General features: G+C 36.0%; 7 protein-coding genes, 1 non-coding gene and 1 pseudogene across 15 annotated transcripts; 3 read left to right on the forward strand and 6 right to left on the reverse strand.

The window, feature by feature from the left end:
• Positions 1–18,021: 18,021 nt before the first annotated feature.
• Positions 18,022–31,136, reverse strand: LOC131953277 (melatonin receptor type 1A). Its single transcript, XM_059316395.1, has 7 exons — positions 30,905–31,136; positions 23,561–23,665; positions 22,770–22,983; positions 21,573–21,693; positions 20,799–20,917; positions 19,647–19,803; positions 18,022–18,838 (listed from the first exon to the last, which is right to left on the reverse strand). The coding sequence occupies exons 1-7, from the start codon at positions 30,950–30,952 to the stop codon at positions 18,406–18,408; spliced, it is 1,197 nt and encodes a 398-aa protein (XP_059172378.1). The 5' UTR covers positions 30,953–31,136; the 3' UTR covers positions 18,022–18,405.
• Positions 31,137–32,705: 1,569 nt separating this feature from the next.
• Positions 32,706–37,669, forward strand: LOC131953276 (UPF0193 protein EVG1 homolog). The gene is made up of 7 exons (XM_059316394.1): positions 32,706–32,850; positions 33,625–33,687; positions 33,931–34,030; positions 34,186–34,274; positions 35,025–35,159; positions 36,670–36,770; positions 37,050–37,669. Exons 1-7 carry the CDS (start codon positions 32,778–32,780, stop codon positions 37,140–37,142), a joined length of 654 nt encoding a protein of 217 aa, XP_059172377.1. The 5' UTR covers positions 32,706–32,777; the 3' UTR covers positions 37,143–37,669.
• Positions 37,670–38,131: 462 nt separating this feature from the next.
• Positions 38,132–73,981, reverse strand: LOC131953269 (uncharacterized). Of its 5 annotated transcripts, none has more exons than XM_059316382.1 (14): positions 73,827–73,981; positions 60,299–60,393; positions 59,644–59,819; positions 58,431–58,479; positions 58,137–58,278; positions 57,659–57,786; positions 52,828–56,844; positions 49,475–49,657; positions 45,569–45,683; positions 42,257–42,356; positions 41,971–42,044; positions 41,601–41,715; positions 41,217–41,263; positions 38,132–41,063 (listed from the first exon to the last, which is right to left on the reverse strand). In XM_059316382.1, exons 3-14 carry the CDS (start codon positions 59,790–59,792, stop codon positions 40,987–40,989), a joined length of 5,196 nt encoding a protein of 1,731 aa, XP_059172365.1. In that variant the 5' UTR covers positions 59,793–59,819; positions 60,299–60,393; positions 73,827–73,981; the 3' UTR covers positions 38,132–40,986. The 5 variants fall into 5 exon arrangements, 4 of the variants coding, with proteins under 4 accessions (XP_059172365.1, XP_059172366.1, XP_059172367.1 ...); XM_059316383.1 differs by lacking the exon at positions 73,827–73,981 and adding an exon at positions 67,428–67,565; XM_059316384.1 differs by lacking the exon at positions 73,827–73,981 and adding an exon at positions 61,711–61,961.
• Positions 73,982–74,021: 40 nt separating this feature from the next.
• On the forward strand, positions 74,022–93,398 carry LOC131953273 (WD repeat-containing protein 90). Its single transcript, XM_059316387.1, has 43 exons — positions 74,022–74,124; positions 74,693–74,784; positions 74,904–75,216; positions 75,332–75,502; positions 75,863–75,986; positions 76,086–76,162; positions 76,260–76,372; positions 76,468–76,587; positions 77,693–77,746; positions 77,956–78,024; positions 78,241–78,351; positions 79,042–79,187; positions 79,420–79,477; positions 79,621–79,739; positions 80,258–80,416; positions 80,534–80,667; positions 80,865–80,978; positions 81,204–81,274; positions 81,436–81,600; positions 81,767–81,906; positions 82,033–82,147; positions 82,276–82,422; positions 82,536–82,697; positions 83,378–83,506; positions 83,622–83,749; positions 84,182–84,210; positions 84,446–84,601; positions 84,862–85,160; positions 85,542–85,644; positions 85,953–86,027; positions 86,137–86,183; positions 86,580–86,736; positions 87,564–87,805; positions 88,277–88,412; positions 88,790–88,986; positions 89,134–89,223; positions 89,324–89,443; positions 90,056–90,230; positions 90,580–90,710; positions 91,032–91,205; positions 91,653–91,775; positions 92,128–92,212; positions 93,023–93,398. Exons 1-43 carry the CDS (start codon positions 74,115–74,117, stop codon positions 93,175–93,177), a joined length of 5,535 nt encoding a protein of 1,844 aa, XP_059172370.1. The 5' UTR covers positions 74,022–74,114; the 3' UTR covers positions 93,178–93,398.
• On the reverse strand, positions 86,978–87,112 carry LOC131953282 (U8 small nucleolar RNA). The gene has a single exon (XR_009388614.1). It is a non-coding gene; the product is annotated as a U8 small nucleolar RNA (small nucleolar RNA).
• A 1,453-nt stretch (positions 93,399–94,851) lies between the features above and the next one.
• Positions 94,852–108,600, reverse strand: LOC131953275 (dual oxidase maturation factor 1). Of its 4 annotated transcripts, none has more exons than XM_059316393.1 (11): positions 108,348–108,600; positions 105,295–105,480; positions 101,504–101,561; positions 101,131–101,265; positions 99,331–99,423; positions 98,003–98,156; positions 96,645–96,859; positions 96,321–96,440; positions 96,003–96,154; positions 95,266–95,540; positions 94,852–94,954 (listed from the first exon to the last, which is right to left on the reverse strand). In XM_059316393.1, the coding sequence occupies exons 2-11, from the start codon at positions 105,451–105,453 to the stop codon at positions 94,936–94,938; spliced, it is 1,380 nt and encodes a 459-aa protein (XP_059172376.1). In that variant the 5' UTR covers positions 105,454–105,480; positions 108,348–108,600; the 3' UTR covers positions 94,852–94,935. The 4 variants fall into 4 exon arrangements, with proteins under 4 accessions (XP_059172376.1, XP_059172375.1, XP_059172373.1 ...); XM_059316392.1 differs by having other exon boundaries at positions 95,266–95,549; positions 108,385–108,599; XM_059316390.1 differs by having other exon boundaries at positions 95,266–95,549; positions 108,348–108,598.
• Positions 108,601–111,049: 2,449 nt separating this feature from the next.
• On the reverse strand, positions 111,050–118,574 carry LOC131953281 (DNA-directed RNA polymerase III subunit RPC5). Its single transcript, XM_059316402.1, has 17 exons — positions 118,528–118,574; positions 118,293–118,370; positions 118,047–118,168; positions 117,828–117,916; positions 117,496–117,615; positions 117,241–117,407; positions 116,724–116,848; positions 116,381–116,472; positions 116,022–116,142; positions 115,560–115,662; positions 115,086–115,145; positions 114,395–114,498; positions 114,112–114,215; positions 113,414–113,922; positions 113,104–113,169; positions 112,614–112,736; positions 111,050–111,988 (listed from the first exon to the last, which is right to left on the reverse strand). Exons 1-17 carry the CDS (start codon positions 118,531–118,533, stop codon positions 111,926–111,928), a joined length of 2,052 nt encoding a protein of 683 aa, XP_059172385.1. The 5' UTR covers positions 118,534–118,574; the 3' UTR covers positions 111,050–111,925.
• Positions 118,575–120,973: 2,399 nt separating this feature from the next.
• LOC131953272 (H(+)/Cl(-) exchange transporter 7) lies at positions 120,974–137,484 on the forward strand. The gene is made up of 22 exons (XM_059316386.1): positions 120,974–121,248; positions 123,735–123,890; positions 124,038–124,109; positions 124,290–124,422; positions 124,641–124,750; positions 124,897–125,040; positions 125,283–125,366; positions 125,657–125,815; positions 126,100–126,210; positions 129,919–129,973; positions 130,154–130,214; positions 130,364–130,502; positions 130,908–131,001; positions 131,139–131,308; positions 131,746–131,797; positions 132,990–133,117; positions 133,538–133,623; positions 133,870–133,999; positions 134,122–134,202; positions 134,411–134,503; positions 134,837–134,920; positions 135,082–137,484. The coding sequence occupies exons 1-22, from the start codon at positions 121,126–121,128 to the stop codon at positions 135,256–135,258; spliced, it is 2,442 nt and encodes an 813-aa protein (XP_059172369.1). The 5' UTR covers positions 120,974–121,125; the 3' UTR covers positions 135,259–137,484.
• Positions 137,485–143,322: 5,838 nt separating this feature from the next.
• Positions 143,323–144,179, reverse strand: part of LOC131953264 (tryptophan 2,3-dioxygenase-like) — an 11,684-nt pseudogene continuing 10,827 nt past the window's right edge.

Raw genomic sequence — 144,179 nt, forward strand, 5'->3', positions numbered from 1 at the left:
GTTATATGGTTTATCGGCCAGGAAATGACAATTTTTGTAATGTAAAGTACCAAAAAGGCCAAAATAACTGCAATTACGTCATTGAGATAGAGAGAATAAACACTGTTTTCTGTTAAATAGTCAATGACAGAGCAAAAGTAAAAGTTGTAGATCTTTTCAGTCCAGAAACTAAGGCTAAGGGCCTCGTTGTCGTTGAGAGTTGAGTGCAGTAAAAGTTTCACTGGGAAGTCTATTTCTACCAGTTCGTGTCGTTTGACGGCCGGGTTATATATTTGTCTAACAATTGTGTAATTTTTTATCCCAAAAGAAGAATTACACATACACATCCACGTTATAGGATAGATTAATTGTTCATTTTCTAATTGTTTTGTAATGGGTAGCTGATTCAAATATCCTCCCACGAAAACTAACCAGTAGAGTTTAACCGACAGAGAGCAGCATGTAATGTTTTCATGGTCAGAACCCTTATCACTATGGTAAACAAACACGTCCTCTTTATCATCAGCCAGTGTCCAATACTTGGCATAGTCGATCAGAATCCCCCCAGGACTTATCTGTATAGGAACGGTTGCGTCTTGGGGGGATTTGATCAACTCGAATTCGGCGAAACAAAACGGTATCCCAAAATGAATAAGAAAAGGCATGTGCCAATCTATCACACTACGTTGGCAACCACATTTTGTTTCATTTGACACTGGTAGTAAAGTTCCCGGAGAGAATAGGTTATCATAATAACGTGGATGCTCTGCAAATTCACTCAGTAGTTTGTTATAATTACATGTATAGCAACCGTAATCACTTTCATTGATCAGATATATTGACAAAGTAGATGTTATTATATAAAAATTTGACGCATTTTCATTGGATTGAATATTCACATCCAGTACCACTCTATGACTTGGTTCGACGGTGACGCCATTTTTTTTCCATGTGAATGAGCTAGTCTGAGGATATCCCCCATCCTTAAACACTGAATACTTACACTGAAACAAAACATCCTCCTTTGGGTATCTGTAAGCCTTTCCTAGATAAAAGGGAGGATTTTGATCATTTCTTAATGGATGATTATATGTTTCGTTGAGCTTGCTAATGTTTTTTAACTCGTTGGTTGGCACAACAACATGTGTGTCAACCAAGCTCATTAATTTATCTTCAACAAAGCCGTGAGCAACATGCAGAATGCCAGATACAGAAATACACACTATCAAGCCTGTAATGACACAAAATATTGTAAAAAAGACTGCAATTTTTTTAATTTTCAAGCTTCCGACTGCGCCTATTGAGATTCTTATCAGTAAATATATCTCTTCAAGAACTAGTGGCGTTAAATCTGTACAAATTTTTGAAATCCAGAAAATGACGGGCACGTCAAAATGGCACAGTTTGTATTTCAATCCGTTAGTGAATATATTCCAAATAGTCCAATTATTATCTGGAGCTTTAAAATAATTTGAGATATATTCCTGAAGACTGACTTCATTTAGCGATAGAATCATGAAGAAGTAAATTTTTAAAATTAAAAGAACACCTAAACCTACTTTAAGATGAACGAAAGCCCAATACATTTGAAATTGGATCCTTTTCACAATTGTCAAAGCTTTATGCCCATTGTCATCCATATTTAAGTGAAATGTATGTAATCACTGTAATTATGGTGTGTATGTTTTAGCCATAATACGTGGTCTCATTTTCAAAACAGAAATCGGAAATACCTATTTTTACATTAGACATAGTCGACGGTTTACCCGTTTTTATGTTATATCTTGTTAATCATTGTTACGCCCCTTGTATTTTATATAACTTAGTGATGTCCCTTGAATGCGCGTAGTCTCTGTGTACTAGGTCACCAGGTAGGCCGTGTTGTTTACGTCAGTCAGTACTATGAACGAGATCTTGTGAACAGACGTGTCGCCAGAGACTGTTCTATTTAGGTCTAATAAAGTCTTGACGTAAACTTGATGGCGTCCAGTGTTTCTTCCAGACTTTTTTTCTCCGGGGGGGGCACTTGAAATTTTCGGGGGGGGGGGGGGGGCGGTAGACTTTCTTCGGGGGGGGGGGGGGCGGACACTGTTAAAAGTATATATTTTCTATATAAATTATATAAATTTCATTTCGTTCGGGGGGGGGGGGGGGGGCGGTAAAAAAATTCGGGCCCCCCCCCCCGAAGAGATGCCTGGAAGAAACTCTGATGGCGTCTAATCTCATATTCAAAGATCGACGAATTGAATAATGTAGTACCCCATCTATTAAACAAAGCAAAACTTGATTTCTTCTGGCTTCTTACTGAACACCAGCAACATAATGTGTTTGCTGAAAAGTAAGTAAAATTAAAAATAAAATGTCTCTACACAGAAGCTGTATTAAATCTACATATAGAGCAGTAGCGTAGCGAGGGGGGGAGGGACATATGTCCCCGGGCGCCGACCTTAGGGGGCGCCAAAATGGGTCGGAAAAATAAATTGAAAGTTTAAGGGGGGGGGGGGTCGGGGAAGGGGAAGGGTCGCTACGCCTCTGGTGTGAGAACCGAGTGGGGGGGGGGGCGGGGTTGGACAAATGTCCCCGGGCGCCGACCTTAGGGGGGGGCCAAAATGGGTTTGAAAAAAAAATTGAAAGTTTAAGGGGGGGGTGCAAATCAAAAAGTTCGAGGGGGGGGGGCGGGGTGCTAATCGAAAGTTTGAGGGCGGGGGTGCAAATCGAAAGATCGAGGGGGGTGCGAATCGAAAGTTTGTCCTCGGGCGCCGGGAAGGGTCGCTACGCCTCTGATATAGAGCACTAATCCTACATCCCATTCGAATCAGCTGGAGCAAGAAAATAGTTGTTCACGGTCGCGATATTTGTATTCATTTATTGCTATGGGGTGGTGGGTGCAGGGTGGATGCTAAGCTGCTATTATTTACAATCAAGATTTTATATTGCATATATTTTGCCAACTCATAATTGAAACCGAAGAAAACTTTCTTGATAGCTGCTTGACTTTTTCAAATAATATATCATGTATGCATGCAATAGTAAATACCTTACGCTCAGTGGCGTAGCGAGGTCGGGTGTCACCCGGTGCGGCACTTAATGGTGTCACCCCCCCCCCAGTGGCGTAGCGACAAACTTTCAAATTTTCGATTTGCACCCCCCCCCCTCAAACTTTCGATTTGCACCCCCTCGAACTTTCGATTTGCACCCCCCCCCTCAAGTTTTTCTCTATATATTTTACTATTTTTTGCCTTGGTGTCACCCCCATAAATGGTGTCACCCGGTGCGGTCCGCACCCCCCGCCCCCCCCCCCCCTCGTTACGCCTCTGCCTACGCTTACGTCTTATTGGATTTTTACAGATAGCTCGTGTTAATATTAATATTATCTATTCGACATCTCGCCTCCCCAGAACCAAACTTATTTAACTCAAACCTGGACAAAAATTTATGTTACTATGATGCATTGGTGGATTTAGAAAATAACAGTGAATAAATCTCAAAAAAAAAAAAGAAAAACGGAGTTAGACTGGTCTGGTTCTGGGGAAGAAATTTTTATTTACAAGTAGTCCTGAGTCGAGTGGTTAATACCATATTATGCGAAACGGTACGCGCCATTCATAGATGAGGTGTGAAGGATGTAAAGTATCGACCAATGGGCACACAGCTCACCAGACAGTCATAGACAGGTATTACTCTGTCACTAGGTCTACTATATCAAACACTGAGACATAATAACAATAAACCCCCATTCAGCCCTCTTCATTACAATACGCCCCTGTGACAGTGGGGTAGAAACACCGCATCATTAGAATTGTGTTAATTTCTAACAGCTAGACACGATAAAACCATTAAAACGTCAACAGCATGTCGGTTTCAACTTTGTGGAAGCATATCTATGGATCACAAAATTACCTTCGCTGGTGCTTTTAAATATTAAAACAACATTTGTACGCCCAAGTGGGGAAAATATTAAACTACTAACTACTAACTAATTTTGTTAAAATCTTCTTGTTTGGCTACAAATATTCTATATAAATCTTGGCATAGTTAATTGTTGGGAATGTTACAAGATTTAAAGCATAAAGCCAATGTGACAATCCAGCTCCCTCTTGTCTCTGTTATTCTCTACCATGACACTCCTTCTTTACCTGTGAGTTTCACACCATCGCCTGTCTTGCTGTGCTATCAACTGTTTTTCCGAAGGTGTTCCCACATTCACTTTATTTCTCTTATTTCGTACGCCACTGTTGCTAGGATGCAAACCTCCCGTAAACGAAATTTACAAATGTATCTGGCCAATGTACATTAAAGAGGTAAAATACTACAAATGACTTTTTTTTTCTTTCCGTAACCCTGTTACTAAACTTTTAATAACGTGATCAGAATGCTTTAAAAATAAAAAATGTGTGCAAGTGTATTAAATATTTGAATGTTATTCTACTGTAAGAGTATATCGGTAATCTATCGTTTTAGCGTAATCAATTCGGTCGTCACTAGCAATGTAGGGATAAGGTAACTAATAAATATGGCTTAAATATGAATATATTTTTGCATATTCTACTTAAATACTAAAGATAATTGAATATTAAACAATATTTAAGGGTTAAATCAATAAAAATGTCATGAAATTATATCTTTGTGTATTGCGTGTAAAGAGATTTAGAATCAGTTTCTTTGATAGAAGAAATCGTCAAATGTAAACCGGTTGGAATGCTACCTGCACCATACGTCTCTAAGCTACTGCAATGTGTGATGGTATTTAAATTTCTCGAATATACTCATAGCTAAGAACTTTGAGAACCTTTTTGTTTTGACGATTCATTAAAAATGTGAAAGGGGATGCGAGTAGATATGGTACCCGCGCCACTGGTTATCAAACTGTAAACAAACAACATTTATAAAAAATACAAGACCAATGACTTCATTTAAACTGTTTTAATACTAAACTAAACCAGTAGTATAACAAAAATGTATATACATTTAAAATTCTGTACTTAAATTATTTAAAAAATAATATCCATCATGGGACATAATATAGATCTAGCATATAATCAAAAGATGAGATCTCCTGAGTAAGATCATACTCTCCACACACAAAAATGTAGACCAAAAAAATGTAACCGAAAATTGTAGACGGTTTAAAAAAAAATAGAATTTCTTTTAAAAGAAAAATGATCAATTTTCAAATGATTTAAAATGTACTAAATGTATAATAATACAACAAATAAAAATTATTCGCAATTTTTTCGTGCCCCCGTATTATCAGAGGCGTAGTGACCCTTCCCGGCGCCGGGGGACAAACTTTCGATTTGCACCCCCCGCCCCCTCAAACTTTCAATTTGTTTTTACAACCCATTTTGGCGCCCTCTACGGACAGCGGCCTAGGCGACCGCCTAGTTTGCCTTATAGGTAGCGCCGGCCCTGTATATCCCGAAAAAATATCACGTTTCTTGTGTAACGAATTTTTTAAAAAACTATAATGGACCCAACTGAGAATAGTCTCGAAATTATTCTAAAGGCCCATTAAATATTTAAATATCATGTACGATGTTATTAATATAAATATGGTTATAAAAATCTGACAGTTTGGTTTTTGTTGGACTTTGCTAAAGTAATTTTCTTTGAGCCACATGTCCTTATCCAGATGTAGATTTTAGATTTGAGCAGAAATTGTCTTTGAGACACTTGTCTTAATAATTATCTTTTTACGGAAGTGACAGCCAACATAAGCTACTGCACTTGGTGCCAACCTGACTAATGATTACATTGCTATATCCAGCACGCTGAACTGGCTGTATGACTTTAGAACACTATTCTGGAAGAACGCCTGTATCATGTCGGTGAAAATACTACTAGTCTTTGGTGAAATGTAAACCATAAATACCATAACAAATCCATATGTTATTGAGATGAAACCAAACGGACCTATAATGTTATAGAGTATTGTAAATATCTCGAATTTAGGTGGTATTGGTCGAGTTTCTGATTCCCATTTTAAAAAGTCCATTAAACTCTCAGGATCGATTTTAAATTTTTCTTCCCTTCTTTCTGGTAAAGTTACACACGCTACTGAATAGAAGCCCGGACTACGATAAGCGTCAAGTCTTATATATACCATACGGTTCTCAATATCTGTGAATTGGCCATGGATTGATTTTTTTATTGCGCCGAGTTGCATCTGTAACATATCATCTTCTACATACGCCTTCGATGCTACAATTATAAAACGTTTGCTGGTTTCAATAGCGCATTGTATTTCTAAATCCTCAATACGTCCTGGCATGATATCAGATCCCACGCCAAAGACGGACAACCCTAGTTGACGCAGCATGGCCTTGAAGCAATGAGCAACTTCTGTATCGTAACGTTCTTGCTCGTTGTAAGACAAAAAAAAGTCATATTGAAATTGGGCGATTTGTTCGTAATTTAATTTTTTCAGCTCCTTTAGTGGCGGTCCCTGCACAGTCTTGAAATCCACCGGTTGCACAGAAGAATCATATGCAGCTATTCTACAAATCAGAATTACGAAGGAATAAATTGACCGCCAATATACTTGAATTGCAAAACATAGAATGGCTAATAAACAAATGGCTAGAATACAATCGTAAAAGTACAAAGTGTAAAATCTGTTTTAAACCAGCAAGTGAATTAGAGAACAGAATTTAGAAGAGCTGTTCGTATTAGTGCAGAAGCTAAGGCTGTAGTTCAGGTTGTTGCCGTGTGTAGATTGCAGCAAAAACTTTACCGGGTATTGGATTTCAACGTCGTCACTTGTTTTACTGGTACTGTTGTATACTCGTCTATAAAAACTGTAATTCCGTAAGCCGAATGATGATTCACACATACAAAAAACTCTGATAATTTCATACGAATTTCCCTGCACTACAATATAAAAGTTGGGAAAGTCTATCAGAGCCCGTTCTTTAAAAAAAATCCAAGCCATCTTGCTTGTCAACGAGCAACATTCTGTGCTTTTAAGTCCATTGTCTTTCTCTCCAAAAGTGACATCAATTAATAAATCTTCAAAATCTGCCACAGTCACGTATCGAACAACATCTATTAGAATACCACCTGGGTTTATCAAAACGGTAATTGGTTCCTTTGGTGGAAATTTCGCCAGTGTAAATTCACCAAAGCTAACTCTGCTTTCAAATTTTCCTAATACGATAGAATTCATATAAAAATTGTTTGATATTTTGAAGCCACATCTCCGATCGGAAATATACTTAAAATGACTGAGATTACCTGGAACAGGAACTATAAACGAGTTATCGGGTTTATTATATCTGCAAGTATAGTTGCCATAATCAATTTCGTTGATCAAGAGTATTGTTAAAGTTGAAACAATAACACAATTATAAATGTTATACTCATTAGTTTTATACTGATATAATAACGCATGGTTATTAACGAGCACGCGATCTGAAAGCGTCACAGGAAATCCATCCTTCTCCCACCACAAAGAACGAAAAACTGCATCGGTGTCTTTTATGTTATAATTGTAAACAAACATCTCACATTTAAACAGCGCATCTTCCATTGGATGTCTTTAATTAATTTCCATAAATTTGGGGTATGCCATATGCCTTTGCAAGTTTTCTGTCACTGGTGTTCGCTGTGATGCTATGCCATCACCTTTCAACGCGACATAATTTATTACAATGTTGCCGCTCATCAATTTTATCAGGATGTCATCTCCTAAATCATAAATTAGGTTTAAAAACCCGTCAGCAGCAAAATAAATAAAAACAGCAACGCAAATGGGAACGATAGAAGTGATAGCAACAGCACGCCTTTCGATTGCAAGTTCCTTTCGAACAGAATTACTTAAAAGGCTTTTTAAGACGAAACATAAATCCATTTGTTTTCTCAACAGAAAGATAATAATAGTGTTCGCAATCGTGCAATACAAATCCCGATAACGTACGCGGTAGTTTGAACCATTGATGACCATACTCCTGTCGATCCAGCTGTTGGGTAAGTGAGTTAGCGTTGTGTAGCTTTCCATATCATGTAAGAGTTTGTTAGTATCAACGCCATGACCCTCTACAATTGTTTGAAAAAGTAACACGTAGAATGATACGATAATAAAACTTATGTATAGACATATAAACCAACGATTCGAATAGAAACGTTTCCTTTCAATTTTCACTATATTTGGAAGCGACTCCATGTTTGCGTTATGTTAACTACAGCGGTTGTTGACTAAGTAGGTAATCACTGTCACTGACAACGTACTTTGGTATTATTTACTTGTCAATTTGGGTCGCTCTTTAAAATGTAATTAGACCGTTATAAAAGTCACAGTTCAATGCTGTGCTATCCAGTGGCGTGCCAGGATCGAGTTGTCAAATCTCTCTCTTATATATATATATATATATATATATATATATATATATATATATATATATATATATATATATATATATATATATATATATATATACATATATATATATATATAAATTAAAAAACGTTTTAACTACTATTTAAATAACTAGAAAGAAAAGCGTGGGTCACTTTAGTATCTGTTAGATACCTTTACAAATGTTTAGGAAGAGACCCACGCTTTTCTTATAGTTATTTAAATAGTAGTCTATAATTTATTTTCTACTTTTTAGTTATCATTAGTACATAAAAGCTTGTTATTAAAACGTTTTTTATGGAAAAAAAATTTACAAGCTTTTATTTAACTCACTTCCTCTGTCTGTCGTCAGTCTAGATCGAAACGCCGGAGCGAAAATTTGGACACTTCTAACTGACAGATACGGTTCACAGTTGACACGTGGGTCAAGACATGAAGACAATGCAATCTGAAATTAAATTTGACTTGATCGGATGCCTAATTAATTTTTTATGAATTAATTAAAATTTGGACGGAATTAGTAGGCATGTCTATCCAAACGCGTCATCACGGCAAAAGCGCGTTATCACGTTCAATAGCTGCGCCTTCACGTTCAATACGCGCGCATTGGTTTTTATTCATGAAACTCTATTGTAAATAAAAACATGTAAAGTACTAAAAAATTAAAAAACTATAAACTATATAAACTATATTTTAAAACTATAAATTTGACATGTTTGTATTTAGAATTTGGTCAATCTAACTCAAATAGCACTCAAGCTATCGTGTTACATACATACATACACAGACGGACCGACAAACTTAGTTTTTCTTGCTTGATTTAGTCATTTAGATTTTTGCACTATCTCAATGCATCTCTTATATTCTGTATACGATAAAGTGGGGAGTTGGAAAAAAAATGGCGAAAACTGTCGAAATCTCATTTGATTGTGTGCACGATTACAATATTTTCACTATACTTTGTATAGAAGAAAGTAAAAACAACAGCAATAGAAAACCACCACTGCTTTCTCCACACATATATCATACAATGTCCTACATAATTCAGTTCTTCGCTCTCATATTTATTTTTTCATTTAAAAAGATGTAAACGAACATAGTGTTCGAAAACAAACAATAATAATATTCTACAAAGAAATAACTAATGTTGCCCGCAAGTTGTAGTCAACTACTATTAAAGATTAAAATTAGGGGCCTGTAACAAAGAAATTAAACCAGTTATGGAAATCATTTTAACAAATAAAAAGAAAATACAGGCATTTCTTAAAATATGTGTCAGTCGAATACTTCACATGATGTGATCCAATATTCGAAATCAAACAGCCAAGGTGAAGCAGGTTAATTAATTTGAATGATTGAGTGATTTTAAAAAACACACAAACACACACACACACACAAATGGGTGAAAAAAATGCAGAGAGCAGAAAATATTTTTAACCTAAAGGCTATAAGTTTGTTTAAACTGAAATACACTAAGAGCTATAATTTAAAATTGAGTGAATCTTTTGCTAGAAAGTAGTCGAAACGGGCTTACTGGTTTCATCAGTCATCATCGACTTCAAAAGTTTCATCCATGACATCGCGCTCTGTTATGCATTTAAATCGACGAAAACCAGTTAAGTCACACGCATTTATTTTTAAGACAAACAAACGATCGTTTGGCTCAGTGGACTGATTGTATGTTACTGAAGAAAGTATCTCTCCTTGAATAGAGAAAAATTCGATCCGCTTGTGTGTGTCTTCCGTGTATGATTTTGATGCTATGACGATAAATCGCCTGCTGCGATCAATGGCATTTGAGATTTCCAGCAAAGTGTGTTGCCCAGGCAAGATATTTGTTGCAACATCAAAAACCGTCAACCCTTTTCTCAGAAGGTTTTCTTTAACAAATTGAGCAACGCGTGTATCACGAGCTTCTTCCTCATTGTACGATAAAAAAAAATCATACGTTTCAGTCACAGCCCCAATCGAAGATGTAATGAAAAAATATCTATATACATTACGTATCGGAATCTTTATATACCATATTGAGCGCACAACGACTAACGGTGTAACACACAAGAAAATAATGAAAGTTAATGAGGATAGCATCCAATCATAAAAATATATAGTGTAAAGTGCATTTTCAATTAAAGGATGAAAGATAGAGCACAAAAAAGAAGAGTTATTTGTTTCAGGGCAGATACCGAAGTCAAATGCTTTGAAGTCATTTAGCGTAGATTCTAGGCGAATTTTCACTGGGTCATGTATTATAACTTCATCATTTCTTTGAGATGAAGTGTTAAATATTTTTCTTCGAAATGTGAAATTTTGCATTCCAAAACTTGATTTACATATGCACATCCATTTTATGGGATGAAATAAGTTTTTATAACTATAATTCATATAATAAGGCAGATCAACAAAACCTCCACCTCTGAATAAAATCCAATATAACTTAACTGACAAAGAACAACATTCATACTTGGAATCATCTTCCTCTGAAGTATAATCAATAAACAAATCTTCCTTTTTAGCTAGTGTACAGTATCGAGCATGGTCGATCAAAATCCCCCCAAGACTCATCATTAGAGAAATAACTGTTGTGTTTTGTGGGTATTTGATCAACTCGAATTCAGCATAGCAGAATCTTTTCATATAAATGTATAAGACGTCCGGATCAATTAGAATCACCTGCTTAGACTGACAGTCACAGTTAGAGGCATATGAACTATTTCGTTCTTCTGTTTCATTTCGGCAGAATGGATCTGAAGTTTTATCTGTGGAATGCTGATTCACAAGGATGCGCATTGGATTTGCATAGTCGCAAGCATACTGTCCATAATCGTCTTCGTTGATTAAATAAATTGACAAAGTTGATCGAATTATAAATTTCCCAGCGACATTTTCATCAGGGTAAATAGTGACATTAACTAATACACGATCGCTCAGTTCGACTGGTACGCCATTTTTCCTCCACCAAGATGAACGAAGAATCGGCTCAGCATTTTCTTCACTATATACAGAGTACTCACATTCAAAGAGAGCATCTTCCATTGGGTATCTGTAAACACGTTCTAGAAAAAATGGAGCTTTAGTACCATCTGTGAGTGGATGCACGGATTTATCGAACAGTTGCGCATTATGTTTTACAAGTCCATTAGCATCCACAATGTTTTTTTCGATAAAATGGTTAAAACAGTGTTTCACAAGTGTATACACACTCATAAGAAAAATGTACAGACAAAAGCACGTAATAACTATTTTTAATAAAGCGTACAATATTAAAACTTTTTTTCTGCCTCTTCTCTCCATTGTATTCCAATTCTAACGTCGGGAATTTACTGTCAGCATTTAATTGAACTAGCCTTCCTAAATTGATAACAGTTTTATTCGTTTTAAAACAGTTCACGGTAAAAATAACCACCAATGTTTTAAACACAATTACAGACACACGGTAATCAATTTTATGACGTTTTTTCGATAAGCTTCACAGACTTTATCCAGTCTAATTATGTATCCAATAACAACGTAGTAACATGCAAACTCGTACTTATATTTTGATTTGCGGGTTTACCCATTTTGACGTGTTACACTGCTATGCCAAACAGGCAATACCTATACATTCTTTTGGTGCTTAGAAAATCTGGCAAGTCTCAATGAGCTTTGCTCACAGCAGAAGTGTGGACAGAATGCTACCTCATTTGGAATGGTTATTAAATCTTACAACTCTAGGATGGTGCAATAGAAGCATTTTTAATTAAACCATACCACACAGAAAGAGGCTCAAACTTTTTTGGGCTGAAATGATCGAGTTAAAAATTTCTTTACGTTCGATTTTATTTTGAGTGTACTTCATAATTTGCCTAAACTGCCTCCCCCCCCCCCCCCCACCCCATCTCATTGCGGGGTCTGGTCTCAATGCCTATATAAGCTTTTCTTTTAGTTTACAATGTCTGTTTGTTTGTTTGTGTGTGTGTGTGGCAAATCTCGAAACCCAATTTTGACCCACTTTCAGTGCAGCGATTTTATTATAAACGTTTTCATTATTAAAAAATTCATAAAAAATCATTTTAATAACCAGCTTTTATGTAATAATGCACTGAAAAGGAGAAAATAAATTATAGACTACTATTTAAATAACTATAAAGAAAAGCGTGGATCACTTTAGTATCTATTGGATCCTTTACTAATATTTAGGAAGATACCCACGCTTTTCTTTATAGTTATTTAAATAGTAGTCTATAATTTATTTTCTCCTTTTTAGTGCATTATTACATAAAAGCTTGTTATTAAAACGTTTTTTATGATTTTTTTAGGACTTTACATGTTTATTTACACTAGAGTTACATGACTAAAAACCATTGCGCACCCATTGAACGTGATGACGCGCTAAGAATAATATTAACAACTTTGGCATAAAAAATGCAGACTAACAATAACACAGAATGTCTTAAAAAAAAACATTACAATAAAACCAAGAACAGTTAACTTTCTTTATAGCTATTTAATATTTGAATTTTGATACATTAAAATAATTTTGAAAATAAAATGTGTGTTATTTCAATCAACTTCATTGTAATAAATATAGATCTATGTGAAATAACTTAATAATGTTGTTTTATTACAGACGAAAGTTGAGTTAGCCATCTCAAATTTTGACAATCAACGGTTGTATTATTTGTGGCAACATTTTTTTAGTTAAGTTTATAGTTTTGACAATAAACGTCAGCGGGCAATCTATCACGCGTGTGGAGTAGTTGGATAGGACTGCCTACTAATTAGGTCACATTTTTAATTAATTCTTTAAAAAATAATCAGGCGACCAATTAAGTCAAATTGAATGTCATGATGCATTGTCTTCATGTCCTGACCCACGTACCAGTTACGAACCGTCTCTGTCAGTTAGAAGTGCCTGCAATTTTGCTCGACCGTTTCGATCCAGACAGACTGACGTCAGAGGAATTGAGTTAAATAAAAGCTTGTAAAAATTATTTTAAATTCAATACATTACACTTTTATTTTTATTTTACTTAAAAGACGAAATTTAGACAGAAACCATGTGTTTTTTTTTGTCCAAATCAACAATAATGACAACAGTGACCATCGTCTCATGGAAATTTAATACCAATATTGATATCAGACAGACGAATAGGCTACAACTGATCAATAACACGCCTTAAGAAATGTTACGTGGCACTACCCACGTGATTATAAAACGGGAATTTCGATTAAAATTTGTACATTTACAGTTTCAGCGATGGTTGTTAGTGTCGTTGGCAAACATTAAATTTCACCATGGACTCAACATTTGAATTGAAAATCGTGGACAGAGAAGGAATATTGTTTTTTTATAGAGCTATTGCTTTCATTTTCAAATATGTCAAATATTTCTTGACAAGTTTACTCGTTTTGTCACTTGTTATTATGATGAGGACTATATATTTATATTATGGATTTACATATCATACAGAAGTTACAGACAAATTTATAGGCCGACTTGAATTTAAAGATATGACAATTGATGAATTGATGTTTGTAGTCGAAATTCTTCACGTGAATTTGAAGACACTTGGAAATAAAATTGTGGAATATCCTATTGGAGTATGCATAAAAGGAATATTGATTTTGCCAACTTTTTGTTTTTTTATTAAAGATGTTCTAAGCAAAAGTAAGAAAAGGGCTGTTGTCTGTATTTTCCTACAATGTCTTACTGTATATCTAGGATACTTTGCTTTAGAGGGCTCTGAAAATGTATTATACAAGCTGACGAAAGGAAACTTGGTTCGATGGATGGAGAGGAATATTGTAACTGCTGACATGTTCTTGAAAGAGCCCAATTCTTTTATACCACCACAACACTCTCTTTCCCCATCATATCGTCCAGACAGGATCTACCGTTATCGTTTGGAAGATGTTGTGTTTAAACATGAATATTCTGTAACGGTTAAAAGTAATGCTGATAAATTTCGTGATATTTCTTACTGGAAAAGAAATGGATTTCCTATTAAAACTGACAACAGAATATCTGTTAATATAAGCATTCTTTTTAATGAAACTTTTCAAAGACAGTATACTGTCGTTTCAACATTGTCAATATTGCTGATCAATGAATTCGATTTTGGAAATTATTCATATTGCTTCATGGGCGAATATTCTGAGCGACTTCATCTAGAATCTAACTACCATTGCATTCACGTACTTGAGCTGGTCGAACATGGTCGAGAGAAAACAATGTATAGTGTGATGGTAAACCCGGGAGCTATTCTATTCACCAAGGCTCGATACTGGACAGTGGCCCACGAGGATGACCTGTGGGTGGATGTCAGTTCAGATGAAAGTGATTCGATCCATGAAAACTTTGAATGCTGCTCTCTGTCTGTTAAACTTTACTGGATATTTTTAAGATATGGAAATTTTGTTGACTTACCCCTTATGAACTTACGCCGATACGACCATTATACTCACATCATTAGATGGCAGTGTATATGTGAGTCGTCAGTGGGAATGCAGTCGTTTGTAATTCATAGAATTAAATACAACAAATCTCCAAAAGGAGTGGATCAAGTTAAAATAGAGTACCCATTAAACCTTTGGTTGCAATCTTCACACAACGACAATGAAAATTACAGTTTCTGTGATGATGGAAAAGACGCAATCCCATTTTGTTCTATTGTTGATATGTTAACAGCCAACAGCTATTACACCTTGTATATTAATGACTGCTTAGTATGCCTGGTATTTTTTATTTACAGTGTTTTTGTTATTTATTTAACTTTCTGGATTAGAGACAATATCACTAAACCCTTGTACACAATATGCATGTATGCTTTCCCCATGCCACAGGCAATACACCACAAGAAGAAATATGCTTTCTTTTTATCGTACAACGAAGAAGATCAATACGATAAAGCCGTTGCAAAGCACTTGAAAAAGTTTTTTCTGTTTCGTAGATTGTCAGTCTTCGAAGTGGAGACTGGCGTAATTCCTGGGAGACACGCGTTTTCGGAAACCTCGAATGCTATTGAACAAAGCTACAGATTTATTGTCTTAGCCTCAAAGTCATACACTGAAGACCCTCTAAAACCGATAGAGCTATCCTCAATACAAGAAACTATTTTTAATCAGTCGACTGTACCAAATAGTCGTTTGCTAGTTATAAAATTAGACGCATGTGAAATAGCAAACATTCACCAAGCCCATTGTATCACTGTACCTGCTGATAAGAAACAGAAGGCTGAAATGTCACTTCGTTGTTTATGTCAGTTTCTAGATTGGGAACTTGCTACACGTCCACCTAAGTCCAAATCGGGTATGTTTAGAACAATTTTAATTTGGTTAGTTCAGTGTGGTTGTTCGTGGAAATCAGTAGCCATAATAACAATAATGTTTTTTCTTGCATGCTATTCACCAACGGTCAACAGAATATCAAGATTTTTTTATTAAATAAAATAGTAATTCGTTCACTATAGTATTTAATAACCGTAGACTTGATCAAGTTACGTCCACTCGGGTTCTAACATGACATATATACTTTGACAGACTACCGCTAACAGAAAACGTAACTACCAACAAATCAGTCTTTTAACATTCTCGTCCTACACTTTTTAATCACTTCTCGACCCACCCATGCCCGTCTCCAGAATAGAACTGACCCTACAACGTCACTCATCCCTTGACTCGTAAAAACCTTGCCTATAAATCAGTCACTCCCTCGTCCCTGTGATTCGAGCCTGTTCTTCTACCTGTCTGTCACACACACACACACACACACCCTTGGCACCAGACATACGGTATCTAAATCCCCAGTCTCCAACTAGTTATCGCCCCTGTGTGGATGTGTCCAAACATGAAGACACCCCCACCTTATGAAGCAGGAAGTTCAAATCACTGTCTTATCTACAATGTACGATAACACTACCTTGGTTTTAAACATTCACACACACACACACACGCACTCACACACAAAAACTCACACACACAAACTCACACACATCTTTAGCGTTAAATAATTTTTCTAGTAAGAAATAATCAGCCTACATGTGGAAATTGCCTGTATCGAATTATATCCTAATTTTATAACATTCAAAATGTTTGGCTGGCTTGCTTTCTTAGCTGCTCATTTCCGCCATACTTGTGGACTGTCTGCTTTTTCGTTAAAGCTCTGACATTTAATTTGTTTTTCTAATTTTTATAACAGCCACCATCATATAATAAATATCAATCGAGCCTCTGATTCTGATCTCCAAGGTTTACTCACCGTTCTAAATCGAAGTGGAGCGGTGAAATATTTTTTTTAATTAAATAAAATTGTTTAATGTATTAAGTTTATTAAGTTTAAAATTTTTTATTTTTTTTATTAATATTTTCTCGACGTTTCACATAGTATTAGAACTGTATAGATCTAGCTAAAATTTTAAAATGTGTTTATTTGCTTTATTTTTAACCGCTCATGATCAATAAATTAATGTTTTTTTTTAAAACAAATGTAATTAATTTTTTCTTAAAGTAGTGTATATGAAAACTTAGTATATTACATCAAATAAATGTTCAACTTTTATTATTGTTTATTTTCTTTTACTGTGTTCACATTAATATATTTCGTCACACTATTAAATTTGAAAATTTGCCAGACTGTTTTTTTTATTGACAAAGTTCGATAACCTCGGGTTTAAAATCCTGATCAACTGCTTTAGGAATTATCGCTGTCATTGCTTCTTCCTGACTTTTTTTCTCCGCGGAGGGGGGGGGGGGGCACTTGAAATTTTCGGGGGGGGGGGGGACACTAAAATTTCAGGGTGGGGGGGGGGGGGTGCGACACGGTTAAGAGTATATATTTTCTATATAAATTCCATTTCGTTCGGGGAGGGGGTAGACTGGAAGAAACACTGATTGCTGTCCACTCAATTGTAATTGATATCAAATCTTACATCACTAGACAGGGACAGTGGGAAGATGTGCTGGTCGTGTGAAACTTTGTTTAGAAACACGTCGACAAACGTCCGTGACTAAATATCGATACTGCTGAATCTTGTTTACTTCTTTTGTTTCTTGTAGTCAGTTTGTGCTTAAGTAACTCAAAGCTATAGGCACAAAAACTTGTATACAAGCTTTCAATTCATAATAGATTTTAAGAAATTGTCGTGGGGCAACAGTAGACTAAAAAAACTAACATTTATAGTTAAGAAACTATTAATGTGTATATTTATAATACGGCTCCGTAGTCTAATTAGACGATTGGATGATTGTGCATTCGAGAATCTAAGTATAAAGCCTGGGCCCTAAGTTGAGAAGAGCCAGATGTTGCCCATGTATCAGGCCCCTCTACACACAGCTGATGGACTCAATGTCTTAGGTATGTCCAGAGTTTCTTCCAGGCATCTCTTCGGGGGTCTTCGCCCCCTCGAAAAAATTTTACCGCCCCCCCCCCCCCCCGAACGAAATGAAATTTATATAATTTATATAGAAAATATATACTTTTAACAGTGTCCGCCCCCCCCCCCCCCGAAGAAAGTTTACCGCCCCCCCCCCCCCGAAAAATTTCAAGTGCCCCCCCGGAGAAAAAAAGTCTGGAAGAAACACTGGGTATGTCTTACATATTCCATTTTAAGTAACTAGTTTAAGTTACCTAATCATTTTAAAATAATGCTATGCCAATAGTATAAATCGTTTTCATATCGTATGTATACTTTATTCATCTAACCGTTTCATTACTTAGTTTAAATAATTTCAATTATTAAAATGAATATGTTATTCGAAAAGTAAAAAAAAAAGGATGGAAAGGATTTAATTTTCTTTTAACTAACGCCAGAGGTGGACTGCCTGTGTCCAAAATGCCCTGGAGGTTTTAAAAGCCCCCCTCCCTCCCCGTCTTGATTACAATTTTCATTTTGTGCATTTTCCCCCATCAAAGTCTGATGATACTCCTCAGTTTGATGGAAATTCAAGCGACAATTTCTTTTTAAATCAAAGTACAAAAAGGCCTAATACAGCAACGTTAATGGGGGCCCACCGTTATTTCTTACCTGGGGCCCCCCTGAATTTTCCCGGTCGATCAGCGGGCAAGTCCACCCCTGACCAACACCAGCTGTAGATTAGTTACTGGCATTCTTGAGGAAGTCGCTCTTTTCAATCGCCGTGGAGTAGTTGGTCGAAACTGTTTCAGAAATGCTGGTGGTTCCCTTAAAATTGGACGAGCGAGTCTCAGACGTCAAGGACTTACTCTCCGAGCAGTTGCCACAGCGCAGCACTTTGAGCACCGCGAACCGGAAGTTGCGGTTGCACGTGATGTAGACCAGGAAGTTGATGCTGGAGTGCAGGTGCGCCAACATGGTGACAAACAGGTGCAGGGCTGTTGGCATCGTGTCCGACACGTCTGCTGCGATGACGACGGCGTAGGGCGTCCAGAGGACGACGAAGATGAGGAAGATGATGAAGAGCATCTTGGAAGATTTGACGGTCTCGCTCCAGATTTTTTTCTTCTTCTCCGGGTCGTCGACCTCGAGGCGATATAAATTGGCTTTTGTGCTGCAATGTAACAAAAATGTTGTTTCTTTTTAAATCCCAACATAACAATATATTCGACTGTGTATTGCTTTTTAAAAACTATTAAGGACCTACTTGTCTACCGGAATTGGGTCTAGGACATTACCCCCTTCCCGTCAATTACCCCCGAAACATTACCTCCCGAAGTAATTACCCCATGTCAATCCCCCCTGGGGAATTACCCCCCTCCCCCAAGTTCAGGGCCCCAAACCTAACCATTAGAAAAAGACAAAAACCTAAGCATTCACCTCAGCCAAAAACTTAACCTAAAACCAAACCCAACCCTAGACATGGGTTTAAGCCTAACCCTGACTCTAACACTAATCCTAATCCTGATCCTAACCCTAACCCTATGTCAAACCCTAGCCCTAATCGTAGCTGTGTCTTAAGATATGACGGGGGTGGGGGAGTAATTGACAGGGGATAATTTCTACGGGGGGTAATTTCGGAGGGGATGTCCGGAAGGGGGGGGGGGGTAAATGGTTAGGTTTGGGGCCCTGAATTTGTGGGAGGGGGGGGGGGTAATTCTCCAGGGGGTAATTGACGGGGGTAATGCCTGTTCCCACCGGAATTAACAATTAACATTAAAATAAACGATGTTTCTCACTCAAACATTTTTTTCTAAACTTACATGAATGAACAAACAGAATGAAAACGAACACTCGACAGCCATGTCAGCAAACCTACCCTGGGAAACCACAGTTGACAACTGACATAAAAATGTATCCTATATTAATAAATACCCTCGAATTCGAGAAGTCTAAAATAAAATCAAAAGTCGTCGAGTTACTTGTAAATTTTCCTGAAGATGAGGATGTAGCACATGCCCATGGTGAAGAGCGGGGTGCCGATGAGACCCACAGACACGATGACGGTGTAGGAGAGGCTGGCGGTTCTATCCCAGATACACTGGTTGCTCTTCTTGTCGAAGGAGTGCCGACCCCAACCTGAGAGGGGGGAGGGGAGAGAGGAATGATATTGTACATTAAGTGTATTGTTTTTAATACAAACGTAAAGTCAACTTTAATTTTAACCCTAACACAGTTGCAGGAGCTATCTTCCGTGTTATAACATTTTGCATCAACAGAAACCCAATATGTAATCTAACGTTAAGTCTAACTCAAGTTCAAGAGCCAGTTTAAGACTTGTTTTAACCTTGTGTATCAACACAAACCTCACTGTACCATCGTTTTACTTGTTTCTTTTTTAGCAGATTAACAAAAGAAATCGGACAAAAAAAATTGCATTAAAACGTCTTTATAACTGCCATGGCAGCTACTAGAAGGGAGCTAAATTTGTTAGACCAAACTTTGGTACAACAATGGGTCTGAGTTTTCTGATATTCCGTACTAAAGTCTTAAATTAGACCTACGTATTGGGACGGAGTGGTCGGGTGCACTATGCTGACCTGAAAGTCTCAAGCTTTGATCTCGGACCGCCCAGCTGAGCATAGTGCTGACCACACCATCCCACCATTACCCGTATTTAAGAAACATAAACTCTACCTCTTCTGCCCTAACAATCTTTAGGTCCGAAATGGAAACTTTACATCATCAACAAAGCAAAATTAATGTAAACAAAACTCGAGGTGTCATTTTTCTAAACGAACCCAACAAAAATATTGAACACTGCAGGGACCACTTACACGTAATGTAAGAACAACTCACTCGTGAACTATTGACAACTTACCCGAGACTATTGATTACTCACCGGTGACGTATTGACCACTAACCCAAGAACTATTGACCACTCACCAGTAACTATTAATTAGTAATATTGACCACTCACCCTTAATGTACTGACCACTCATGCTTAATGTAGTGACCACTCACCCATGACGTATGGACCGCTCACCCTTAACATAATGACCACTCAACCGTGACGTATTGGACACTGACCCATGACGTATTGACCACTCACTCATGACGTGATGACCACTCACCTGTGAGGTTAGGAAACTCGAAGAAGAAGGCGATGGTCCAGGCTGCTATACACATGAGGGTACACATTTTCTTGGTGAAGATACGGCTGTACATGGCGTTGTGACACACAAACACGTACCTAGTCGATAGAGGAGTTTTATCTAGTCATTGTTTAGCTACAGTTACAGTAATAATGTGTGTTCTTTAATATAATAATATTATAAAAATTTATGCTAATAAAATAATCTTCAGTGTCCTGCACATTTGGTTAATACATTTAATTTAAATAGTAATATGTTGACGAACAAAGTGGGGTTTTAACAAAGGGAGGCTATTCTGTGTATAGATTCATATTAATTGATTACCTCCCTTAACTAAGCCTCCACTTCTAAATAAAATATTGTGTCTCCCATGCTTGCCATTGAATGGTTAAAATAATATCAGCGCAGCGACATAACGAAGTATTAAAATATATAGATGATTCACCATATCAAAGAAAGTTTATCCTTAACCATACAGTTTTCAAGAATTATCTAAGTCTCCCGCACACAATTATACCCCTCAAACAATTTTCCATTTTCGGTTTGGTGTAACCTCTGAGTCTTCAATTTGTTTCTTAAACTGGATTAAACATTGTTTTTAAAATTAACATTTACGATTTTTTTTACTTGGGGTCGCTCTTTAAATGGTGTCACTCGGACTGCGGACGCCCACCTCCCCCAATCCTCAATTGACGCTACTGATCTCAGCTCACCATGAGCACACACACGTGTATGTAAACACAGAGTGAGTACCTGTTTAAGCTGGCCAGGGTCAGGCTCAAGAAGGCACAGAAACACGCGGTCAAGCACATGACGGCCACTGTCTCACACAGCCATTGTTTGTCGTTGAACCACGCCTCGCCCTTCAGGACGGCTGAAACATTGATAAGAGTTCATGTGTATCCAAAAGTTGATGGCAGGTAAATATGAATTAATATGTGTATCCAAAAGTTAATGATAAATACATGATTGCAGGTAAATATGAGTTGTCATTGGTATCCAAAACTTGATGATAAATACATGATGCTAGGTTAAATATTATATCTGAGTTTTCAAAAACAACTACCGCTAAAATTTGATATTTTTGTGTAATTTGTTTAAACAACTTGTTTTAAGTTCTAGAAATGAACATTCACTGAATTTTATTTCAACATAAATCAGCGTCGTGCCTTCCTTGAAAAGCTAAACTCATACCCCCCCCCCCCCCAGTGGCGTAGCCATGATCGTCTCAAGGGGTGATCCAATTTTTACCCGGGGACAAACTTTCGATTTGCACCCCCCCCCCTCAAACTTTCGATTTGCACCCCCTCATACTTTTTATATATATACCGAGGGGTCTATGGGGGAGGGGTTATGACCCCCCTAACCCCCCTGCCTACGCCACTGCCACCCCCCCCCCCCCCCCCCAACCTCACACACCTCATCTAGAACGTTTAGATTAAATAATTTCTTAAATTCAATAGCACTAATTGCAACTACAAGGATCTTTTAATCTATGATACACATAGGGCATTGGGGTCAGCTATGACATCTAACATATGACACATGGGGTCAGCAACATTGACCTCTCACCTATAACACACATGGGGTCAGCAACATTGACCTCTCACCTATGACACACATGGGGTCAGCAACATTGATCTCTCACCTATGACATTTATGGGGTCAGCAACATTGACCTCTCACCTATAACACACATGGGGTCAGCAACATTGATATCTCACCTATGACACATATGGGGTCAGCAACATTGACCTCTCACCTATAACACACATGGGGTCAGCAACATTGACCTCTCACCTATAACACACATGGGGTCAGCAACATTGACCTCTCACCTATAACACACATGGGGTCAGCAACATTGACCTCTCACTTATGACACATGGGGTCAGCAACATTGACCTCTCACCTATGACACACATGGGGTCAGCAACATTGACCTCTCACCTATAACACACATGGGGTCAGCTATCCCAGCCACACAGAGGTCAGCCATGGCCAAGTTGATGATAAAGATGAAGCCGCTCTTCCTGAGACTCTTGAAGCACGCGCTGGTCACGAGAATCAGGACGTTCCCCGTGGAGCCGATGGCGAGGGCTGAGACCATGAGGACGATGTAGACCACGGCCATGGGGAAGTTGGACTCCACCAGAGGGGGTTGCTGGAGTCAAGGCATTTAAATATAGACAACAGGAGAGGCTATTAGTTCGATAGATTCTAAAGGCTACTAAAACACATTTTCATAACTCTCTGTTACTATGAGTTAGTTTAATTTTAAATAACATCACCAAACAAGATTTGTTTTTAAACGGCTCTATTTTAAAGGACTAGGAAGAAGACGGAGTGGTTGGGTAGTTGTACGCATCACTGCCTAACTACAAAATAACAAAAGTCCCGAGTTCTGACCCCGGGGCAGATGGGAATCGGTAGCTTGGGGACAGCAATCCATCTTGGAGTGAAATCTCCAAACTCAAACAACTGCTGCCCTGTAGTTTGTTCTTGGCTAACCAAAGGCTTTGGAAGTAAAGCCAGAAATAAAAGCAGGCTGAAATCGGAGTCCCATTTGTTGACACGTAATGCTTAATTGTGTTAAAGGAACTCACGTCTAATGTATTTCAATAAAGAAGAGTAAAAGACTCGAACGTTCTCACACCAAACCCCTTGCATAGTCGGTACTCGAACCAGCAACAACCATGTAAGTAAAGCAACCCCCACCTGCAACATACAACCACCATTACCTGCACCATCTTCTGTACAGGTTCCTCTGCACCTGCCCATGTCTCCCGCGTGATGACGTCATCACACAGGTTGATCAGTTCGTCGATTGATGAGTTGAATAGTGCCTGAGATAACGAGAAAACAAAGACTTAGGCAAATATTAGCGAGTCGTCTTAGTTAGTTCTAAGGAATAGCAGTTGATATAGACTTGGTTTCGTATGAGTACAACATGTGTTAAACGCTGCGAAGATTTTAAGTCAAGGTATGAAACTTTTGCTCTGTGTGGGACAAGGGGAATAATAAGACGAAATCTTCACTTGATACTTGAACCTGGGTTTCTTTTAGACATTTTTCTCCGTGGGGAAGATGATGGTTTTCTTAAAACTTTGAGGGGGGGGGGGGCGCACTTTAAATCTCCAGAAGTAGAGGGCGGACGCTGGTTAAAGTATAATTCTTGTAAAAAAATTCTATTTTATCGGGGGGGGGGGGGGGGGATAGACATGCTCCGGAATGGGGGGTAGGAGGGGGCGGAGGGGCTCCCAAAGAAATGCCTGAAAGAAACTGGAGCCAGTGTTACTTCCAGACATCTCTTCGACGAAAATTTCAAGTGTCCCCCGGAGAAAAAAGTCTGGGAAGAAACACTGTCTGGTCGACTGGTAACATGTAAGTCTGGAGCTTCACTTATAACCTGAGTTATGTCCTTGGTACCACCAAGTCCTGGCGGGTGTCTGACTTAAGAGCAAGTAAAGGCGGTTGGCTAAAGAACTCGTCCTTTCCGCGCCGAAACAGGTAAGCTCTACTTTATCTGTAATATCGTGACAAAGCCGGAGCGATAACGCTTCATGTCGCGGCATTATTAAAGTTATTGGAGTCTGAAACTAAATCCGAAATAATAGATAAATGAGCTGAAAAAAACATCCTCGATTTAGCCCACCCTAATCATCCAGTATCGTGGAGAAAAATATTGAAACTTTTTTTTTAAATTAAAATTATTTTAGTTGATTATTAGAAAAATAAAACCTGAGTGGTAAAATATAAAATATTCGCAATTTTGTTTTTCTTTCGAAATCCCTTACTGAAGTTAATTGATTTGTTACTGTGATCCAGCTCACTGACCGTGGTACGATACCACAGATAAAAACTCGATACGATACTGTATTGGCGGCAAGCAAATCGACCTTGGCATTGCTGAGTGTCTACGGAGACTAATATTTTTTAAGTCCTAATTTAGATTATCATGGCAATGGTCTGCTGAGACTAAAATTTTAACAAATCCCTAATTTAAAATATCATCGTCTGCTAACAAGTCCTAGTTTAGATTATCCTAGCACGATCCATCAAACTGACCCGACACCGGTCTGTTACCCGGATGTACCGAGTCCATCCACACTCCAGTTAGCTCGTGATTGACAGTTACCAGACGATGACCCAGTTTAATAAAAGATGGAAGAAACCAAGCGCGTGAGCACAAAGGCACCAACTCAATAACCAATCAAGACTAATGACATTAATATCACGTTCCGTCACTACCTTCACGTCTGAAAGTGTTCAAGGTCAAAAAATAAATAGGCTACTTTTTTTTAAAAGATAGAAACGGCTAAATAAGGGGGAAAAACCAATTCAGGGGCGGAACTACCATACCGCCAGACCCCGCAATGCGGGGGGGGGGCCCAGGACGTTTAGGGGCCCAGTTCCGACCAAAAAACATTGAATTTTTTTTTCAAAAATTATGAAAGTGGTTTTGTAAAAAAAAAAAAAAATAACAGGTCTACTATAGCAGAGACTGTTGCGTAGAAAGATATTTTAAAATCTACAAGAGCTATAGTTTGAAAGGTAGGTAAACATTCACACTACTTCCACGACTTACTGCCCTTCTTTAAAATAGGGATGCCCACAAAGCTCATTTAAATAGTTTTGTACTATGTATATTAAAAAGCAATTGATTCTCTGAATTGTTACTTCAATAAGACGTACTATACAATAGTATAGATATAAAAATCAATATTTTCGAAATTGATATTATAAAAGCCAAAAATGAAAACAATAAACATAACGCGAGAAACCAATCACGAATCAAGCTAACGTCTTTATATATTTTTGACCAGCATGTAAATGAAACATTCGCAATACAAGGTGAGTTTTGACTAATTTTTTTCTGGTTTGTTCTCTTAGAATGGATATACATTAGCGGAAGAGCCAAAAGTTACAATTTTCAAAATTGCTTTGGTTTTAAAGAGCCACTAACATTTTTTTATTTCAAATATTTTATTTTTTTATTAAGATTATTAGTATTTGTGCAAGGAGCTCGCGAGCCGCAGGTTGCCGACCCCTGATATATTGCAATAAAATACTCAGTTAGGATATATATATATATATATATATATATATATATATATATATATATATATATATATATATATATATATATATATATATAGGGGGCCCTAATTTTTTCTTTGCGGGGGAGCCTTTTTTTTCTAGTTCCGCCACTGAACCAATTAGTTCTTTCATGAAAGCTTTTTGCCTCTTGTAAATTACCCTTTGACACAGGGCTGTCGATGGGACAGAGGAAGTAAAGTTCAGTTCTCTGTGATCTTGGTCTATTGGGAAATAATGTGGTCGATTCCCGTGTTAATTGGAAAGCTTAAGCCGCAGGTGTAAAAGGTTAGGAATGTGAAGAGCTTCGAGAAAATGGACCGAGGGTTTCTGAATCTAAAGCAATGATCAAAGTTTAAAACGGTATTGTTTTTGGATTTTTGCATGAACACGCACATACCGACCGATTGTCCATGCAGTAGACTGTCCATGTGCTACAACAGCACTGTCCATGTGCTACAACAGCACTGTCCATGTGCTACAACAGCACTGTCCATGTGCTACAACAGCACTGTCCATGTGCTACAACAGCACTGTCCGTGTGCTACAACAGCACTGTCCATGTGCTACAACAGCACTGTCCATGTGCTACAACAACAGACTATCCATATACTACCACAATAGTGTATTTGCAATATGTTGTGTATATAATATTTTGAGGGGGGGGGGGGGGAGGGGTAACTGGCACGGGATAAAGACGGGTCAAATGTCCCGGAAGTGGGGGGGGGGGGTAATTAACGGTGAGGGTGAGTAATGTCCTGCACCCCATTTAGCCCATATTTCCAACATATATTCTTCACCAGAGTTTCTTCCAGGCTTCTCCCAGTGTCAGCCCAACACCCCCCCCCCCCTCCTTCCGGAAATTTTAAGTGTGTCCTTCCGTAAGTGATTGAAGTGCCAACCTTCTCCTACCCCAAAGAAGGTATACCGCCCCTGCCCCCGAACGAAATAGAATTATATAGAAAATATATACTTTTACCAGTCTCCCCCTCCCCTGAAAATTTCAAGTGCCCCCTCCCCCGGAGAAAAAAGTCTGAAAGAAACACTTGGGTATACCCGAGGTTGTTGCACCCGATGAAGCCGTACCTTGTGACGCCACTGATTATGATGCTTTCACCTGTAATACATGTGGAAAAGCACCCCCCCCTCCACTCAGTTTAGCAACAAATTCTTACACCTCATCAAAAATAACACATTTTTAGGCGCAGTAGGTCTACAACTTGTGATCAGCTGATAACGAACCCTGGAGAACGATGCCATAATCACAAGATCGTTCTGCTCTACAAATTCTCCATCTACCCACATCGAATGTAAATCTCATTTTAATGAGAATTTGATATGGGCGTACGTAGGAGAGACTAGATATGGGGGACAGGCTGCAACATGGGCGCCGGTCGATAAACGACTTCGGATCAACATCGGCTAATCATTTAATTAAAAGATGTTTAGTTTATCCTTTGAAGAGTAATCAACAAGCCGCTAATTAAACGAATCTCCAACACAAATAACGGGATTATATATCAACATATGTAACAAGGGGTACCGTGTTACCTAGGCAACGGACCATTTTTGTGTAACTTGCTATCACGTGATTTGCTGAGTTTGTGTTTAAGCCTAAAGAGACAGTTTTAATAGAGACAGGGGGAGGGGTGTTACGCCTTTTAGTTTCTTAGTTTCCGACGACAGCACTTTTCAAAAAAAAATGTGCGTTTGTTTTTGGTAAAGTTAGTAGCAGTGGCGTAGCGAGGAGGGGGTGCGGACCGCACCGGGTGACACCATTTGGGGGGGGGGGTGACACCAAGGCAAAAATTAACAAAATATATAGAGAAAAATTTGAGAGGGGGGGGGGTGCGAATCGAAAATTGAAAGTTATGTCCCCGGGAAGGGTCGCTACGCCTCTGGGGGGGGGGGGGGTGACACCATTAAGTGCCGCACCGGGTGACACCCGACCTCGCTACGCCACTGGTTAGTATTAGTAGTATGATATCTCTTTTAAAGGTGCTGCTAGGATTAGGGTTAAGCGTCATATTGGGGGGGGTGACTTTTGTAATGTGTGACTAGAGGATGGTGATCAGAAAGTGTGACGACACACTTTTGCATTTCAAAAAGTAAATTTAAAAAGAATTTTAACCGTTATTTCGCGTTTTTAAATACTCGATGTTGACCAAGTTCAGTATATAGTGTTTTTTTTTTTTAATTTGTATTTTTTAAATGCAATTTTGAGGGGGGGGGGGGGGCGAGTAGTTTGTTCGGATCTCGGTTTGCACTTGTGACTGTAGGCCGTCCCTGAGTCCACTCAGCTCTGATGGGTACCTGACATACGTTTGGGAAAGTAAAGGTGGCAGAGCATAATGCTGACCACACCATCCCTCCATTTGCCGAGGTCTAGAAAAATAAACTCTACTTCATCTACTCAATGGGTCGCTAACAGTGGCGGAACTAGAAAAAAAGGGCCACCGCGAAAAAAAAATTTCTGGGCCCTCAGATCGGGTTTTGAAAAAAATGTCATTGTTTTGGTGGGGTTTTTTTTTTTAATTATAACTAATTACAATAACATGTGTGTAAGCGCATTAGTCTGTTTTGAAAATCGTTTTTTTTTTTTTTTTTTTTTTTTTTTTGCTTGACGGGTATTACTTCTAATCCTATAGCTGGTCAAAAAAAAAAAAAACGTGAAAGCTTTGTTTGTGCAATGGTTTCTCGTGTTGTGTTTATTTTATGTTTTTTCGGCATTTATATTTTTAATTATAAATACATTTCCTTTTTATACTATGTCATTCTTTATTACATTTTTTTTAAAATAATAGTTAAGAGAAGTAATTGCTTTTTAACTTGTTTAGTACAAATCTATTAAAAGGATCTTATGAGCACCCCTATTTAACTATTTAAAAAAGGGAAATAAGTCATGGAAGTGTATTGAACGTTAGCCTATCTTTGATACTACAGCTTATGGTTTAAAAACCAAGGGAAAAAGAATATACAAGAGCGTGGAATGGTGTCTATAGAATAAAGATAATCAAACCGCTTTTACACCATTCTTTTTACAAAGCAACCACCAAGTCAAAAAAGCAAGAAAATCAATATTTTTTATCTACAAAAATTTATTATGGTCGGCTGTGGGCCCATAAATAGCGTGCCCCCCCCCCCCTCCCCGCATTGCGGGATCTGGCGGCACTGTAGTTCCGCCCCTGGTCGCTAAGTCTATAGTGGAAGTTTACTTGTATTTGTTGATATCCTACAACTAGTAACCTAACATCCATTTTAAAGATTTCTTTCTTCATGTGTATTTTGTAATAGTTTTTATTTTTTTTATTCTTTGGACACTAGTATGAATCATACCCCAGGGATTTTCGTTATGGTTAAGCTGTTTAAAAAAAAGTTTAATTGTTTATGCTACTATGTTTTAGACTGTCTAGTAATGTTTGTAAGCTTCTAATAACGAACATTTTACTAAATGAGGTGCAACAGTATGAATTCTAGCAGGAAGGCTATTTATCAATATTCTGCATAGATGGACTACAGACTCTGGAAATTTAAAAAAAGGTTACAAATATGGCTCGGATAATGGACAACTAAAGCGTGTATTTGTTCTTGCTAATTAACGATTATTATGTATTAGGTGGCAGACAAGCTCTTATTAAAAAATCAAAATTAAAAACTTCTGATTTTTCTGAAACAGTATTGACATTATTATTCGACATTATTTGTGTAATTATCGCAAACACATTCCTAATTAACGCCAAATAGGTTACATAGCCTAATTGTTTTCGCTAATTAAGGAAATTTATGAAAATAATTGGACATTTTACGTTGTTTTGTGGATGTTGAATTGTGTTTGTATCTATTATTTCAGCCGTGTAAGTTTTGTGGCTGTTGCAAAATGACGCTTAAAAATGACAGCGCGGTTTTAATTAATAAATTAGGGCATCATTTTTAACATTAATAACATTAATAGACGTCGTAGTGGGGAGGGGGGGGGGGTAGTAATGTATTTAGTTTTTCCATTTTTTAAAAATAATAGCTCTTTATTTATTTTTTTCTTTGAACTAGTGCGATATGTTGCGAAAGAAGGGGAGAGATCTAGAATTTGTAGATCTTGAATATTTGGAGCTTTGTTTTGTTCCACGTATTTCTAATGTTAGGTTGTTGATTGTTGTACCTTTGATATAGTTGTGCGTTCCAATATACATATATTAATACACCTTAATAATTTGATGGACTACCTAAGCATTAAGTAAAGAATAAGCTGGAAGTGTTTAAAAGAAAATGTAACAATCAAGACTTCAGGTACTGTAGCAAGCAGCCTACATTTTTCATTTTCTTATTTTTTACTTTTTTTTTAAGTGTAGATCAACTAGTTTATTATAGCTAAAATTAAAATGTCTACTGTAAATTAAAGATAAAATAAAACCGTTTATTTTAACAAGCTTTAGCATTTGCATAAAAAAAACAGAAAAGATTTTCATTTAACTTGCTTTCTTTAGCAAAAGAATCGGTCGTTATAAAAACTTATGTGCATGAGAGAGACCAATATTTTACTAAACAAAGCAAATTTGTTGTATTTATCTTGTTGTTACTGCATGTAAAAGATACCTTTTTTAAAAAGAATATACTTTTTTTTGTAGTTTTATTTTTATTTTGAATTTTCAATAATTTAAAACAATAAGTAGATAATTTAATTCCCAAAAATTATACTTTAAACTTTAAACCCCATTCAGTAGCTGGCGATAATGACTCTAAAGCGACTAGTATCAACACGGATTAGTATCTATAGTCGGCTCTGGGTACTGAGGCGTGTTTCTGGAAATTGGGAACGAAACGTACAGAAAGTGAATCAAAACCAAGCTACAAGATTTGCTACAAATTAAGGAAGAGCAGAAGGACAGAAAAGGGCAGAAGGACAGAAAGCACACAGACATTGTGCAATAAATAAAAGCTTACAAAAACAATTTCCTACAAACGAAATTAATAGAATTAAAATTAAAACTTACAGTGCCGTTCTCACAATTAGTTATATTCAACATTTGTTGCGCATTCATTATTTTTTCTCCCTTTTAAATAACTAACAAAATAAATTTAGCCTTGATGGGGAAAATTATCCGAGTAGGTCTGTACGTTTTCTGTTAAGGTTCTTTAAACAAATCAAAGTACTTTATTTATTTTAAAAGTTGTCTAAACACCACGTGATCTGCGACCAAATGCACGAGCTTATCCTCACCACTGGCCCACGGGCTGCCTGGGTCCCGGGGCGTGAGCGGCCTCGTTATAAACAACCTGATGACGTAGGCTGCTGGTCAGCGGACCGTGACGGTGGGGCGCGCTGGGAGTCTGGCGTCTGCTATCTGTCATCAATGTCGTCAGGTTGGTTGGTTTGACGGTCGAGTAGATAAACATGACCTATGTGGAGATATGTATGCGCCTGACGTGCAGTAAGGTAACATTACAAAAAAAAAAACCGTCTTGTAGGTTATTATGTACAATGCTCAAGCAAAGAAAATAACGGTTTGCTTATGAGCTGTATTGGACGGAGTGGTCTAGCGGTAGAGAGCTGGACTGCTAACCCGTAAGTCTCGAGTTCAAGTCAGTAGACCTTCCCTGAGTCCACCCAACTCTGACGGGTACCCAACTCACGTTAGGGAAAGTAAAGGCGGCTGGGCATAGTGCTGACCACACTATCTCTTCATATTCCAGGTCAGAGAAACAAGTGAACTCTACGTCAATTGCCCCATAGACCGTCAGGTTTGAAAGGCAAACTTTACTTTATTAGCTGTAGTGTTAGCGCTAATGAAATAAAGCTTTCATTTCGTTAACAATGTCTGTTTGTGAGTTGTGGCAGATTTTGTAAATCAATTTTGAACCACTTCTAATGCAGCGATTTCGTTCAAACTTTCCAGATACGCCAGTCACGCTTTTTTTTGACAATTGTTACAAAAAGCCAGACCCCCTCCCCTCCAAAAATGACGTCACATCTTAGCCTACAACCCCCCCCCCCCCTCTCAGAATTGCTGTTGAATTTTTCTTAAAACATCGATATGTTTCCAAAATCTTGTCAGAACTCTGTCAGCATAGAGTATTTTGATCAATTCCTATTACAATTTATTAAAACCGTTTTCTAAAACGCGAAATAACGGCTAAAACTCGTTTTCTAACATTGCCTTTTTATAATGCAAAAAAAGTGACGTCCCACCATCTGAGCCCCCCCCCCTCCCCCTCAATACACACCGTCGCAAAATTACGGACCCCCATCCCCCCTACGAGTGTGACGTCATTTATGGACGACCCCTTTCAAGCATCTCTGCAATGGAAAAAAAAGTGGGGGGGGGGGGGGGAATGGGGGGCAGTGCCCTACAGAGTACGTCCACCCTCTCCCAAAATCTATAGCGATGACTGACTGACACACTACCACTAGCGTTATATATATATATATATATATATATATATATATATATATATATATATATATATATATATATATATATATATGTGTGTGTGTGTGTGTGTGTGTGTGACTATATATATATAAATAATACAGAAATATAGCGTACTTTTACAGCTGTCCGCTTACCTCCCCAGGAACTTTCAAATTCCACCCCCTTTTAATGCCTTATATCGAATTAAATTCTACATTTCTTTACTTTCGTATGAATTCATTTAGAAAAAAAACTAAATGTTTTTTTTATTTTATTTTTTAATTTTTTTTTTGCATAATCCGTCTTTCATTTCAATACGCATTGAAAAGGTATTATAATTACAATTTTACAGGCTTAGTACAAAAATAAGTATGCGAATTTAAAATTCAAAAGGCAAAAGTGTTTTTACTTACCCTACCGGAAGTGACGCCTTAGCAGCGGAGAAAGCGTCAAAATGTCGGGCAACGGAGGTCTGTGGAATGCTCCTCAAGTTACGTATAGTCAGCAAACTCATGATTTGCTTAAAGGTATATTTTTGTGTTTTATGTTATAAGTTTAAGAATTTAAATTTTTTGTCTAACTATTCACCTCAACATCTTGTAAGTGATTTAAAATCTACTATAAACTATAAACTTAGGTGTGACTACTCTTTTTTTACTGTTAAATTATATCGATCTAGACTCTAGCTAGGGCCAAATAAAGAATACTACTAGATTACTAGAATCAATCAGATTAACTAAGAATAGGCCTATGCCTACCTTTATTTTTACTACTCATCAACTTATTTTTAAAAATTTTGTTCTTTAGGTCTTGTCCATGTTAGGCCCCATATACAATAATAAAAATTGATAATTAAAAATAAAAACTTGTTCCAAGAAATACAATGCACTTGACTTTATTCAACTTTACTGTGACTTCAATCCTAGTGTTATTCCCAAAAACATACTCTCAATCATTACCAGAGTTGACTAAGACGATCTAATTCTAATGATTACCTGTTACTCATGTTAAGGAAAAGTGGCTGAGCATAGTGCTGACAATACTTTATGTCAAGATATCAAAACAGGTTAACTCTACTTCATTTACCCTAAGTGTTTTGGGCACAAACTGGACACATTGATGATAATATACATTGATATCGAGATGAAGTCATTCACAAATTTACAATAATTTTAAAATAGTTTTAAAATGTTATACTTTTTAAAATTTGTGTCCAAATTTGAAGTGATGAAGAAATTTTCTGAATGACATATTGAAAAACTCCTATATTCTCACTGTTTCTATTTTGTCAACATTTCTAGAGATGATGAGAGAATCTAAGTTGACAAACTTTCAACAAAGAAAAATACAACAAACATTAAAAGGTAAGCAAAAGCTTATGTTGTTAAAAAATTTGGATTGAAGAATAGCAGCAAAACAAATTGTTTTAGATAGGCAGTACCTTTTTCCCTCCAGTGGGGTAAACTGGAACATGTATTGTAGTAGTATCTTAATAGATGTCAGTTATAAGGGAAACTAAAACTTTTTATGTTAGGTTTTAATTTATAACTATAATCAGATGGTGGTAATCCGTTTTTATTGAACCAATCTGACATTGTTTATTTTAGATGGAAAAAATTTGCCTGATTATGTGGCACCAACATCTTCCAAATCAGATCATAGAAAAATTAAGAAACTGGCACCTTTACCTAAAGTTCTAAATCCAAAGTAAGTGTTCGAGCACATACTTTTTTTCTGGTCATATTTCTTGTTGCAAAAATCAATTTTATTTGTGAATGTTCAGTAATTTTAATCAAAGGACGATTTATTTCTAGATAATATATTTACAAAGTACCAATTTTTATGACTTCTATTTCATTTAGAGTTTACTCAGGTGGGTTGAGGTCAAAGAACACAATGGAAGCCATGGGGGCATTTGAAAAACCTGAATATGTGGCCTCTCTGAAAGGAAGTAAGTTTTTTTGTGTGTCTCATGTAGTTAAATATATATGTCAGCTGTAGAGTATACTATCAGAAGGTTTACTAAAATTTTGTTTGTTGGCTATGGAGTGTAATGACATGAAGGTCTTGAATTTCATTACCTTCAGTTCACCAAAAAACTAGTTTGCGTACTGGCAACATGAAGACAAATACAGACAGGCTACAGTAGTTCACAAACAGATGGTTACCACAGATCCTCAAAATAAGATGGCCAGACAAAAATAAAAAATAAAGACCTGTGGCAAAACACAAAATAACAGGACATCAAAGCCTGTAAATGATAAACATACCCTTAAAAGGGACGAAGATAATATCACAAAGAAAGCTATGGACTGGAATCACCAAGGAAGAGGGAAAGTAGGCCAGCCTAAGAGATCATGGAGAAGAATGGTAGTAGAAGAGGCCCACAACCAAGTCTGGTGGAGAGGTGTAATTGCAGCCCTTTACTTCCTAGGAGCCACAAAGGACTAACTCAAGTGAAACCAGCATACTGGCAACATAACATTATGACAACGTAACATTACTTTATGACAACATAACATTACTTTACAAAAAGGTATACTGCACATATCTTACCTGAGCATCATCTGGTTTAATGGGGAAAATATTGGTTGAATGAGACATTAAATTTAGTGCTTGTTACACACTGTTAGAGGTTTTTTTTTTATGTTATTGACAATAAATTATTTAGAATTAGATTAAATTTGACTTGATTACTCAGTCACCAGGTCTACAAGAGAGAAAGAGAGACTGGCAAATATCATGGCATTTGGGGAAGACAAACCTAAAGGGAAAACAAAAAGATTGACTGAACCAATAGAACCCTTGCCTCCACCACCAGACAGATTTGATGAATGTGAGTATTTATATTGTTGTTGTGGGCTGATGCTTGTACAGCCTGAGGTATTAAAATAAACTTACTATTTACTTGTGAATTTGGGTTAATATTTGTGTATTCTAAGGTCAAAAAATAGTTCACTCTGGTGTTTTTTACTAATGTTGTGGGCTAATGCTTGTACATTCAATGGTACTAAAATAAATCAATTTACTTTTTCCTAGTTTTTGTGGGTTAATTTTTGTGCATCCTTATGTCCAAAAATTAGCTCACTTATTTATTTTAGTTGTGTTGTGGGCTAATGATTGTACATACTATTCTCTTGAAAGAAAACTTTTATTTTTACTGTTGTCATGGTTTAATGTTTGTACTTATGTGGTCCTAAAATAAGTAAACTGTTTTTTTTACTGCTGTTGTGGATTAATGCTATGATACTAAAATAAATTAGCTTTTACTGGTCAGTGAATCAATGCTTGTGCTTTCCATGGTTTTAAAATGAATTACCTTGATTTAAAATGTGTGTATTATATACCTATTAATTGTACTATACAGAAATTGTTATAACTAGGCAATCAATTTAAGAACTAAACAGACAATTAATTAATTGTCTAAAGTGGAATATTATTTTTATAATAAGTGCCAAGAGTTATATTTCCATTTTAAGTTTTTTTAAAATTATTCTTTAATTTTAAATTATTTATTAATTGTAAATTGTATTTATTAATTGTAAATTATTTCGTCTTAAAAGTTGGTATCTATCTGCAAAGGATACTTTAAAAAAAAAAACAATTCACTCCACTCCTACGTATTTTTCCTCCTCTATCTCAAATATTTCAATTACCTTGAACCTTAGATGGTTCTATAAAAACTTTTGCACTTGGTTATTAACCTCGTTCTTAGCTACAGATCTATTCTCATTATCCCTTCAGGTGCCTGACTTAGAGCCATAATCAGCTTAGCTCTGTGCTTGACAACTGCAACATCCCAGCTTTACAGTTTCTTACCCTGCCATCCACTATTGATTTTATTCTGGCTCAAAAAGCCAATAGCTCTGATTTCTCCAAACAAGCTAATTTTCATGGCAACTTTAGTCTTTAAGCTGATGAATAGTGGCACACTCCACAAGGCAGAGCCTCTTAACTGTATTACTGGCAATAATTAGAGCTAACTGTAATCTAAATGAACAGCGCAGATCCCAGTGAAAGAAGAAATGCTGAGAGGCTTTACCAGTGACTTTAATTATACCATGGGCACATAAGATAGTATGAGCTTTCTTATGGCAAACTAGGGATTTCCTAGAACCATGAAAGCTAAACAAAATTGTATTTCATTGTTGTTAATGTGTAAGGAAACATTCATAGTTGACATCGTATCTTACTTGTTAGAAATCTGTTTTTGAAAGAAAAATTTCGTGTTTTGTTTCCTTTTCTGCTTTCATTTTACTACAGAAGGAAATTTTTTAAAGTTTTAATTTTACTACAAAATGAAATTCAATAAAGACAAAAGTTTCGTCTCTGATTTTTCCTTTTAGTACAAAATGAAATTCAAGAAAGACAGGAGTTTCTAAGAGAGATGGAAGCCTTGGGTAAAGGTGACCAGTACAGGACCATAATTGCTACAGAAATATCACAGGTAAAGAGAAACAGTGTTTACATCCCTTTCCTTTATAGCTTAATATGTTGCAACAAGTGTTGTTATATGGCTTCAGATTGGCAGAGTAACTTATTTATGGTTGGGGAATATTGTGATGTTTTTAGACTCAATCTTTTTGCTTGAATAGGCAAGACACTTCGCAAATGACAAATAATATCTAGAAAGATGTAAACCACCATGTTTTTGTTTTAGTTGTAATCAAACCCCTGATTCTTTATCATGTTCCGTTGCTGAAGAAATTGTTTCATTTATTTTCAGAAAATAAGAGAAATGGTTTTAATCGACAAAAAACAAACAGAACGACTGCAAAAAGCTATAGAAAATGATAAAAGGAAAAGTCAATTAACCTGATGTTCCTTAGTTTTTCTGTTGGATGTGTTTTTGTCACCCTGCAAATCAAGTTAAAGCGCTTTGTGATTTTTTGATAAACATTTTACTATTTATTTTTACAAATATTTTGCTAAGAAAAAAAATTTCCTGGTTCATTAAAAATTAAAATTAAATTGCAATCTGATAATTTTTATTATAAATGTTAAAAATAAACAGTTTTCTAAAAGGAAAAATAGTTGATTTTATAATAAATCCATTTTGACTTTAATAAAAATAATTATATTGAATACTGGAAAAAAAAATGGTTTGAACAGATAAACATTGTGCATATAATGTAAATTATCTCCCTTTAAACTTAGTTATCAGTTTAATGTTAATATTCGAATTAGATAAGCTCATGTTATCCAGAGTGCTGAGCAGAATAGTCCCGCACTGATTGAGTTTTTAACATTTTAGCAAATGTGAACACAAGTTAACTCTGGTCTTTCATTCAATTTTTTTTTTCACTTGCCCAGCATTGTGCCATCACAATAAACAAATGATATAAACAAACAGCCTGTATTTGTTTTTCTAAACTTTACCATTTTATATCTAGAATACTTATGTTTTTAAAGACAAGAATGTTTGTAAAACTACCCTTTGAGACCAGACAAGCAAGAGGTCTGACCTACCATACATATCATGATATACTTAGGTTTGTGTGGTTGCAATTGTCCAGCCACCTCTATACTCACCAGAGCTCGCCAAACTCAATCAGTTTATGTTAATAAAAATCCACCAACTGTTGGACAACATTAATTCTTTTTTCATTGTCCTTAATATATAAATGTTTGAAGAATCTGGGACAGTTGTAGTAAACCTCTTTACTAGGAAGAAAGCTTAAATCAGTGTTATTACTTACTCTTACTCTCTCAGCAATTGAAATAAAAATGATTTCACATTGTATATATTTAACTGTTTATGTGGTGTGATCTAAGAAAAAAAAAAATGAAATAATTAACACAACTTCAAATAGAACATTGTTTTTATTTTAGAATTTTTCCAACATCACGAAAAAAAAAATCATTAAAAAGTTTCTTTAAACTTATTTTAAAAGAATTACAGGTAAACTAAATAGAACCTGATATCTGAAAACCTGATAATCAAAAAAGTAAAATATACTTTAAAAAAATATTGTCTTATTAGCGCAGTAAATGTTAGAAAAACTTAAGTATATTAAGTTTCTTAAAAAATATTTCAACATCGGGATGTACACTGGTTATTTTTTAAAAAAGAGCCTACAGTGAAATACAATGAATGTACCAGTAGTCTACGCCATGCCAATCCTCCACACATTTAAAGTGATATTTTGTATGAAGAAAAGTTCCAACTTTGTAAAGATGATTACACTTTGGTAATGAAGCACCCAAGTGTCTCAATCTTTAACTTGATACTTTCTTTCATGGCCTGGCTCTCAACTCATGAGTTCGTCTTGTATTCTTTGAATTAAAATCTCGCGCATGGACTTATTGAAATAAATGGTGGTTTCAACCTACGCAACCAGAACAAAAAAAAAAACATGTTCACCTAATCATGTACAAAGCTAAAATTCAACTGTGAAACTGCACTAGCAAGAAAAATAACTCTAAAATGTCAACCTGTTTATACAGCAGCTTAGGGATGGAGTGAAAGAGTTAGCACACGATTTTATCAAACAAATTATGAAAGCAGATGCATTTTAAGTAAAGAATAATGCAAGGAATGTATGAAAGCTTAAAAAAATGGAGGGCTCTGTTAGAAACTGTTTACAAAAAGACCTCAGCACATAAGCATTTTCACCGAATCAAACTATTTTTTTAATGAGCTACAATTACTAAAAAATAAAAAATTTATTTATGACAGTCAATGATTAAGAAACATGACCATAAAATAATGATGGAATGAATACCGCCATATAACTGTTGCAGTGTCAAGTCTATGCTGTAGTACAATATTCTGATATATGTGATACTTATACAGCAGTTTGGTTTCCATAGCTGTTACCAAGATAAAAAAAAAACTAGATGCTTTAAATTGTATGAGTAAGTTCATAAATTAATTTTTCTTTGAGTTAGCAATCAAAATTTGATTATAATAATGTGTAATATTGAAAAACAATTTTCCCTATAATCAAACACTTAATAATGTGCATTAGGGCATGGACAAATTCATTTAGCTGATAATGATTTTTGCATGTATAAAACAAACGCAATTTACAAAGGCAGTTTAAAATGCCTAGTGTTAGCGCAAGGCTAAAATATATTTAAATACAAAATAAGAAATGAAATAGCACCATGCAGTTTATTAGTGAAATGCAACTTTGTTATATATATTTCTGTTTAAAAAGTTTAGAACTTTCATAAATGGGAGTATGGCACAATTGATTGATAAATTAGGAATGCAGAATATTTTGTATGTACTAAGATAACCAAATATGGAAATGTGTTAATTCTCTAACATAGTTAGTAACATCTGTTACATACTCATAAGGACAGGTAACACAGAAAGAAATAAAATATTGGCTTCTTTATCAGGAGTCATGAAATCTATGGATGGGGTTTAAGGCTAATCTCTCAGCCAATGGAAGCTGTACACATAGATTCTAACCAATCACAATCAGTTTACTGTATCAGTGTTAGCTCAAACATGGTATCACATATGCATTGTTTATGACTTTAATTCAAGTTGCTATATAATGCAAAATTTTAAAAAATGAGTAAAATAAGCACCAGTAGGTTGTTCTGAACAAGCAAGATGTAAAATATCAAGAAGAATATAAAGCAGTAATGATGCCCATGTGATTATGCTCAGTTTTAAGAAAACACAACCAAAAAATGCTACAATATAGATCCTTATTTTATCATTCCAAAGTTTTAGAAATATTCTATCCAAACTATTCTACACATAATTTTTTTAACAGCTTTGAAATAAAATAACTTTTAAATCCTAGGATTCTCTAAGTCTTGATAACCAAATTTTAAATTAAGTTTATAAAGCGTTAACTTTTTGTAATAAAAAAAAAATTCTTAAAAAAGGAAAAAGGTTTATATATTAAGAAAAATTGCTTTAAATTTACCCATAAGCAGGTGTGACTGGTAGGCTACCCTAAATTTAAATATACACCTGATTAATAAATAAACAAGTCCACCCTAAAAAAAATTTATATCTATAGTTTAGTGGTATAAAAGAATTTTATTTACATATTATAAAAGGCATTTATGGTGATTTGTATGAGTAATATATAGTATAAATAGTTTATTTTATTAAAGTCTTTTTACATGCCTGAGTAGCTTAGAAGGAATAAGTAAAGCACCTTTGTTGAAGCATGCGTTATGAAGTATTTGGAACACAAAAATAACTGGTCCATTTTGGAATTTTAAAAAAATAGCTGGTCTATTGGTAATGTTATTTGCAAGACAAAATAAAAAAAAGAGTTTAAAAATAATTTTCTTCACTGGATGTTGAAGACAAGGAATTTAAAATTTATAACATACACAACAGCGTAACGGTAGTCAGAGAAGCCATAAGGGACAAAATCACAACATTGGTTTAAAATCTGTTTCCATTAAATCAATTCAGGCAAGTGACTAGAAAAACCACAGGTTAATATAAACAAAGTTTGTACAGATATTTTTTCCAACCTCCAATAAAGTGTTGAAGTTGTTGCCAGAAATTCATTTGGTTCATATATTGTTTCATTTTATTTTTATTTACATCAGCATAAATGCAGTCCAGTCCATATTTTTAAGCTTAAAACTCATTGCAATTGCCAACATTAGATGAACTTGTAAGGATTTGCAGTCCACGAAAAAAAAAAAAAAAGAGGATCAGTATCACAGGGCCTGGGTTATGTGTAAAATTTTGACTTTGCTACTTTCTTCCCTTTCTGGGCTATTAGAGTGGCACTTGGATTCTTTAAAAATCCTGAAAGGAATAAAAAGATGTTAATTAAACTACACTTGTAAACTTGAATATGGTAAAAAAAATGAACAGGTATTTTCAATTAAGAGATTGTACAGAACTTGTTAGAAAAATAAATAATTGAAAAAGCTTTGTTTAATTAGCTATATGTCTTACCTTTGCCCTTCAGTTTTTCAGCTAAATGTCTATCTTCTTCCTGATATCTGGAATAAATAAAAATTACTGAGAAAAGACACACTTTGAATCCTATGATTTGGGAACATAGGCATGGCAAGCAAATATTTAAAATAATCAAATAGGTAATAAATATTTGCTTGCTAATGAATGAACTGCTACAGACAAACCATTTGTAACATAACAGATTTATTGGGAATTTAATTTATTAGTTTTAAAAGTATGATAACATAAGGCATGTTGATAGCATTTTATTTAAAACAATAATACAAAAAACATAAAATACAGCTTAGCAGTTTAAAATTGTTGCAAAATGTATTATTTACAAGTATAAACATAACAGATTAAAATGGCTTCAGTGCTCACCTTAATCTATCTTCATCCATGCTGTCAACTATGCGATTTCTTTGCTCAACAAGTTCCAGTTTCTTTTTGATTAAATATTCTTCCTCTTGCTTCTCAGCAGGAGATTTGGATTCCTCTATTAGGTTTAAATTAGAGATAAATGCAAATACCATGTTTAATTAAAATTACAAATTTAAATTTGCGATATGGTCATGAAAAAAAAAAAATTGTAAACTATTACTAGACATGACGAGTTTTTTTTTTATACTATTCAATAATTTGTTCATCTCTAAACCCTAATAAAATTTATTACCTACAAGCTACATTAGGCCTTTGTTTTCCTAACTCCCAGTGTTATGGCCCTTATGTATGTAATAAAAGTACAATTCACCTGGTATGGTCATAATGTAGCGGAGTTGGGACTCAATTTGGTCTTGGTCATCTTCTAGTTCCTGCTCTTTAGATCTGTACGAGAAAAAAAAGCAAGAGACATTCGATAATACATTTAAAACAGAACTAAACATTTACCACAAATGTAGATCTAGATACAAAGAATCAAATAAGCCATATTGTATATGGAAAAAACTAACACATTCAAACATGAAAAAAAAAATGTCTGACTGTTCAAGCATATATTAACAATTAAAAATGTTTTCCACAAAGAAGAAAAGACTTACATATAGACCAGGTCAGCCTCTTTTCTCACCAGATCATTTTTCTCACTGACTAACGTAAACCACTCCAGCATCAGCTCATCCTCCTCCTCATATGTGTTGACTGAAAGTAGTCAAACAATACAAAATTCAGACTTGGACAATTATAAGAATCAAAATATAATTTTTTAAATTTATGATGTGGAAGGTGGAACTCACAAGTCAATGAAAACTATTAAAATGGTTTTGATGATTCCTAGTTGACAGTGAATCTACAGTAAAATTTATTTAAAATTGTTTTATTTATATGCTGAATTTCAAATTAACCTTTCAAAGATAAAAGTACTTGAATAAATAAAAATAGGATGTAAAAATGCAAAAAATAATAATTGAAATGTGAAAAACACTTTAAAATAAGTGACCTGACTGTGTACAAAAAAATTAAGTGAAAAATTAGAATGTGATTGAATATCCACTTTTACAGATCAACAGAGAAGTTTGTTACATATTTTGCCTAAAGGAAAAGAATATTCAATATTTTTGTTGAGTATGTATTTTACTTTTACTAATGAGAAATACTGAAATATACAAAATGTGAATGAGCTACAGACTTATACTTTATTAATTTTATTTTAGAATTATTTTATTACAGAAAGTGAATTACAACACTGCGTTAAAATGTTATGTTTACAAAAAGACGTTTCAATAGTAGGTTACTAAATAATAAAATAAAGTATATAACGCAATTTTATTTTTAAAAATATAATGAAAATGCATCATTACATAATAAAAATTAATGCATAAAATATATAGATTGTTATTTTTATGTGTTTTTATATGCAGTAGTATCTCCTACATTCCCAATGAAGTAAAACAAAATATAATTCTAAGAATTCACCAACCCCACTGTTTTAAACAATATTCTTTATTATTTAAATACAAAAACAAAACATTAACTCAATCATTCTTTTTCTCAAAGAAAAATTTAAAATAATAGAAGCGTTTGTAGCAATGCACTTTTTAATAGTTAATTTTTTCCAGCAAGGCTTAGTATAAAGCACTTTACATTTTGTAAAGCCAACTTTCCATCTCTTTAAATGAGAAGTTAAAATATTTTTCTCAGTAGAAAAACATTTTAAAGATAAGCTGAGAGTATCCATTCTGTAGTATCAAGGACATAAATAAATGAAAATGGCAAACATTAAAAGAAGTTAATGCTCAATGAAAGAGAGTAATCAGGGAATGAAATGGGAAGGATGAGAATCTTTGATGGAAATAAGGGAAGTAAAAATAACTATTTCAAGCAGAGAAGAGGAAGATAGGAAGATGGGTAGAATCTTTAAATCATTATTCCAGTTGATCAGTTGTAAGTTGATGATAAACTTTCTTAAACGAAACTAAATCAAAATAAATAACTACCATATCACACTACAGGAAACTTGCTACAATACAATATAAATACTGTAGACTATGTGTTTTATTTTCTTAGTATTACAACTAAGTTGACCATTATTTACAAATGTAATAATTTAGCTTAAGCATTAATTCCTCACAGACAGGTAGCAGATATGTTAGGATCATCTAGTTGCTGAAGGTAAGAAGTGTGAAATGAGGTAAGCAACAAGTAAATTAATTTGTCAACACAATTTCAGTTACATCTACTCAGAAACATTCATTTACAGTTTACTAGCATGCAGTATGATAGTTTAAGTATAGTATGAATGATGTTTTTGTATGAAACATATTTATTCTGTTTAAAAGTATTAAAGGCAAAGTACAATAGATTTTGCTCATTTTTAAAAATGTTGATAATTTTTAAAATTACTATTAAAAAATAATAGGATAAACTGATCAGAAAGCGAAATATATCGTTTTTCCTGGCTACAATTTATTCTTTTAACATAGAAGCATTATCAAAGCAAGATAGGTTTTTAAATTGTTGGCAAAAAATCTTCACCAAAGCTGCAACAGTGTTAAAATTGTGACACTACAAAATCTATTGCCTAAGACAATAACATTCAATGCTGTGAATTTCTTATTAAAAATCACAACACACAAAAATGCATGCATCTCCTGATTTGGTATCCAGACTGAGCCAAAAAACGTGACAAAGTTTATTTAAAACAACAGCCTACTAGAGTCCAAGAAAAAAAAATGTTTTGATAAAATGGTTACGTATATATACCCTTTTAAGTGTATGGTTTGCTTTCTGACTGCTTTCCCATCTGAAATGTTAGAATCATGGTCAAACACACTCTGGGTTAGTTAAGCTAAGGTACATGGAGGTTGCAAAGATGAGTTGAAAGAACAGTTGGTTTTTTTTTTAAAAAGAACTCTAAATATCTGGCAGACTGAGATATATTTTTTATGATTTATTAAGAATGTTTTATGTTACGTATAAAATTTAATTAACATCTATGGATATTAAAGCTTTTTTATAACACTGCATTAAAAACTGATTAAGTGCTATTGCTTTAGAAAATATTTTGGACAAATAAACATTTTTTATGACTCTCCTATCTTTTTTAAACTATAATTTACTTTGTTTTAAGTAAATTCAAAGAGGTATGTTATGTAGTCATATGGTATATATTGGTTTATTTCTGGTGATGTAATCACCTTAAATACTCAAAGGCATGAATGAAAATCCATTAAGAGTGATTAAAAATTAATGGGCACTGGGCTTTTCTTCTACACTATAATATAATACAATACAGGGTGCATTTTATATATAAGAAAATAGGCAAATTAAGTAGTACTATCTCATATTAAATGCAAATATATAAATGATTAATGTTGAGTATAATGTTATACTCTAGTATTTGTTGAAACATTAGTACATATTGATAGTTTTTTATGCTTGCATGGATTTAGTGCAGTTTAATAGTGATATGCTACAGTTTAATGGCTAGTAGCAAATTTTCTATATTTATCAGAAATGTTTAAGTTGTTTAAAAAGTAAAAACATCAGGAAAAATAAAATTTTAAATGCTTTGACTATTTTGACTACGGTAACTATTAATATTAATTTAATCTCTTATAGCAGTTATTTCCAACATAATACCTGGAGATTACTAAAAAGAGAATCCAATATAATATTAAATTCTTTCCTTAGACTAGAATTTCTTTAGATACAAAAAGATGTGCATGAGAGAAAGAGTCTAATAATATAGCTATAATTTTACACAGAGGTCAGTGCATGTTCAGTTATAATAACACAAACAAAAACGATTTTAAAAATGCAAGGAAAATTAACTCAGTTAAACTTGGGTTAACTTTAAACTTGATGAAAACAGAAATGATTTACAACCAGGAAATAAAGAAAAAAATAATGACCTTGTCGAATGGAGTCTTCCAGGTCACGTCCTCTCAACTCAAGGTCATTGAGTTTCTTGTCAATATCTAGCAGCTGCTGCTGTAGTTCTATAGCTGAGATGTGATGTGGACTTTTCTATTACAACAAGAGGAATATTGTGTTAGTGGCATCATAGAGTGTACTATAACAGATGCTGCTGTAGTTCTATAGCTGAGATGTGATGTGGACTTTTCTATACAAGAGGAATATTGTGTTAATGGCATCATAGAGTGTACTATAACAGATGCTGCTGTAGTTCTATAGCTGAGATGTGATGTGGACTTTTCTATTACAACAAGAGGAATATTGTGTTAATGGCATCATAGAGTGTACTATAACAGATGCTGCTGTAGTTCTATAGCTGAGAAGTGATGTGGACTTTTCTATACAAGAGGAATATTGTGTTAATGGCATCATAGAGTGTACTATAACAGATGCTGCTGTAGTTCTATAGCTGAGAAGTGATGTGGACTTTTCTATACAAGAGGAATATTGTGTTAATGGCATCATAGAGTGTACTATAACAGATGCTGCTGTAGTTCTATAGCTGAGATGTGATGTGGACTTTTCTATTACAACAAGAGGAATATTGTGTTAATGGCATCATAGAGTGTACTATAACAGATGCTGCTGTAGCTCTATAGCTGAGATGTGATGTGGACTTTTCTATACAAGAGGAATATTGTGTTAATGGCATCATAGAGTGTACTATAACAGATGCTGCTGTAGTTCTATAGCTGAGAAGTGATGTGGACTTTTCTATACAAGAGGAATATTGTGTTAATGGCATCATAGAGTGTACTATAACAGATGCTGCTGTAGTTCTATAGCTGAGATGTGATGTGGACTTTTCTATACAAGAGGAATATTGTGTTAATGGCATCATAGAGTGTACTATAACAGATGCTGCTGTAGCTCTATAGCTGAGATGTGATGTGGACTTTTCTATACAAGAGGAATATTGTGTTAATGGCATCATAGAGTGTACTATAACAGATGCTGCTGTAGCTCTATAGCTGAGATGTGATGTGGACTTTTCTATACAAGAGGAATATTGTGTTAGTGGCATCATAGAGTGTACTATAACAGATGCTGCTGTAGCTCTATAGCTGAGATGTGATGTGGACTTTTCTATACAAGAGGAATATTGTGTTAGTGGCATCATAGAGTGTACTATAACAGATGCTGCTGTAGTTCTATAGCTGAGATGTGATGTGGACTTTTCTATACAAGAGGAATATTGTGTTAGTGGCATCATAGAGTGTACTATAACAGATGCTGCTGTAGTTCTATAGCTGAGATGTGATGTGGACTTTTCTATTACAACAAGAGGAATATTGTGTTAGTGGCATCATAGAGTGTACTATAACAGATGCTGCTGTAGTTCTATAGCTGAGATGTGATGTGGACTTTTCTATACAAGAGGAATATTGTGTTAGTGGCATCATAGAGTGTACTATAACAGATGCTGCTGTAGTTCTATAGCTGAGATGTGATGTGGACTTTTCTATACAAGAGGAATATTGTGTTAATGGCATCATAGAGTGTACTATAACAGATGCTGCTGTAGTTCTATAGCTGAGATGTGATGTGGACTTTTCTATTACAACAAGAGGAATATTGTGTTAATGGCATCATAGAGTGTACTATAACAGATGCTGCTGTAGTTCTATAGCTGAGATGTGATGTGGACTTTTCTATACAAGAGGAATATTGTGTTAATGGCATCATAGAGTGTACTATAACAGATGCTGCTGTAGTTCTATAGCTGAGATGTGATGTGGACTTTTCTATTACAACAAGAGGAATATTGTGTTAATGGCATCATAGAGTGTACTATAACAGATGCTGCTGTAGTTCTATAGCTGAGATGTGATGTGGACTTTTCTATACAAGAGGAATATTGTGTTAATGGCATCATAGAGTGTACTATAACAGATGCTGCTGTAGTTCTATAGCTGAGATGTGATGTGGACTTTTCTATACAAGAGGAATATTGTGTTAATGGCATCATAGAGTGTACTATAACAGATGCTGCTGTAGTTCTATAGCTGAGATGTGATGTGGACTTTTCTATTACAACAAGAGGAATATTGTGTTAATGGCATCATAGAGTGTACTATAACAGAAGCTGCTGTAGTTCTATAGCTGAGATGTGATGTGGACTTTTCTATACAAGAGGAATATTGTGTTAATGGCATCATAGAGTGTACTATAACAGATGCTGCTGTAGCTCTATAGCTGAGATGTGATGTGGACTTTTCTATACAAGAGGAATATTGTGTTAGTGGCATCATAGAGTGTACTATAACAGATGCTGCTGTAGTTCTATAGCTGAGATGTGATGTGGACTTTTCTATTACAACAAGAGGAATATTGTGTTAATGGCATCATAGAGTGTACTATAACAGATGCTGCTGTAGTTCTATAGCTGAGATGTGATGTGGACTTTTCTATACAAGAGGAATATTGTGTTAATGGCATCATAGAGTGTACTATAACAGATGCTGCTGTAGTTCTATAGCTGAGATGTGATGTGGACTTTTCTATTACAACAAGAGGAATATTGTGTTAATGGCATCATAGAGTGTACTATAACAGATGCTGCTGTAGTTCTATAGCTGAGATGTGATGTGGACTTTTCTATACAAGAGGAATATTGTGTTAATGGCATCATAGAGTGTACTATAACAGATGCTGCTGTAGTTCTATAGCTGAGATGTGATGTGGACTTTTCTATACAAGAGGAATATTGTGTTAATGGCATCATAGAGTGTACTATAACAGATGCTGCTGTAGTTCTATAGCTGAGATGTGATGTGGACTTTTCTATTACAACAAGAGGAATATTGTGTTAATGGCATCATAGAGTGTACTATAACAGAAGCTGCTGTAGTTCTATAGCTGAGATGTGATGTGGACTTTTCTATACAAGAGGAATATTGTGTTAATGGCATCATAGAGTGTACTATAACAGATGCTGCTGTAGCTCTATAGCTGAGATGTGATGTGGACTTTTCTATACAAGAGGAATATTGTGTTAGTGGCATCATAGAGTGTACTATAACAGATGCTGCTGTAGCTCTATAGCTGAGATGTGATGTGGACTTTTCTATACAAGAGGAATATTGTGTTAGTGGCATCATAGAGTGTACTATAACAGATGCTGCTGTAGCTCTATAGCTGAGATGTGATGTGGACTTTTCTATACAAGAGGAATATTGTGTTAGTGGCATCATAGAGTGTACTATAACAGATGCTGCTGTAGTTCTATAGCTGAGATGTGATGTGACTTTTCTATTACAACAAGAGGAATATGGTGTTTATTGATAACACAGATTGTACAATTACAATAAGAGAACTTTTAAGATATTAAAAAAATGTCATTTTTACTGCCCAGAGACCATAGTTTCTGAAAAATGTCTTGCCTGATAATTTTTAATAATTTGGAAAAAAAAAAGAATAAAATAATTGACTGTATCAGCTGGTGATTTACACTTAATGTTGTAAAGTGTAAATAAATTATTGACTGCTTTAAATGTCTGATAGTTGGAACATTAAGTTTTTATTTAAAGATTGTAATACCCTACCTATACAATGTTCTTAGTGATGAATTAAGTAGGCAAATAGTACCATGTGATTATGCAGTGTTAACGGACATTTATTTTTTCTCCATTTCTGTTCATTCTGACATTGCCCAGAAATGTGGTGGCATGGTCAAATTCTCATATTATTTTAGTACTCAAAATTAAAACTGTAAAATTATATACTTAAAACTATTTTAAAATGCTTTTCACATGTAGAAACAATGTAGTATTTGGCTTGATTTTCCTAGAATCTTCATCCTCTAATGTTTTAAATAACAAAAACAAAAAAACAGAACAAACCACTTTCTCCTGGAAGTGTGTAGGTACTTGTTGTTTGGGGGTGTGGACATCCTGAATGGTCATACTCTGGGTTGAGTCTGACAGACTCGACTCAACATCCAAGCTATGGTCAAAGCTGAACTTAGTGCCCACTTCTATTTTCTTGAGCCTGTTGGGTGTCGAGGGGAGGGGCTCAGACTTATTCTGGAACAAACACAAATATTTAGGCAGATAAATAAATGAATAAAAACCATTGTAACAACAAAGTTTTTTAAAAACACTTTTATTCTAATAAAACACCATTTCTGAAAAATTTAGGTTTCAAAATTTATAATATAACTTAAAACTAACAACATGGTGCTCACAGGATAACCAAGAGAGCCAAATCGCACCCTGCCGGGGCGCCAAGAGACACCCCTGATTATGTTTAGTTAACGACTCTAATACCCTATTTTATGCGCAGTCTTTTGCACTGTTTAAAACGAACTTAGGCGCCATAGCACTCACATGAAAAATCACACCCTCCTGGGGCGCCGCCCTTGCGAAATTACAAAAGATTTTTTGCAGAAACCTCAAGGAGTGTTCTCATCAACTCCCCAAAGTTTCATGGCAATCGGATGAAGGTGTATATATACACAGTATAGTATATGTGCGTATAAAGAGAAAAATGACACCTCTGACAAGAGTTTGAGGTGGGGGATGGGTGTCATTAAAAAGCAAGGGATTTAGGGTGACACCAACTTTAATGGTTGCAGAAAAATGTGTTTTATAGAATTGGTTTTATTGCTTGAAGTTAAATGCTGTGAAATTCACCCAAGAGAATGGATGAAGTTTATTGACATTATTTTTTTCCTCAATGATTTAATATGTTCCTGCTTGATCACTTGTGGCTAACCAATTATGGGTATAATCTTTAATAGTATTAAATATGTGTAGGCATATCAAAATGCTTTGAATTTAACAAACAAAAAAAAAAGGTATGTTTTAAATTGTTAAACTCAGCTTTAGGATATGTAATGGAACACAAGTAATGTAAATCACAATAATTAAATTGCTTTATGAACTTTTTTTTTCAATTTTATGTGTGATCTGATGTATATAAATATTTAAAGAGATAATTTTAGTTTTTTTGTTCACCTAATAAACTAAAAATTCATAACTCTCCAGTGACTTTTTGAAATTATTTTTTTCTTTTGTGTAAAATATTTTTATTCATAGTATGGATCATTCCATTCAGATTTTAAGCATCTGTATGGATCCTTTCATTCAGATTTTAAGCATTGGTATGGATATTTTCATTCAAATTTTAAGCATTGGTATCCTTTCATTCCGATTTTAAGCATTGGTATGGATCCTTTCATTCCGATTTTAAGCATTAGTATGGATCCTTTCGTTCAGATTTTAAGCATTGGTATGGATCCTTTCATTCAGATTTTAAGTATTGGTATGGATCCTTTCATTCAGATTTTAAGCATTGATATGGATCCTTTCATTCAGATTTTAAGCATTAGTATGGATCCTTTCGTTCAGATTTTAAGCATTAGTATGGATCCTTTCATTCAGATTTTAAGCATTAGTATGGATCCTTTTGTTCAGATTTTAAGCATTAGTATGGATCCTTTCATTCAGATTTTAAGCATTGGTATGGATCCTTTCATTCAGATTTTAAGCATTGGTATGGATATTTTCATTCAGATTTTAAGCATTGGTATGGATCATTCCATTCAGATTTTAAGCATTAGTATAGATCCTTTCATTCAGATTTTAAGCATTAGTATGGATCCTTTCATTCACATTTTAAGTATTGGTATGGATCCTTTCATTCACATTTTAAGCATTGGTATGGATCCTCTGATAAAGATTTTAAACATTGCTGTGGATCCTTTCATTCAGATAATTTAACACGAAGTTCTTTTAACATAAAGAAATATTTTTGTTCACTAGGTTTTATGATCAAAATATTTCCATCCCACTTTTTTTACTCAGCATTAACTTTAAACTTCACTAACATATCACATGTTAGTCTAAAACATTACATGGTTAATTATATGTGTGTGTGTGTGTGTACAGCCCCAATTTATTGACAAAGAATTTTTTCTACAAGTTAGGGACTAAATAAAGGATTTTAAAACTGTTTTGTGTAAATCTTGAAAAATTGCAATAACTAGATAGAAGTCTTTTTTAAAATGTAAATGTAAGAACAGATTTTACTAGTTCTACAGATTGAGTCAGGTTTTAAGCAAAAAATATAATCCAGTGAATGTTTGGGTTAAACATGTTAGTATGCAGGTCAACACATGTTAGGTTATAATCTGATTGAAATAAATATAAGTGAGCTAGTAGAATAGTTGCAGGTGTATAAGTGCCTATGATGTAGAGTTGGTTTGAGCATACTGCTGATATTATTGTAGAGAAATTCAGTGTGTGTGTATGAGAGAGAGACAAATGGAATTTAAACCAGTTCCCATTTTAGAATGTTAAATATTCAGCTTTGCTTTTTTTTTTTTTTTTTTTTTTGGACGAAACAAAATATGAATTAAACATGGCAGTGCTTTGATAGTCAACAAATGTTTGGTTTTTACTGGGTTGGAGCTTTATTCAAGCTAAATACAAAAGTGTGGTTACTTCCCCAATAATTACAGCAGTGGTTCCACAGCAGTGTCTGCGTAAAATTCTTTTTAAATATTATTTTTTCTTCTTTTTATAATGTTTTGGTTTCAAAATGAAAGATAACAGTATTTATTTTCATAATTTCAGGATTTGTTAACAAAAGCATAGGAAATTTTTTGCTTTTTGTTATGGAAGGTCTACAATCTTTTAAAATCAAGAAACAACGTAACGGTATTTATTTATATGACTCGTGATCTTGTGTATGGATCTATACATTTATGAAAAAGACAAGGATTTTCATCCCTAACCTAAAACAGCAATATATTTTCTCTAAAGAACACCCAGCTCAATCATTACACACTGTTAAATTTTATTTAAAACAGCATGCAGCTTTTGGAATACTTTTTGTGTCCAACATGTATCAAATTTATAAAAATTGTTAAAATGGTGTTAATAAAGCTCCATCACAAAAAACAACACAATCATCATTAGTAGATTAATACACACAAATTATGTCAACATATTGAATAAAATACATTGGTATTGAGATAGAGGTAGTGAAATAGAATATAAATAGGTGACATCAGGTTTTTTTTTTGTTTTTTTTTTAAAATGGGTAGCAGTTTAGTAATTATGAATAAAATATTTTTTTTATAAATATTATATGTTTTTGAGGTGTTGTCAACTAACAAAACAATTGTTCAGCCTACAGTAAGATACAGACACAGTACATCAACACAGTTCATCATGGACAACTTCCTTACCATATGATTGCTTCCTAATACTGTGATCTTCCTTTTAACCTTTGGGAACTTAGAAGTTTCCGGCTCTTCATGAGTCTTAGCTGTTTCTTTAGAGTAGTGGGCTTCACTGTTTATCAGAGTTTTCTCCTCTTTAGTTTTACCTTCCTCTGATAACACATCCGTGTCATCCAGGCTAATAGTGTGAAACAACAATGGATTATGCTCGGATGGATTATGCTCCGGTGGATTATGCTCAAGTCGGGCAATGTGGTCATTATCGGTTAATTTGGAATTATTGTTAGTGTTATTTAACAAATGTCTTGTGACCATAATCGTTTCTTTGTGAGCCTTAGCATTTTTTAGTTCCTCGTTTCCTAGAGAATCAACAGATTCCTGAACTTTGTCAACCTCCACATGCTTCAGCTGCCTTAATTTTTCTCTAAAGTCTTCAACAATAGAACCGTTCTCTTCAGTCGGTGTTTTGTGTTCAATCTGTATGTTTACTATGTTGTGGGCCTCAAAGGATTTTAGCTTTTTATTCACATCAGGGGGGATAATCAAATCTTGAAACTTATTTTTAGATTTTTGCTCAACATTTTTCTCATTCTGTTTCTTGTCCTCACCCCCTACTTTTATCTCGAGTTTTTTAATCCTGCTTTCATTACGATTGCTCTGGTCCTCTGCCGGGACCTGGGGTAGGACCCTGGCCGTGTCCTTCTTCACTTCACCATTCACCCTGGCAGCTAACGCAGCACTTCTTTTCTCCGCCTCGACTTGCCAGTCCAACTTTTCCGTGCCCTGATCAAATTCATTGGATGTTCTGGGTTTGGTTAACTTGGCCTTGACATTGAGGATCTGTTCTATGTCACTCTCTGTGCCCCTGATGCCCAAAACATCCACAGACTTCCTGCGTGGGGAGAGGTTGCCAGACACTTTGGAAACGTTTTTGTTATTCAGCACCACGTTAGACATCTCACTGTCTTTCAGCAAGATGCTAACATCGTCTGATTTTGGACGTTCTTTTCTGTCATTTTTCTGTGAGGTGAACTTTGACCTCATGCTGACAATCTCAGACCTAGCCATTTCTTCCCTCAACCTTTTCTTCCTTTCTTCAATATCTACCTTCCACTGAGGGATGTATTCAGACTTACTGGAAATTACTGAAACTTCATTTGGTGTATCATCAGTTCTTGCAGAAATTTTGATTCCAATATCTTTGGGGGCTTCAAAGGCAGATTTCTTGGATGAAAGGTCTTTGTGGGCTTCATTTGATGAGATTTTAGAAGGAATGTTTTTATTGGCTTCATTAGAAAAAGTTTTGACTAGATTATCTTTTTGGGCCTCATTAGAAAAAGTTTTGGCTAAAGTATCCTTATGGGTTTCAGAAAGTGCCGGCTGACTGACGGTGGAAATGTTGCTTTTGGAGGGCCTGGATGGTTTGACAGGTGTGTCATCCACTTTCTTCAGGTGCACATCAAATACAGGTGCATCAGATGCTTTTTTTACCTCTCTGCGCTCAGGCATGACTCGTTTTAACTTGATGTTACTGAGCTGAAGTGAAGTATCCGTCACCTTTGTTGATTCTGTGCTCTCTTTATTGCTGGTGACTTTTAGATCAATTTTGGCAGAGTCCTTTTTCTCCGTAATTTGACTAGAAACGTTTTTTGAGTTTTCTGAAATTCCAGGTTTTGAAACTGAATTTGAAGCACCCTGCATGTCACCAACATTCACTTTTGTACCACTGTTCTTCAGAATTCCCCCATTATTGGTGTTTTCTGAAATTCCAGGTTTTGAAACTGAATATGAAGCACCCTGCATGTCACCAACATTCACTTTTGTACCACTGTTCTTCAGAATTCCCACAAGTGTTGTAGAGGATTTTGGTTTAGTCTGTGAGCTATCATCTGGGATCAGCTGATGTTGTGTTTTCGAGGCACCAGGACCTGGCTTTAAGGAACCAGCAATAGTGAATGGTTCATTGGTTTTGTGAGGAGTATTTGAGGGTTTGGGGGTCAAGTCAAAGCTTCCTGTAGCTCTGACTGCTGGTGCGCTGTTTGAGTCGGTGTGGGTATTAAGCATTGATTTGGACGTGTAGGAGTTCAACATGTCTTTCTTAGATTTGACATCTTTTGCCAGGCTGTTCTGTGAGCTGACTGCACCTTCATTTGAATCAAACTTCAAATGTGCTAATAAACCAGTTTTTTTTACAGGATCAGTTGAGTCATTATGAAGAGAGGAACTACTTTTTATCATTGAATCATTATGAAGAGAGGATAAACCACTTTTTACTGCAGACTCATTATGAAGAGAAGAAGAACCATTTTTTATTGTAGAATCGCTGTGGACAGAGGATGCACCATTTTTTATCGTAGGATCACTGTGAACAGAGGATGCACCATTTTTTATCATAGAATCACTATGAAGAGAGGATGAACCATTTTTTATGGTAGAGTCACTGTGAAGAGAGGATGCACCATTTTTTATCGTAGAATCACTGTGAAGAAAGGATGCACCATTTTTACCCAGGGAGTCACTGTGAAGAGATAAAGCACTACTTTTGGATGGGGTGGCTGATATGCTGGGGGTGGAGGCTGCCCGCCCCCTCACTTGAGAAAGTGATGCCAGAAGCCCAGTTAGAACCTGGCCTTCATTTTTCCTCTCCACAGATAGTGTTATTTCACTGCTGACTGGCAGAGGTGTTGACAGCCTGCGATCCAACTCCTTACCTTCTGTAGATTTGTTGTGGATCAGTTTGGATCTTAAGTTATCCTGAGGCAAGGCTTCATGTTGTTTCCTTATGTGGGTAGTGTCAACAACGGGTTTTTCATTATCTGTGTTGGGGTGGGGTAAAACTGAAGGGGGTGCTGTAGAGGGCAGGGGTGGGGGTGACCCACAAGGGGGTGACAGGGGAGAGGTTTTACTCTCCTGGTCTGCATACAGCTTAACATGAGGGAGCTCTTTAGGTCGTTCTGGTGCTTGCTTCTTCTCTACAGCTTCTGTTTTGATTTTTCTAGGGACGGGTTTGGGTGTACTGTCTTTACTCGGACTAAGCGATGTCTTAGAAGAGTGTAAATCCTCTGCAGAGGTTTGTTTGGGTATCACAGATCTAGGTTTAGCCATTGGCACGCTTTTAGACTGGACGGTGTCAAGCTTGGGTTTCACCTCCGCTGTGACCGCATCCAGATGCTTCTCAGTCTCCTCTGGCTTGTCCTCTAGTTGTCTACTAGAGCCTGAGTTTTGTGCTGAGCTTGTGGTTAACCTGGGCGCTGCAGCAGATTTGACCCCAGAGGAACTGGAGTCAACTGCTGAGGCGGAGGCTGAAAGATTGGGGTACTTTGATGACGAACTTGGTAACACTAGCGAAGTAGATGAAGCACCTTTTTCAGAGATGTCAGCTTCTTTATGCTGAAAGATTAAAGGGACATTTCTTTTTGTGCCCTTCTGAACAGAAGCTGCGGTTTTTTCCGCAGACAGAATCTCTTGGTTTCTTTTCTCCAGCTTGTTAGCCTCTTTACTAGACAACGGCAGGGCATTCTCCGAGGACGAACTACCATGCTCTGAGTACTTCGCTTTGAGACTTTCTAACCTATCTTTGATAGCAGTTTTAGCAGAAAAGATGTTCTTAGGCTGGAATTTGGATTTTTTTGTATCGTCTCTGTCTGGCTCTGGAAGAGAATGCTTCATCCCCGCTGTCTCGACTCTCTTGCTGCTGGGCAAATGCTCAGATGTGGCGCTGGGCTTGACCTCACTGGGCTTACTCATCCTGGAGTCTTCCTTGACTGTCGCCACCACATCACCATGACCTGCCCTGGCCTCACTGGCCACGTAGGAGGGGCTGAGGGGAGCTTCAGTGCTAAGTGACGGGGACAGGAAAGGTGAGCGCGTGTACACCTTGCTGGTGGGGGACATCTCACTGTGACGGTAGCAGGAGCGGTGGAACAGCTTGCCCAGCTCTATGTGGCGCTCCAGCAGGTACACTTTGTTCTGGCAGATGGCACATTTGTCCCCCAGTGATCCAGTTCTGACTGTATCAATGGCCTGGGAACACAAGATTAAAACATAAAATGTCAGCATAGAATATAAGAACAAGTTCTGGTAGATGGGCACATTTGTCCCCCAGTGATCCAGGTCTGGCTGTATCAATGGCCTGGGAACACAAGATTAAAACATAAGAACATAAAATGTCAGCATAGAATATAAGAACAAGTTCTGGTACATGGCACATTTGTCCCCCAGTGATCCAGGTCTCACTGTATCAATGGCCTGGGAACACACTTATACAAATTGAAAACAACATAAATATAAGAAAGTCAACATGGAACACAAAAATATGTTCTGGCAGATGGCACATTTGTCCCCCATTTGCCTGAATCAATAACTTGGACACAAACACAGAAACATAAAGAATATCTGCATAGAATATCAGAACATTAAAATTAAACTCTTGGACATCATCATCAATATAATAACTATATAAAACAGAGAACACCACACACATAAATGAGAACATGTAACACAAAGACAAATACACCTTCAAGAAAATCAAAGAGAGAAAAAGAACAGCAACAAGACAGTGAGCAGACATTAATTCTCTGCATGTCATTACAAGAATAAATGAGTTTACTGAAAGAAAGTTTGAAGATTAACCAATATCTTAATTTTAAGGAAATAATTAAAAAAATTTTTTTTGCATACAGAATACAAAAAACAATTTGTTTTAAATAACGGCAAGAAAAATAACTAAATAACTGAATAACTGAATAATGAAATAAACTACTATGCCCTTAAGTCATCATAAAAAAAGTATTTAAGACAGGCATATTATATTTGAAGAAATCTATTATTCTCTTACTGGGTTGGCATTTTCTTTAGCGTTAGTTGTTGATTTTTTAGATGAAGGTCCTGTGGAGTGGTCATTGTCTGGTGGCCTTTTAGTTCCAGTAGAAGCTTTGACCTTGCCCTTCACACCTGGACCACCCACTGCATAAAGACAGATTGGTCAAGATTAGACAAAAATGGGAACAATACTGCCACTAGTACTAAGCAAACTATCTTTATTTCATTATAGACAATGAGGTAGCAATATTTTCACTAGTATTAAGCTAACAATCTTCATTTCATTAAGCAACTTCTAAATCAACTACTTATTAGAATATAGAATCTTTAGTTTTTTTAAATATTTGTTAGAGCTAGACCTGGCCATAACTCTTATCCCTTAACCCAATATTATGCTATATTAGGAATTTAAGTTTAAATAAAAAACAATATGTTAAGCCTCTCAATAATTTTATCTAACAGTGGAGTGACTGATCTGGACCACGAGAACTCACACTGTGGAAGGGGGTTGAGAAAGTTGTAGTACTGAGACACGTAGGTGATCACACTGAGTTTGTCTGGGACCTTCAACCTGGCCATGTCATCTGCCTCAAGGAATGCTGGGATATTAAGCTCTCTCTCTGCCACCTCAAAGGCCTGGAATGGAAATGATCAGATTATGCAAATGCTGGGAAAGATCTACTGCTTGAATACAATCATCTTAACAATCACTCCTTGTTTCTGAGATTATTTTTTTTTATTTAGAAGACGTTAAAAAAAAAACTTAAAATTTTATAAAATAGACTTACCAATTTGCAGTTCTCAAAAACATTATTTGGGGATAATGACTCATAGTCTCTGAAAAGAAAAAAAAATAACTATAGTTAATGTTTAAACTTTATAAAAGCATTCAACAAAGTAAATCTTAAATTTTTATGTATTTAAAAAATATTTATCATTTATAAAAGATATAGTCTCTGTTACAATATGTTTTAAAACACTGCCCAAAACTTAGAACTAATAAAATAAGAGGTTTTTGCTTATTTCTGAATGATAAACAGTTGATGAAATTTTACCACTGACAGGTTATTAAATCCAACATAGGCAACTAGACAAGGATAGGCAAGGGGCAATAACCAGGGACAAAGGGAAACCACTCTACCAGAAACATACACCACCAGCTGTTGACTAAGGACAGAGCTTCCTGTTATTTGAGCTGCTCTTTCATTACAATTTTTTTTTACTTGTCTTATACACTTGAAGGTGGGATACATAAAAAGCTGGGTTAATTCAAAACCTAAGCTGGGTTAATTCAAAACCAAGTTATTTTTACCAAAGGAAAAACTGACAATATTTCAATACAAAAAATACACAGTGATCAGCACTGTAATTAGTAAGTATACTATCAACAAGAGTTAAGAATACAGTGTGTAAAATAAAGCTGTATATGAAGAACAACAAGACATTGTACTGGCAGCATAGTCTCTTCATAACAAATAGCGAAAACAAACTCTACTCCACCTACCCCACTGAATACTGGGTGGTACATCATCATTTTAAAACCAACCATCTTCCAGCTAGACTCGCATGAGATCTGGCCTGAACCTATGAATGAGGGCACAGAAAGCCATGCCATCCCTCCAGGACGTGGTGAAGTTGTTAGATAAACTCTACTCCACCTACCCTACCCTAGACTCACATGAGATCTGGCCTGAACCTATGAATGAGGGCACAGAAAGCCATGCCATCCCTACAGGACGTGGTGAAGTTGTCAGACAAACTCTACTTCACCTACCCTACCCTAGACTCACATGAGATCTGGCCTGAACCTATGAATGAGGGCACAGAAAGCCATGCCATCCCTCCTGGACGTGGTGAAGTTGTCAGATAAACTCTACTCCACCTACCCTACCCTAGACTCACATGAGATCTGGCCTGAACCTATGAATGAGGGCACAGAAAGCCATGCCATCCTGAAGTTGTCAGACAAACTCTACTCCACCTACCCTACCCTAGACTCACATGAGATCTGGCCTGAACCTATGAATGAGGGCACAGAAAGCCATGCCATCCCTCCAGGACGTGGTGAAGTTGGCAATGTCCACGTGTTCGTAGCCCTCCGTCATCCTCTTGCACCACATCTGCAGCCCTTTGATTTTGGTCATAGCCATGGCGACACAGGGTGGGCCTTCCACTCACTGTCAAGTTTATAGATAACTTTAGTGCAAGTCACATATCACTACCACACAATAGATGACATACAGTAGGATTGGGGGGACATAGAAAATTAACAACTAGACAAATTATTTAAGTATATTTCACACTTGAACAATAAAATATGTATTTTTTTTACCTCAAGATCAAAATGTGTGTAAAAAAATGTATTTACATTTTATTTAAACAATAAAGTATAGATTTAATTTAAAAGAATGCTTTTTTTTTACTATGTTGTATAACTGCACATCTCTTAAAAGAGATAAGTCTTCCTGTGTAGCAATAACATATTCACCAAAGTTTATTTAAAAAAAAAAAACTATTATTCTAATTTGCTATTTAATCAGCTGTAACTTTAAAACCAATTACTGGGCTACTTGAAATGAGCTCTAGCCATATTTAAATGACATGTGTTGCAAGAGATTATCTAATGTGTGTACCAGAGATAAATCCACAAACTCACCAGATATAGAATGAAGAAATTATAATTCAGCAGCAAACTGGGGTGAACATGTTCTTAATTGTAACTGGTAAAGCTTGATACATTGCCTAAACTCTCTGAAATACAAAGTTTAATGGCTTTAGTCTATTGTATTATTAACTACATGTGTACATTATATATATATATATATATATATATATATATATATATATATATATATATATATATATATATATATATATATATATATATATATATATATACGTATATATGTCTATATATGTATATATACAGAAGTATTTATATATGTATATATGTATATATACAGAAGTATTTATATATGTATATATATATATATATATATATATATATATATATAGACGTATTTATATATGTATATATATATATATATATATATATATAGACGTATTTATATATGTATATATATATATATATATATATATATATATATATATATATATATATATATATATATATATATATATATATATATATATATATGGGGGTGGGGAAGGTAGTAGATGTAAGTTTCAATACTGGACGTTCGCACAAAAGTACAGAACAGTGTATCTTGGTTAAGTGTAGCTTTTTAACTAATTCACCATCCCAAGGGATAAATTGAGACGTAGGTCAAGGACGGCTGACACTGCCATAATTAGAATTAAAATGTGATTTTAAAGTTGACGCTGATTTGACTGTATACCAACCATTAAAAATAGAATCGTAAGTAGGCTGTCATGCTAAAAAACCAGCGTGTCTTATGAGTAATAAACATTTTTTTTTTAATTCGACCGTCAGTAAAAATATACGAAAGATACCACGACGGTTTCGTCTGCTAGATAAACAAACTGGCGGGAAACTAATAATCTCGTGACCGGAAAAAAATCTTTAAGGCACTTTAAAAAAAGACTGTTACTATAAATAACCCGGTGTACCCTGTAAACAAAACATAAGAAAGAGATATCATTCATTATACTGTAAGAAGTGTGTGACGACACGAGAGACTTCATCAATATGCTATTTATAACATAAGGAAGTCAGACAAATCAATGAACACCGGGCATGTAGGAAGGCAGGTAACAACAGATCGATATTAAGACAATGGGTTCGATTAGCCTTGGTTGTGTTGTATTAAGTGATCTAATGATGAATGAGTAGGCCTACACTGTTAGTTTATCTAGACCATCCAGGTAGTCGCGAGACATGGGCGTGGCCGATGTTGGGTTAAGTAACGTAACAACTAAAAAGTTTGTCAACACCGCGTTTACAAAAAAATCACGTGACACGCAACTGAAGAAACTATATATGAATCTTTAAGATTATGACGGGGAAAACATATCCGATGACGTCTTCATAATAAATGTGTATACTTAACGAGTAACTACCGTATTTACGTCAGTAGCTGTACTCACCAAGTGGTTTGTTGTGATGGCATTGTTTACATTACAATAATACGTTCATCCACAAAGTAGTTTATTTATTTTTTTAAAGTAGTATCCGTAAACAATACGACAAACGACACCGTAGGTTAGTCAAATGACAGCACGGGCTAGATAACTGACAGCACAGTTTAGCCAAATAACACCACAGGCTAGTCCAAATGGCACTAGAATAAACGATCCCGAGTTAACACTGTCGAGGGTTTGAACTGAACCACGGCCAGAGAGCGCAGGATGTTTGGTTGAATGAGACATCGGGTGTGTGGGCCCCTCCCTCCCTCCCTACACACGGCAAGTTCCCACACACGGTACCGGCGTTTGGCCGTCCCCAACACCACCTGTTCCCCTCCCGCAGCGGCAAGTCAAACACCCAGACAGCGGCACATGCCCTAACCCAGCCAACCATAGCCGAGCTTGCAACCGCGTTGATATTTGTTCTGCTGCGTTTTCCCATGCACATTTTTTTTAAAAAGCTACGTGTACCCGCAACATAACCATTCAGCACCAAGTGACAGGTGATCTATCCCCCCCCCCCTCCGTTAACTAACCCTCCCACATCAAGGTAAACAGCTTGACTTGAGGAACCCAGATATGACCCAACAGATATACTTCCAGTCATTCAGCTACAGCACCAGACATGCACACCATTAGTCACACAACCTCTCTTATCAATCATATCTGAAACATCAACATATGTCTATTTGGGTTACTTAAATTAAGCTGAGATATCGCGGAGCTACAAATGTATAAACAAATTACTATAAAAGCGAGAACGGTTTACTTGTACTTGAAGGATATTTCCCAAGTATATCTAATTGATGAGTTAGCTTAATAACTTACTAACAGTTAATCATTACAAACTAGCTCGACTTGAAATATGCATGCATACAAAGGGGATATGTGGTCAGCGGTATATGCAGCCAACCATTCCTCCCCACCCAAGCTTACTAGAGTTAAAAAGCTGCCATTTCGAACCTTGCTGTTCAAGGGGTAGATGAAGTAGAATTCACATGTGTCTATGACCTCAGCATACGAAGGGATAGTATGGTCAGCACTACACTGAGCCGCCTTGACTCTCCCTAACATGAGCCAGGTACCCATCAGAGCTGAGTGGACTCAGCCCGTCCTACAGACTCAAGTCCTGGAATCGAACTCGAGCCTTTTGGGTTAGCAGTTGCCCACGAGACTAGAGTCGACTCAATCAGGTGACCAGACTACAGACACTGATGAAATATGGTGGCTCGACACATTCTGACATAATGTCACCCGATGAGAGATACGTCACAATTAGTGACAAACTCATCTCCGCCACTCTAATTAGTTCCAACATCCGACACACCATGTGACGACGTTTGATTGGATAGCACGTGGACACATGATCGAGAACCAACCGCCTTCTACCAACCGGCCGGCACTGAACGGAATTACGTACTGCGATGTACAAGAGCGATGGACCGAGGGAGATGACGATCATGTCAACTTGTGATTGATCAAATCACAGCCACGAACTCTTGAGGTGTCATTGAGTCAGTGACCACTAGCTCAAACTTACTGCTGAAACTAGGACTCTAGTTATAGCAGACCTTACGCAAATAATCCAATATATTATAATAATTTAGCCTAGGGCAAACAGTAGTTGGAGTAAGGCGAATATAATGAAGTATTTACATAGTCAGCCATCAAACAATGTAATAGACCAAGGTCGTCATCAGCACAACATTATGATTGCATTATAGACAAGAGGAAATAAAGAAAAGCACCGTGTTGACTGCAGATCAAGGAGGGTTTGGAGAACTTCCATTGTAATCAATCGTCCTTATATTCTGAGCTTTGCCACACTATAGGTTCTTAAATACTTTTCATTAAAACTATTTTGAAGTTTAGAAAAAAAAAAGAGAAGAATTGCTGGTCCATAAGGTATGGGTTAAAATAGAAAACAAAAACAACGTAACATATAGGTCGCAGCTGTACCGACATAAGTTATCGCAATATCTCAGGCCAGTAATGTGGGTCGGCCATCAAGGTGAGCAGGTTGTTGCTGCTGTATAATAGATCAACCACCGTGGACCAAAAAATCGATGGCCACCAACCAATCATCACCATCGGCCTTGTTGACAGTCGGATGTAAGCACGGTACAACTGATAAGATGAGGCTACACACACACACACACACAGACACACACACACAGACACACACACAAACAGACAGACACACACACATAAACAAAACCCAGCGCTACACCAACTTGAGAGAATACGACAACTGGGTTGTATTTACACCGGATGTTCAAATTTGTGTCCGACCTTTGAACTTTATCGAAACATTTCCCCGACCATGTTACCGAAAGCAGATTCTGTACGCTTTGTTCTAGTGCACGCTTAACAATATCAGGATGTCAAGTAAACAACAAACCTCATAGAGCTATTCTATTATATTGAATGACTATAATCGCTATGAATAGATACACCCGACTATCTTTTAACAAGCGTAAGAGGGCAGCAGATCAACATAGGTTTACTATAATGTACTCTAATATAGTGCCCGCTCAGACATGTAGGGTAGTTTCTATAACATCTGAACAATTAAGTCTAAGTCAATTTCTAACAGCATCAGAAGGACGTATGTTTTTACTTTTAAATGTGAAGTTACAGTTCAATATCAGTTAGAAAACCGAATCAGGAAGACATAACAAACAGTTTAATTTGAACAAAGAAACTGAGATAGGTGACTGAATTTACATTTGAAACATTTTTGAAACTGAACACGAAAAAAATAACAGCAGTTTAACTCTCAAATATTCCGACGGTTCCAAAACTTTTTAATAAAATCTACTTAGATTATTCTTTAATTTTTGTTTTGGCTAATGATGCTAAAGTAATCAATTAACTAAGGAAAAACAACTGGTAAAGCTTGATTCAACATTACTTAAACTCTCGGAAATACAAAACAAAAACTCACCAATAAAAATCGTCGACGTTTATGTTTATAAAAAAAAAATCAAGCGAGTATTTATACATTATGTCATCTCCGTGATACCATTTGGAATAGGACAGATCCGTGATGACTAAGTGACTAAGACTTTCTAAATATAGTATCGACGGTCGTTTAAAAAAAATTGTGTAGTAAACTTTAGTAGTGAAGCAACCAGGAAACGTGAGCCGATGACCCGTGACAGTCCAAAGGTCAGAGTAGCGCGTGCGGATGCGAGAGTAAATGACTACTCACTTTCATTAAGGAGTGATTTGACTTTTTGAAAGCTTGACTTATGTCTAATTATAGCCTGGTTACTGCAACGATTTGTTGTAAATTTAGCACCGACCCGTGAGCACTTGTATTTAAGACGGTTGACGTGAGCGTCACCACTTTAGGTAGGAAGAGATGGGGGACTCCTACACTGGTAATGTTTCGTGTTCATTTTTTAGTTTTTAACTAAGGCAACACTGTGGATTAAGCCATACCTACTATGATGTATATCTAGCAGTAGCGGCATCACCTATTAAATCCACGAAAATCGTGTCTAATGCAACTGACTTTGCCTAAGATTTCCAACCAAACCAAGTTTTACGAATACAGCTTGCGCACTTCTATATTTCTAGTTTACAGACTAGACCAATTTTACCACGATTGACTGCTCACTTGGGAACTGGTTTCAGTTTAAATTATTTAAATGTCAGCTAACCCGCAAGGAATTTGTTAATCAATTTATTTTTCCCGTAATCTCTAATCACGGCCGCTAAACTTGATCCCGAAATCACGACTCGGCGATCCAACCGGTGTCGACTTACTGTGTGACGTACTGAAAGTTTTCCCGGTCTAGCTTGAACTTGGGCCACTAGATTAGGCATGATTACTCATTTCTTATCTAGGTCACGTTCAATGGTAATTTATTTTTCAACAGGGCGACCAAACTCTTAACAAGTCTTGTACTAAGAGACCATGCAAGTCGCCAGTCTCATTTGTAGTTGTGTATAAAGTATAAAACCTTCACCGCTTCTGTCCGTTCATGCCCTTCCCCCCTCCCCCCAGACAAGATTTGTTGACCGGACGACGTTGGCAGGGGTTAAGGGGATCCCGCTCTTAAGTTGTGTCAATGTGTTCAAGTATTTCAATGATGCCTCCCCTAAGTGATGTCGTCAAATGAAGACTAAGGAAAAGGGCACGGTTCATCTCGACAAACAGCACTTCAAGGATTAACGCTAGACGGTCAAATCACGTCCACCAATAAACCCCAGTGGCCGGGCACATTTCTTTCTCCACACTGACCACATAAAAAAAGGACGACCCCTAAAATATTGTCAAGTCTGCTCTAAAAAAAGGAAGAAGAAAAAAATAGAAACATTTAATAAATAATCGGATGGAAATTTTGGTCGAATTTACTTTCCTTATAATTAAAACGTCATTCGCTTCGAATGACTACAGATGAACAGAAGACAAGTCCCGCGGTATAAATTATTCATGAGATGGATCTATCAAAGCGTGTGTGTACGATAGGCATGGATTAAGTCCAAGGCTAGCAACAATCCACGTCATGTTCCTTATGTAGACACACGTCCTGTTATGGGAACCCGGTCTCCTGGAGCCAGGGCTTACCCCCGGGGAAAACATACAACCACAACACGTCCGGTTATGCGATCCGGCGTCACGGAGCCGTGGCTTACCCCCGGGGTAAACATACAACCACACACGTCCGGTTATGGGAACCCGGTCTCGTGGAGCCGGGGCTTACCCCCGGGGTGAACATACAACCATAACACGTCCGGTTATGCGACCCGGCGTCATGGAGCCGTGACTTACCCCTGGGGAAAACATACAACCACACACGTCCGGTTATGGGAACCCGGTCTCGTGGAGCCGGGGCTTACCCCCGGGGTGAACATACAACCACAACACGTCTGGTTATGCGATCCGGCGTCATGGAGCCGTCGCTTATCTATGGAGCCGCCCCTGGGACAACATCCAACTAGTGGAACGAGGTGTCAACAAACCAAATTTACTTCTAGCGCCGACCATGAACACTACACGCACCCCTCTCAGTGTCAAACTCCATATCACGTGATACGACACCAATGCTTTTTACACTTCGCTAACCACAGCCAGTTATGAAGTAACTAAAATGTGGAAATAACTCTCCAACGGAAGTCCCACTCATCTACACGAGAAACCTTTCGACCCGCACACTTTTCAGAGTGAGTTAACATCCACAGCGTCAAATGTCAAATCTATTCACAAACAAGCATGGGTTAATCGACATGACATCAAGCTTATGTTCATCAAATGTTAACTAGCCATTCCCACGGGCAATAACTCTAGTATCTTGTCACAAGAGTTATCCTACAATAGCAAGTTCATTTTGGTATTTAATACTCCATTCGAACCAGTTAAATAAAACAAATAAACAATTCGAAAAGAACAATCCCACGTGCCGCCTGGTGCATCATCTATAAGCTGACCTTACAGACCAACACATTCCACCACACTACTATTACCACACGCTTTATATCGAGCTGGTCAAACTAAGACAACACTACATGTAAACCTGAATAAAAATAAAAACAATGTATATTGTTTTTATATGGCAGAATGCGGGCTCTTTGTCAAGCTTACTGATCCAAATGGTAAGTAAAAAAACAGCAGTATATATATATATATATATATATATACACGTATACTGAGAGAGAGAGCGACATACCTAAGATAGTGCGCATAAACTCCTCCACAGTTCCAGCTGATTCATGTGCAACCAATGTCCCCGAGACTTTGTTTAGGACCGTTTAAATGAGAGCAGACGACAATAAATAAAGGCCTAGACCCCCGCCTGCTGCGGCCCACGCGAGCAACCAGCAGCGCAGCAAGTCAATGACAGCCACTGGTGAGGATGAAAGGCCCACTTGTAACGTGCGTGTTGCGTCATACCAGAGATGGGGGACTTACATTCAATTGATGCAGTGTATAGACAGGAGTTTCAACTAGTTCTTAATGAGACCAGTGACATGCACAATACAGACGGGAGTAGCTACAGTATTTCCTAATGAGGCCAGTACATGCAGGGGAGTAGCAACACCTTTATCTTAATGAGACCAGTTACGTGTAGAATACAGACGGGAGTAGCTACATCTATTTCTTAATGAGGCCAGTTACGTGTAGAATACAGACGGGAGTAGCTACATCTATTTCTTAATGAGGCCAGTTACGTGTAGAATACAGACGGGAGTAGCTACATCTATTTCTTAATGAGGCCAGTTACGTGTAGAATACAGACGGGAGTAGCTACATCTATTTCTTAATGAGGCCAGTCACATGTAGAATACAGACGGGAGTAGGTACAGTATTTCCTAATGAAGCCAGTACATGCAGGGGAGTAGCTATATCTATTTCTTAATGAGGCCAGTTACATGTAAAATACAGACGGGAGTAGCTACAGAATTTCTTAATGAGACCGGTTAGATCGCTGTTTAAACTAAAATTAAGAAATATAGATAATCAATACGTATCAAGCATCATTAATTCATACTTTTAAGACGTCCATCCACCCCCCCCCCCCCTACCCCAGCCACACCAAAAGTGGCAGGCCAAGAAAAACCACGAGACGTGACTTGGGAGGATGACACGAGAAAGATGGGTTACCACTAGGCGTGACTGGATGAGGGTCGGGTTCTGTGGCAATATGCGGCCCGCGGCTTATGTTCTAGGCAGATAAATAGATAGGACTACCCTCTCCCTTAACCTGGGTAGCTGGTTAGTCTACCCTCACCTAACCCGAGACACCAGGTTAGTCTACGCTCACGTAGTCTAGTCCCACCTGACCCGTACATATGCGTATATACCAAAATAGGACAACCACCATAATCCAGCTATGTCAATTACTTCATTAATTAGTAGTTGCAGCTACTAGCATACCAATAGACACCACTCCCCTTGGCCGCTACCTGTGGAGCACGGCTTCTAAAGATGAAAAGACAGCTGCCGTGGGGTCTCACGATCACTGAGACTAAACATTTCAACCATCTGGGGCATCATGAATTATTGGCAGGGGGGAAATATGTAGAAACATCATTATTAACACATCGTCTTCCACAGATATTCACATTGAAAGACTCAAGGCCATCCGACTCACTGGGTTCTTAAAGTATCTAGACATGTCACGATGAGCATACCACAAAGTGCAAGGTAATTAAATATGTAGGCTCACCACGCTAAGATGGTGAGGTCTTCGTGGTCCAGTCGATCCATCTCATAACAAAAGAAAGACAAATGATACATTAATTAAATTAATAACAGACAGCTAAATTCAATATAACAAAGATAAATACTGCTTCAAAAGAAATAAAATCCCCAATGCTACAAACAAGCCAGTGTTCACTGACAAAAGAATCGATACCTCAAAAATAACCATTAAAACAGATGCCACTATGATCCCCACAAGAATCGATACCACCATACAATGAACCCCCCATAAGTATCCGCCGCGCGAGTCAACCAACCGTGCACACAACCGGCTCATTCATCGCGCGCGGCTGTTAACCGGTGCACCTTGTATTTTGAACTCGGTGAAGAGAAGTATTTTTAACACGTACGCCGTATTATTTTTAAACTTGTACGCTAAGACGGTCCTTTAATTAGCTTAACTATGTATCAAATTAATTTACGTACAGCTAAAAATAAAAATGTGTAGGTATTTCACAGCCGTACCTAGACGAGTAGGTTATGAGCTATTGAGTTCAGCTTACAAAAATAAAAAAAGAAGGTAAGTAAAAATCTTTAATCAACACGAAACAAATAAAAAGTCTTCTCTTCAATCAGACGAAATAGCGAGTCTAAATTTAGCCTCACGCGAAATATTGAACCAAGCACGTCACACGCACAATAGAAAAAAAAATCTTACGAGATAACGGCTAACATTAAAAAAAAAAACGACAAAGTGTTTTTTGAGAAGAAAAACAGCGAAACCTGACAAAAAGTTTCAACATTTGACAACACACTGGTGTTGGGCTATGTCCACAAATCGCCACTGATTTATGGCATGGAAGTTGATGAATGCTGGGAGAGAATGGCCAATGTGGAGAGAGGAGAAAAACACCATGCACTACAAACACCATACAGCACAAACACCATACAGTACACAAACCAGGATTCGTTACTGAAAAGGATATATGTAATGAGACACAGATATCGTAATTAGATATTTTACAAAATCAGCTTCAAAACCTATTATAAAACTTGCTGTGGAGTTGGGTTTTTTAAAGCCAGTTTTTCGTATAGTTAAAAAATCACCACTTCATCTTTTCCCGTTCGTGACCTAGACAAATGAGAAAGATGAAGTAAAGTTTCAATAACCTCAGCATACAGAGAAGACAGTGTGATCAGCACTATGGCCTTAGGGTCCCAAATGAAAATGAGATACCCATCAGAGTTGGGTGGACTCCAATAGACTCGTGCCCGGGACATGAACTCAAGACTTACGAGTTAGCAGGAGTAAGCTCTACCACTCAACCACGCCGCCCCTAATTAAATAATACGAAAGCATAAAATCGGGTAATAAACTCTTGTTCAAAATAAACATGCTGAAACGGTAAGGTGTATAATTTCAAAACCACCAAGAGACGGCTGTTATCAGTAGCCCGCCAATTTCAATCGCGCCCAAATCGTTAAAAAAAATACCCTTAAGCTTTCTTTCTTAAAGTTTGAAGTATTGACAACGAAAAAAACTATTTTTGAAAGTTACCACCCAGTTAAAAATCACTGCGGTTTGTACAAATATTTGTTATCTTCAGATTACAGCCTAATGGCACTTTTAAAAACTGTAAAAAAAAAATTATATTTCCTCGTCCGATAAAATTATTAAGAATTGTAATATATAGTCATATGGTACCTGACAATGAATAGTACATTGTTTTCGGTCGATCAAAGGTTCGGTTACTTACATGCCTCGGTCACACACTGTAACCGATCTAAGAAGGACCAGCTGAAAAATAGCCTCGACAAAATATTTATAACCGCGCCGAGTTTCTATACAAAAAATATAGGCATTCATAAAGAGTTAAATGATAAGTATATTTAGGCAACGGGTTTGAGTATGGTCGATATACGTTCACGTCGCCTGGCAAGTCAACGAGTGCACAAGTTAAACTATTTCGTTTTTTTTTTTAAATATTTATAGCAACAGAACAGCTGTTGTAAATCGTTTATCCCATTATTTGGGGGCCGTCCATAAATTACATCACACTCTTAGGAAGGAAGGGGTTTCGGACTTGGTTACGATGTATAACCCGGGCGTATCCAAGAAATGTGTCAAACTTTTAACAATTTGCTTTTCGAGAAAACGTATATATATTTTTTTTTTTCAAATGTCAACAATGTACCTGGTATTGGCATAGTTCCGTTAATATTTGAGAAAACTATTGTCGTCAGTGTTTCTTTCAGCTATCTCTTGAAAGAAACCCTGATCGCTGTACCAAAAACTGCTGTATTGTGGAAGTTTAAATAAAACATCATTGTAAGGGGCAGGGGTGACACTTGTGAATAGTTTTTTTTATGAACCACTTCCCTTTTTCTTCCATGTGTCTAGCCACCACATGTGTGATAACATAACCTGTCACATCCAGTGTGATATTTTATTGGCAGCCCTAGGTCACGTGTTGATTGGACAATGCCTTATCTCCAACTAAGGCAGCTGTGCCCGTGCTCTATAATTGGCGCTTTAATGATGTAATTAGGCAAGAAGATAACAATCCTCAGGTGGGAACCAACAACCAGCATGCCATAACATTAGCGGCTGGTTAAATTTTAAAAAATCAGACGGCTAATGGTAGCTAGGGTGGAAGATGACAGTTGGGCGCCGTTAACAATTGATGATGACCTTTCTGTTTCGGCTAATGATGTGCTCGTTGCACAGTTACCGGCCGTGATAACGTCAGTGAACTTTGACCTATTTAAAAAAAACTAGCAGACGACCAATTTTTTTAACGTCAACTTCCGGTCCCCAACACAACCATACAACACCGACATTATATTTATAGCAGACAGACGATACAGGAATAGTGTATGCATAGATATAGTGCACACATGTACAGTTTAAAATGTATACAGCTGATTAATATAATCAGTAGTAAAACATTAGAGCCCTACCCACTTCCAATAAAATCAAACAAATAACAGAAGCAATCACTGATATTTAAATAAGAAGATGACCCAACACAGACTTCTAATATTCTTTATAACAATGTATTAAAATATTACAATATTTATAGACTTTTGACGAAACATGATTTAAAAGTTTTAGACATTAATATCTAGTGCTTCAAGCTTGTAATCAGCTGATTTTAAATGTATTCTTCTGTACATTACTAATAGTGGTGGTGGATTATGTAGCTTATGAACTACTTCTAACTGACTCATGTTGTGGATTTGAATATTTTCTTTTTTTAAACCTCTGACATTATTATAAGCCAGTTAGTCCATCCAGCAATGTAAAGTGTAAAGACAGCTGGTCACATTCTTTCAAATGTAACTACCATACCACATTTCTTATTCAGTTATTGTCTGTCTATAATGAAAGAAAGGTAGAAAAGAGTTTACTCAAATTAATGAAAGCATAGAGGCAGCAGTCTACAACACAATCAATAAAGATCTGCCATTTTGCAATAGTGATTTGCTTACTATTATTGATTAAGCTTAATGAATTGCTGTATGAACATGAGATTTTTATCTAGATTTTTAAAAAATATCTAGATTCTACTTACTCAAGTTACTCATTCCTAAGCTCAGCCACTAGAAACTATGATTCTAATTAATCCAAACTAGAGGTTCTAGTCTAGATTAAACTATTATAATGCATTCTAAATTCACAATAGATCTAGACTCAACATCAGCATATGTTGACTTAATAAATAAAAGTGTGGAGTGTAGTTAAGTGTTGTGTAGTTCCTACTCACAACAAGTCTAGTTAACTCAAGTAGCTCTACTCTTCTTAAAAATATATAAACTACAACTAGGTCTAGATCCTGTCTATGTAAAAGACACCAAAGTGTAGTATACTAACTACTCACTTCCATTTCTTACAACTAGAATCTAGATCTAAATCTTCAACTACATAGAGGCTAGATCTAGAATCTATACAAAACCATATGAACACTTTTAAGTTTAAACTACTAGATCTAGAATCTATATCTGGGCTGATCTAGGCTTAATTTTAATGTCACTCTTAGTCACATAGTGAGTATATAGAATTATAGATCTAGATCTAGTCCTATACTATAGAGTCTGAGTATAGATAGGCCCCTAGACAACGTCCTAAAGTAAAGCCCTAGAGTATAGATCAAGAAACTAACTTAAACTTAAAATCTAAATCTAGTCTAGCTACGCCTAAGCAGTAAATCTAGAGATCTAGTCTAGTAAAAGTCCATTCTAGATGTAAGCCTCGTTAGAATGTAGATCTAGGCCTACAATAAAATTATAAACTAGTCTAGATCTATTATAAACTACACCACACTTGACTACACATGTGTAATTTAATCATATTAGCCTAATGTGTAGTAATTTCGATTAGCCTATACCCCCTATAGGCCTAGATCTAACTAATTTTTAATTATCAGGCTAATTAATTTTAATTAGGGGCCTAGGCCCTAGTCCGCTAGTATTACTATTAGTATTAGTTTAGTAGGCCTAAATTAATTACTAGTCTATTAGGGCCTAGGCCTAACTAATTTTGTAATTTAGAATCTAGGCTCAAGCTCTAACTCAAGATTCTAGATTTCTAAAGTCTAGAGTCTAGGGCAGTCTAGAGTCTAGGCCTATACACTATAGAATTCTAGATTCTATAGATCTAGAATCTAGAATAGATAATAGATCTAGATTCTAGGTCCTAGATCTAGATCTAGATCTTAGAAGATCCAAGTGTCTAAGAGTAGGCCGCATGCTAACAAAACAATAAAACATTAGGCATTATTGAATTATTCATTAATTTATTGCTAACAAAAATTTAAAAAATAAAAAATAATTAAATAGGCTAAAAAAAAAATTCGGCTGAAACTGAAACTAAAATTAAGAGTTTCAACTTGATTTTAAAAAAGCATATAAAAGATGCACTTACTTATGTACTTAATGCAAAGCAGCTGAAGAAGGAATTCCTAGCGATGCGTCGATATGTTAAAATTCCCAGTCACTGTGTTGTGGCTCTTCAAGATTTTGTGTCAACTACATTCTTGACAAACAAACACAAAAGGTATGGGAGCTCTTTAACCCGACACCGCCAGGTAACCGGATGTGACAAAGGCGACTTCCTGGATGCAACAAGATGGCGGTAAACGCGAAGTTTTGACATGTCTAAACCTATGCATAATTTTTACTCTGCTTAGTGTACGAAGGAGTGAATTCTAAAATGGACAACAGTACGTTACAAGTGTAACATTTTGCGATTAATTTCTGATTTTACATATTTTTGTTCTTTTTAAAATTGGAAGATAAGAATAAATCATATAAAATATAAAAAATAGGAAGGCAACATTCAACATTATTTACAATCCTGAGCCTGAATAAATTCTGAATACATTCATTTGAAGTTGAACATAAAAAACATAAACAATATTAAACAATAAACATTTTGTTATGAATACCAAAGTTACTAATGCTGCTGTCTGTTACTGACTACTGTTGTTAGTTGTGCTAGTTGTAGATGTAGAATGTAATGTAGATCTAGTAGAAATCTAGTTGCTAGCCGACTAGATCTACTAGAAAATGTAGATATCTAGATTCTAGTTACTACTAGTCTCTATCTCACTTTCCTTTAAATACTAACTAGTCTCAACCAACTTAAGTGTTGGAAGTTTTAACTTCTCTTTTACTATCCTGCATGTGAATACTGATGCTTAACATTTTAACCGGTCTACTAACAAAATTGCTTCTTCCTCAATGTCTTTTATTTTTAAAGTTTTATCATCAGAATCTTTTTTTTTACAGTCTGGCAGAGTCCCTATGTGAATGTTTTTAAACATTTCAATTTGGTGGCATGGAAGAAAGCTGCAAAAGAGGGAGATGTTGCTTCATCAATGGTTATATTTTGATTTTCTTAGATAATTGTGTTTCATAATGTCTTATACTTAAATTATTCTATTGCTTTGAGTTTATAACTTTTTCATAAGATTTCATATAAATCTTACAATATTTTTAGGACAAAATTGTCAAAGGCACAGTCTACCGTATCACAGGTAGTGTTCCTGCAGGAAATTTCATTCAGCTCCCAAAGACGAATACACAGTCTCTAGGATTGACAGGCCGCTATTTCTACTTGTTGTTCAGACCAATGCCTTCCAAGCACTTTGTTGTTCATATTGATGTAGCTACGGCTGACAATCTTGTGATCCGCATATCATTTTCAAATTTATTCAAATCATTCAAGTCTACTTCAACATGGCTTCAGTTTCCATTCATTTCCTGTCCTTTTGGTAGTTCACTTCCATCTTATGCTGTCGATGCAAAGCGAGGTAAAAGTTTACACATTATATTTACTTTATTTTTCCATTTTTATCATACAGCTGTTATTGTTACTAAAAAAGATACTAAAAAATCACAAAATAGTTTTTATATCTATTATTTCAGATCACAGTGGGCCAGCTCCTATGGTAACAAGATGGACAATATTGTGCCTGGACCTACAACACATCTTGTCTAACTATCTGAACAGAAAGTTTTTGTATGTGAAGTCCTTTAAATTGTGTGCCAACATGATTGTTAAGAATGTTTTCACCAGTGACCAGCTCTATGACCCTGGTATGGTTTGCTACTTGCTTATTTGTATATGACATGTCCATTGTATGAATGCCTATTAGGCATTGTATTGTTACTTCTGTCTTCAGGACACCAATTCAGTCAGCTATACACCCTGAATGCTTATAGCCTTTAAATGACATGACAATTTTTTAGCTTTTTTTTAAAAAAAATAATGATTTTCACAAAAAACACTTTTTGTTTTAATTATGTAAAAGTTGAAGAAATACTAGTGATTATTTTTCAATCACATAATAAGTATTTATCAAAAGTTAACTTTGAATGTGATCTACACATTTTTTTTAAATAATTAGATTTTAACTTTCTTTTTTTTTTTTAAAGATTTTTTTTCTATTGTGCTAGAATTAACACTACTTGAAGCTAAAGACAAGGGTCTTTTGTCACACAACATTTGCCCTTTGCCTAGAGAAATGAATTTTCCTATTGGTAAAGGAGAGAGCTGGCATGATTTATACGACTTAATCAGGTAATGTTCTAGAAGCAACTATGAAACAGCTATTTTTCACATTTGATAATATAGTTTTTAGTTTTATTGCTAATTCTTTTATCTTACCTGATACTGCAGGTTTCCATCTGAAGGCAGTAAACAGCCTTTTGATATAATTCAAAACAGTGGCTCAAAAGCAAAATTTGGGAAATTAGGTATTTAATATTGTGTTAATTTTTATGTGTTGTTTATTTATTTTAATTTTAAGTTATGTTTTTTTTCTAATTTTTACATTGTTTGTTACCATTACAGGTGAAGGTGATGCAGGCCACAACCCTTTGAGGGTCCAGTCTAAAGCAGTCAATGTTAGTAAATGTGTGTCTGACAGAGTGTCTATGATCCACAAACTCACAGCTCCAAAAGAGGTTGGTTTTAGTTACAAACTTATGGTTTGCCCAAAAAATTGTCAAATTTCAAACTTCTACATTTTTTAATGTGTTCACCTTTCTTGTAATTACAGAAACCAAAAGTCAGGAATGTGACAAAAGAGTTACCTGAGCTTGTGTTGGGTTTGAATGACAATTTCAGTGAAGAGATACATGTGTTTGCTCATCCAGGAAAACATAAAGAATTGAAAGAGGTAAAAAAAAATGTATATTTTTTACATTAAATAAATAATAATTAATATATATTATTTTTACTACTGAAAAGTATTTATTTTTTAATATTAAACTCATTTACCTCTAATTTAAACCATAGGCCTTTCAAAGTATTTAAATGAAGCTGATGGTGAAATTCCACCAATTTTGTGGTTGGGTGGTATTAAAAAATCTTGTTCTTAGTTCTTTCTCTAGTAATACATATATCTATTAGTATGCAAATGACTATATTGTTTATTTGGAGTCAAGCCATCATACTGAAATCTTCACTTCTTTAAAGTGTTATTTGCCTAACATTATTACTTACTTGAAATTATTTCATTTATATATGAACCCATGATGTAGAAAGTTTCTGTTATATATGAAATAGCCCAACTTTTTTTTTACTTTCTCGTATATACGTAGTATAGAGAAAGTAGTGTAATCGTGCAAAAAAAAAAAATCGAGATTTTTACAAATCTCGACGTTTTACACCTCACTGATACGGAAAAACATAATTTTGCAATCTTGTCCGTATGTCTGTGTGTATGTCCGTGTGTAAACACGATAACTTGAGTACAGTTACAGCTAGGTTGATGAAATTTCATGTATAAGTATTATATCAAAATCGTAGATCCGTATCAACTTTTGAGCGATTTCCGATAACCGGAAGTGGTACTTTTTCTACTTTGAATTTTTCAAAAGCCTATAACTTGAGTACTATTTCAGATAGATAAATGAAATTTCACATGTAAGTAAAAGATCTAATTCTCTACCTTCTGTTAAATTTTGAGTAATTTCCGTTGACCGGAAGTAGTAATTTACGCTACTTCCGATTTCTCAAAAAACTAATGTAAATTTTAAAAGTACTAATAATATTGCGCACTATTATGCGCTTTTTTATTTCGCGTTCACTTGGTGTGCAATTAATTTGTCTAAGAGATTTTATTCTATTTTTAAAACTTTAAGTATTAAATATGGATTAAAAATCATGTCTATAGCCCGAGTTCCCATCCCCTGTTATTTTATATAAAAATATTCGAGGAAGTTTAGGGGAGATCACTCCCGGTTTATTTATATTAAAAACTCTATCTTTAAAAAAAGCAGGGAAAGAACATGAAACAAATATTTCCACCTTCTGAACCACTGCCATCATATAAGGTATTTTCTTTAGTTTTCAAGTAATTGATTGAAATCTGCTAACTGAGCTAAACCAATCTTTCTTACATTTTTTCCAGCCCAGCTTAAAAATGTTTCTTAGTACTCACACTTAAATGTACTTGTTAATCTGTATATTAGCGTAGATGAAAGTCTAACTTGTATACATATATGTTATTAAATCATTGGTGTAATTAATGTTATTTACAAAGGCCCTGGAGCCAGATCCCATAATGAAGTTAAAGAGAATCATTGGATTCGGTGGTGCTACCTTTCGCGATGTGAGTATTTTGTACTCAATAAATATTTCTCCACTGAATATAATAATGTATACACGTAGTTTTTTTGCACTTAATAAATATTTTCCAGCAGACAGTATAATTACATTAATTTGAACTTGATAAATATTATTCCACTGACTATTTATTAAAGATGTATACACCTGGTTATTTAACACTTAACATTTTGTCACTGACATTGGTGATTTTATTTTGCAGACTCTTTGGTCAAGTGATGGTAAAAGTATTGTTTACCCATGCCATGCTGTTATAGTTTCTATGAAAATTGATACGGGTCAACAAAGATTTTTCATCGGACACACAGACAAGGTAATTCATTTAAAACTGTCAAGCAATAATTTCAATGTTAGTTACTCTTTCTGACATAGTCAGCCAGGTAGGTGAATTATTTTTGGTCTATTGTCATGGAGACAGCATAAGAATAGATGGTGGTGGCTCTAGCTGTAGAGCACTAGACTGTAGAACAGCTTTGTGTCCACCCAAGGAAATCAAAAGCAGCTGGGCATAGTGCTGACCACATTTTTCTTCATATGCCGAGGTCACCAAACAGGTGAACTCTACTTCACTTGCCCTTTACTTTTTTACAGCAATAGAAAATACTTTTACTTTGCCTGTCTGGTAAAAATTCTTAACGCTTCAACCCTTTCAGGCTTAGGAGAAGGGTAAACATTTATATGGTTTAGAATGAGCTTGCTAGAAATTAAAAGTGTGTGTTTTTTTTATAATGTTTTTGCTGTTCTCTACCCAAAAAAAAAATCATTTTAATTTTTAATTAAACTAGAAAATTCAAACTTGAGCTAACAAAAGTATTACGATAAGTGTCATAGGTAGTAATTTCCACATAACAACATAACTTAGTAAAACCTTGTGGTGCTGCCAGTAACAAAACAAACATGATTTTTTTAGAGACAGTTGTAGGAGTTGCATAACATCCTCACCACATTGCCCATCATTTTATTCTTACAGAATTGTTATGTTAATCACCATGCTATGTTTTAGGTGTCTTGTATTGCCTTCACCGCCAACTCAAGCCTTTTAGCTAGTGGTCAGACTGGTCAGATGAGTGCTGTTAGGGTGTGGAAGTATGCCTCAGGAGAGTGCCTTAGTATTGGGAAAGTTCATGATCATTCACTGAGCTCTCTTAGGTAATTTTTTTTTACGTGTTCGTTATGAATCTAAAGAAGCTTTAAAAATATAGATAGAAAATTATTGATGGTGGGCATTGTCCTTCATGGAGGTAAACTTATGATAGTTTAAGACTGTCATTGTCTAAATCAGTACATGCATAGATCACAGGAGTAAAAAAAATGTTAACCACTGAACTTCAATGTAAATCGCTCATAGCAATTCTAACATTACTTTTTTTTGTCAATTTAGTTTTTCTACCAAAGGAACTATTCTGTGTGGCCTTGGAAAAGATGGACTGGGGAAAAATGTAAGGATGTCTTGTAGTCAGCTATTTTTTTGTAATTATATAAAATATTAATATATATATATATTTTATATTTGTTTTGTATTTTAAAATTAGTTGCCTCCCATGATGATACTATAATACTTACTTGTCTCCCTTTGCTCCAGCTTGTGGTAGTGTGGAACACTTCAAAGGTTTCAAAAAGTCGAGAAATTTCTGTCCTGGCCAAGGCCCACACTGATGTTGACATAACTCGTATTGTTATAGCTCCATTTGATGACATGAGGTTAGCACCATCTTAGATATCTCTTACACAGTGCTTACACAGTTCATTTTCAAGCAAACACAACCTACGCAGTTTGTGGCAATTGAATGAACTTTCATTTTATGTTTATATGTCTTTTTAACTCCCAGGTTAACACTTGCAGAAAGACCATTTATCAAAATAATACACGGAATTGTACACAACATCATTAGTGTCATATACATCATACATAACTTGTACACTGTATCATAAACATTGTAAGCACAGTGTAATATATATCATTGTACCCATACATCATTATGTCTTTACAGCTACCAAGGTGTGTTTTACCTGTGATGTATCAAAATGACTTGTTTGGTCACTTGTAACAAAACTACCTGTTCATATTAGCAATGGTGTCCTGTGGTAGAGACAATGCTCAGTAACAAAATGGCTTGTTTGCTTGACCTGATGACAAAATGACCTGTCTGTTTTAGAAAGTTTAGTTACAAAATGACTTGTTTGCTTGACCTGATGACAAAATGACCTGTCTGTTTCAGAATGGTGTCGTGTGGTAGGGACAATGTTCGAGTGTGGAGGATCAAGGAAGGTGCCCTGAGATCAGCCCCCATGAACCTAGGAGAATACCACTCTATGGAGTTCACAGACATCTGCTTTGAGTTTTCTCACACAGACTGCCAGCCAGAGAATCATCTAGTGTCAGTGATACAACATTTAATTGGCTATATCTTTAAGTTTTTTTTCTACTATACAAAGCTGCTGATTAGTTTTTCACACATGTGAATGTTAATAGGATTTGTTTACTCCTTCAACAGCTACACATGTACAAAGTCAGGGCACATATTTGAGATGGACTACCACAAATTGTTGATACATCATGTCAGACGGTTGTTGCCCCTGCAGAACAAGTCTGGGAAAGCTAACAAGTTACAGAACTCTAATGAGTCGGGTATTATCCAAGAACATTTTTTTTTTTTTAAATATTTATTTATTTTTTTGACCTTGTTGGATTGTGCAGCCAAATAGAAAAAATTGATTATAACTCAAAAAATGTTTAATATCCCATTGCATGTGTGGATTTAATTTCTAACAATTTTTCTTCAAACTTTTAATAGTGTTAATTCAATAATCTTCCATCACTAATAGGTCCCATGTCAATTAACTCCATGCATCTCAATGAAACTTTCTGTGTAACTGGCTCTGATGATGGATTTCTTAGACTTTGGCCATTAGATTTTGCCCATGTCTACCTTGAAGCAGGTGATACATTTATTTACAATTTTAAAAATTCTTTTAAAATTATATATTTTGATGGGAAAGTAATGGCTGCTGAACTGAATTCTCCCTTCCTTATTGACCATTTGGTCTGTTAATGTACTTTATTTTGATTAGCTTACTACATGAGTATTTTCTTTTTGTTATCTATATTAAATGTTTAACAAAAATAAATTTTAAAATAAAATATCTTTCAATATTAACCAAAAGAGCATGAAGGCCCTGTGACCACTACTCGTCTCTCTGCTGATGGTCTAAAGATTATTGCTGGAACCTCTTCGGTAAATTTTGTTTTAGAAATTTTTAAACAGTTAAAAATAAATAATTTGTTGTATCATGTTTATATTTTACTTAGATGTGTTGTCTGTTTTTGTTATGTTGTGATTAAACCCACCATACCAATTTTACGAAGGTTATTAATTTTCATACACAAATATTTCAGGGCAACTTGGGTGTATTAGATGTGTCCACTAGACAATATACAACTATCATGCGCTCACACACAGGTCGTATCCTCTGTTTTGCTGTTGATCCGATGCGCAAACATTTGACTACAGTCTCAGAAGATTTTACTATTCGTGTATGGGACATTGAGACCCTACAACAGGTGTTGATTTTATACATTTTAACAAATTTTAATTTAACGTCTTTTTATTTAGAACAGGTTATAATATTTCTTTAAATTCTTATTTATTCTTTTTATCCATTTATATGAATTTTTTATAATAAACTAATTGTGTTGTTAATCATGTAAAATCTGCCCCTACTTGCAGTTGTATGACTTCAGTGCCCCTGATGAGTGCCCCTGTTGCATCAACTACCATCCAACCAAACAGATTTTCGCCTGTGGGTTCCACAGTGGCACAATAAGAATATTTAATGTCGAGACTACATCTTTACTCGCAGAACACAGGTCGGTCCAGGAGGTTGTACTATACTGGTTGACATTTGTAGAATACAAGTTACCTACCAACTTAACAAATTTCCAAATCTGTGACCGTAAAGCAATAGTTTTAACCCTTGTAATATTTATTTATAGACAACTGCGAGGTCAGGTCACAGGTTTAGCCTATTCACTGGATGGTCAGCGTCTGTTTGGCTGCTGCTCCCTGGGGGTGGCTTCAGTTTTTGATGCCTCAACACCTGAATACAAGGTAGGTGAAAGGATCACTACACTTTCTTAAATGAAATTTTACCAGTAACTTATAAATTAAGTATTCACTCTCTTTACGTGTGATTGATTATTAAGATTAATTACAATTCATTAAAACTTTTGTGTCAGGTGATAAGAGTGGTGGCTGGGCTGGTAGCTCGGGGTGAAAAGTACGGACCACAGGCTCTTGCTGTGAGTCCATGTGGCAGGCGGGTGGCCTTTGTTGGTCCAACAGATCTCACAGTGACTGTAGCAGACGCTAAGTGTTTGGATGAGGTAGACTCAAGTTGCACTCAACTGTTTCATTGAATAATATTTCTAATTAGTTAAGTAGAAGAAAATTTTGTTTTAGTGTAAATTATATTTTTTTTTTAAAAATGTAATTTCAGTTATTAAGAATAGATGTGTCTAATATGGGCTTGGGGTCCACCTGTGTGGATTCTGCTGAGAGAGTCACATTCTCACCCACAACCAAAGGTCATCTTCTGGTCACCACAATAAACAACAAGCTCAAAAAGTATGAGGTCAGGACAGGTCGTCTGCTGCAAGAGGTGAGGGTGGTTTCAATCTTTAGCACATCTGTAGCACATCGATTTATTTTTTCAGTCTTTCCTTTTGTCTATAGCACATTGATTTATTTTTTCAATCTTTCCTTTTGTCTATAGCACATTGATTTATTTTTCAATCTTTCCTTTTGTCTATAACACATTGATTTATTTTTTAAATCTTTCCTTTTGTCTATAGCACATTGATTTATTTTTTCAATCTCTCCTTTTGTCTATAGCACATTGATTTATGTATCAGATCTGGAGTTTAGTTATTTTTACAGTATTAAAATAATCTCTTTCTTGTATTTTCCTAATCTAGTTGACACAACTAGAGTTTGGAGAATATTGTCTTGAACTTATCTTATTGTGTTTTTAAAATAGTAAATGTTTCAGATGTATAGTTTCCAAAGTATTGTTCTAATAACTGTAATATTTACAAAGAATTGTTCTAATAACTGTAATATTTACAAAGTATTGTTCTAATAACTGTATTGTTTACAGAGTATTGTTCTAGTTAACAAAGTTTTGTTTTAATAACTGCATTGTTTACAAAGTATTGTTCTAATAAACAAAGTATTGTTCTAATAACTATTGTTTACTAAGTATTGTTCTAATAACTGTATTGTTTACAAAGTATTGTTCTAATAAACAAAGTATTGTTCTAATAACTGTAAATGTTTCAGATTGATCATGTGCACCGTTCTGGTTGTAGCGCCATCACAGTTTCCGACTGCGGCAACTACATGGCTACAGGAGGTGACAAAACTATCAAAATCTGGAGCTACGAGATGAATCTGGACATAAATTTTCAGGTTAGCTACCACAGCTACATACCCTAATAGTGAAATAAAGGAAATTCTAGCTTTTAGCTTGTTGATTGTTGGTGACTGCTCATTTGATTTCATGAATGTGTTTTTTTCCTTGCAGGTGTTTATAGGCCACAGTGAAAATGTCAGCAGGATCCATTTTACACCTGACAGGCTGAACCTGATTAGTTCAGGTGAAGCTGTTTACATCTGGGACTTTCTGGTGGAGAGGTCACCCACACCACCCCTGTATGTCTTGATACAGCTTGTATAGATAGTTTTGGTACATTTTAGTTCTAGTTATATTGGCCATTATATTTTATGTGTGGGATTTTCTAGTGGAGGGATAACCTACACTACCCATGTACATCTTGTGACAGTTTGTCTATGTGTCATATTATTTAGCTCTATTATGACTAGAATTTTCAGGCTTAATACCAAACCTGAGGGGAGGTGTGTCTTTTGACCAAACCTAAGTGATAAATAGGTCTTTAAATTGATTCTGTAATACAAGGCTGGATTTTATAGTAAGGTTAACCTTAAGTGGTGGCCGCAGTAATAGATGAATCCTGCTTCACCTACTCTTCATCTGTTCTTACATTAAAACTTTATTAGGAATTGCTAAAAATATATTGCTTAAAATATGTTTATTTTTAAGTAAAAAAAAATTTTTTTTTACAGTGTTGGACGAATGGTACTGGAAGATATCGGTAAGAGATGTAATTTTTTAACAGTTTAAAATTGTTAAATATTTAACACTTGTGAAAAAATTTTAATTATATTTTATTTCATTTTCTTTAAACATGAAAAAATAAAAAATTTCTGTACTTAATTTAAAAGGTGAATTTTTTACTTTTTAACAGCTACTTAATACTGTTATTTGATGTGCTTGTATTAGTGTTTCAAATAATGTATCATTAAATACTGTACACTACAACCTGACAGATGAAGTGGCCTCTAATGCAGAGACAATGAGTATTGTGGACGAGCCACCCGAGCCTGTCCAACAGCGGCCAAGTTTTCCCAGACCAAAGACAACCAAATATGTGTCTCCACACTCTGATGATATTGACTGCCTTAGTTCTATACATGATGGGAGTGGTAAGTCATAACATTAGCAACTCTAGTACTCTAGATCTCGTTCTTTGCATTCTGCCTCCCCCTTACAATGCCTTTAAGTTGAAATAATTTCTGCATAAATAAAAAAAATTACTTAATTATTGAACTTAGTCTTAAAAGATTCTACTTTGGGTTATCTGTATATATATTAAGCCATTGAGATTTATGTGTTTAATTAATTTATCAGTTATGTAAATCTACATGACAACTATATCCTTACTGTAAAGATTTGTAATTCTTAGATGAGGATGATCAAAAACAAGATCCTGATCAATATCGGAATGTGGTTGCCTTCCCACCAGCCAGCAGAGACCGTCCATTTCCCATCGGTATTGACCAACTCCGGCAGTCTCTCAGAACAAACCAGGACAAGTCAGACAGAGAAGATGTCCACGCCTGGTCTCAGACGGTCAACAACAACCATGTCCAACGGGACAGACTGAAGGAAGTTCATCTCAACAAGACTGTCACTGATTCGCCTTCACTGCCCTCTGTTTTTGTGCACCATAAACAAAGAGAGAAAAGTTGTGGGCTAGCACAGGTCAGTTGTCTTGTAGACCATCAATTATTTTGTCCCATGGAACTTGTGTGCCATTTCTACATTCATCATCATCATCATTCCTGTGAACCTCTTGTGGAGCATAGAAATTCAACATCTCCTTTTCTTTGAACTTAATTTTGGGGATCTTTTAATTAAAATATTTAAATTATATGTTCTGCTCTGGTGAGGTATTGAGGTATGCAAAGAAAAAGCAAGCTTTTTCTCTGGGCATAGCATCTTGCTATTGCCTTAGTCACAGAAGTTATTAAATTCTTTCTGTTCTGCCCATTTGGAAATTTTCTTTTTTGTTTCATTAAATAAATGATACTCCAGTTTTTTTTAAAATAACTAATGTTAGGTTTCACTTGGTTTATTAAACAGAGAAGGTATACAGCACCACCCAACCAGGCTGGGCTTAGACTCAAGTCTGTGATTGGCTTCAACTGTAATGGCAGGGACAACATGGTCTGGCATCCTGATACAGGTCAGACATTTTTACATCATCCACTCCATGTTAGTTTTTTTTTTCAAGAAATCTGTTATTCAGAATGTTCCTGTATAAGTTAAAAACATAACTGAAATATTATTTCTCTGTATTGTAGGCTACTTTATCTACTCATCTATAATTCAGAATGTTCTTGTATAAGTTAAAAAATTCAATCTGATCTAACTGAAATACTATTTCTCTGTATTGTAGGCTACTTTGCCTACTCATCTATAATTCAGAATGTTCTTGTATAAGTTAAAAAATTCAATCTGATCTAACTGAAATACTATTTCTCTGTATTGTAGGCTACTTTGCCTACTCATCAGGCTGTGTAATTGTAGAGGAGGATCTAAAGACTGGGGACCAAAAGTTTTTACTTGGTGTGTATCTTCTCATGTTGTTTACATTAACAGTGCTAATTAGAGTTGTCTGCTTCTGTTTGGTTTTGCACTCTTTATTAACTAAAATTCTTAATTGTTTTTTGTAAAGGCCATACAGAAGAGATATCATGCTTAGCTCTTCAAAACGACAGCATGGTAATTATGTTTTTTATCTATCCTGTTTGGTAAAGTAGACATTCTTTTGATGAGGTTGATGATTAACTATAACACATTTGTGATCTTCCATAGAAAAATGAGTTGCTTTGCACAACAAACTTTTTTTTTTGCTAGACCATAATATAGGAGGATATCAAGGAAATTGGTTTTAGTGTTTTAGCAATTATCTGTTAATTTTAACTGCTCTTTGACAGTATCAGATCTGAAATTCCTCAAAATCAAAACATGGATTGAGTTTAGATTAAAATAATCATTGCTCAATGACTGTCTTTATGTTGTAGTTTTCACTCCCCCACCCCACCCCCACTCAATTTGTGGGTGAGGGTCCTCACCTTTATGATATTTTGTGTAACATGTTTTTCTGTTTGTCTCCAGTTTCTGGCTTCAGCTAGTCCAGCTTTCCAGGGCTCACCCTGTCAAATTATTATCTGGGACACCCAGACGCGTGTGTGTAGGAGGACCCTCTCTCATCATAAGTTTGGTGTTCAGTGCATGGCATACTCTAGAGATGATCGGTTCCTTATATCCATAGGTAAACCGCTGTTCTGCATCTTAGCAAAAAAAAAAAAATGGAAAAAAATAAGGTCAGGTGGGGGGGAAGGAAAGAAGAAAGAAAGTATAGAAGACGTAAGTGGAGAACAAAGGATATAACTGCATGCAATCACACACTAGTGCTTATACAATTTCCAAAATATGATTCTGCCCCATCATGGGAGTTCATACTTAACTTTTCTTACTTGATCTTCATTTATTTGAACTGTTGGTCTCAGAAGGTCAGACTCAGGACCAAGGGTCGTTACTCCCTGGTCCCCGCGGTTTTAACTCACATGAGTCATACAGCGCAGTCATCACGATTCTTTTCTGAAGTTCCGTAGAACTTACAGATCAGAATTATCCCTTACTGAGACACCGAACATTGGCTTACTTCTATTCAAGTATTTTAAGGAAATGTAACAAAATTATGGTTTTCATTACTTTGTGATTATCACATTGTAATTTATTTCCTACTGGTCTCTTTATATTGCCGTCTATTGTTTTAGCTTGTGCTTATTATCAAAGTAATTTAGCACAAAAATTACTCGAGTTTCCTCACAGAAATGTTTTATTTCAGAAAAAAAAGTTTGTAATACTTTAAAAATATTACCTTTTGATTATTACCTCCCTTTGAAATTTTCCATCATGCATTATCTCTCTTATTTAGGAAAAAAGTGTTTTGTTTATTATTTATCGTGTTGTTTCCCCTGATGAATCGAAAACTTGGCAGATTTTTTATTTGTTTATATTTTTACATAAAATCTTATTTTTATGTATTGTGAACTGAAAGAATGTAAACTGTAATTGTTTTGTTTTTTTCTTCAGGAGATTATAGAGACTCCACAGTATGTGTTTGGAGCAGTGACACCTACAACCTGCTGGCACAGAATGTAGCAGCCTCTCCCATACATGCTGTCAGGTGGGACCCCTTCACTGTCAACGAGTTTGTTTCTGTGGGGGAGGATGGCACACTGCTGTTTTGGCTGCTGGATGAGACTGTTTCTGATGTCTGTCTCAATGTTCATGAAGCTGAGGTGCCCAGGGAATTGGATTCTAAGGATGGCAAGGTAGGCCAGGATTCATATTTTAATCTACAACCATGTAGGTTAAATGTAAAATTTAAGTATGACAAGTTAGGCCAGAACAGAATTAAAATTTAACTCAATAGCAATTTTAATAGAAATAAAATTTAACTTCGGAGCAAGGTAGGTCGTAATGAAAATTAATCTCAATTAAAAGTTAATATGATCTTATTTCCACAAATATTATTCTGTGTTAATAGTTAATTTTCCAAAATGGATGCTAAGGCTTCTCTTAATTGTTTTACTTACCTTATATTTTAACTAATGTTGCATGTTAAATTATTACCAATGCCTGCACTATATTAAACATTTCTATTCTATATTTCTAAAGCTTCTAAATTTTTTTTTAAAAAGTTAACAATAGTAAAATGAACTAATAAAACCAGTAATTGACCTGTTTTAATTAAAAAGTACAAATTGAGTTGCAGCACTAATGAAATATGTTGCCACCTCCAGCCTGTAGTGTTCACATCATTAGCCTATGCTAGTGACAGCACGGTCTACATTGGCACCAACACAGGGCAGGTCTCAGCATGGGACACGCGTCACAACACTTGTTTCATGCACTGGGAGGCTGACACTGGAGAAATCAGTGAGTTCACTGTCTCAACATATTTTTTTCTTTTACAATAGTTGTATTCGTTGGCACAATAGTACAGCTCTTATTTCTACCAGAAATAACTCACGGAATGTAAAGATAAAACTTGTCTTCAGTATAGCTCTATTTATACATGAAATAAGTAATCAAAAACTACAACAAATGGAAAGATTTTGGGTTTTTGTGTTTAAAATTTAGTTTTACTTTTTTTTTTGGAAATGTTTTTTTTTAAAGGTGTAGCAATAAAAAATGACAAAAACTAGTATGTTCTATGTTAATTATCAGACTTAAAATGAAAAATGTGATCTTTTAAATACAGAACTAAGTAGATTTTTAAAAAAATGACAACTGATGTCTTCTAATTATGTCAGCTAAGCTTGTGTCCCGACACAGCAGACTTATGACAGCAAGTGTCAGCAACACACTGAGGCTGTGGGCAGTGGACAGTGTGGGGGACATGAAGGTGGCCAAGATCTCACAGAAGGCCTCCACTGGCCTGACCATGGAGGACGAGATGGCCCTGGATGGCCCCATCACCTGTGCTGAGTTTGATGATCTACTGGACATGGTACGGCAGTTTTTGTTACGTTTCACTAGGATGTTTTAATAAGTTATCAAATTGATAGTTTTCTTTAAATTTAATTACATGCCATATAATAAATGAATTTTTCCTCCAGGTTATCAGTAATTTAATTTCTTATTTGTTGCTGCACAGGGCATTGTGGGAACATCTTCAGGGACACTATGGTATATCAACTGGTCAGAGAGAACCTCCATACGCTTAGTCTCTGGTCACAAGAACAAGGTAAGAGTGATCTTTCCTTAGTTCTAAAATTTTTAATATTTAAAAAAATGTATTTAGGATTTCTGTATTTTCTTTTGAAATTGTCATTTTTTTCTAACAGATAAATGGGGCAGCTTTTGCTCCAAATAATATGATGGTCACAGGGGGAGATGATGGCAGTGTGAGAGTGTGGTCACTTAAAAACAAGGAGCAGGCTCTACAGTTCCAGGTTATAGACCAGGTAAGACAACATGTTCTTTAACTTCATGTTTTGGTTTGGTATGGTGACTTATGAGTGTTGGCAATCTTTAGAGGAACAACTTTTAATCTCTTGGGTAACTAGTTTTAATTTTTAGGGTAATGAATGACTAGCCAACTTGTATAAAATAAGTCAGATCATTTATAATGTGTGTGCTAAATCATTTTGATAAACATGATATAGAAAATTGACTGAACTATGTGCACTAAGGGACTGCGTGATTGTATGAAAGAGTGTGTGGCTACTAGCCCCAAAAGTCTTAAATTAGGATCTCTGTCCCTTGAGATCTCAGTACGCCTCTGAGTCCACCCAGCTCTGATGGGTACCGGACTCATGTAGGGGAAAGTAAACGTGAATGGACATAGTGCTGACCACACCATCCCTTCAAATGCCAAGGTTAAGAAACTTCATCAGTCTAATGGATCATTAATTCTGAAATGGGAGCTTTAGTTGACTTTGTTATGTGTATACTAGTTTCACATTAATTTTTTGATACATAAGACTAAAGTGAACAGTAGTTAAAAGGTGACTATTTTTTATGAATCATATGTGTTCAGAAATAAAATTTAGCATTTAAAAATTTTTTTTCTCCAGTCCTGTACATGCCTGGCTGCAGGGCCTGTGGAGGGGGCCGAGGCCTCCCTCCCTCTAGTGGCCTCGGGCTACAGTGATGGGACCGTACGCGTGTTTGATGTCAACAAGGTGGAGATGTTACTCAAGATGCGCCCACACGCCGTCACAGTTACAGCCATAGCTTTCTCTGCTGATGGTAAGTTACTCAGTGGGATGTCGTGGCTGGGGAGTAGAGTTCATGACTGCTAACCTGAAAGTTTAGAATTCAGGTCCCAGATTTAAGTCAGGAGGATACATTAGGGATGGTAAAGGCAACTGGTATTGGTACTAACTATACCATCCCTGTATATGTCTAAGTCACAGACTACAGGTAGCTTTAAGTTACTATAGTCAGATGTTAGCGCTGCCTGAAATTGGCCATTGATGAAGAACTTGATGATCATGCTGATGTTTTATAATTGTCTCCAGAGGTGTGATTTTAAAGTCGGAAGGTGTGATGTTGTTGTCTGTATTTAATGGTGTGATGTTGTTGTCTGTATCTAAAGGTGTGATGCTGTTGTCTGGAGGAAGTGATGGTCTCATAGCTGTGAGTAGCCCCACCACTGGCATGACTGTCCGAGTTATTACTGACCACAGGGGGGTGGCCATTTCAAACATTGATGTGACTTTAACCAAGGTACTTTTTTTAAAACTCCACCCACTACCTTTATTATTATTATTTACATGGCAGAAATAGTTCACTCTTGTATAAAAGGTCTGTTATATTAAGTTTTTATAAACTGAAAATTCTGTGGTGTTTTTCCCATCGATTTTAGTATGTCATGACCTAATATGCTAGAACATTATGTTTGATCTTGTTGTTATATTATTTTTATACAAGCTCTATAGTGTAATGTTAAATAATTTTATCATAAATAATTTTTACATACATTTTTTTCAGACAATGGCTGAAATCTGTTCTGTAAAAAGATTTTTCTGACTTAATTTTTTAAACCAGGATATAGATGTTGGAGTTACAGCCCCTACCCTATGGCTAGCCAGCAGCAGAGACAGGAGGGCCAGTGTGTGGTCAGCTGACTGGTCCAAAGATTTTTGTGAGCTTGTTGATTGGTTAACTTTCCCAGCACCCGCTCATATGCCAGATGGTACTCGAATTAAAAGGCATGACAATGTATGTTCTTTTTAAGGAAAATATAATTCATTTCTTTTTATAGAATTTTTAAAAACTTAAGTAGTTTGTTTTATTATGTTTTGTTTTATTATGTTTACGGGGAGTGGTGATCACAATGTAGGGCAATGATTTGGTCTATATTATTTGATTTTTAACCACTTTATTGAAAATGTTCCCTGGGGGAGCAGGCACCCCCTCTGCTCCCCCACTGCCTACGCTTCTGCTATAGCTTACAGAGATGTAGGTAATGTATGATAATTGGTTGCTGTAAACACTTGTATTATAGGACTAGAAAGACAGTCAGCTAGGAATTTGGAATTTCTTCAAAGCCCCAACATAATTCAGTGTCAGATGTTTCAATGTCCTCATGAAATATATCTACATTCATCAGATTTAATAAATTTTCTTACAAGACCTATCTGGCAAAAAAACATTTGTTTTCCCCAGGACCACTACATTCAACTGCCTCCCACTTTGGCCAAGTTTTCACCGGATGATGCGGACACCATTGTGTACACTGGATATGGGATGGAGAAATGTGTACATTTTTACAGCTTGACACAAAGAAAGGTACACATTGAACTGCAATCACAAAGTCTGTAATTAAAAATTTGCAAAACTGCTGACGGTAAATTAGGATGTACCTGCTGATAAATAAATGAGATTTAACATTTGATAAATGGGATTTAACATTTAATAAATGGGATTAAACGTTTGATAAATGGGATTTAACATGTGATAAATGGGATTAAACATTTGATAAATGGGATACAAAAGGATGATAAATGAGATGTAACATTTAATGAAAATGGATTCTAAAGTTTATAAATGGGATTATAACTCTGATAAATGGGATATAAAAGTTTATAGTTAAATGTTGATTAAAGCAGAATTGACAGCTAACCTGATGGTTTGGTTCCAGGTCGTGAGGTCAGTCAACTTAACCCACTGGGGTCAATGTTTGGATGTCTCACCTGACTCAGCTCTCATAGCTGTTGGAGTCTCAGGTAATGTTGGCCTCTTCTCTCTGAGATGTTTACTTTCCTTATTCACTCATAACTTACCCTAAATTAAAATTAATTTAATGAATTGTTTTTAATTTATCGCAACTTTGGCTCTTCTCTATGAAACCAGTTATTCTGAAAGTTAATTGATATAAATCTTCTTAAGGTGTATCAGTGCTTTTTGAAGATGTAGGTGTCTTGACCTTTAGAGTATTTTTTTTTATGTTTAAAGAAATCTCATTTTTTTTTAAAATAAAATCTATATATATAATTCTTTTCTGGGAGCCGTTAGAAAACAAGCTGCAAGCGCCTCCTTACAGTCCCCTCTCTTTCTCTCTATCACTATCACTACCACCCCCACCCCACCCCCAACTGGTCTGGTGAGTTGTGGTCACGCTAACTGTTTACAAATCGTATAGCCGAGTTTAGTGACGGCTATTAGGTGCAGATAATTTAGTTTGAAACGATGTTAAACTTACAGGAGGTAACTAAGAGGAGGCTGCTTTCACGGGGGGGGGGGGGGTGTAGGGTCGGGGTTAAGTGGAAAGGGGGGGGGGTAGTGTTTTAAAGCAAATATTTTCAGTGGCAGCATTGGTACTGTCGAATTCACAAATTATGAATTACTGAAAAGTAGAAAATAAAACAACTAAATAGCGGTGTATGATACGCAGCGGGTCGGCTCGTATACCATATTCTCCAATATTGATCACGATGAAATTTCTTAGAAATTAAATTAAAACTTGACTTATATTAATCAATTGTTTTTAAATGTTAAAAATGCTCAATTATGAAATTCTTTTTGAAATCATTCAGAGCGCTTGTTGAAACTGATGGACTACAATGAGGGAAGTTTCCAAGATTTCACAGGCCACAGTGATGCTGTCAGCTTGACCAAGTTCTCCCTCAGTGGTTCAATGCTCCTGACTGTTGCACACAATGAAATGTTCATATGGGAGGTTACTCTGTGATCTTGTATTTATTTCCAGCAGGATTGTCTACCCTAGATATGTCTGAATAAGTTTGTTCATTACTTTTAAAAGTGCATCGCTGTGTCAAAATGTATACAGAATGTTGAAATGTAATTTATTTTCTTTAATTTTTTTAATTTTCTTTTTATTATTCATGAATCCTCTAAAATATTCTCTCCCCTGAACTTTACTGCCAATTTGAACAAATATTTGTGGTCATTATTTTGTTTTAGAACCTTTCTGTAAATAACTTTTTGTATTATACCATTGAGATTTTCCTCAATGTTTAGTTTATTCATCTGTAGTTTATTCATTTCAAAATAATTTATCATTTTCACTGTAACTTTGCATTTAGTTTATTTATGTTAAATTTCCAATGTCACATGGCTTTTGTTTGCATGTCAGAATTAGTTGATAGATCTGTTCTATGCTATTGTTGCTGTATGTTTATATTTTAAAAATCTACCCGTCCACTTTACTTCCTGATCTGATTCACTGGAAGGTTCTGTTTGATCTTATACATGTACATCTCTATATTATAAATTATAATATTTTTATTAAACATGACTGTTAGCAACTAATGCTTTGTAAATAAACATTATTTATTAAGTACGTGGTGTATTTTTTTAATAAATTTGTACTAGTAAATATGCTGATATATGACTATTTTAGAACATGACACCAATTGAACACTCAGTTTGACTGCAGTATAAAACAAAATTTGACATAATTTTATTGAATTCAAGAAATAAGGTGATAAAATTTTCATTCACAAAATAATTCATTTTATGTAAGAATGAACAGAATTAACTTGTGTCTGTATCTTTAAAAGTGATTTTTTTTTTCTTTTTTTTTTTTTTTGAGCACACAAATTAAAGTTAAATTCATTGTAAATTATCACTAAATTTATCTGCATAAAGAGAATAGTTGATTAAGCTAGTATTTTAAGTATTAGTATTAGTATTTAAGTATTAGTATTTTAAGAAATTTAAAAAAATTGTGATTTAAGGAGTAACAAAAAAAACGACCAAATAATAACGAGGTGACATTTTCATTTAACCAAGAAATAATTCTATAAATAACCAAGTGTACGTGACTATAACTGCCTGCAACTTCTGACTATTCTTTATGAAAAAGATGAGGTTTAATTGAGGGATAATCCATCCATGTGTCTACACTTGTCAATGAACCACAAGCTGCATATTCTGTTCATACTATAAACAAACAATTTTCTGCCACCATGAGTTGTTGTGTGTGTGTGTGTGGGGGGGGGGGGGGGGGGGTTCTGGGAGAAGTGTGAAAACAAGAACCAATAAAAAAGCTGAAATCTCAACTAACTAAATGTATACCAGGAATACTGTAAACTTAAGCTGATATGATTTGATGTTAACAGAGGGCAAATCTGTTTCAAAACAAGGGGTAACATCATAACTTGGGTCTCAAAATTGTAAACTTACAGAGAAAGTTGCTTTTAAACAAGCTGCCCTTTGTTGGGTAGAAATCTGGAAGACTTTGATTACAGAGTGTTACCCTTTGGAATATTTGTCATTGTTCAGTATAATTCACACTACAAGACAGTTCTAGAGGTGCTACATTGTTCAGTATAATTCATCCTGTAACTACTGTATCAATACTAGACATGTTCTATTTTTTACTATAATTCAGCCTATAAAGTAAAGTCCATCCATGAAAGTAGCAGGTCAAATAGTCAATTAAAATACAAGAAGTGGATGTAGAGAAATCAGAAACTTGGGACAATCACTGGAACCTGGTCATCCTAGAAATAAAATAGACGAAGAAAATAAATTATTGATCACCATAATTTACTACATCTAGAATTATTGATAGCAAGGCTACAGAAGTTAAGTATGAGGAGAAAGGGTAGAAAAAAAATAAACTGATTTTGTTTCTCTTTTATATTAACAAGTAGTTTTTACAGCATAATTTGACTTAAATGTATTTTTACATTAAAGTTAGTTAAAATATCAGAAATTTGATATATTATTGGGCGGATTAACCAAAAGCCATTTATATTTCATTAACTACCGTAAATCTGCTACATGATGGTGACAAAAGTTGTTTTCTTACTTAACGACAGTTGAATTCTCATACAAGTCATCCTCTGCCAAACTTTCTCTGTTGCCAATGGTGTGGAGCTCCTGTCCAGGGGTTCGTTTGGGTGGTGCGTTAAGGTAAAGGTCATCGCTCTGATCCTCAGTAATAGTTGTAGTGGGTGGCCGTGGAGGTGGATCCCTTCGTCGTGGTCTCTGCCACCTTTTAGTGATCCTGTGTTCGGACGTGCCAAATGAACGTTTGGGAACGACCGGGCGCTTGACAATATATGGGGCAGCTCGGTCTGGAACCTGCGTTTGCTGAAATTATAAAATAAAAGATTTTTTTGTCAGATATTTTTGTTTCCATAACAAAGTAACTGATAGCCGAACAAATACCATACAGTTAAATTTTTATGGAAACAATAATGTTTAGTGATAACTCTACTTAGTATCGACACTAGTACTGATTTCAACTGGTAGGCCTATAATTACCGAAGGTGCCCCAAACCTTCAAAAATTTTGCATTTTCTTGGTTTGGTGTCACCCCACTTCCTTAACTATTATATTATTTTAAATAGATAAAAAATTGTTTTGACAATACATTTTTAGAATTTTTTTATTGGGGGCTCACCCCCTAAATGTTGAAACCTGGTGCTGACCACACCCACTATCCCCACCCCCGACTTTCAGGCTACTGACTCTCTTAAAACAAATGCCAAATGTTTGATTCTTAAGATTCCTGTAATAAATCAAGCCATGCTTTAGGTTTACATTTTCATCAAGGGGCTGTTGTGGCACGTAGAGATCATCATCATTATCATCATCCTCGTTGTGGCCATCAACTGCATCTCCATTAGCCCCAGAATTAGATGCACCAGGTTTAGCAGTTCTTAGTTGGTCAGATGCCACTGGCTCATCGTCCTCTGGTTAAACATGAAAAATTGTTTTTTTTTATTAATATTTCTCAAAAAACTCTTTATTACACATCTTGTTATTAAAAGTAAACCAAATAAACAATAAACACAATTTTTTTAATAGCATAAAAAAATAAAAAAAATACAACTAAAAGAACTTAGACAAATTCCAAACCTTCAACAATAATGTTTTCTGAGTCCTGCAACACATCAACCCCAAAGAAAATGGCTATTTGTGAAGGTGCCAGTTTGTCCAACAAAAATATTATTATTCCAAACAGTATGCAAATCAGGCCTAAAAAATGGGCAACGGGCAGTAAGTCTTTGTGAGAACAATCAAATTAACTTAAATTTGTGTTATAAAATATTGTTATTTTAATAAAAATAAAATGTTTAAACTGCAACATCAATGTTATTTTTACAAACAAAATATCACTTATCTTATAAGTAAAATTATAGAATAAATGTAAGAAGCAGAATAAAGAAAACACTATCTAACCTGTTATGAGACAAACCCAGAAGGAACCACCATAAGAAAATTCCAAAATATCTTTGTCCGTAAAGGGGATCTTGAGGTCATTCACATTGCGGAGCGTGGCCCAAATGATGTTGGAGGTGACCATAGACAGACCAGTGAGCATCAGGAAATAGGCGCCGTACCGCAGCAGCACACAGAACAGGATGTTTGCTAAAATCCATAAGGGGAACGCCAGCCTGGGGACACACATTTACTTGAATAGAATATAATTTTATATTACAACACAGGGTCATGGTCCATAAAACATATGGAGTTCTTCTGTTTCTATACCCTTGGCTAAATAGAGGACTGAGTTCTATACAGTTTGTTCAGCAATCTTTAGCTATATTGCTTTGTGTAAGGTACTGATCAGAGCGGAGTGGATTCAGGCCTGCACTACAGACATGGGAACTGAATTTGAGACATGAGGTTAGTAATTTTGTGCCCTACCCCTCAACTGTATTGTATAATAATAATATTCATATAAGTTTTAGATATCACATAATTTTTCTCATCATTTCAAAACCCAATATTTACCACAGAAACTACCACACTTACCATAGCAAGATGTAAGTACCACACTTACCACAAAATAAGTACCACACTTACCACAGCAAGCTGTAAGTACCACACTTACCACAGCATGATGTAAGTACCACACTTACCACATCATAAGTACCACACTTACCATAGCATGATGTAAGTACCACACTTACCACAACATGATGTAAGTACCACACTTACCACATCATAAGTACCACACTTACCATAGCATGATGTAAGTACCTCACTTACAACTGCAAGTTATAAGTACCACATTTACCACATCATGATATAAGTACCACACTTACCACAGCATAAGTACCACACTAACCATAGCATGATGTAAGAACCACACTTACCACAGCAAGATATAAGTACCACACTTACCACAACATGATATAAGCACGATACTTACCACATCATAAGTACCACCCTTACCACATCATAAGTACCACCCTTACCACATCATAAGTACCACACTTACCACATCATAAGTACCACACTTACCACATCATAAGTACCACACTTACCATAGCACAGAGGCGTAGCGACCCTTCCCGGCACCCGGGGACAAACTTTCAATTTGCACCGCCCCATCGAACTTTTCATTTGCACCCTCCCCTCAAACTTTTAATTTGGCGCCCCCCCTAAGGTCGGCGCCCGGGAACATATGTCCCCCCCCAGCCCCCCCCCCCCCCTCGCTACGCCTCTGCCATAGCATGATGTAAGAACCACACATACCACAGCATGATATAAGTACCACACTTACCACACCATAATTTAAGTACCACACTTACCACAGCATGATGTGTGAGTACCACCCAGCTTGTCTGTAGTGCCTCCCCCATCTGATACCTTCACCATCAATTGTAAAGTACTCAGCAATCCACAGGATGGGCAACGGCAAACCCCTTAACTGGGCAGCTCTGTATTGTTGATTGAACCTGCCAGCTGTAAGGGAGAGAACTGGGACTATCATGACAATTCTAAATAGTTTAAAGAAATACTATCAGACAGCTTGGTATTATTTAAATATTAATGTGTGTTTTTAAATATAACTTTTTTTAAAATATATTTTAACAATTTAATCAAGTAGTTAATATTGGATTAAAGTAAATACATTTTTTTTGTCTAACTTTAATACCCAATAGCCAACATGGAATTAAGTGGAATTTGTTTGTTTAAAGTGGCAATGGACTTAAATAGTTTACTGGAGATACTTTGATGTGTTAACACTGACTTAAGTCAATTTATTAAAAAAATTATTTAAAGTTGTGAATACCTAGATGTGTGTGAGGGGGGGTGAGGGGGGGGGGAGGAATTGACCTCATACTTTGCAAAAATCCCGTATACTATGTACATGTCCTTTGAGTGAAAGAAATAATCTATCCATGTAAATCTACAACAGTCTTCATATGTCGAGCATAATACTGCACTAGTTGAGGACTTCGGACTAGGTGAACTTAGGGAAGTCAGGTTGACTTTTTCATTGGCTCCAAAATTAATGGGGAACTTAACAGTATATAAACAAGGCTTTAAACTTTTGAGAATGTAATTTTTTTAAATGTAGATTCTAGTAACCATGTAAAATTTTTATAAACAGCGTGTACTTACCAAAAAGACCAAAACCAAAGTTTATTAACAAAAAGACCAAAACCAAAGTCTACTTACCAAAAGGACCAAAACCAAAGTCTACTTACCAAAGGGACCAAAACTAAAGTCTACTTACCAAAAAGACCAAAACCAAAGTCTACTAACCAAAAGGACTAAAACCAAACTACTTACCAAAAGGACCAAAACCAAACTACTTACCAAAGGGACCAAAACCAAAGTCTACTTACAAAAGGGACCAAAACCAAAGTCTACTTACCAAAAGGATCAAAACCAAAGTCTACTTACCAAAAGGGACCAAAACCAAAGTCTACTTTCCAAAGGGACCAAAACCAAAGTCTACTTTCCAAAGGGACCAAAACCAAAGTCTACTTACCAAAGGGACCAAAACCAAAGTCTACTTACCAAAGGGACCAAAACCAAACTACTTACCATAAGGACCAAAACCAAACTACTTACCAAAGGGACCAAAACCAGTCTACTTACAAAAGGACCAAAACCAAAGTCTACTTACCAAAAGGACCAAAACCAAAGCGGCCCTGCAGACCTTCCCAAGAAAAATTTTCATTGTAATCAATGGTTTCTCCTTTAATTTGGTCTTTTTCACCTGTGGCAGAAAAAAAAATAGAAATATTGATAAGCTAAGACGGTGTTATCTATGTTTTAATCATTGAAAATCGTTTTTAAGTTTTAAACAAAGATTGTTAAAAGTTGTTAAAATCTAAATAGGGTTGAGGCAGTTCTAGGGTGTAAAGGTTTAATTTAGTCTAAAAAAAAGATTTCTCAATGCGTCCATAAATGCCGTCACGTTGTTTGTCGTTTCTTACTCTCTTTCTCCATTGTCACAGATCGTCACTAAAAATCAGAGCCTTCTCCTCCCCTCCCCCATCCCCCCCCCCCCTCTCTCTCTCTCTCTCTCTTCCTGTGGCACCCTAAACATTCTATAAGAACAATAAGAACAAAAGAGCGCCACATTTCGGTTTTTTCTGTAAGGGGATTTAACCAGGCTATATTGATTTTACCAAAAATATTATTGGTTGTTTCCCCTAGCTTAAAATAAAATGAAATTAATAAGTTTAACTAAAATCATTAATGCTGACTGAAAGTTTTAGCAATGTCGGCTCAATAATATTGAATTCATTCTTCAGTTTTCAAAGTAATGTATTAAAAATTAAAATGTTAAATAAATTTTATACTAAAAATGTATAAGTGTGACGTTATGCTTTTAATACTCCCGTCATACATCGTTACTAAGTTCGACTCCTCTTTAAAAAAAATGGTTATCATGGAAGGAGGCAAAAATTACCCACCACCAGTGCCGGCGCCATGTTATTTAGCGCCCTAGGCCGAGCATGACAAAAATTAGCCTGATGTACAGAGGGTAAGTACCCTGAAATCTTTGTTGAAACTACCCTCTGTTTTTCCCATAAAATACAAACATTATATAGGGAAATACTACTGGTCAGTTTTGACCCATTTTACATATTTTTCCCGGACATGGCGAGTTTTTTGTGACACCCCTAGGCGTTCTCCTACCACCTCACAAAATTTCAAGGGGGTCGTCGGGCAAAAGTTTTTTTCGTAATAGAACCCATATAAGGCGCCGGTCAGTCGAGGTCAGTTTTGACCCCCTCTACGTAGACTTGTTGGCCAACCGGCACCGGCTCTCGTGTTCTATCGCCCCAAGGCACCATCGTGCCAAATTTGACGCGCCAGCGGCGCCGGGAAGGGCTCTATCGGGCACCCAACAACTTTGCTTTATATATATATAGATTATACGTTCAACACCGAGTGTTGCAAAAAAAAAATTATGACTTTTAAAAATAAAATATTAAAAAATTATTATAGTTTTGATTGAAGCTGAATAGCCGCATCTTGACATCAAAAGAGCCGCATGCGGCTCGCGAGCCGCAGGTTGCCGACCCCTGCCCTAGGCAAAACTTATTAAAAGCGCCCCCCCCTCCGCAATTTTGTTCGTGCCCCCATATTATCAGAGACATAGGGACCCTTCCCGGCGCCCGGGGACAAACTTTCGATTTGCAACCCCCCCCCCCTCAAACTTTCGATTTGCACCCCCCCCCCCTCAAACTTTCGATTTGCACCCCCCCCCCCCCCCCACCCCTCAAACTTTCAAATTGTTTTTCAAACCCATTTTGCGCCCTTACGGACAGCGCCCTAGGCGACCGCCTAGTTCGCCTTATAGGTAGCGCCGGCCCTGCCTACCACCCACAACAGGATGCCCAGAGGCGTCAATCCATTATTCTCCACCCACCCAACTTCCGTCTCATCCAGCACTTCTCATATTTCGACTCACCTTTCAGTGTGATGTTGACGCCCCTGAACCCAATATTGACACCAACGTCGACCTTCACCTCTTGACCTGTGCCCGCCTTGTATTTTGTGACTGTGTTGGTTTTAGCAGTCTCCCACGTCATAGAAAAATTACTCACTGTTGATAATAAATAATTATTTCGTTAAAAAGCCAGTCATTGTTTTTCTTTAAAAAACTTTTTTTTTTAAATATAGAATAATAAGACTTATACTAGGCCTTCGATGCGTCTTTTTATTGGCTGCGAACTTGAATACTGAGTCCATAAAATACAAATGGTACTATAATAGAAATAGCACCATATCAAATATTTAGTAAATTATATGCGAGAAAAATGCAAAGGTATAATAACTCTTACCTAATATAACAGCGCCTATGTACAGGCTTGTGGTAATACGTAAAAATGTGAATATTTTCTGAGGACAGAAAACAAAATATTAATTATGTGCACAGTCGGCCAAAACTCTATTTTTAAAAGTTACTTTGTCATATATCGTCCCCCTAAGAAAAGAATGTGACATCGTTATAGACAACCCCAAGAGAAAATGTATGTAACATCACGTTTCGTATCAACCGCCTCCCCCATATTGGCCATCGTTGTTAAAATGGTCTTATCCACCTTAAGCGTAGTCGTCATTGATGAATTCCTATTCCCCCCCCCCCCCCCCCCCCCCCACCCCCAAGATCAAAACGGTGGTACCATAAATCGTGTCTCACTTAAAAAGTGTTATTTCCCCTGAGTTACAATATCTGAATGTTGACACCAGTTGTCTGAACTGATATGAAATGTTCATGTATGAATATATTCGAACTAGTCTTTGTCGGTGTTGTAATGATGTCTGGTTATGGTGGTGTATTAGTGTCTGAATATAGTGGTGTAATGGTGTCTGCGTAGTGGTGTAATGGTGTCTGGGTAGTGTAATTGTGTATGGGTATAGTGGTGTAATGGTGTCTGGGTAGAGTGGTGTAATGGTGTCTGGGTATGGTGGTGTAATGGTGTCGGGGTATAGTGGTGTAAAGGTGTCGGGGTATAGGGGTGTAATGGTGTCTGGGTATAGTGGTGTAATGGTGTCTGGGTATAGTGGTGTAATGGTGTCTGTGTATAGTGGTGTAATGGTGTCTGTGTATAGTGGTGTAATGGTGTCTGGGTATGGTGGTGTAATGGTGTCTGTGTATGGTGGTGTAATGGTGTCTGTGTATATCGGTGTAATGGTGTCTGGGTATAGTGGTGTAATAGTGTAATGGTGTCTGTGTATAGTGGTGTAATGGTGTCTGGGTATAGTGGTGTAATGGTGTCTGGGTATAGTGGTGTAATGGTGTCTGGGTATAGTGGTGTAATGGTGTCTGGGTAGTGTAATTGTGTATGGGTATAGTGGTGTAATGGTGTCTGGGTAGAGTGGTGTAATGGTGTCTGGGTATGGTGGTGTAATGGTGTCGGGGTATAGTGGTGTAAAGGTGTCGGGGTATAGGGGTGTAATGGTGTCTGGGTATAGTGGTGTAATGGTGTCTGGGTATAGTGGTGTAATGGTGTCTGTGTATAGTGGTGTAATGGTGTCTGTGTATAGTGGTGTAATGGTGTCTGGGTATGGTGGTGTAATGGTGTCTGTGTATGGTGGTGTAATGGTGTCTGTGTATATCGGTGTAATGGTGTCTGGGTATAGTGGTGTAATAGTGTAATGGTGTCTGTGTATAGTGGTGTAATGGTGTCTGGGTATAGTGGTGTAATGGTGTCTGGGTATAGTGGTGTAATGGTGTCTGGGTATAGTGGTGTAATGGTGTCTGGGTATAGTGGTGTAATGGTGTCTGGGTATAGTGGTGTAATAGTGAAATGGTGTCTGGGTATAGTGGTGTAATGGTGTCTGGGTATAGGGGTGTAATGGTGTCTGGGTATAGTGGTGTAATGGTGTCTGGATATAGTGGTGTATTGGTGTCTCGTATAATGGTGTAATGGTGTCTGGTTATAATGGTGTAATGGTGTCTGGGTATAGTGGTGTAATGGTGTCTGGGTATGGTGGTGTAATGGTGTCTGGGTATAGTGGTGTAATGGTGTCTGGGTATAGTGGTGTAATGGTGTCTGGGTATAGTGGTGTAATGGTGCCTGGGTATAGTGGTGTAATGGTGTCGGGGTATAGTGGTGTAATGGTGTCTGGGTATAGTGGTGTAATGGTGTCTGGGTATGGTGGTGTAATGGTGTCTGGGTATAGTGGTGTAATGGTGCCTGGGTATGGTGGTGTAATGGTGTCTGGGTATGGTGGTGTAATGGTGTCTGGATATAGTGGTGTAATGGTGCCTGGGTATAGTGGTGTAATGGTGTCTGGGTATAGTGGTGTAATGGTGTCTGGGTATAGTGGTGTAATGGTGTCTGTGTATAGTGGTGTAATGGTGCCTGGGTATGGTGGTGTAATGGTGCCTGGGTATAGTGGTGTAATGGTGTCTGGGTATAGTGGTGTAATGGTGTCTGGGTATAGTGGTGTAATGGTGTCTGTGTATAGTGGTGTAATGGTGCCTGGGTATGGTGGTGTAATGGTATCTGGTATAGTGGTGTAATGGTGTCTGGGTATAGTGGTGTAATGGTGTCTGTGTATAGTGGTGTAATGGTGCCTGGGTATGGTGGTGTAATGGTATCTGGTATAGTGGTGTAATGGTGTCTGGGTATAGTGTAGCGCACGATTGTTAGCCCGATATTCTAACGGATAAAATTTCGTATGTTTAAAAATAGTCTTTTCATGTAGAACATCGTATTTCTGGCATCCGTGTGAAGAACTCAAGGTTTCAAAATGAAACCATGAATTCTTTTCTCTAGTGTGTAGTCGGTTTTCATAGGTTGGTTAACTCTTAAGTATTAACTATTAAGTTTTTAAACTGCTAGCCCATTGTTTCCCCACGAACACAACCGGATGTTTACAGCTGTGTTGTAATGTACTGACTCAGCCCACGGCCAGATCCTTGATGAAACTTAAAGTGGACGTTAAAAAAACACTCAAAGCAACACGCTACACACCAGAGCGTTTGGTTGTACAAGTGACCAAATTTAAGTCGGCCGACTGAACCCGCATTTTATACATATTTTAATGGGTGTTCAGATATTTGAGAAATTTGATCGGACAACCAAGTATGTAGCGACGGCTGCTTCGCTGCTGGACAAGAGATTTTTTTAGTCTTTTCTCCCCCCCTCCCTGGACGAAATAGACGAAATGTTTTAAATAAACCCTGGAATTGGACAGATTTCAATGCAAAAAATAGAAAGTCGAAAGACTACACCGGTAACCCAAGTAGCCTAAAAACTAATGCATGGTATCATGCGTATATCCGTAAAATTATAACAAAAGACATGCTATTACTCTACTACAAGAAGTGCAAAACTCCTTCATTGCCCAGTTTTAGGATATATATTACTTTTCGAATTAACCCTAACCACAACCAACCAAAACCGAAAGGACAAACGCAAACATAACGCAAACACAAACCCAAAAAAACATAAACACAAACTTAATGCAAATATAAACGCATAGTACTCACAGTCTGGCCAGGGGCGCCGGCGGAGCTTCCTGATTCAACTTAGTTAACGACTATAATACCCCAACTTATCCATAGTCTATTGCACTCAAATAAACGAATGTAGGCGCCTTAGCGCTCAAGGAAGGCCCTGGTGCCAAATAGCACTCTGTTGGGACGCCGGAGGACTTCCTGGATTCGATTTAGTGAAGGACTATAGTAACCCTTCTAATCCATAGTCTATCGCACTGTTTAAAACAAACTTAGGTGCCACAGCGCTCACGGGAAAGCCCGGGACGCCAAATAGCAGCCTGTCGGGGCGCCGGAGGAAGCATTGGTTTCAATTTACTGAACGACAATAGTAACCTTTTTTACCCACAGCTTATCGTACTCTTTAAAACGAAATTATGCGAAATCCTTAGTCTATCGCACTGTTTAAAACAAACGTAAGCGCCACAGCACTCACGGGAGGGCCCAGGGCACCAAATCGCACCCTGCTGGGGCGCCAGCGGTCGCGCCTGATTCAATTTAGTGAACGACTATAATACCACAAGCTTATCCACAAACTATATTTTTTTGTTACCTCGGGTACGTCCACCCGGCCCGCCCGCCCGCCACATACAGAAGTGAACTTTATATAATAGATTTTATTACCTCTTTTCCAACAATGCCAGGAATGATTATGTAAAAAGAAAAAGCCAATATGGCAAAGCAGAAGATCAGACCAGAAGTTAGCAAGTCAGCCTCCCATGGAATGTGAACAGCATCGTAAAATGTTGGCCCGCCATTTGTTCTGAAGGCTTCGAACGCCATCTTTAATTTTGGTTTCTCCTTCCAGACCTACAAGAGTGCAGAAAACATTTTTTGTTAAAATACCAGATGAATAAAATGTATGTTTTGGTATTGCTGCTTTGCCTCACTTAACTTTGGCTTCAACTGAAAGAAAATGTACTGCCCTGTTACCCCTTTCCATCGTCACAAGTCATAACAAATTGTCAGATCCCTCAAAGCGATATAATATTGCAGCCCAAATGACAGCGATTATTTTAAACTGCAATTTTTTTCTCAAATTTAAACAGATCTAAATCAGCATTAAGCATAAAGATTCAGTTATATTACGATATTTTTAAAAAAAAAGTGTTTAAAATGTGAAATACCAAAAAAAGTATTCAAAAAAATTATTTTGGGAAACTATGACGTCATACTCTCTACCCCCCCCCCCCCCCCCCTTGGCGTGTGACGTTATTTATGAACGGCTCCGTCAGCTTAAAACTGCATGTTGTTTTAGTAGCGATTACAACTCCTTATGCCTTATACCCTAAATTTGTTTGTGTTATTTTAAAACCAGGAATTCAAAAACTGGGGGGGGGGGGGGGGCGTGGGAATTCCCACTGATGTAATTGATTGTATCGGCGCACCAATCCGCTTCCTTGTTTTGTGGTCACGGGGTTGAATGTTAAAAGTTTTGACAATTTTTGTGTTGGCAGATGAGAATCTGAGGTAGGAGGTCGGTCGTCCACGGGTGATTTTAGGTTAATTTTCACCTACCACCCACTAAAATCTTGCCCCCCCCCCCCTCCGTCACCCCCACCCCCACCCCCTTCACTCTCTCAAAAAAAAACTTAAAAAAAAAACACATTGATTTCTTTCTCAAATATTTTCTTAACATTAAGTATATCAATTGATTTGCGTCACAAGGGGTCATCCATAAATAACATAATGACGTCACGCTTTTTTGACAATTTTTACCTCCCCCCCCTCCCCTCCGTCACACGTCGTCACAAAAATCCAGACCCACCCCCCCCCCCTAAAATGACGTCACACCTCAACCTACAACCCCCCCTCAAAATTGCAGTTGAGTCTTTTTAAAACATCGATATTTTTCTAAAATCTTGTCTAAACTATTACAATTTATTAAAACAGTTATCTAAAACGCGGAATAACGTCTAAAATTCGTTTTCTAACATTGCTTTTTTATAATGCAAAAATGTGACGTCGCAACATCTGAACCCCCCTCCCCCTCATCACACATCGTCACAAAATTACGGACCCCTCCCCCCCTACGAGTGTGACGTCATTTATGGATGACCCCCAATTAAAAAATTAAAAACAGAAATGATGAAGGCTAAAATTTTGGTTTCCATCAGTACCTTATACGATTCAATAGAGTGTCGTCACAAAATTAACACCCCCCCCCCCTCCCGGGAGTGACGTAGTTGATAGAAGACTCATTAAAAATAATATAATACAGTTCAGGTGAGATGTAAAATCAAACAAGCAGCGACGTCAACAGGATTTGTTGTTTGAAGGGTTCTATGCGGATGTTATTTCTCGGATGTTTTTTTATCGGTACACAGAAGCGACAATAAATGGTAATGTTTGAATTGAGTTGGGTGAACGATTTACACAGTGTAATGTAGGCTATCAGTGTTTCTTTCAGACAGTTTTTTTTTTTGGGGGGGGGGGGGGGGGGGCTTACACTGATCGAAGTGTATATTTTGTATTTAAATTTATTTTATTTCGGGGAAAGAACATGCCTGAAAGAAACTCTGGAATGTATGGGTTGATTTGGAGACATCACGATTTAAGGGGCGTCATTAAACGACGTTAGATACCTGGCGATGTGAGGGGGGTGGGTGTACATACATGTTACGTTGGGTTATTTGTTGTTTTTTTTTTTTTTTTTTTTTTTTTTTTCAAGAAAGAAATGCTGATAAACATATTAGGATGATTTGTTAGAATTATTATTTTGAGGTGGATGGTGTAACTTCGTGACGTCTTTGTGTGTGTGTGTGTAGAAAAGGGGGGGGGACTTCTTATTGCGACGATATAGATGAGGGTAAAACTTGCTAAAATAGCGTGATGTTTTCTATAAACGACGCCTTAGATGAAGTTGGGTAATAGTTGTCTTCTTATAACGATTTAGCTATAGACTAAAGTTGGCTACCCCTCCACAAAATCCACACCCTAAAGGATCATAAATAACATCTCTGGGTCATGTATATTTTTTACTAAGGTTTGTTACAGTAATTACAATTATTCTCCGTGTTGTTTTTAAACTGTTATTTGTAACTGTATTAACTAAGATCATAAAGAAAGAATGCTGTGGGGTGGGGTTAAAAATCTTCTAAACTCCTTTAAAATGTCAAGAAAAAGGAAAGTTATAGATGATAATAATTAATTACACGTACTAAGCTTACGGATAAAGTTATAACAGCGTTTATATAGTCTACTTTAAATTTTCCATCAGAACCACAACTATTACAAAAAGAACACAAAAAATCTGTAAATCTACAGGTCTTCCTAAATTAATGTCACACTTTTCAAAATAAATTTGAACCCAATTCTCTTTCTATGGTTACATATTGTCACAAATATCCCCCTCCCTCTTAGATGAAAATATATACATAAAGATCTAGATCTAGGCCTACACAACTGGTTAACGCACAAAGGCCAACAAATAAAGTTAAAATTCTCAGTCGGTGGACTAGACTATTTGACTTCCTGGTTAAAATACAGGATAGAAATCAAACGTTATTTTGCATTAATTAAATTTTATTTCTTAAAAAAAAAAACAACAAATCAATTACGCACTAATATTTAAATTTTAAATTAGTAGATCATGTTAGAAATAATAAAAACAAACTAATTAGTAATGGTTTATTATAAAGCAGCTTTGATATAGAATTGTACTGGAAATTACATACCCGAATAGCTTGCAGACGACAAAGTAAATAACCGTACTTGAGACGTGTTCTCTCCCTTTATCAGACGGAGAAACCCGGCTAAGGGACTCAGTTCCTAGTTATTTATGTCCCTTTGCGTGACTGACATTGCACATACTAACTCGCGTCCTGTACTGTACGCCGGTATTTTAATAGTAAAATTCGTCAATGCAGAATTTTCTGTTTACAATCCATAACGCACAGAGCTGGGATTTCATTGGCTGCGTTAAGAGATGAAGCACCTAAGTGTTTTAATTTTAAAACATCCGTCACTGGTAGGGCTGACACTGTGGTGTGTTTGTATGTGGTTAACAACTTAACATCAGCATACAGCACGTTTAAAAAATTGAGAAGTGTGTAACACAACCGCGCGGTTTTTTTTTCTTCAAGAAAACACACAGAAATTAGAAGCGAAAAGAGTATGTTGCTTTTTGAGAATCTATACATGATATAAAGATGATTTTTTTTCAATAGCAATTACTAGGTGTTTTTTTAAATGAAACATTTTTTCTTTATTAAAAACATGACATTACATTTCATACAATTTAATTTTTTTCTTATATTATTGTGCATAGATTATTTCTTGTTTGTTGGCGTTGTTGTTGCGGTGCTATCATTGAGGCTTGCGATGTCTGATTGCGTCTTTGCATTCTGTGACGTAGCAGTCGTAGCTAGGTCTTCAGTGGCTTAAGTTGGTGGTACTGAGGTTGTTTATTGAAGTGAGTTGAGGTGTGGTGGATTTCATGGGTTTGTCTAATGGTATGTGGAAGAGCACTATTGGCAGGCTTGTTTCCTGTTTGGGACGATTATGTCGACAATTAACAATCTTTCCATAATTTTATGTATTAGAAAAAAGTCACACTTCTTATCCCTCGTTATTTTCTTTGACGCATCTTCATAAAAGACAGCACCTTTCTGTGCGTGACATCATAAGTCGACGACCGCTAAAGTAAAATACACCAACAAATCCAACGAACTAGTATGATCAATTTAAATACATCCTTCACTCTTTCGTGAGGGACAGCAACAGGTTAACCTTTGATTTTAAGAGACCTAGTTCTACCAGTAGTAAGGACCCTGCCAAATTCAAAAGCCTACTGTTTACATTTGCTTTAGTTAGATCTTTGGGCATGCAGGCTATTAAATTTCAAGCGTAGATGGGTAACGCAGAGGGAGAGTAGTTGCAGAGGAAAGGACAAATGCTTTCGCCAGTTCAACTAATGATTCTTCTTCTTCTTCGTTCTTAATTATTAGTGTTGAAGGGGATCGAGATTTATCTGCCAGTGTGGTTGAACTTGAGACTGTTCGAATTTATCAACCATGAGCTCTTTGCCGACTCGACCACGCCTCCAACACAATTAAGCGTTACGTGTCAACTGGTTATGCGCCATTGAGGCCATTGACTCTGATTTCAGCCTGCTTTTCTTTTTGGATTTGCTTCCATAGCCTTTGTCCAACCAAGAACAAACACAACAGCAGTTGTTTGATTTTGGAGTTGTCTCTCCTAGAAGAGTGGCTGTCCCTAGATAACGAGCCTCATCTGCCCGAGGGTTCGAACTCGAGACTTTTCGGTTTAGCAACCATGAGCTTTATCGACTCGACCACGCCGACCCCAACTAATGATTTATTTAAGTAAAATATTTTAAGTTGACGATCCACAGCAAAGGGGGGGGGGGGGGGTTGATACCATGACGTAAACTTGCTAACAGTAGAGAAAACAATGCTACATCCAACATTAATAATAACCGACTATAGATAAACATCACTACTATTAAGTGTGCACAGCTTAAAGCTACCTTCTGGAGGGGGAACCAAGTGGTTGTAGAATGACATAAACTACAACATTTTCAGAGGGAAATTTTTTTAGCGCAATTTCCATTCTGGAGAATTGCGTTTATTAACCCGTCATTTCTGGATGGATGGATGGATGGATGGATGAATGTGTGTCCGCAGCTTTAAGTCGTATCTCCTCCTCAACGAAGCAATATCGATGACTAGTTCCAAAAGCAATTATGTTAAGCAAGTTACGAGGATGAACATAGGCCATAAAAATTCCGGGTTTCTTTCATGGATTTCCCAGAAAAGCCAAAAAATCTCGAAAAAAGCAGTTTTTGGCCCATATCTCGGCAACCAGACCACTTAGCGACTTGAAACATGTACCAATCGATTCCTGTCATAATTTAGAACAATATTGCCGAAGAAAGTTTTCAAAAATATTCTCTCGTTCGGTCACAAATTTTAAAATTACATAAACACCTACAAACCGATTGTTCTTCTAGCTTGAACGCACCCCAACATTATACGTCAGAGCTATTTTTAGATAACATAAGGAAATTGCGCACAAATGTCACTAGACTTTTTTAATTAACTTGTTTTTTTAAATTTTAGTTTAAATAAGATTCACAAATCAGGTGTAGATTGTTAATTAAAACATGTTACTGAGTAATGCTTACTTCCCTTTTTACTATGTGCCAATTTACCATAGGCTTACACCAATGTTTTCTACAATATTTCATGAGGACAATATAACAAGCTAGTGAACGCATTTCTTTCAACCTGAACTAAAATAACACACTGATGACATAAATGTAAACATACAACATACATATTGTTTCAATATTTTATTGTAAATTATGGCACAATTTGTCTATATTTAAGACAAAAATTCAACAAAAGCCAAAAACAATTTTCATTTCATAACAATTATTTATTACAATTTTATGTTACTTAATAGTAATTTAGCATTTAGAAAGACAGAAACTTTGCAGTGGCAGACAATGGGCAGAGGTTTAGCTAAACAATGTACATAAACATTTTTTAAAAAGGTAACAGATCTTTATAGTTTGAAAATTTGAAAAGATCAACTACTATTCACCATTTCATTATTCTTTGAATAGGAAATTTAAATTTTTTTTTTACTTCTTTCTAATCTATACTTAACAGGAATTACTTTTTAAAAGGTGTAATACTATATAGCAGGAGATAAATTGAAACAATTGCAAACAATTCTACCAAGGCACCCCCATGCAGTACGCACTAACAAAGGCACACAAATAGACAATGGTAAAAAAATGTGTTTCATCTAAAATCAGGGGATAAAATACATGTGAAAATACACGGGGTTAACAAAAACAAACCCTAACATACATTGCACTTTTAGTCGAAACAATAAATACTAATGGCTTTAAGTATTTAATAATCTTTTCCTGACTAGCGGTTTAATTGTTCATTTGTTTGAAACACAAATGACCTTTACAGTGAGAATTATTAAAATTGTTCATAAAGAAAATCCCTATCTTATTTGTGTGGTGTTACATAAACTTACATCAACAAGTATTAATGTATACATAAACAGAAACAAAATAATTTGTTTTTACATCAAAGCTTACCCTTATGTGTACATAGATGGAAATAAAAAGTGATTCACACAAGAACAGCAAACAATACTTCAGTTTAAAACTTGCAGGTAACATCTTAAGTCCATTCTCTCCAAGCACAATTAGACTGTATTATCTTTTTTGTTTAACTAACCAATGACCAGCAGGAACCATAACCCACTATCATGAGTTGGACGGCAGAGTTCTCTTTAAATACCACAGGGCAGAAACACAATCACAGTGATCCTGAAATAAAAGTTTAAGCCGTTAAGTCTTATGGTTTTTATCAACATTTTGTGTTATTACATTTTATAACCTTGCAATGTCGTTCTTCATTCTTAATTGTGGTGTTGGAAGAGATTCCCTCCAACACAATTAAGTATACGTGTCAACTGGTTATGCACCATTGACTCCAATTTCAGCCTGCTTTTCTATTTGGATTTGCTTCCATACCCTTTATCCAACCAAGAACAAACTACAAGGCAGCAGTTGTTTGATTTTGCAGTTGTCTCTCCTACAAGAGTGGCTGTCCCCAGCTAGCAAGCCTCATCTGCTCAAGGGTTCAAACTCAATACTTTTCTGTTTAGCAAGTATGAGCAGTACTGACTCGACCACGCTGACCCCCAACAATGTCTTTAAGCTTCAACAGATTTGTGACCCCCACTTAACACATATTGCCAAAGTATCGCCTTGGTAATGTCGGCCAAAACAGACCTGGTCTCATTTTTTGTTACAAATTTTCATGGACATTTCAACAACGTACCTTTTCAAAAATGTATATTTTAATTGGTTTTCTGTTGCCAATTCTACAGTGAGAGTGATCAGACTATAACAACTACATAAGAAATAAGTGACATTTTTTGTGACTTACTTTGAGGAATTTCTTTAATTCTGTTTCATTAATTTCAATACCTGCATCTTTTAATTTGTTGCGAAAAAGATTACTTCGAAGTTTATATGTTTCTTCAAACATGCTAAAAAGAATTTTTCGCATCTGAAATAAAACAAAATACAATCTATGATATCATGTAAAGTTAAAATGAGATCAATGGAATAAAAACCATTTCCAAGAAAGAAATTGCGTATTTTGAATAATATACAAGTTCAGCAGGGGAAATTTATGTAAATGTCTCTTCTTTGAACTAAGAATGAGCATGTTTACAAGAAAATTAATAAGAAACAAAGATGCTGCTGGTGCCACAACTATGGATTTAACCAGATCTCTTGACGATAAACTAGACAAGTAAAAGCACTGTTCAATTTGTACGTTATTTCAAAAACTAATAAAACGGAGAAATAGGTTAATTTTACGTGTGGTGAAATACGATTACAAAATATAGGATGAGCAAAAGACTAAATACCTGGTCAATTCTTTCATTTCCTGTCAAACATGCAAACATTGGTTCTGCTTTCCGGCTTGGTGGCCACTAGTGAAAAAAATTACATCTTTTAGCACTTTATACAAGTGATAATGCCAGTAACTACACTAACAAAAGCCTATGTGTGGCTAAAAACAACCAGTATTTAAATATTTACTAAATATAATTGACTATAGCTATTTATTGTATATCAAAAATATAGCTTTGCCCAAGATTCATAAGAGGTTTTTCTTTATTACAAAAAAAAAATCCTCCCTTATATTCTAAAAAAAAGTAAAAAATTTTTTTTTACCTGGTTTTTAATTCTTATTCCCCCAACAGCTGTGACAGCGTCTTCAATCATTTTGTCAGACACACCAGAGTTAAAAACATGAGCAGAAGCAACCCTCGCCGTATACATTGACATCTTGCCACGCAATTCAGACATACACAACGTCGGACACTCTGATAGTGCCCCTTTCACAAACTTTTCTAGTTCCGCCATAATTTTAGAATTGTTTGTGCAAGTTTGAGAATCGTCCTTTGAATCACATCCATTTGAAATTACACCCTGAGCATGAATGGCACCATTTATTGGAATGTCTAGAATATTCCGGCAAGCAGGACTCTCCAATATTTTTTGTTTTTCGTGATGAAATTTGTCATGGTGATGAGCCTTGTCACCCAGTGCATCGACTTCCATGTCACTCAGATCAGATTGGGACCGCCCACTCAGTGTTCTTTTACGAGGAGAGCGACTAGAGAGACGTCTTGTTCTGTGTCTGTCTGTAGGCTGCTGGTTCATTAAAGCCATTTCTAATTCTATTGTATGAATAAATTTGAATGCATTTATTATATAAGTTTTCATTAAAGATATCAATAAAACTATTGACTGAAGAATAGTTTTAGTTAAAAATAAAACAACATAAAATCATTAACAGTAAGATTGCTGGTAAGTGGAACAAAATCACCTTCATTAAAACAGAGAATAGATTTAAAAGCCATAAATACCTAAAGCCTTCTTGTCCCCATCTTTAGGCATTTTAAAATGCTGAGCTAATGTATGGAATGTTAATGCCCACTTATTTCTTTGTCTTTGAACTATCTCAGGATGTCTAGAAATGAAAAAATAAAGAAAACAACTAAATAATCCTTTTAAAAAATCCTGTTGAAATGTACAAGATTATATTTTAAAGCTTAAGAATAGTTTAATCTCAACTTAAATTAAAGATTAAGAACTTTCTTATTTGGTAAAGGTACATTTTGTCTACTAAAAAAAAAAAACCACTATTACCTCTCACAGAAATCCCTGTCATAGTCATACAAAAACTCCCAACCACTTCTGGCTTTTAACCTGGACAATTTTTCAAGAATTTCTTTCACCTCATCAGAACGCAGCTGTAAAAAAAAACAACAGATTATGTGGGTATGTTTACTGCATTGGAAATACTAAATCTCAATAAATAAGTGTAAGTTAGAAAATAATAAAAAAGATAATCCAAACAATGAAATGTATAAAGCAAACAGTCTTTAAACAATTATGTGTAGGAATAGAATGAATTTTATAAGAGTACTAGACACTTTATGGGACAGAGTGGTCTAGCGGTAGAGAGCTGGACTGCTAACCCGTAAGTCTCGAGTTCGAATCCGGGTTCAAGTCAGTAGACCGTCCCTGAGTCAACCCAACTCTAATGGGTACCTAACTCATGTTAGGGATAGTAAAGGCGGCTTGGCATAGTGCTGACCACACTATCTCTTCATGTGCCGAGGTCACAGAAACAAGTGAACCCTACTTCATTTGCCCCATAGACCGTCAGATTTGAAAGGGAAACTTTACTTTTTACTAGACACTTTGATGGAAAAATTAAAATTAAATATCACAATACTTTGTGTTCATTTTTAATAATAGTTACAATAACACTTTATACTCTTAAACATTTTTTTAAAGAAATAAAAGGTAGCATCATTACTACAAAAAAACCAACCTGTACTATAGAGGAGATATCCTTTCTTACAACGTGTTTATTATGTGTAAACTTCCACATCTGGGAAAAAAAAATTACACGCTTTATTCCTTTGTCAATGTCTTCAGATTTAGTTCTACTTAAATAAATAAATTAAGTTGAAAAGATCAACTCCGCTGCAAATAAAAGCTATAAATGTTTATCAGTGTTCATGAGTGTCAATGTCAAATTTTTATCACATTGAAAGGGTGACCATCACAATAGTTTTTACCTTCCCATCAGGTATCTATCTGATGATAGAAACGATCCTTCATATTCACATTATTTTATTTCAGCCTTTACACAGGTAAATTTAACAGGCAGTAGCATAATAGTTAAAATGTAAAATTCCCCCCCCCCCCCCCCCCCCCAGAATGCAGACTTGGATAGTTTTAAATACATTAAGTGTTACCCATCATGTCTCTGCATGTTTATTGTAACATTAAAAGAACTTACAGCATAATCTCTAACTCTCCTCATTAGCTCAGGGGACACTGTGCTGTGTGATTTCTTTTTGCGAGACAGTTCTTCTTTATCTTCATCTGGATACAGCAGCTCGCTACAAGATCACAGGATAAGAACACTTCATGACAAATAACATTAAAATGACATCACAGAGTAAAAAAATAAAAACTCATACAAATCAAATTTCCTTGACCAAAACATTGGTGCATTAGCCCCATTTAACTGTCAATGTGCATGCTTTGTGATTTAGAATAACAGATTCAACAAAACTAACCTTCCAACAATGAAATGTGTTTAACAACTACACAATATCAACAAAAACCAAATGAACAAAACCTCTAACTTTTAACAAACATTTGTTTAACAACTACACACTAATAACAAATCCCCAACCTTAATACAGCTTCTATGACAACAAAAACTATATTAAGCCACACGTTAAACAAATCAAACCTTTTAACCACCCAGCATCCTTGAACTAACACAGCCATGCCCTGCAGAGATCTAAGAACTGCTTGGTGATCTGTTCCAGGTGCCAGGAAACTCATCAGCTGGTTGAACCGTATCACTTTCACTGTGTAATTAAATAGTAATCTTATAACCTCCACTGTGTAATTAAATGTTAATCTGATCACAAAACAATGTTACCAAAATAGGTACGATAAGGGTGTATAAAATATGAGTAGCATTAGCAATTAACTATAAGCTAAATCTAGCTAATGTTTCAAACATTTGAACAAACAGATCCGTAATTAAAATCAATTATATCAAATATTAAAAAAAAAACCAAAAAAAAAAACCCCAAAGCTTACCATTAATCAATAAAGCCCTAATTTGATCATTTAGATCAAGTTTTCTAAGCTCATTTAGTGACAGCACATTGTCAGGCATAGCTGGTTTCTCACTGTAAAACATTAATTTAGATTCTTGTTCAATAAAAGAATGGACAGTAACAAGTTAAATCATAACCATTAAAGTCAGGATTTAACACACACAAAAATTGCTGCCTAATAGCTAACATATTAAGAAATAATTTTTAAAAAAAAACTAAAATTAAAACATTCTACAGGAATGTAACACTAAAATTACATAAATTGCCAACTTGAAAAACATTTTACAATTATAAAGTATCAAACAATTGTATATATATGGTACCTTTTGTCTTCACTGGATGGTGGAATAAGTGCCTGTAGATACTCTTGGGGTGAGATCTTGAACTGTGAAACTCTTTGTGCATCAGATGCATGTAGCTGTTGTCTTTCTGCTTCAGCCAAACCAGACTGAAATGGTAGGGTGTATAATTGTAGCAATGTAATCTGCTAGAGTAAAAGCTAAGTTTAAATGTGAAAAAGCTTATATAATAGTGTCAAGTATTTGGAACATTGGAACACTGCAAAGATTCTATTTAAAAAACCTATCACGATTTTATATTGTAATTTTAAGACTGAATGTAGTCTTTAGAAACTTGTACCATATAAATATAATATATATGCAATATCAAATATTATTGTTAAACTAATAGAGTAAATTAATAATAGTGAAGAAAAATAAATGAAAAATATTTAGACGGTTTAAGACTTTTTAAATACATTTCTAGCTGATAAGAACAAAACAGTTTTAATGAAATTAATGAAGTAGTTAATACACAAATTGATTTAAAAAGATAACATACCTCGGAAGTGTGAAAAGACACATTTATCCACCTTTCCTCTTCCCTCTTCTGAGCAACATATTCATAGCTAGCCATCCTCCTTGCTTTAAACTCCTCACTCTCACCCCTGGAAACTTTCATATTTATAGGTGTGGCTTCTTCTTCAGCCTCATCTTGTGATGATTCACCTTTAGAAAAAACAACAATAGTATGCTTCTTTTTAGGTGAAAGTCCAAAGCAAAGCAGAAAAAAAAGTTAAATACAAATAGTGTATACCTCCATCTGCAAAGCTTGTACTAGCAGCTTCTGTTCTGTGCCTTGTATCAGCTTTATCCAAGTAATCAAAACCTGGTCTCATTTGTACAGCTGCGCTCATTGGAGTTAAATGTAGTTCACCTGTGTAGAGAAGATAGGAAAAATTGTTCCACAAACTAACAATGAATACAGATAACATCCAATCTAATAATTTTAAAAAATTGTTAAAAATTGGAATTTTTTAAAATTCATTTATGATAAATATTATTCTCATCAAAAACACACACAAGAATTTTAGCAAATTAATGAGTAATGTGTAAATGGATGATAAAATTCAATCAAATAATACTCACCGTCCTTAAATAGACCTATGGCATACTGGCAATTTGTAAATGACTTAACATAAGGCTGGCATGACAAAACTATTTTGTCCATTTTTGAGCTGAAATTGTAGGATAACAATATATTAACATTTCAACACAGTAGTACCTCAACAATATCATAGTTAGTTGAATGTAAAACAATATTATCTTTTTCTAATTAAAATCAGACGTAACTAGAGAAAGACATACCCAACAAAATAACGATCAGCAGAACTTTGTGGAAGATTACCATCAACATTAAGTGCAATTTGTTCTCCTTTACTTGTAGAATAATTCTTGCTGTATGGATCCAATGCTAGCTCCATTTCTACCTGTAAATTTCATTGTGGATTAATATACACATTTTAAAAACAATATACTTAAGCGATTAAATTCTAAACCAATGATTTTTGGAAATATCAATGATGGATGAAAATGTAAAGCCAAGACATTTACCCTTTTTTGTTGTGGTTTGACTCGAGCACTTATATGATCAAAATGGCTGTATCCCATATTTTGTGGTCTAAGTGGATACTGTGAGAAAATTTACATTGGGAATAGTATCACAATTGAAAAACAATTTAAAAGGTTTATGTAGACTTAAGAATAAGTAGATAAGCATCATTTAATATTTTAAAACTAACAATAGGGCTTACAATAAACTTTTAATAAAACAATTTAAGAGAACTACCTGCATAAGATAAAGATTTTCAGACAAGCTTTTTGATAAAAACACGTCAATCTGAAATAATATTTTAAAAGCTTTTATTTAAATTCAGTAATATGCTATATTTAAAAAGACACCACATTTTCAGGATTTCTCTGACAGCTGTGAAATTTATTTATTGAATATCAATTATTTCTGGCCCAAAGTCAGCTTGGTGTTTTGTGAATTTATAATGGATATACTAAGATACTTTGCTATTAGTATAGTTAGGTCAGAATTCACGTCAGCTGTATGGCCAAAAACAATACATAATTCTATAAATAGACCTAGGCCTATATCTATATGTAGGGACAGTGTGGCCTAGTTGTAGAGCGCTATGCTACTAACCCAAAAATCTAAAGTTCTAATCCGGGGTGAAGTCAGTTTTAGTCAGGGGAACGTCTTTGAGTCCAGCCACCCGTTCGAGAAAGTAAAAGTAGCTGGGCATAGTGCTGACCACATTTTCCCATTATATGCCATGCTCACAGGAAAAGTACATCTAATTCTAGATCTGATCTATTCTAAAATCTATAAAAATCATCAAACATTTGCAACAAAAATTTACACTTAGGCCTAGAATCCTAGAGAAGAATCTAGATCTACATGTCATTACAAATTACAACAATTAAAAATACGAAGTGTCTACTCGGAATAAGATTTTTCGGCAAAAGATAGTTCTGCGCATGCGCAGTGACCTATGGCTAGGGTTAGGGCTAGAATGAGGGTTAGGGCCTAGGGGTAGGATAGGGTTAGGGATAGGATTAGGGCTAGGGTTAGGGATAGGATTAGGGTTAGGGTTAAGGATAGGATTAGGGTTGGTATTAGGGTTCTGCGGTTGTAAACACACGCATGCGCAGTACCATCGAAAACATCGCCGCTAAGGCAAGTCGTAGTTTCTCTCCATTGCGCATGCGTATCACATGCGTATCTTATTCCGACTAGAATCGGCCTTAAAAATAATAAAATAGATCTAGATTCTAGGCCTATGTGCATAGAATCTAAGAACTAAGATCTGAATCTAGTCTTGCTAATATAGTTAAGTATAGTGCTACTTAGTACTAGATCTAGACTAGTAGACTAGTCTAGATCTAGTAAGTGTAGGCACTAGTTTCACAGTGAATTTCACACTCACACTGTACTCTGTACTCTGTACTGTGTGTCAGACGCCGCTACGACTACGACACCAGTGTGGCGATTTGCCCATAGGAAAAAACATAGATCAACCTATTTACTTGGTACATTTAATTGTATAGTTTAAATGTCTGATTTTATTGATGTATCAGATATAGAACGAGACATTCTTACAGTAAATAGTCTGTTTCGAGTTAATTACCTCTTCGACGACAGGGTCCTCTTCCAGATCATCCGCCATGGTTGCAACGATGTTGCGTGCTGAGTGTATGGTGATTTGAGTTTACCTCAAGCGGTGGATTCGATACTTGCATTTTGAACTCGATTTCTCTGAGTGTGTCTTCCAAACCAGCGGGCCGAGCCTGATGTCTAACTAACTTGACCACATAGGCACTAAGAATGTGATTGAATATAAACTTATAAATACATTGTACTTCATTTCCCAAATTATGTTCTGAAGGAATGTCCTTTATTTTTACAATTCATCATATTTGGCGATTCAATCGAAATTAGGGCGGAAATTGATAGTCAAAATGAAAAGAAATGAGATACAAAAAAACAACAACACATGTTTATCTTATTATGATACATTTCCCTCCCCGACTGGTTCAGAGATAACGTTCTGCTAAGGGATTTAAACGGTCCATTCAAAATATCATTATCAATATCTCCAAAAACTAGATCTAGGTGTATATAAAAGTCTATATTTTAGCAACCTTGGCCCAGCACAGAGGCGTAGCGACCCTTCCCGGCGCCCGGGGACAAACTTTTCGATTTGCACCCCTCCTCGAGATTTCGATTTGCACCCCCCCCCCCGCCCTCAAACTTTCGATTTGCACCCCCCCTCAAACTTTCGATTTGCATCCCCCCCTCAACCTTTCAATTTATTTTTCCAACCCATTTTGGCGCCCCCTAAGGTCGGCGCCCGGGGACGTATGTCCCCCCCCCCTTGCTACGCTACTGGCCCAGCATACAAGGTGTATTTTTTTTAGAAACAATGGGCGGGGGGGGGGGGTTAACATAAGTCATCTCAAAACTGGGGGCTAGTATCTATAATACTATAATTGATTTTATAAAATCTATATGATATTTTATTCTTTAACAAAATCCCTGCCATAAAATCGTTTTAAGTAATAACTATGGACGGATAGTTCAGACGGACATTATTGTATATTAATTGTATAGAAACAAATTTTTGAACATCAGTAGTAGCAGTAAAAAAATTACTATACATTGAAAGTCATGTGACAATATCACATGATGTGTTTCCCTTTCAACTTTTTTAGGAAACAAACACGGATGCAAACAAGTTAGTCTAGTGAAGTTACTTAGGCTAGCCTAGGATCTAGATCTAGTCAAATTGAGGAATTTCCCAGTCATTTGTATCCTATATCTAATTTTCAGCATAAAAAAAAATCGTAGATGCCTTTACAGTTAAAGTAATTTTGAAAGATGGACGATCAGGACGAAAACACCCCTTTAATAAGAAGCCAGGAAACGCCAGAAAATTACTCAAGCCGATTTCACTCTCAAAATTTTAATCATGGACAACCTACTTCTTCATTAAGTCCAAATGTGAGTACTAAAGTAAAGCAGTCAAGTACTGAAGTAGAGCTAGATATAGTATTTTTTAACGAAGTGACTAGTATTCAGGGTATTTTTTAATTCACTAGAGTAGATTTCCTCTGAACGGTCAAGCCTTGTAACGGTCGTCTGTTACTGTTTATTGCTTCGTATAATAATTGTTTGGATGTTTTATACGAAACTATCTGTATCTACTGTACACTTGTCCATTTCTAAATATATCCAGGTCAAGTTCTTTTGTTTTCTCCTTCTGGAAGACAAGTTTTTAAATTTTTAAGTTGAGGTATGACGTCAGCCGGTGATCCCAGTTCCCCCGGATGAAAACACTAGGTCCGGGATGAGACAAATAAAACCAACCAATCAAAGTTTATAAGTTTTTCTGTTGTTTTAAATTATTTCGATCATCTACTTCTTCTAGTACTAGTTTGTGTCTCCACATACGAGCATGTCTAAGCAAATGTTAGGTTTGTCTTGTTAGAAATTGTTACGTCCCTTTATGATTATTAAAGTTGCGTCCCTTGAGTTATCACTGGGTCATCCGTGATGTGTAGTTAATAAATTTAATTAAAGTGTTTTCTATTTGGTGTTGCTATCTATTAATTAATAATACAATCAACATGTTTAAAGTTGTAAATTATTTATTTTAGCTATTAAAATTGGATTAAGACGTATAAAATACGATCGTTACGTTAGCAGGAAAAAGTTTGGCAATCAAGAAAAATAAAGGGGGGAAAAATATCGCAAGAAGGCACGTCACTAAAACATGAATATCTCAAATAATATGTGTAGGAATACAAAATGACTCATACATATTAGAGTAGAATGGCAGCGGAATAATACGATACTTTCAGTTTGTTTCTGTGTGAAAGGGTTACAAAATAGCGCCCGATGAAAATCGGGAGTTCGGAATTTTTTTGCTATGTGTGACCGCGTTAGGAAACCTACTCTAGATCGCAAATATACACAACACTCAACACATTACTAATAAACTCTAATCTCGCAGTAAGAAAATGAAGCACTGTTTATTAATTTGGTTTTAGCCATCTACTGATTGAAAATTCCTATTATTTCAATTGCTAAGACATTGGATGTGGCAGAGTCAACAGTGGGGCAGCTAACTTCGATAACCTTTGAGCTCAGATTTCAAATTCGATATTTTATTAAAGTTTAAAACAAAATATCCAAATATAATATAGCCCCTAGCTTGATCAATAACTAATGTTTTCTTGTCCATTTTTCGAAGATCCCAGCGGGGTCACTGTGAGTTCAGCAGACCTTTAGCATAGATTGAACAAATTACAATTGCTATATAAAATCGTCGTTAACGTCATATCTCCCCCTATTTAAGCAAATTTATAAACAGGCCTACTTCTGCTCATTTTTTTAAGTTCACATAGGCATACTTAGTACCATGCATGCACGATAGCTGTGTAAAACACTTAAATTACGCATGAACAGTTTTATCTAGCTAGATGTATCATCTGACCTAATACTGAATGTACTGTCTTTTTGTAAAGACTTGATCTAGATTCTATTCTTTTTTAACCTGCACCTAACTTTGGTGTTGAAATAAGTTTGAAATAACACACTTTATGTTCACATTGAATTGTTTGGACGAAAAAAATCAGACAGTCCTGATATGTATTTTTAGATCACGTTAGACTTAGTGAACAGATATAGCAGACCAGCACGAAACGCACAAATGCAGCCACTTTTTAGCAGCATATCATTTCAACTTGCAGCATTGTTTCGCCAAATAATTAGCAGGCCATTGGTCATACCAAAATTTTATATAGATAGCACATGCAGCCACTTTTTAGCAGCATATCATTTCAACTTGCAGCATTGTTTCACCAAATAATTAGCAGGCCATTGGTCATACCAAAATTTTATATAGATAGCACATGATCTAAACCAGGGGTCTCCAAACGTTTCAGTCCGAGGGCCGCATCAACTATCAAATTTCAGTTCCGGGGCCAGTTTCTTCCAGTCATGTCTTTGAATTTTCTGGGCAAAGTTCCTCAGCCATCACCAACAAACGTTTTTCCGTGAACAAAAAGATCTCCGCGGGCCGGATGAGAGGACATCGCAGGCCGCATTCGGCCCGCGGGCCGTAGTTTGGAGGCCCCTGATCTAAACTATAAATTCAAGTATTTCTTAAACTGATATTTTCTGGATTTAAATGCATTTTAGCGCACTATTTCAGACTAAATGCAGTGTCAAAATAAGAGGGCCATTTTTGTGTGCATATACTAGGTATTATAATAACATTTTTAACTAGGCCTGCCCGTTTTTTGTACTGTTCAGCTAAGGTTCCAGTCCTGTTTTATTCAGGAAATGTATTCTAATAATAATTCTTCAAGTCCTTACATCTACACTTTCAAATGTTATCGGTTAGCTGTGTCTAGATGGATATATATTTTTATTTTGAAAAATGTATTTTTGAGTTCCTTTTTTCATTTTTAAAAATCTTTCAGTCAACAACAATCAATGCTGAACCTAATGATGGCATTGAGAGCAGCATTATCTTTGAGGACAATTTGAACAGAAGAAACGATTTGGAAAATAATAGTATATCACATAAAAAAGGAGTTAATGTTGGTCAAGAGCATTTACTAAAGTTTGGATTTCAAGTGAGTTGTTTTTCATTTTTGTTTTAATTAAGGAAGTATAGCACTCGAAGGATCTCTTAGTGTAGAGAAGGTGTTAAAAAGATACCACACTTTCAACATTACACACATCTCTAAAAATTCATCATTGTTTTTTTTTGTGTCTTCAAGAGTCTTGATTATGAAGTATCAGACAATTTAGTATATCAGAATGAAGAGAGAGAAAAAAGTTCAAAGAAATGGGTAAGTGTCTGCATTCATCAAAAAATAAATTTGTATTTTCTAACTTTATGTAAAGATTGCTTAACAGTTTTACGCTGAAGGCTATTCATGTTTTTTAATAGTGTTTCAATTCAGAATAGTTTAAATGTATGATTTGGAGGCTTTACATGTAAACTGAAGTTTTTTGTTTTCTCTTTTAAGAAACTGTATATGAGAGGGGTGCTGCGATGGATTATCTGCTTATTGATTGGTGTTCTAACTGGCCTCACTGCAGGGTTAATTGACTACTGTGTTGAGCAGATGTCTAGTTTGAAATTTCAAACCATACAACAATGTATCCTTTTTTTTTGTAGTTTGATTTTTTTCTCTTAGGTTCTAGAATTTGAATTACGAGTAGTAAAGCTGATTTTATACAAAATTTGTACACATGTTTAGTAATTTTCATCACCTTGTTATTATATTTTAGATTATTTAAAAAATGTTCGTTGGTGTAATTTCATGTTAAGATTTAGATGTATGTAGTTTTGTGCTATGAACCTTAATTTTAAACAGTGGTTGACAAATGTGTCAATTATGACTGTATGTACCTACCACAAATAGTTTGGTACTCTTTTAATATGGGGCTTGTTGTGGTTGGCTCCCTTCTGACAACTTACATTGAGGTAATCTCAAAAATTATTTCATTAAAATTAATCTTGTTTTCAGAAAAAAACTGTACTTCTATTAAGTTCTCTTTGATCGTTCTATAATTAACACAGGCTTGATTATTATCATAGTTTACATCTGCAACAAAATGTTTTATTTTCAGCCCGTTTCTGCTGGTAGTGGTATCCCACAGATAAAGTGTTACCTGAATGGTGTTATTGTGCCCCATGTTGTGCGGTTGAAAACTCTGATCACAAAAGTTATTGGAGTGGTTTGTGCTGTAGCTGGTGGACTTGCAGTAGGCAAGGTAACTTTTTAAATGTTTTTAAATATGCTCTTAACTCAGAATCTTTAGTACATTTTTTATCTTTTTATATTTAAAACTTTCAGTATCTAAAATACAGAAGTCTTTAACAGAATGTGATCATTAAATATATTTCTAGATCTATTAAAAGATTAGAGTTGAATTATAAAATTTTGCTATATTTGGATATATATTTGTTTTGTTGTTAATGTTTTATGTAGACTGAAATGCATGTTTTAATTTAGGAAGGACCAATGATTCATTCAGGTGCAGTCATAGCTGCAGGTGTATCCCAAGGAAGAACAACATCCTTAGGCTGGGATTTTAAGGTAAGTTTATGTCCATTAATTTGATAAATATTTTTTAAAAAACCCAGATTTTTTATTATCGAAATGCCAAATTTGCAATCACACTTTTGTGTGCTGATGAAGACATTGTGTTGAAACTAATTTGTTACAGTCATCCCCCCCCCCCCCCCCCATATGTGTTTTTTTCACTGTTAAAAAAAATGGGCTATATTTGCATCTATCATATTTTATTTGTACCTATCAAATTATCATGTTTGTCAAGCCTTCAAATGTTGTTGCGATGTATATGTTCAGCTTAAAACTTGTTTCAGATTTTTCAAGAGTTCAGAAGTGATACAGAAAAACGTGACTTTGTGTCTGCTGGTGCTGCAGCTGGTGTCTCTGCTGCCTTTGGTGCTCCTGTGGGGGGTGTTCTCTTCAGTTTAGAGGAGGGAGCCTCATTCTGGAACCAGTCTTTAGTTTGGAGGATAGTGAGTAAAGTTTTACTTTATTAACATTTACCTTCCATGATATTCTGTTTTCATACAGTCTTCAATTATAATATGACCAACAAAAACATTTATTTTTAAATTCCTTAGTAATAGTTTTTTGTGTTTTTATTTGTTTAAATGTGTTTGTATTGTTTTTTAAAATATATTTCTAAATGTTAAATGTTTTAGAATAATTAATGTTGTTGTTGTTTTTATTTTACTGTTAACAATATAGGCCTATTTCATGTCTTTACTTGTAATTTCATTTTATTTTTTGTCTTCAGTTTTTTGCATCTATGATTTCAACAATGACATTGAACATCATTCAAAGCTATATTAAAAGTATTCCATGGGAATTTTCAAATCCTGGTCTGATCAACTTTGGTACTTTTGATGTAAGTGTTTGATATACTTTTAATTCTAAATTCTTTTTTCATATTTTCTGTATAAAATTTTACAGGGTCCGTAGCAGACCTTGAATCCTTGAAAAACCCTTGAATTCCAAAAAACATCTCAAGGCCTTGAAAAACCCTTGAATTTCCCCAAAAATGAGCAAAACCCCTTGAATTTTATAGGTAAACCTTGAAAACCGTGCGTAAATCGAATTTTAAAAAAAAATTCAATTCTGATGGATCTAAACTTTTTCTGCCTTTATTTTATTTTAGCCGTGTGTCTGCGTTAACTTCGGAGTCTACTATTTCCAACCCTCTCCTTCGCTGAGCCTCGCGGTATGACCTCAACCTGACCAGTTTTGCATAGGCTCTTCCTAACCTAGATTCTAGATCGTGACGTAAACGATAGCCGAGGGCTAAATTTAGCATCGTTTTTCGGATATCTCCGTTTACGACCGAGTTACTAGATTCTAAATCTAGATTCATTGTTTTCTGTTAGGGCCTACCTACTTGTACGGTTTTGTCCGTAATTTTTTGATTTTGACACCCCTGTTGCGGAATTAGGCCGCAAATGTTACGCAAAAGCCCACAGTAAACATCAAACTCGATTTAGTGTTGACCTTTTTTTTTTCTGTGTTAAATTTCCGTGTTATCCGGTTCTATGGATTCAAACATCTTCAATCATAACAATCGTCCCCCAAATCCCTTCCTGACAATATCTCGGCAGTCGTTGGCTCTATTTATATTGTGAACTTTATTGACCCCGCGAGTGGTCTGTTGTCTCCTGATCGGTGATGTCCGTAAAGAAAAAAATTGGAATGTGGCCTAAATCATTAAAATTCTGGTCGCGCATGGAAATTATCTCGATTATAATTAAACCTACATCTAGAACTAATATTTTTTCTTCAAGAAAATAAGCCTTAGGTTTAAATAAAAAAAGAATAGCCTGAACTATGCGAGCGTAGGTTTCTATTTATTTAAATTAAAATTTTCTCGGTGTGGGTAAAACACAAAAGGGCGAAACGTAGCTGCGGAATTACGGGTAAATAGCGAGACATAATTTATAGAATTATTGTGTTCTGTTATTTTAGATGTGTGAGAAGACACGTTTTTAGTAAGTTTTTACGAACCTAGATCAATCACGGTTCTTTGTGTACCCCACGATAGCAGATGTTTCGGTCACTGCGACCTTAGAAGGTCTTCTAGCTCTATCTCAACTTACAGTGACCTCGCAGTATATTAATAATTAATATAGTCGTGGATCTAGATCTAGATTTTTAACTATTAACCAACAAGTTTTCCTAATACCAATAGGCATATTTATCACGTTCGTTAAAAAAAACCAATTGCAAATGACGTAATCGTCAATCTTACGTGGGCTATGGACCAAATACACATTGACTGTATCAGATGGGTGAGGCTGTAGACAGAACTTTTTGATGTCATTCTTGACGTGGCTGTCTGGTTATTTATGACGATAGAGGTTGGGGTAAAATTCGCATTAATTATGTGACGTCATCAATGGGCTACTCCTAGGCTGTGTAATTAAAAAAAACTAAATCCTAACATTACCAGCTCATTAGCATCGCCGATTGTCTTCTTAAAAAAAGGAAAGATTTTGCGCCGACGTAAAAAAAAATTTGTATTTATCAAAAGAAAAGAAAAATAATTTGAAGGACTATGACTGTGCTTTTTTCACTCAACTTTACGGACACTTTTTACCACCTCTTACTTCAAGGTCGCGCTGACCGTAAGACCTACGACATGAGACCACGCGCGAGCACAGTCGTGTGACTCGTGTCTCACGGTCAAGGCAGTTCTACAAACGCTGTTTATCTAATTTTAACGTGGTTATCTTTAATATTGGGCTTACTGCTAGATTAAAGCGAAAACAAAAACTAGATCTGCATCGTTTTAGGTCATTGAACAAAATATGTAGGTCTGCTATAATTTAGTTACACCATTTAGCAGGGTCTAGATCTAATTGATTTTTACTGTGGTAAAACGTCCTTGAAATGTTTAAGAAGCCTCGAATTACTGTGTTTGAGAAAATTGCCGCTGTCACTGCCCCCTCCCATCCGCTTGTAAAAAAAAAATCCGCTTTTCACTTTGTCGGGCGGCTACATCTCTAACATGAGTATTACTAGCGTAGTTACTTGTGAAATTGTAAAAAAAAAAAACTTAATTCTGTTATTCCGCGATATGAACTAACTTAAAACTTCCACGATATTTCTTTACGTCATCATGTATAATAATGTATATCATAGGTGGGGACATTGGGGTCGTCCATAAATGACGTCACACTCGTAGGGGGAGGGGGGATCCGTAATCGTGTGACGGTGTGTGATGAGGGGATGGGGGGGGGGGGTCAGATCGTGTGACATCACACTTTTGCATTATTAAAAAGCAATGTTAGAAAACGAATTTTAGCATTTTAGAAAACTGTTTTAATAAATTGTAAAAGGAATTGATTAAATACTCTATTTTGACAGAGTTCAGACAAGATTTTGGGGAAAAAATCCTATTTTAAGAAAAATTGAACTGCAGTCAAGGGGGGGGGGGGGTGTAGGAGGGGTTATAGGCTGAGGTGTGACGTCATTTTAGAGGGCGGGGCCTGGCTTTTTGTGATGTGTGACGGAGGGGGGGGGGGGGGAGAGGTAATAATCTTTTAAAAAGCGTGAGGTCATTTATGACATTAAGCAGGATAATTTCTACAAGCATAGCTAGGTTGTTTTTTTTTTTTTTTTTTCTATATGTGTGCAGAGTCCTTTTTAAAGGAATATATGTGCAGAGTCCTTTTAAAAGGACTGTCAGACAGACGAACCAATGCTTCCTTTTATGTATAATGACCTGATTCTGATTATCACTTGACATTGACATGTCATTCAATTGAAGTTGGGTTTTTTGCTGACTCTCTAATAAAGTCTCTAGAAAAAATAAAAAAAGCAAGTGAGCTTCAAATTCTCAATTTCAAATCTGATTGTAAGACAACTTTGATAGGATTTTCATCAAATTTTTTGTTGAAATCTCCATTACTTTAGTCATTAGTGAGAGACTTAGCCTAATGCAAATGTTTAAAAATAGAGCCAGTTCACCAAAAAAATGAAGGGAATTCTTCACATCCTAGTCAACAAATGGAAACTGAATCAGCTGAGTGTGACCAAGTTCTGTTTCAATTTTCAACACTCATAGATACATGTACTCTAAATGGTTGTCTATCTAAATCTAATTGAGAACATGATAGCCTGGACAGTTTTTTCATAGAACAGCTTGGTAGCAAAATTTCTTATGTGAACATTTGGAAAATTGTTAGAGATCTATTGCTTCTGTCACATGGTCAAGCCAGTGTTGAAAGAGGTTTTTCTGAAAATAGAAGTTGGAGGAGTGTCATTTGACACCAAAGATACTGATTGCAAAAGGGATTATGCTGGACTCTCAGACAATCTCCTGACTTAGATAATTTTGTAATAACACCAAAATTATTTCAAAAATTGTGTGTGCAAAAAACATACATCACCCTCATTGTAATGCCCGTTAGTGGTCGTTTATACCTTGAAATTCCCCCCAAAATCACCTTGAAAACCTTGAAAAAGCCTTGAATTTTCTTTTGGGATTTGGCTATGGACCCTGATTTTAGAACAACTTAGCTAAAAACTTAAAAGCTATTTTTTTACATCTAAAATGCAAATATTTTGATTGCTTATTTTCCAGGGAGTTAACTATCAATTTTTGGAGCTGTTTGTTGTCATTTGTATGGGAGCAATAGGTGAGAAATTATTTTATACAAATTTTGTTGTTTTTTATCCAATTTGATATATTTCTAAATTCTATATAAAAGTAATTACAATCAGTTAACAAACACAAACTACAGGTGAGTTTGTAAAGCAAAAAAACAAAAGAATTGAGTATTTTTGTCCTATTTTAAATGTAATTTTGTTGTTTTTAGGTGGATTGTTAGGTGCATTATTTAACCATATCAACCATCGACTAACACTGTTTAGAATGAGGTCAGTCACTACTCTTTTCAAAATAAATTTTCAAATAAAAATTCTAAACATAATTTTGTCACATTTTTAGCTGTTAGTTATGTTTTTGATATATCATGGTCACATTTCCTAAAGACAAAAAATTTTTTTTTTTTTTTTTAAAATCCCAGGAGCGTCCAGAAAAAATGGCAGAAGGTTCTGGAGACAATGATGGTGGCCATGTACACTGCTGCCTTTGCTTACATTCTGATCTTCTTTAGAAATGATTGCAAGCCAATACAAGATAGCACAGAGATCAACCTAGTGCAGGTTAGTTAGTTCAGGCAAGCAAGGGAAGCAAACTCTAAATCACATTTTTGGATCAGCCAGTAGTCCCGTGGTGAAATTAAAGTGTTAAATTGTTAAATAGCCCATATCTGGTACATTTTTTTTCAAACTCTAAATGCAACAATACACACAATTTACATTTTATATTCATTAATTTAAAATATATAAACATTTAAGTCAGAATATTTATTTAAAAAATTTTCCTAAAAGGAATTTGAGTCTAATTTGAAATTACAGTTCATCTCATAGGTCTCATCTGTTTAATTTGGCGACCTCCAGATTATGTTATTGCTACAGCTATTTTTCATTTTTTACTTCTACTACTTTTCTATTCACCATTTGATTTTTACTCCATTATTAATATCCAACTACGTTTTTAAATTTCAGTTTTTTTGTAAAGATGGAGAGTACAGCTCATCAGCAAGGCTATTTTTTGATACACCAGAAGCTACAGTCAAACATTTATTTCATAATGTACCAGGTTAGAAAAAACTTTTAAAAAAAATTAATTCGCAACAACACACTTCACCTGTCATTTAATATAAATTAAAAAACTAAGGAATTTTCAATCTCCTCTTCCAATTAACTATTTAAATATGGTTTCACTTATTGTTTCAGGAACATATCAGATTGTAACTTTGTCCATCTTTGCTAGTGGCTATTTTCTTCTGGCCTGCTGGACATATGGACTGAGCATTCCCAGTGGGTTGTTTATTCCTAGCTTGCTCATTGGCTCAGCTTGGGGCAGAATAGCTGGGATTCTGATGACGTATATCAGAGGAGATCAGGTATGTTGCATGTATTTGTTACATTTACAACCATATGTTGAAGCAAACATTCATACATTTTATAAGTAACTTGCATACCCATAATTTAAAAGCAAGCAATGCTGAGGCTGTCTTGGATATTAGTTGTTGGGGTGTGGGTTATCTACTGCCAGGGTACCTGAAGGCATCCTGTATGAAAAGCTTAAGTGCATGTTGATCACCCTCCTCAATAGCGAGGTACAACACCACTCTGTAACTGCCCAGGTGTCAGGGGTATCGCAGGGTTCTCTCTGGATGCCCTATCAACAAACGTTCTAAAGTAGCCACTTGGGATATTTACATTTTTTTTAAATGTTAGAAACCATAGTAATGCATAGCAGACACACAGAAATACATACTTTCATTTAAATAAACATACAACTAAATAGTTAAACTATAATAAAACTCTTTTATTTCAGAATTTGGTCTCCTTGCCTTTCTATTCATTAGTAGGAGCCTCTTCTATGTTAGGTAATTTTTTGTTTGTTTAGTATAGTCTATTTTAAAGTTTAGAATCTTTAAAAACTTAATGTGGTTGTTGGTGTATTCCTAATTATGTTCTGGTCATATGAAAAACAACTTACTTGAGTAATATAAACATTACTTTAAATAATAATATAAAACACATTTTTAAAATCACTTAAAATTTGTCATTTTATTATTTTGAGAACTAACACTATAAAATAATTTAATAGCAATTAACAGATTACTTTTTTATTGTTTTTTCCAATACTTAACCCAACTGTTTTATAAATATCTATTTTCAGTTCTTCTTTCTAAGCGTTTTCGTCCCACACATACACTATTACTCTTAGCATGATATGTTTTTGACTTTCAAGAACAGACACATTGAAATGATTAAGCACATATAAATGTATAAATAATAATCTCTAAACCATTACTAATCTAGTTAACTATTATTAAACTGACTTAAATACACATACATCAATGAAACTTGCTAACCCATAACTATTCTAGTCTACTTTTTGAAGTGCCCCACTCAACACAAGTTTTTTTTACCGACCTTAAACTTACTAGCATGAGTGTCAGCACTTAACAATCTTAAGTCTAGTATTACTTAAAGTTGCTTGTAAACATTTTAATTTTTTTTTTAGCCATTAACCTTTAGATTAGTACATGTTTTTAGTGGTGTATTATTATTATTATTATTATTATTATAAAAATTCCATAAATATCTAGTAGTAGTTGTTGATTTGTTTAGTAATTTACAAAAAACTTGCTCATATATTTTTAAATGCTGGCCACTTTTCAAAAAAAAATATAAGATCCCATTTTAGGGGGGTTTTAGTGTTTTAAAGCAAATACTTTCAGTGACAGCATTGGTACTGTCGAATTCGAATTCACAAATTATGAATTACTGAAAAGTAGAAAATAAAACTAAATAGCGGTGTGTAATATGGCGCGGGTCGGCTCGTAGCGAATAATGCAACTAAGTTTCTGTTAGAACAGGCTGATCTCCCTTACAAAAAAAAAACCATCTTGTTAAGAAATATGTGGGTGGTAGGGATGGAGAGGCCCAAAAAATGTTTTCTTGGTTTAACCCTAATATAAATAAATAATTTATGATCTTAAGAGTAACACAGCAGCATTATTAAAGCTTTACCAGCTTCAGCATTTGTAAAAACAGTTTCACTTTCTCCAGGAGGTATTGTGCGAATGACAATCAGTCTAACAGTCATCATCATGGAAGCCACTGGTAATGTCCCACTTGGTCTGCCTGTCATGATTTCACTGATTGTGGCCAAATGGGTGGGGGACCAGTTCAACGAGGTAAACAGTTTTTCTGTCCCCTTCATGGATAATGTTGATTTATGTTACTTGTACTTGTAGTAAACTTTTAAAGTTACTAACATCATTTTAGCACTTTTTGGTAAGAATTTGGTGAATTTATTTTAAAAAATTGATAGCTACAATTCACTTATTATGGAGCCTCATGGATAATGTTGATTTTTGTTACTTTTAAAATTTTCTAGATCTAGATTATATTAGCACCTTTGGTAATGGTGAATATAACTGAATTTCACTTATGAAAGAGCCTTTAAATTGGTAATACCTTAACTATAGGTGCATTGTTTATCTGTAGTAGAAGCCTAGCTGCAGACAGGCTAGTTATATGGGTTAATTTGTGTAAAGTTTGGATGTTTTATTTTTACTGTGGAAAAATTGTTTATGTTGATGTATCTTCTGCAGGGAATTTATGATCTCCATATACATCTTCAAGGTGTTCCAATTTTAGGCTGGGAGCCCCTGCCCATGTCAACTAATCTCAGCGCCAAGTGAGTTATCTCCCTTCTCTATTTGTTCTAGTTGTTTTTTTTACACCTCTAGTTCTGTTAAATACAGCTGCACTATAGCTGAATTCCTACACTCTGATTAATAAAAAAATAAAAAACAATCAACTTAATTCTAACTATATAAAACTTACAAATTAAGATGAACTATTTTTATGTTATATAATTATCAGTAACTACAAAAAAAAAGTATTTTTTTCAATCAAAACATTTCATTTCTACCTAATTCAGGGCTGTGATGAGTCATCCTGTGACAGTTTTCCGCATGACTGAACCAGTTGAGCGCATCGTTAAGGTGCTGAAGGAGGAGCCACACAACGGTTTCCCAGTGGTTGATGATTATGACCCTGACTCACCCGTTGTAAGTATCTCATGTCTAATCTGCCATGTTTTATATTCATCTTTTAACTTTAAATTAATTATGTTATAATCATTAAAGCTTGTTTATAAACTGTTGCTTTTTTTAATCAAACCAAACAAAAGATGATGGATGGTTGTGAAACATTTGGTACATTCCGAGGGCTCATCTTAAGAAATCAGCTGATAATGATGCTCAAGAAAAAGGTAAACATTTGTTCTGTTTCTTAATTTTAGACTGCTGATGCTAGTGTATAAGTAAAATTACAATTAGATTCTACTCAAGTTTTAAAACAAAACATTTCTATGTGGACATCTTATTTTTTTACCTGATTAGTTAAGTAGTTCACCTTTTTGTTACATATTGAACAATGAGATTTTAAAAAATGGAATGTTATCGTTTCTGTCCTTGCAGCTGTATAATGAAAACCCTGAGATCCACAGCATAATCAATAACCTGAAGATGGCAGAGTTTAATGAGAGTTACCCAAGATATACCCCAATCCAGGTCAGTTGTTTTTAAAAGCATAAAAATAAAATTCACATTATAAAATATTTGGTTGCTTTCCTGGCTTTAAGTTAAAGTTATTGTTGTATATTTTTTTCAATTCCATAAGTGTATATGTTATCTATACATTTTTACTTTCCATAAATTAAGCTTTATTCATTCCCACTCATAAAATGATACATTTTAATGAATACCATTTTTCAGTTAAAAATTGACATGTAATGCAGCTTTGCATTCCATAAATTTAGATGTAAATGATTTCCCATTCTACAACTTACCTAATAATTTCTCCACTCCACAAATTTGCATTGTTTTACTTCTCTGTATTTTCAGAGAATTAGTATTTCTCCAGAGGAGAAAAAATTTTCTTTGAATTTGGCACCCTTCATCAACCAGTCTCATTATGTGGTTCTTGAGGTAAGTTCCCATGCTTCATATCTTACCACAAGAGGAAGATTTTGTTTTTTAATATTGAAGTTTGCCACTGTTTTAAGGCTAGTGAATTGTTACACACAAACACAACACAATCTAATACCCATTCAAAGTGAGAAATATTTAACACGCATTTTCTTTCTCAGACTGCGTCGTATTCCAGCATCTTCAGGAAATTCCGTTCACTGGGTCTGCGTCACATGGTTGTCATCAACTTTAAGAACCAGGTCATTGGTATTGTGACACGTAAAGATCTGGCTCGCTACATGACAGAGAGTAAGAATGGAGAGATTAGTATACGTGAGAGAACTATTGTCCATTGAGACACTTTACTGGTGTGTAACTATCTAGGTTCATATTAGTTTCTGCTGTTTTACTTGTGCCTGAATCTTTAAAAAGAGCTGATGAATTTTTATCTTCTATTGTGCAGATATCTGAATACAATTGCATAGATATCTAAATTTATCATGTTGATTTATCATGTTGTAGACTTAAAGTTGAGTAGACGCATGTACTATAAATTGTGTAGATAACTTATACATTAAATTGTGCATGTATAAGAATCTGAATGTGTTGAAGATACTGATATATAAAACTTATCTTTAAGGAAGAAGAATGTCATTGTTTTAATCTATTCTGTCTTGTTAGTCTACCTGTAAAACATACCTCCACACATTTACCTGTACTACACACCACATAGCCTTCTACCTGTACTAGCATACCTTCAGTGCATGAGTGTACAGTTTGATAACCTCATTCTCACTCGTTGGTATATTTTGGATTTAGTTACCCATGTACCATAGAAATTCTGTTTGATGTCTGCACAATTTTCATTGTCATGTTGCATTATGTTAAAAATATTTGATGAATCTAGAGTTAAAAGATCACATTGTTTCATGTAAATGTTCAGCATATAAAAAAATCATGCTTGTAAGGAGTTACAAATATCTTACTGATGCCATGATGATCTTTTTCATGAGATTATATACAAGCAGAAAGTCCATGTTGAAGGGTAACTTGTACAAATGTTTGTAACTGTAATGTTATACTTTTTTAAAACAATTTTTCTTTAAAATGTTGTAGTTTTAGCATCACTTTTTTTTAAATTTAAAAAGAAAAAAAAAAGAAACTTTTATAGTTAATATCATGTAATTTATTTTAACTGTGTGATGTATGATGTGATCAAACATTTAACTGACAAAAAACGCAACTTGTACATACTTAACACTAAACTTGTAAAGTCAGTTTGATAAAAAAACAATCTAAGACCTGACTACAGGTTTTGTGCGAGTATACTGGTTTTTAACTGCTAGTTGTGTTGTAAGCATATTTGTGACCCTCCACCACATTTTGGTATCTTTGCACCTGGGGCTAATTTTGAGTTTTTTTAGCTGTCCATAAAAACGAATTTTAATGATGAAACCATGTTGAAATTGGACTCGTCTAGTTTTAAGAGAAACTTGTGAGTTGCAAAGTACCATATTTTAGTCACTTAGGGTCATTTTTTTTTTGTAGATATTTTTCTAGTCTTTCAAACAGAAGTATTTGTTGTAAAAAATTTTTTGTATGGCAAACCAAATATACAATATATTATTGTAAAAAATTCTATACATGCTGTCAACGATATTATTTTATCAACAATGCAATTGTTCAATGTTTTTTTAAAAAAAATATTTTTCTAACTTGCGCATCAAACTTCTGTGTCCAAACTGGCCAATCAAATCCTGTGTATGAAATTGTATTGCTCCCCCCTCCCCTTCTGTTCACTTACTGAACAAGATGAACTGTTTACTTTTGTCTCGCATATGTAATCTTTACCTCTGTTTTTTATAGACTTTTTAAATCTATTGTGAAATTGTCATTTCTTGATTTTTTTCTAAATATTTTTCAAAAGTTGTTTTCATTTATTTCTTTTTTCTATATCAATCAACTTAAAAACATGCTCACAACAATAATGGTGAAAAATGAAATGAGGACTTGTGATAGAGATGACCCTATGCTATTTTGTGTATGAGAGTGTGTACATTTGAGGCATGTAGCTAGTGTTAAAAAATGTGGAAATCAATTTTTTTTAAAATTATCTGTATGTGAAATGTGAACAACTATAGTTGGTAAAGGTTGATTAAAGAGTTGATATTTTAAGATACAAATTGTGCATGTTCCTAAGTTAGATGTTCAACATGTTATGAGTTAATGTTGTAGTTATTTGTTCAGAGATGTTTTCATGGGATGGTGAGCAGATGTTGGCATACCTGATGGTTAACATGCTAGGGGGTTGACACAGCTGAGGGTTGACATACTATTGGGTTGACATACTAGTGGGTTGACATGCTAGTGGGTTGACATGCTAGTGGGTTGACATAGCTGAGGGTTGACATACTATTGGGTTGACACGCTAGTGGGTTGACATACTATTGGGTTGACACGCTAGTGGGTTGACACGCTAGTGGGTTGACATACTAGTGGGTTGACATACTAGTGCATTGACAAACTAGCTAGTTGGTTGACACAGCTGAGGGTTGACATAAAAGTGGGTTGACATGCTAGTGGGTTGACATAAGTGGTTTGACATACTAGTGGTTTGACATACTAGTGGGTTGACATACTAGTGGGTTGACATGCTAGTGGGTTGACACACTAGTGGGTTGACATGCTAGTGGGTTGACACAGCTGATGGTTGACATACTAGTGGGTTGACATGCTAGTGGGTTGACATGCTAGTGGGTTGACATTATAGTGGGTTGACACACTAGTGGGTTGACACAGCTGATGGTTGACATACTAGTGGGTTGGCATACTAGTGGGTTGACACAGCTGATGGTTGACATGCTAGTGGGTTGACATGCTAGTGGGTTGGCATACTAGTGGGTTGGCATTCTAGTGGGTTGACATACTAGTGGGTTGACACAGCTGAGGTTTGACTTGCTAGTGGGTTGACACAGCTGAGGGTTGACACAGCTGATGGTTGACATACTAGTGGGTTGACACAGCTGAGGGTTGACATGCTAGTGGGTTGACATGCTAGTGGGTTGACACAGCTGAGGGTTGACACAGCTGATGGTTGACATACTAGTGGGTTGGCATACTAGTGGGTTGACATGCTAGTGGGTTGGCATACTAGTGGGTTGACATGCTAGTGGGTTGGCATACTAGTGGGTTGACATGCTAGTGGGTTGGCATACTAGTGGGTTGACATGCTAGTGGGTTGGCATACTAGTGGGTTGACATGCTAGTGGGTTGACATGCTAGTGGGTTGGCATACTAGTGGGTTGACATGCTAGTGGGTTGACACAGCTGATGGTTGACATGCTAGTGGGTTGACATGCTAGTGGGTTGACATGCTAGTGGGTTGACACAGCTGATGGTTGACATGCTAGTGGGTTGACACAAATGAGGGTTGACATGCTAGGGGGTTGACATGCTAGTGGGTTGACACAGCTGATGGTTGACACGCTAGTGGGTTGACACACTAGTGGGTTGACACATAAGTGGGTTGACACAGCTGAGGGTTGACATGCTAGTGGGTTGACACAGCTGATGGTTGACATACTAGTGGGTTGACACAAATGAGGGTTGACATGCTAGGGGGTTGACATGCTAGTGGGTTGACACACTAGTGGGTTGACACACTAGAGGGTTGACACAGCTGATGGTTGACATGCTAGTGGGTTGACACATAAGTGGGTTGACACAGCTGATGGTTGACATGCTAGTGGGTTGACATACCGGAGGGTTAACATGCTGAGAGTAGATATGATGTGGTTGACCTGACCCTAGGGTTAAAACCCTGTACAAAAGCCTTATTTGAATCTGGTTCCAAATACTTGAGTATGATCATCTTGATGTTAAGTAAGTAGGCAGCTAGCCCTTACTTTTGACAATCTTCCTATTTGTTGTCTTAAATTATATAGCTTGTTCCTTGCAGTGTTAAAGGAAATATTCTATTACATATTAGACTCTTATTATATATTCAAATCACATTCCTTAGCAAAAACTTGGATATACAAAAATAAAACTGCAGAAGTAGAACTAAAATAAATGTGTTAATTCATTCTTCAGAATGTATGACAGGTATTTTCAAAACAAAAATTCTACAGGTATTAAGGAGAAATTTAGAGGGACCGCGGCTTATATTATATCTAAAGAAAGTAAAGTTGTATTATTCCTCCCATTTGCATTTTTAGAAGTATTTTAGTTACAAAGGTATGTAGAGTTTTAAATGCTCATATCCAATTAAATGCTGAAAAGTTTGAAGGACGCAGTTTTGAAATGTAAAATCTTTATAAGGTATATATCAAAAAAAGCAAAAAAAAAAGTCTTTAAAAATGAAACTTAAATAAGAAAAGCAAATAAAACTCTTTAAATTGTCATTTTGATTTATTTTTATTGTGATTTATTTCTCCGATTTATCAACCATCTTGGTTTATTTCTCCTACTAATTTATTTTACGCTTCATCACAGACTGTTGACAGTTGTATTGATGTCTTGCCTACCACAGACATTTTTTTATATTTATGTCTACAAAAGATTTGTATTTGGTGTATAAAAGATTTTTATAAGAACATTTGAATAAACAATTCATTACTGGTGATAAAAAGTGTTACATATGTGTGGACAAATGGTGTTAAGGATGTGTGGTGTGATGATGTTTGTGATGTGTGGTGTGATGGTGTTTGGGATGTGTGGTAATATGGTGTTTGGGATGTGTGGGGAGATGGTGTTTGGGATGTGTGGGGAGATGGTGTTTGGGATGTGTGGTGAGATGGTGTTTGGGATGTGTGGTGAGATGGTGTTTGGGATGTGTGGGGAGATGGTGTTAAGGATGTGTGGTGAGGTGGTGTTTGGGATGTGTGGTGATATGGTGTTAAGGTTGTGTTGTCAGATGTTGTTAAGGATGTGTGGTGAGGTGGTGTTTGGGATGTGTGGTGTGATGGTGTTTTGGATGTGTAATGAGATGGTGTTTGGGATGTGTGGGGAGATGGTGTTTGGGATGTGTAGGGAGATGGTGTTTGGGATGTGTGGTGATATGGTGTTAAGGTTGTGTTGTCAGATGTTGTTAAGGATGTGTGGTGAGGTGGTGTTTGGGATGTGTGGTGTGATGGTGTTTGGGATGTGTGGTGTGATGGTGTTTGGGATGTGTGGTGAGATGGTGTTTGGGATGTGTGGTGAGATGGTGTTTGGGATGTGTGGTGTGATGGTGTTTGGGATGTGTGGGGAGATGGTGTTTGGGATGTGTGGTGAGATGGTGTTTGGGATGTGTGGTAAGATGATGTTTGGAATGTGTGGTGAGATGATGTTTGTGATGTGTGGTGAGGTGGTGTTTGGGATGTGTGGTGTGATTGTGTTTGGGATGTGTGGTGAGGTGGTGTTTGGGATGTGTGGTGTGATGGTGTTTGGGATGTGTGGTGTGATGGTGTTTGGGATGTGTGGTGAGATGGTGTTTGGGATGTGTGGTGAGATGGTGTTTGGGATGTGTGGTGAGGTGGTGTTTGGGATGTGTGGTGTGATGGTGTTTGGGATGTGTGGTGTGATGGTGTTTGGGATGTGTAATGAGATGGTGTTTGGGATGTGTGGGGAGATGGTGTTTGGGATGTGTGGTGTGATGGTGTTAAGATTGTGTGGTGAGATGGTGTTTGGGATGTGTGGGGAGATGGTGTTTGGGATGTGTGGTGAGATGGTGTTAAGATTGTGTGGGGAGATGGTGTTTAGGATGTGTGGTGTGATGGTGTTTGAGATGTGCGGTGAGACGGTATTTGAGTTTTGTGGTGTGATTGTGTTTGGGATGTGTGGTGAGATGTTGTTAAGGATGTGTGGTGAGATGGTGTTGATGATGTGTGGTGATATGATATTGAACATGTATGGTGAGATGGTAAACACAACAACCGTGGGCATGGAGACAATTTTTTAAATTTAGAAATAGCGCGTGAAGCTATAGAGGGGTGCAACGCCTAGTCAATAATTTCCTTTTCTGTTATAGTCGTTAAGAAAAAACAACAAATACCCTATTCCCTTGCCAGGAATGACGATAATGACTCAGTAGCGTAGCGAGGGGGGGGGGGAGGGGGGGGGACATATGTCCGCGGGCGCCGACCTTAGGGGGCGCCAAAATGGGTTGCAAAAATAAATTGAAAGGTTGAGGGGCGTGCAAATCGAAATTTGAGGGGGGGGGGTGCAAATATCGAAATCTCGAGGGGGGGTGCAAAACGAAATCTCGAGGGGGGGGGGTGCAAATCGAAAGTTTGAGGGGGGTGGTGCAAATCGAAAAGTTTGTCCCCGGGCGCCGGGAAGGGTCGCTACGCCTCTGTAATGACTCCCTAGTCAAATCCTCTAAACGGGTATGACGTCGTTTTATTAACAATCCTTTAACTCTAAGTGGAATAAGCAAACTGCGTCATAAAACACGTGACTTGGCGGACACTTTTTGTGACCAAGAAACTTATGTTTGATGTAGGTTAAATTACATATTTGTTTCCTAACTGTTCTAAAAAAAAATCTTAAAAATAGAACTGTAACATAATTAAATTTGTAGCCCAAGTACGACTTGAAGTTTGAATGAAACATTTTTAAATTTAAAAATAGTGTTTAGAGATAATGTAGTTCAAGAATGTATGCTCAAGAGTCACGCTAGAACTCTTCAGAAAGAAAAGAAAAAAAACTTCAAAGAAAAAGGTATCAATGATGAGTATGCCTATCATTTATTATTCACGAATATTTAGTGCAGGTGTGCGCGCGCATCACTTTGTAAATTCACGCATGTCTAGATTAAATAATGAAAAAAAAAACACCCAAGTAACAATGGTCTAATTATCAAACATTTTACAAACAAATTAATCTACAAGCACTAGTCATAATCTTTCCTCTTCCCCCACTTAAAGGGTTACAAAAACCTGCCGTGACGTAATGGACAATCACGTTCCAGCACTCAGAGCACCACGTAAACAAACAGGACAGACGAAACAGCTTTAAAAGCACCGTCATCCGGCCATGCCGCGCCACGGCTAGCGTCCTGGTAACATGAGAGTGATCTTATCTTGTGCTGGTCGCAAACAACTGTTCTGCTCTCTCTGGCTTGCCGGGAATTATACAAAATCCGGATCTATCTGGTACGTAGAAAACAAAAGTTTTAAAAGGGAAGTGTTTACCAAAATACTGTTTAAGCGTTGGAAGTGGATTATGGAATTGAGATCTTGTTTACATGTAGGCCTATCAGTAAAGTCTTATTTACCATTGTTTCACATGCAGGTCATCTGCAGACCAGTGCTTCTTTCAGACATTTTCCTCCGGGAAGGGGGGGGGGGGGTACTTGAAACTTTAGTGGGTAGGGGGTGGGGGCGGACTAAATTTTCTAGCGGTGGACACGGTAGAAGTATATATTTTGAATATAGATTCTATTTCGTTCGGGGTGAGGGGGGGGGGGAGCCGCCAAAACATAAATAAACCCCCAAGATGCACTGCTTTAAAACTGGGTTCCATGCTGTGTTCTCAGTGAAAAGGACAAAGTGGCATGACGAAAAAATAAAATCTGGCTAACCAATAGAAGCACTAATATAAAAAAAAAATCCACAAGTGTAATTAATATCGGGCATAAAACTCCATTCATGGAATCGCGAAGCTATCTTCAACCAAAACAGCGTGTGCTACAATATTAGTATCACAGTGCCGTAGTAGCTGCAATGTCGATCCTAGCATTGTTGGAGTGGGGGTGAGTGGGTGGGGGCAATATATTAGTCGTGATTATATTAGATGATTTCATGTATATAGTCCACAGGTTGGGCTGATTGGTACCCATAGTTCCCTTATCGATGTATATTAATAAGCTCTAGGTTTTTGATGTGGAAAGGTGTCCATGCAATGTCTGATGAACAGGGTGGGGAAAAAATGGTATCTTTAAAATAAAATGCACAATCAAAACCCTCTTGTTTCAATAGAAAATAGAAATGGGATGCATTTTTAGAAAAAAGGATTCGCCTATAACCTCTCTACCCCACACACACAAAACTTCCACAAAAAAAAACCCTCACAAACCTCGCTTGTGAAACACAGACATACCTCGCCTATAGACCTCACGCAGACCTCGTCTATGACCCACACACAAACCTTGCCTATGAACATCACTGAAACCTCGCCTTTAACCCCCCCCCCCCCCCCCCCCAACAAACCTCATGACCCCACACAAACCTCGCCTTTAACCCCCCCCCCCCCCCATATACTTCATGACCCCCACAAACCTCACATATGACCCCCACAAAAACCTCGCCATAAACCCCCACACAAACCTCGCCTATGCCCCCTCCCCCCCCCCCCCCACCCACCATCACACACAACCCTCGCCTGTCTCCTTATCTGAGACCTAGATAGTCACACGAGTTGTCTACCGCTGTGTTCTGTCACCCTGTCCCAAGACCTCGAGGGCCTATAAAGCCAGCCACGGCAACTTGAGCTGTAGGCTCCAAACGTTTCCCATCTCCAAAATACAGGTTCTAGAACATGTTTCGAATAGTATTCATCTTAAAGGATTTAAGATAGAAAACTGAGTAGTATTCAGGAAATTTTAATTGATCTTCGCACAAATTTCAAAACTCAACACTACTTTTGAAAGTGTTAAACTCAGATAATACAGTGTGAATAGTATTCATTCATATTATAGGATTTAAAATATAAAACTGCGTACCATTCAGGAAATTCAACGTTTGATTTTAAACATAAAATATATAATCGCAAGGTGAGTTTTGTTTTAAACCTTCTTTATTTATTTATTTGCCATTCCAGTATTAATTATTATGTACATATTTTAATATATTCAAAATATGTAAAAATTACACGAGGAAAATATAAGTACAGTAGGATTTTGGACCATGACATCAAGCTTTCTGTTATTATAGGCAGTGGGTTGGGCTTAATATAGTGCAAGTAAATACGTGTATATGATCTTTCGCTGGACTTACTGGCTTCAGGAGCATAGTTTCAGACTGATTTGATCAGAGCCATCTAGGCCATTCTGCACCGCTGATGTAACCTACTGGGAACTCAACGCCTTGTTAATATGTTTAACATAAATAGTAGGTAAAAATGGGGAAATTAACGTAGTTTCTGACTTATATAGTTTTACATGTAGTGTACGCTCATATCCTTTTTAGTTATTTTCAAAAAATATAGACCTATGTCATTGCACAGCTCTAAACTTAACACCCCCCCCCCCCCCCCCCACTGCAATTAATTACAGCTAGCATATAGTTCTTATTGT

This window comes from Physella acuta, unplaced genomic scaffold (genome assembly GCF_028476545.2).
Source record: "Physella acuta isolate Inbredline_101_S28 unplaced genomic scaffold, ASM2847654v3 ptg000915l, whole genome shotgun sequence".
Classification (NCBI taxonomy): domain Eukaryota; kingdom Metazoa; phylum Mollusca; class Gastropoda; family Physidae; genus Physella; species Physella acuta.

Excerpts from the sequence above, each read along its gene's own strand:
- LOC131953277 (XM_059316395.1), bottom strand. The coding sequence starts at position 30,952 with ATGAATGCGCAACAAATGTTGAATATAACTAATTGTGAGAACGGCACT. Across the intron at positions 22,984-23,560 it reads CTGTACAGAAGATGGTGCAG|CAACCCCCTCTGGTGGAGTC; the intron begins GTAATGGTGGTT and ends CCTTGACTCCAG. Across the intron at positions 21,694-22,769 it reads TGACCCCATGTGTGTTATAG|CCGTCCTGAAGGGCGAGGCG; the intron begins GTGAGAGGTCAA and ends TCAATGTTTCAG.
- LOC131953276 (XM_059316394.1), top strand. The coding sequence starts at position 32,778 with ATGTCGGGCAACGGAGGTCTGTGGAATGCTCCTCAAGTTACGTATAGT. Across the intron at positions 33,688-33,930 it reads AATACAACAAACATTAAAAG|ATGGAAAAAATTTGCCTGAT; the intron begins GTAAGCAAAAGC and ends TGTTTATTTTAG. Across the intron at positions 34,031-34,185 it reads CCTAAAGTTCTAAATCCAAA|AGTTTACTCAGGTGGGTTGA; the intron begins GTAAGTGTTCGA and ends TATTTCATTTAG.
- LOC131953269 (XM_059316382.1), bottom strand. The coding sequence starts at position 59,792 with ATGGCTATGACCAAAATCAAAGGGCTGCAGATGTGGTGCAAGAGGATG. Across the intron at positions 57,787-58,136 it reads TCTCAACCCCCTTCCACAGT|TGGGTGGTCCAGGTGTGAAG; the intron begins GTGAGTTCTCGT and ends GTCTTTATGCAG. Across the intron at positions 41,064-41,216 it reads TGAAAAACTGAAGGGCAAAG|GATTTTTAAAGAATCCAAGT; the intron begins GTAAGACATATA and ends TATTCCTTTCAG.
- LOC131953273 (XM_059316387.1), top strand. Across the intron at positions 84,602-84,861 it reads TTCTATACATGATGGGAGTG|ATGAGGATGATCAAAAACAA; the intron begins GTAAGTCATAAC and ends TGTAATTCTTAG. Across the intron at positions 92,213-93,022 it reads CATAGCTGTTGGAGTCTCAG|AGCGCTTGTTGAAACTGATG; the intron begins GTAATGTTGGCC and ends GAAATCATTCAG.
- LOC131953275 (XM_059316392.1), bottom strand. The coding sequence starts at position 105,453 with ATGGCGTTCGAAGCCTTCAGAACAAATGGCGGGCCAACATTTTACGAT. Across the intron at positions 101,562-105,294 it reads CTGGCATTGTTGGAAAAGAG|AAAATATTCACATTTTTACG; the intron begins GTAATAAAATCT and ends TTCTGTCCTCAG. Across the intron at positions 96,441-96,644 it reads CTGGGTTTGTCTCATAACAG|GCCTGATTTGCATACTGTTT; the intron begins GTTAGATAGTGT and ends CCCATTTTTTAG.
- LOC131953281 (XM_059316402.1), bottom strand. Across the intron at positions 115,146-115,559 it reads GGAGAGTTAGAGATTATGCT|ATGTGGAAGTTTACACATAA; the intron begins GTAAGTTCTTTT and ends TTTTTTTCCCAG. Across the intron at positions 112,737-113,103 it reads GAAATGAAAGAATTGACCAG|ATGCGAAAAATTCTTTTTAG; the intron begins GTATTTAGTCTT and ends GTTTTATTTCAG.
- LOC131953272 (XM_059316386.1), top strand. The coding sequence starts at position 121,126 with ATGGACGATCAGGACGAAAACACCCCTTTAATAAGAAGCCAGGAAACG. Across the intron at positions 123,891-124,037 it reads TACTAAAGTTTGGATTTCAA|AGTCTTGATTATGAAGTATC; the intron begins GTGAGTTGTTTT and ends TGTGTCTTCAAG. Across the intron at positions 130,215-130,363 it reads CTAACACTGTTTAGAATGAG|GAGCGTCCAGAAAAAATGGC; the intron begins GTCAGTCACTAC and ends TTAAAATCCCAG.